A 144,179-nucleotide genomic window follows, 5' to 3' on the forward strand; every position below is an offset into this window, starting at 1 on the left:
ATTGTTTTCTAACGTGTTCTCATGTAGGTAATTCTAAGAAGGCACCTGTGACAGTCAATATCTTTTGACTGGAAATTCATCATGAGATGAGATCTGATAGGGTAGAAGTATGCAGAACAAAGATTCAATGTGTCAGTTTTTAGATCCTGATTAGGTGTTCGAGTCAGTTTTTAAAGGCAGTCAATAGACCTCCTAGCACAAAATTGATAATTTGCAAATCAATAATAAAATGAGTTTTAATTGATCAGTCCAGGATCCAATTTGCTTTCAGTCAATTCTAGATAACAAATAGATCAATCTGAGGTTTTAGTTGTCCAGAAACAAATTTTTTTTAGTCAGACCCACTTTGGGGCTCGACTAATTTCATCAGGTTTTTGGCACTTGAGAGGATTAATGATGTTTTAAAAGGATCAATTATAATGACGTGGATTTTCTAGTGTCTTGATGTATACTTATTGTCATAAAAAGAAAACAAAGGGATGTGTGGGGGTTCTATATTCTGATTTTTAATAAAAGCAAAGTGAGGGGTTTAATGAGAAGTTGAAATCCAACACAACAGAGACACTTTGCAAAGAAACAAATGCATATTATTTGGCGAAGTTTATCGAGTGGACAATCAATTTTGAGCCAAATAAATTTTTCTTGAAGGAGCTTCAAAGTTTGATAAATATAATATGCCTCAAGATATTTGGAGTGTTGCATCAGGTAATCCTCAGGAAATGCCAAACATGAATACTGCAGAGACCTTCCACAATGCCACTAAAAATGGAGATTTTGATATCTCTAAACTTATGGAGAATGCTAGCAAAATGCCCACACCATACTTGAAAGAGGTCATAGTCTAAGCCATGCCTCAAATTGGAAAGGTAAGCCCATGCAAATTAAAAAGGCCCATCTCCCTGTATAAGCAAGTTGGAGACCCACGGCTTCTCCAAAGGCAGCCCGCGTGAAACAGTAAGAGGCCGACAAGTTTTGAAGATCACACTAGTTTGCAAGGGGCAACATCTATTAAATAGATGGCCATAAAAAATGATCCACACCATCAGTTAAGCAACCTGCATAAAAGGAAGAAGGGCAGCAACATTGAAAGGAACTAATGCTTAGCGCCTCTACAGAGAAGATCGCCCATAATGAACAGAGTATCCATGCATCCAAGACAGAGCATCCACAATAGAAGCCATAGTTTTAAGGTGTGATGCCAGTAAATTTTAGAGAAGTCAATGCAATAAGACAGGGAGCTAGCTAGAGGAGTACACAACACCAGTTTAAGAAAACACTCATGCAATTTTAAAGCAGAACAAAGTAGCATTCAAAAGAAACCTGCAGAGTATCATAAAAGGGGGCAGACCATGCATAGAGCTGCCATGAAAGAAGGTCGCAATCCCTACCAATTGTTTTACAGGCATGGTCAAAGGTGAAACCTTTAATCCCATATGCCTTGTGTGGAAGAGTATTTTGTATTTTAAATAATATTACACACAAGCTTGTTAATGTCTTAAAACAAAGAGCTTTTGGAAGCTCACGTGTGTGCGGGACCTTTGAATCCAATGAAGTGAACGTGACATCAGCGTCACAAAGTATAATTTTGAACAAAGAAGTAATTGCGCTGATGTGGCGAGTTGAGGAGCGGACGCATGAGATGATGCCACATGGCAGAGATCGACGGGTGCCCATTTCCCTGCAAAAACAAAGTGCAAGCACGTTAAATAAATTGGGAATGCGAGAAGCTGCCATGTGGTAGTGGGTCCTGCATGCATGATGAGATGGCGTTACAGAGCAAGTTCAGGTAGGATTCGCTAGATCGTGACACATGTCATGATCTGATGAGTGACGCTTTCCCGCAATATCAAGATGTGCACTAGATAAAAAATGCAGGAAAGCGAGATTGCAACATGTGGCATGGGTCCTGGTGGTGTCGACGTGGTATCTAATGTAGAGGTGGGCCAATCAAATAGTGCCACATGGCACTGGTCAAATAGAGGGTTGACCACAGATTGGAAAGAAGGAGAGAATTTGAAGAGTTAAAATTTTTTTAAAATTTTTTTTCTTTTAAAAAAGGAGTTTGCACATCAATTTTTAAAATTCAAAAGGGGCATATTTTATAAAATTTTAAACCTTGGGATGTTTTAAATTTTTTGAAAAATTTAAAATTTCAGTTGCAGACCTAAGTTCTTATAGCAGGGGAGTGTTTTTCAAATTGAGATTCTGGGCATTTCCTGAAGGCCAGATAGGCGATGTTATATATCGCCAAAATTGTGAGGATCTAAATTTTTTGAATATGAGGTCGGTTTTTACATAGGTAGTAGTTTGTTTGAGCTATAGGAGGTTTTCTTCTAGATTCCTATTGTGCAACTGAATTCAGGTATCAAAGCTTAGAACTGATTTCTAACGAGGTGATGACTTGAATATCAGTAAAAGGCAATGGAAATGAAGTTAGGGTCGAATTTGTTCAGATTTACTCAGTAAAAACTTATTTTCATCAGCATTTTCATGAAGAAATCAGATATTTTAGTGATTCAAAAGAATTTCATCATTATACAAGGATATTTGTAAAACAGTAACAGAACAATGATGAAACCTAATCAAATCAGATGAGAAGAAAGAAGAAAGAGGTTTTTCAGTTGCCAGAAGATTGAATCTCAAGTGGACACTTGTCAAGTAAAGATCAGATCTGAGAATTTCATCTTCTCCTATATCTTTCATTCATTCTTTCATTGTAAAGGTTCCAGTTTTTTGTTACTATGAAACTAGTAGGTTCTAGTTCTTGGAGAAAATGGGCATATTACTGTGATATCAAGGTTTTGGATCTAGTTTTGATGTTTTTCCTGGACTATGATACCATTCTTCAACATACTTCTCTCATGTGAATAGCAAGTGTAAAGATAATATAGATAGTTCTGAGATGTTAGGTCATTTCATGTTTTAATCTTATGCATCTGAATGTACAGTTTCAAGAAAATGAATACATATGAACAATAATTTCACTAGTTTCATTTTGGTTCTTGTCTCCTGTCTCAACAATCTATAAGTCTTATGTGGTTTTGGAACAAAGATCTGAGACACATTTGCATCCCTTTCAAGTTGTATGTTTGATGTATTTTGTTGTTGGACCAAAGGGCCAAGTAAATGCTTGATATGTTTAAACAAGGTTACTGATTACTTGAGAAGGATATTGTGTGAGAATGAGACCTGAATGAACACTGATGTCAGAATCACAAGGTGATTAGATATATCTGATGTCTGGGTATATGTAATATTGTCCTGATGTCACAGATGTTTGTTTTGAATTCATGGAATTGCCCAATGGATTAGGCACTGATCAGTTATAGGATCACTTGTTATATTGCTACATGTTTGAGGATTTTTTGAAAATCAACATCAATAATCAAACGCTTTTCCCCTTTCTTGTTGAAGAGCTATAATAGAATGCCCTCACTTAACTTATGAGGTTCCTAGATCTGCATTTAGCTACTGTAGATTGATGTTATTTCATGAGTTATCAGGAGATTTAGGGGTTTTTATCTGCTTCATGTTAGATTCAGTGTATGCTTTGATAACTGGTACCATATAAAGAATCTATAGGTCTACCCACCTAGGTTTTGCAGAGCTTGAAGAAGAAGAAGGGTCTAGCCTTATAGTTGGCGTGGTGTCTGAATGGGCATGTTGAAAATGGGAGTTAGCTGCCCCTAGACGTGTTTTGTTCTCATCAGGGTAATTGAAAACCCTCCAGAGTTTTCAAACACCAATAGAACCAAAACTCATCTTTACATGATTCATCAATATTCTTAGGTTTAATTTATGAAATCAGAAAAATCTCATTTCACATTCTTTCTCTTGTCATTACTCTACTACTTATATCACCAATACTTAGATCATTAGGATGGTTTCTAGAAATATACCTTGGTGTCCTCTATTCATCAAGTTGAACATGAAATCCATTATCAATCTCAAATAATAGTTCATGAAATTATTATGATTTAGTACTGATCTCTAACTTGTACTTTCTTGGTTTGTTTTGTCATCTAAATCATACTAAAAATTTCTCTCTTGTACGTAAAATATTTCATCAATTCTTCAAAAAAATTCTTTAGTTTTAAGCTATAGAATATGTAAGCCTTAATTTTAATTTTAACATTCAAGGAATATACCTTCATCCTAGTTGAACCTAATTAACTAGTGAACACATGTGCTTCAAGATCAATCCAACACACATAACTTTGGGATTTTCTAGCTAGCTTCATGATGTAGGAACATCCTATGTGTAGGGGGAATCTTGCATCACCCAAAAATATTTATTATTTATCTTTCAATAAGGGCCATCTCATTACAAAGTTTCTATTTGGTTAGTCAGGCTTAGAATGTTTTGATTTTTTCCCCATTTTAGATATATCATCCTATGAGTAAAATGTCATTACAATATCAAATATACTTGTGAAGTTATTATAAAAATGGGTATTGACACTAGGGTATAAAAGCTTTGAACTCAAATTTGAAGGCTTTAGAGGCTCTAAAAATGGGTCAAGCCTTGGCTAAGTAGAGCTTACGTGAATTAGTCATTGTAGAGTGGTTCATGGCATTTCTGAAATAGGATCATAATAGTCAATTAGAGAAACTAACTATGAGTTACGGTCTTTGGAAGTCCAACCACCTAAAATGAACGAAAATGAATTTCCTTTAAGATTTATTTTGAGTTCCAAAAATTGTTGGGACCTAGTCTAGTGTAATAAACTATGAATAATAATAATATTTTAGGATTGGTTAGCCTTAGGGTCTAGGGTTAAAATTTCTAGAACCTTCTTAGGTGATGAAAAATTGCCTATATAAAGAAGGTCAGACAAGTTGTCTAGGACGGTTCTAGAGGAATGTTTATGCTAGCTCTAGCTTACAAAATATTATAAGGAAAATGCTTATGTAAATATGCATGTTATATTTCTAAAATTTTGAATCCCATAGTTTTATAGATAATAAGAAGGAAATTTTATGTTCTTACAACTTGTTCATTTCTCTATTTCTATTGTGTAATCATGTAATTAGAGTACTCTTCATCACTTCCAAAATGTTTTATGGTTTATGCACATGCATTACATAAAACAACTTATAACACTTATTTCACACAAACATCTCCGTTTAGGCCTATTAGAATGGTAGACCAATAAATTTATTCAAGCTTTAAACATTAACCTAGAAAAACATTCTTATTAACATTCTAATAACCAATCAGAAGATAATTTAATTTTAAAAATACCAATATTGTAAAGGGGAGCTCCTAATTTTTTATTATAAAATGCCAATTCAATTTGTAACTTAATGTTTATTTTCAATATAATCAAGCATGGCTAACACCAACCAACCTCTGAACACCTCCCCACCAAATAATGATCCCAAAAAATTTCCACAACCATCTCCAAATGATCCATAACCACTTCTAAATGATCTACTACCTCTTAAAAATTCCTCGCATTGAAGATTTGATTGAAGAAACCTAAACCAATTGAGTGTTGTCCAAAAGTAATAAAATAATGCCCCTTTATTGTCTTGCATGTTATCAACCCTAAATATAATTATGGGTAATATTGAGATACTTATTGCGCAACATAATGTTGTTCTTCATTAGCTTGAGAATATGAGTGCCCAATTTGATGGCAGGTTGGATTATGATGGGGCTGCAACCCTTAACATTACAAAAAATAAATACCTAATCTATTGTCCAACCCAAAAAATGGTAGAAAAGTTGACCCTAAAAAACCCAAATTATCCATAAAACGGTGCACCACCGAGGCCTTCATTCTCAATTTTGGGATCACTGGTGGATGGTTTTTGACAAACCATCATACATAAATATGGTGGTTTCCATCTACTTCTTGAGAAAATTATATTTTGAGTTTGTGAAAGGATGCAAAGTGAATTACTAGAGCATGAGGCCCAACAGGAGCATAGGAGGAGACACTCCACATGATAGACCATTTTCCTAGTGGAAGAAATCCACCGCATATGTCTCCATCACTGATGTCTTGCCCACTCCTCTAGTACAATATCTTGATGTCATCATCAAGGCTAGTTTAGAGGCTATTAGAGTCATTCATAGATTGAGTTGTCTACAAGTTGCCCAGACTAGGTTAGTGTTGCCTCCTCATTTTGATGATGCTAGTGCTAGTATATCAGCCAATAGCTGACATGTATGTATGCCCCATACTTGCATTATGTGAAATAATATTTTCTTGGGTCATACGAGTGATTCTGAGTTTTAGTTTATAGTTGGGGACAAGGATATGATAGACGTGGCTATAGATATTGCTGCAACTCCTATGAGAGACTAGGAGTAGCAAGTAGAGCCATGGAGTCCTCATTTTATTCTACATCTATACATTTGATTTTTCATAATACTGTTAATTCAAAATCATTAGAATATTTTTAACAACTTCACACTTATGTACATTTATGTGATTCCTTTATGTTCAGCTGATGACATAGGAGGATATGCAACAAGTGGAATGTCATGCTCTCGACCATTTAATTTATCCTTAAGACCTCCATGGTACATTATTTTGTAATCATTACTTTCCTATTTTATATTGAATTATACATGAGCTCACATCTTCTTTTTCTCTTGCAAGTTTCACCTATCAGTGGGAGCAATGTGAGGGGGTTGCATCATTGTCCATTGAAATGGGAAGCTAATTAGGTGGTTAAAAGTCATTAAATCTATTCATATATACTTTTCCTTGTTCGTACTAATGAAATATTATTTCATTTTTGGCAGTGCAGATGAACTAGGCCTATCTATAGTTGACAAGAGGAGATTCATGATATTTGACTCAACATCATAAGAGACGTTGAGATCATTACAATATGGCAATATATAGTTGATTGAGTGACTAGAAATTCTATGAAGGAACTTATTCTTTCTATATAAAGTAGTGGTGGTTGTTTTGAGAAATCAACACCATATTGAGGAGGGAGTGTAGCAGCTTTAAAAATAGAACTATAACTTGTAAAAATGAAGCAGACTGCCAACCCTATTTTTTAATATTACTCATGATATTTGACTCAAAATCATAGTAGACATTGAGATCATTATAATATGGGAATGTACAGTTGATGTGCAGATTAAGATCTGTCTATTTTTAGTAGAAAATCCTCATTTAATGCGTAGATTAGATGAGATGTCATTTTATCTCAATGTTGGTAATACATTGTAAGTTTGTATTTCTATCTATAATGTCTAAAGTGGGTGGCTAGATGAACTAGGCCTTTCTATAATTGTCTAGAGGAGATTCACCAGTATCCTTAGCTTGATATTTGAGTCAACATTGTAAAAGTTGAGATCATTACAATGATTTTATAGTTTTGTTATGATATTGGCACTAGAAATTGTAGATTGCCAACCCTAATTTTAAATATCAATGAGCATAAAATTAGAATGTTTAGGAATTTCCAACTTATTAGGTCTAAATCATTGATCAAATACTCAAATGCAAAGAGCAGGAGATAGTCAAAGAAATAGAGCAGTTTACTGTGGTCACAAAGATAGTAGAAGAGCATCGATCACCCAAAGGAGAAGAGAAGCCTATTGTGGTCATGGAGATAGTACAAGAGCAATGACCACCCAAAGGAGAAGAGAATCCTAATGTTTTCATGGAGATAGTACAAGAGTAACAACCACCTAAAGGAGAAGAGAATCTTGCTATAGTCATGGAGATAGTACAAGAGCAACAAGCACCCAAAGGAGAAGAACAACCTGTTGTAGTTAGTAGAGACTACCCAAAGGAGAAGAGTAGCCTATTGTGGTCATGGAGATAGTACAAGAGCAATGACCACCCAAAGAAGAAGAAAAACCTACTATGGTCATGGAGATAATACAAGAGCAATGACCACCCAAAGGAGGAGAGCAACCTTTTATGGTCATGGAGATAGTACAAGAGTAGCAACCACACAAAGGAGAAGAGAAACATGTTGTGGTCATGGAGATAGTACAAGAGAAATGACCACCCAAAGGAGAAGATCAACCTATTGTGGTCATGTAGATAGTACAAGAGTAACAACCACCCAAAGGAGAAGAGCAACATGTTGTGGTCATGGAGATAGTAAAAGAGCAGTCTGCTTAGGAGGACTTACACTTCCCAATTATAGAGGGGGATGTTATAACCATTTCCAAGGAAAATCATATTTTTTTTATCCCTCTTGTACTACAAGACCTTTATGGTTTCCAAGAGCCAAAGATAATTTCTATTGGGCCTCCATATCATTGGAAAATTGAATTAAATAATATGGAGCCTTACAAGATGCTAGTTATAAAAAGGTACTATAAAAGACTAATTAAACCTAGAGAGGAAGTAGAAACATGTATGGAATCTACCATTTCAAAAATTAAGATGGAGTTTAAATATTTCTATTGTGTTGACCTTATGTGCTACAATGACAAAAAGTTTGCAGAGATTCTAGCCAAGGATGCATGCTTCACCTTTGAAATTCTTATCAACAACATTGACAAGGAACACACACTTTACAAATCTAAGGTGAAGGGGTTTGGGATGGAATGTACCCCTTTTTTATACTAGTGAATAAAATCCTCTTGAATTGTAATTGATGGCAAACATTCTCAACCCAAAGAATCAAATTCCCTTAGAAATTATGAAATCATTGCATTGTATAGGCCTAGTGACCAAAGTACCAATAATGTATGGATGGTTTTAATAGATGGGATTTTTCTAAAATTAGATAGAAGTAAATATATTCCATTTTCATGGAATTTTTTTTTCTCTCATGGGAACAATACCCATCTTTTGGAAGTGGCTTATCATTCTATATTTGGAGACAATCTTAAGAGACTTTCTAACAGTGGAGGATTCTCCAAAGAATGGAAGTTGTCCACAACAAAATACTTGAAGCTTTTAGGGGTACGCCTAAAGCTAGTGTAGAGAGAAATTTCCATGAAAGGAGGTGTTGTGGAAGAATCCATTGCTGAAGAAATTACCATAGAAGGATCTATTGCCACGGCCAAAGAAACTACCATGGAAGGAGTTGTTTCCCAAGCTGCCATCAACATGATAGAATTCAAGAAGAGCTCAATTCTTGTTTTACCATAGATAATAGTCAACATGCATTTGATCACCCTTTTGAAGGTGATGATTTATTTGGAGCTCACTTTGGGTGATGTTGTCATCCAAAACTAATAACAAAGTTCCTTACTCTGATGGATGAACTCGTTGATAAGGAAGAGGATGTTGACCTACTAATAGAGAAAAATTCATTTTTAGCAAGATTGAAAGAAACCATCTGGTTGCAGACACCTTCAAATCGCTAACAAAAGGTTTGATTACATCTAACAATTTTAAGTAGATTTGAGGTGCTAGAAAGGGTATCTATGAGTACACAATAGTGCATTGCATCAAATGCAAAATATAGAGTAGAGAGTGCAAGAATCATTTTTTCTCCAAGTGGGCATTGATTTATACCTTGGGGATAGCTGTTGTATTTGCTCTAGGATTTATAGAAGTTTTCTACTTGTTTATAAAATGTAGCAAGAAGACTTAGCTAGGTGCTCTTTTGTAATTTTTTTTCTTTCAATTCTTCATTTCCCTAAAGGACAGCCTAGTGCATAGTGATTTGAACTCAACAAATTTTCATACACATGTAATATATGATGAAATTTGACATGTTTCTCTTGATCTTAGGTTGTTCTAATTTTATTGTTTTATCTTAAAACTTTCCACTATTGTTTTGTTAAGGATTTTCACCTCTAATCATAAAGTATCTCCCTTATTTTCAGTTTTGCAATGGAACAGTATCAAATAAAATTTCATGATTGTCACAACTATAAAAAAATATGTGCATGTTTCAAATAAGGGCTTATGCAAAAGTCAAGAGTACTTATGTCTTTAGGGACTCGATGATAACTTTACTGATGTAGGGATGCAATATGAGCACTTTTTTGGGTATTAATATTCTATATATTTGGCTTGCAACATAATTTAATATTTAGGTTATGGTTAGATTAATAGGTAATCATGTTAACTATTTATGTGAAGTAAAAGCAATCATAATTTTATTGTGTTTAATTTGCAAATTTTTATTTTTTAACAATTTTATTAGTCCCTACGATTAATGGTGGGGACTAATATTTTCCAGCTACTTTTTATCAAGTAAGTCTTTCTTCCGTAAGAGCTATATATATATTACTTATCCAATAGTCTGTGTGAATGTGGCTATTAAAATAGAATTTTTGAATTTTAAATTTATGACTATGGTCATTTTGTCAGTAGTTTTTCTGATACACAAATTACGAAAAAATGGAGGCTTGTTCTATGAGCTTTGAAAACGTGGTACATACTGACATTTGGGCAACAATGCACAATTCATGTATGTGAATATCAACTTGTAGACTCACAAAATTAAATCATTTGTTATTGTAATTATAAATTGCAAAAACTATAGAAGCTTCTCGACTCCCTGGCTAAAGTACTCGTCATATTCTCTGTATGCTTGTTTACATTTCTCTGTTACTTATACCTTACATTTGGTATTACTCTTCATAGTTGTCTCACGCAATCTTATTTGGTAAAATCAAATTGACCAAAGAGGGAGAGATCAAAATATATATGCTTGTGAGTTCAATAAATGCCATTAAAATTTTCAAATTACTTTCTCGAGCGCCTCACACATCATTTGAATAGGTAAATAACATCTAATTAGCCGATAGGCTTTCACCTGGGCGATAGCCCACCGGGAATTCCTCACGCTGCAGCTTCCAAATGGGAAATTTGTCATCGAAATGTTTGTTACCGATCAATGCTAGCAGATTTTCTAACTCAAAATGTCCAAACAGGGTTGCAGAGGAAACATTGGTCTTTGTGAGACACGGAGATGCTTTCAGAATTCATGGTGGAGTGAACAGATAATGATCGCCATTGCATTCTCCATCAAGGATAAAGGCAAAATCACCACATCCAACGTATTATCCTTGAAAATTTCCAAGTACATCACCGTGTTTACTGGTGGCTCCTCTAACTCCCAATGTCCAAACACTCGATGAAAGGCATGTGTTCCACGTCTCCCATCAGCTGTCTCCACCATCGCTTTACGCTTGTAATCTCCCACAAATCATCTCTCCTGTAGACGAGGCCATCAAATATCTTCGCATTAAGGGAAGTGGAGCCTCACGTGCCGATGGACTACACAATGCATGTCTTCGATCTAGAGGACTACTTACAGGGGTTCCACATTATGCACCCACTCCTGAAGATTTAGTTGCTGACAAGACAGAAGCTAGTATGCAATTCACTACAAAATATGCTTGAGCAATCTGAATTTGTGATTCATATGAGAAGAATTATATATTTTTTGCATTGGCCTAGATATGATGAATTTAGGGCTAGATCTGGACTATGGATCTTTCATGGGGAAGCACACAGAAGCAGTTGTGAAAGTAGGAAAAGTGGATGAGTCCTCCATTGATAATGCTCTGGCTAACACTCTCACGACATTGATGAGGCTCAACTGGTTTGATGGGGATCCCACCAAGCAACCATATGGAAATTTGTGACCAAAAGATGTTTGTACTGCAGAGCATCAAGAACTCGCTTTGGATGCTGCCAGGTAGGAGATAGTGCTGCTAAGGAATGATGGCTCATTACCATTAGCTGTAAACAAGATTAGTTCTTTGGCCGTCATTCTCCTCCACCGCCTTTCGCCACAGTGTGGCCGGTGCCTTGCCGACCGTGGTGGAGAAAAACATTCTCCCCGTCTTTACCCACGCTTGTGAGAAAGCCCAGGTTATTGAGCTGCAAGGCGTGCAACAACACATGGCTCTTCGACACGGGTGTGGAGTTCGATTGCCTCAAACCGGGTGAGCCCAGAGTTCCCTTCTTGGAGGCCTTCATTGAGGCCACCCAGTGCATCATGTCTCACCTTCTCATGCCCCCTTTTTGCTGGAAAACATTGAGGTTCCTTAACATTTTGTCTGAGCACCATTTTCTAGGAGCGAGAGACTCGGAGGCAGAGTAGGTGGGTGCATAGTGTGGTGAATGTTAAAGGGGTTCTGCCACCTCCCAAGGTGGGCGTCACCATGGTCGCCCTTGGCCTTGTCATTTACATCTTTGGAGGCCACAATAATTTGGGATTCTGGTATTTGATTGATGGGTTTGTTGTTTAAATGGTCTTTAATTGTATAATGAATGATGGGTTTGGGGTCTTTAGTTGAATGATGTTTTACTCTTTCTCTGATTATTGGTTTTTGGTCTTTGATTGAATAATTATGTTTGTGGGTTTATGGTCTTTGATTGAATGATGCTTTGAATAGGAGCTACCATGCAATGGTGGTGAATGAGAATCAGGTGTATGTTTTTAGCGGTTGTGGCCAAAATGGGCAGTTGAATTATATGTGGGTCAATCTCTGTGTATTTTATTGCAAGATTCACAGGCTAGATATTCACTTCACACATATTTGTCCATTCATAATATATGATTGTCTCAAAATACCCATGACATTCACATTTAGTTCCTATTTTTCAAAATATCTACCCCACTGTCTAATCTAATATTTTAGTTCTTTCCTTCTCTGCAATTCATGTTGATTTAGATTCGAGATATGGACACCTATTGATTGTACTCTTGGACCGTCAAGGGGTACAAGCGCTAGTTACATTCTCTTGGAGAACCACCTATCATTTATTTATTACTAATTTGCTCCACCTTCTTTATGCATCTGCTTTACCTTTTGGTTAGCATCTAAGTATAATTTTTAAGCATTTTATTTTATGACTTATTTTGCAGGGTATCACTATATTTCAAACTTTTTCTATTTAGTTTGGTCTAGCCCTAGATTTCATTGCATTGTAAATATTGGAACAATGAATTATCACTTTTAAATGAGTTTTTTCAAGATACTTTTCTTCACCAAAACTAGGGTTTAGTATCAATTCATTACAATAGCTATCATATTTTGATTTATGTACTAGTAAATCTGATCATTTTTTCCACATACGATGATCTAGAAAGGTCATATGAATCACACAATGATTGAAGTAGGGTTTTGGGGAAAAGATCCCTTATAAAGGGATTCACTACAAATGACTATAAGTCCTTGGCATCCTTACCTTAATGTTATGTAATATAATAGTAATTATAAGTTTACAATAGTTCTTTTATATGAATTTTAGACTTTCAAAATATCACACTTGTCATAATAAAAAAATGCAATTAATTTATGTAGACATTAATTTTATTACTAATCTTAAATTTTTGTATCATCCTTCTTTTTGAACTTTTCAAATTAAGAATTAGCTAAATTATATCTATAAAAGTAGTTCCAAGACAATACCTAAATGAACCTTGTTTGAAACATCTTCAAATACTCAAGACACATTCAAGATTTTAAATAGAAACTACATTGATATTAGTCAACATACTATTCTAACATTAATCTCATATTTCTATGCTAACTTTCTTTTGAAATTTGTAAATTAGAAAGTAGCTAAGTTGCCTCTATAAAACTACTAATTCTATTTTTCAAAACATGGTTAGAAGTGACACATGCAAGCCCATTCATTATCAATTTTTCTAACAAGGTTTTACTTAACAACTTTATACTCTATTTCTTGAAACAACTATTAGATGGAGTTACCTTCTATTTATGTTGTAAGAAAAAATAAAAATTTATATACTTAAATTTTTTATATTTCTTATAATTTTAAATAAGTTTAGAAATAAAATTTATTTAAGATATAACTATTCTATTGTAATGTAAAGTACAATTAATAGCTAATTTGTTATAATTAAAAAATTCATTATAAGCTATTAAATATTTATACATTATTATTATTTTTAAATCATCATTTGGTGATTTTATATTTCATGATATGAATAATATATGTATACTATGTTTTCATATGTAATTTTTGTTGGAGTCAAATTTACATAATAAAAATGGTATTTTGAAGTTTTATTGTATTAAATAATATATGTAGTTTTTTGATTAATTTTATGGACCAATATTTTATAAATAAATAGTTTACAGGATTATATCTCCTATTCACTCATGAATATGAATGAGTACTCATTTCTTTTGCATTGTTCTTGTTGGTGATCACTTGAAGCTTGATGTTATGCCCTTCATCACATGAAATTTGTGCAAAGAAATAGTCTACTATTGAAAGAATAAGCTCACTTCTTCCCAAATTTGTTCAAACAATTGAATCAATCATTTCATAAGCTCCTAATGGTTGGCTGAAAGAATAATCTAAGATGGAGAAGTAAAATTTTAGATTTTAGAGTTCATAGGGCGAAGACCATAAATTTTGAATTTTTTTTTTCATTTAGTTTTTTTCTAATTGAACTTTGAAAATAGCCTAGTATTAAAAATAAAAAGCTCGCCTTCTATTATGATCTTTCTACATTATTAAAAAGACATTTGATAAGTTCCTAATAGTTGGTCAAAAGAAGAATCTAAGATTGAGAAGTAAAATTTCAGATTTTAGAGCTCATAGATTGAAGATCCTAAATTTTGAAATAATTTTGGTTCATTTAGATTATTTTTAATTGAGCTATCTTGAGAGAAATAGTTAAATATTATCTCTAACATGAGTAACACTCTTGATATAATTATAAATGTCATTCCCCCTAATACAAAATAAATGAACTATGTGTCTTAATATATTTAAGAAACTAGAAATTTCTTCCCCAATACAAAATATATGAAAGATAACTCTCAAACTATTTGTGGAATTCACCTATATGAGTATTTTTCTATTGTGATCATGTATCTGGAAAGTGACATTAACATGTAAGACATGAGTTTGTATGAGGTGCTCTAATCAAAAGCCTTAACATAAGTGATTATTCCTTCAAATAGCTCTTAATAATACTATTTTATTAGATAATTCTATTGTATACTTATTAAGTGTATGCAATTTCTATGTACAAGGACTTGTTTTTGTTGTAATACATTTTCCTAAAATGATTATTCCTTACAATATTGAGATACCTATAATATCTCTTAGTGTTAGCTTTTAGAAAACTCTATTATATGCCAATTATAATAAAATAATTCTATTTCATACCTATTAAATGTTTACAATTCTTCTATACTACAGATATTTTAGTGTAATAAATTTTCATTTCTATGTGAAATATTAGGGATTTTAAGTATAAGTCAAGTTACATTACCATATTATCATGCAAATCGTATTAGTATACTAGAAAAGGCATAAAGGCCAACTAATAAGAACAATATTGTTCAGATCGTCATGCTTAAACATTAGGCCATCAAAATATCAAAATATTGATTCAAAAAGTAACAAGTTAAGAAACTATTCTACCATTTATGTTGTCCATGGAAAGTACCCATCTTTCCATCTTAAGTATAGTCCCTCATCTCTAATGATTTTCATTTTCTTTCTCCAAACATACACTTTTGGCTTCTCCCTCTGCAACTTTATTATTGAGGAATTCCACTTCAACCAATAAATCATCAAGATCACCAGTAATAGCCTATAATTATGTAGGATCACTTAGATCAATAATTTTTCTCGTAGTGAAGGGGATCTATTCAGGGCAAGAGCTATTAGGCTAAGTACTCTTTGATCACCCAGGCTGATCTATTGCTTTAGAAACACTTTGTCTAAAAATAATATCTCCAATAGATGAGACTGCTATATCTTGGAGAGGGGTTGTAAAAAGTTCACCTAGAAGCCTAGTATTTTCAGATTCAAAACATAAACATGAGAACTCCCTTTCTTCTATGGGCTGATACTAAGGGTTATCTTCAATACTATCCCTAGGTTTGCATGTGTGATTCGACTCTCCCTTTTTCTTAATCCAACATCTTCTACAAGCTTGTGGTAAGTCCATGTATAGTGGTACCTCACAATGTGCTTTTGTATAAACCCTTGTAATCTTTCTTTTATCAACCATTTTATTATAATACCAATTTAGCATTAGTTAATGAAACCTTGACTTAGAAGTCATCACCCACTAAGGGAAAATGAGATTTCTGATGATACACCTTGAGAATCTATGGAAAGGCTAAACAACCCACAACAATGTGACTACCTTCACTATCTTACTTATGCAATACAATACTCCACACATACAATTGAATAAGACTCAATTATCAACTTGACAAATACCCTATATGGAAGAGAAAAAAAACTCTGTCATAATGAATAGACACTGGTCTGACACACATGTATATAAGAATGTTGAATAGTTCCCACGTAGAGTGTTCCCTAGCAGAGTCACTGTTTCGTTGGTTCTTAATCTAACAAGATTTTAATCATCTCTTAGTGATGAGTGCACAACTTAAGACAAAATGAACACAATAGGAAAAGGGGAATATTATTATCAAAAGTGATATGCTATTACATTTGGTACAATGAAAATAGACTCAATGGCATGCCCTAGGGGCTTACAATGTTATCTAATTTTGGAGAAAACCCTACTCATAGTACCTTCTCCCACACTCCACAAAAATTGCGTTTGCAATGCCAAAAATTACCTTAAGTAACCTGAATTAGGTTTAGGGTTAGGAATACATTCTATAATATACCATTTGGCATCCACCACCAAAACAAAATGTCCTAGAAAACATGTCAAAAGTTAGTGTAAAATTAGAAGAATCCAAAAGTGGTAGTCCAACTTCTGGGAGGCATAACTTTTGATTCGGGACTCCGATTGACAAACAACTTACATTTTTGAAAATCTCTCCAACCACTCTATAGCCCTATGGACCAACTATGCTTGTCACCCATTTTTTGGGCCTGTACGAGGCCGTTTAGTGCCTCAAATCTGATTTTAAAGCTCTCTTAGGAGGTCTCTAGGCAACTTAAAATTGCAATAACTTTCAAACCGTAAAGCCTTTTGACTTGATTCTTTTTTTTAGAGTGCTTTAAATTACAAGTATAATCATCCATCCAACTTACACTCTCTAACTAATTTTAATTACGACTCAATTACAAAATAACCTTATTTTTGCATTGGCACATATCCCAAGGTTCTCAAAAATTCTAACCCAAAAAACCAATAGTGGAATTATGAGAGTTGGAATCTTTTTGACCCAAATGGGTATCCAAAAATAAAGGCACATTAAATAGAAACTAACACTAAGCATATTTTTGGGTAATACAGGATTGCCCTTACACCACTAGATGCTCCTACATCAGACACCCAAGGTAGATTGAAAAGTGACCCTGCCACTTTATAACTAGTAGAGGAAAACCCAAATGGGAAACCTCCACTGTGGATATCCAAGTTGAATCTTCCACTAGTCGTCCTTTCCACTTTACTAGGTATTCTTCATACTACCTGTTTCTAGTACTTTGACCCACATGACTATCCAAAATTTCTTCAATTTCTTCCTTCTTAGAAGTAGGAATTGGACATGACTCCAGCATCAACTCCGCTTCTACACCATCATCATGATATTTTGTTAAGTTTGCAATATTGAAAATAGGAGAAATGTGAATCCCATCTGGGAACTCCACCTCATATGCATTTCCTGAATCATGTTTCTTCAAAATTTTGCAGGGACCAAATTTCTTCATCTTCAACTTGTTATAGGTACCCAGAGGAAGTCATTTCTTCCTCAAGTATACCATAACCATATCACCAACCTGGAACTCCTTAGGTCTCCTCTTTTGATCTAGTTTACCCTTATACTACAGGTTCATCTTGGTAATATGTGCACATACCTCCTCATGTAGGCTCTTGACATGTTCAACAAAGTCTTCTGCATCAGCCCTTGTCCTCTCTCCTTGCTCCATCTTCGTCAACTTTGGTGCAGTCCTTGGACTACTCCCATACACAATTTAGAATGGAGATCTACCAGTACTCCTATTCATAGAATTGTTGAAAGCAAATTCTGCTTGTAGTAGAATCAAATCCCATCCCTTGGGCTTATCTCTTACTAAGCACCTCAGCAAATTTCCTAGACTTCTATTCACTACTTCTATTTGTTCATCAGTCAATGGATGATGTGTAGAGCTAAACTTCAATTTTGTCTTCAACTTCTTCCACAAAGTCCTCCAGAAATACCTAACAAATTTAGTATCTCTGTCAGAAACAATACTTTTTGGAAGACCATGTAGCCTCACCACTTCTCTGAAAAAAAATCTGCAATATGCACTACATCATGAGTCTTGTGGCATGAGATGAAGTGCGCAATCTTGAAGAACCTATCAACTACTACAAATATGGAATCATTACCCCTTTGTGTCCTTGACAATTCAAGAACAAAATCCATACTTATGTCCTCCCAAGGTTTTGATGGAACAGGCAATGGCTGATAAAGTCCAGTATTTTGACTAAATCCTTTGGTTGTTTGACATACTCGACAACTCTGTACAAACTTCACATCTTATAATAGTTGAGGCCAAAATTAATGTTCACTAATAATGGAAATGGTCTTATCTCAACTAAAGTGTCCTGCCATGCCTCCACTGTGTTTCTCCTTGATTAAATTCTCCTTCATGGAACTCCTTGGAATACACAATTGATTTCCTTTAAACAACATACCATCTTGGATCATGTAATCTAGCCAATTGGTCCTGTCTAGAGTGACAAGTTCTTTACAAGCCTTCCAAGCCTCTGCAAAGTCAGGATCCTCAAGGTACAGATTCTTGAGTTCATCAAACCCAATCACTTCAACTTGCATTTTTGTTAGCAACAACTATCTCCTACTTAATGCATCTGCAACCCTATTAGACTTCTATGTTTCAATACAAATGTATAGCTTTTCATAAACTCTACTCATTTCAAATGTCTCTGATTCAATTTACCTTGGCTATTTAGGTACTGCAATGCTTGATGATTAGTATACAAAATAAATTCTTTTGGCAGCAAATAATGCCTCCATTTCTTTAAGGCCTGAACTATTGCATAGAACTCCTGATCATAAATAGAATACTTCTTTGCATCATTCAATTTTTCACAAAAATAGGCAATAGGCTTACCTTCTTGGCTCAACACAGCTCCAATAGCACAGCCACTAGAATCATAATCCACTTGGAACACTTTGTTGAAAGTATGAAGTGCCAACATAGGTTGCTCTATCACCTTCTTCTTCAACAATTCAAAACTCCTTGCAGCTCTTGTAGTCCACTTGAACTCTTTTCTATCCCCCCTCATTTTTTAGTTAGGGGTGCACATATACTACTAAAATTCCTATAAAAACTAGCCAGATCATGGAATGACCTCACCTCAATGGTAGACCTTGGAGTAGGCCATTCTAAGATGACCTTCACCTTCTCTAGGTACATTTTGAGACCTTTAGCTGATACAACAAACCCCAAATAGACTAAAACCCTTTTGACAAAGCTAAATTTTTTCAAATTAATCAAAAATTTCTCTTCCCTCAACCTTTTAAGGACACTATGAATGTACAATAAATGTCCATCCAAAGACTTACTAAAAATCAAAATATCATCCAGATGGACAATAACAATTTTTCCCAAAACTTTCCTTAGTACCTCATTCATAAGCCGCATGAAGGTGCTTGGCACATTGGTCATTCCAAAGGGCATGAATAACCACTCATATAGACCCTCCTTGGTCTTGAGTGTAGTCTTCCACTCATCTCCCTTTCATATCCATATCTAGTAATAGCTACTCTTGAGACCTATCTTTGTGAAGTACTGAGCTCCATTCAAGCAATCCATAAGATCATCCATCCTTGGAAAAGGAAATTGGTACTAGATGGTTATTTTATTTATAGCCCAAGAGTCTATACACATTCTCCACTCTCCATCCTTCTTTAGTGCCAGTGTTGTAGGTACTGCACATGGACATAGGCTCTCTCAAATTAAACCTTTCCTCAATAGCTCTTGAAATTGTCTATTTAGCTCCTTAATTTCAGTAGGAGTCATCTTATGAGCAACCTTGTTAGGAAAACTAACTCCAAGGACTAAATCTATTTGATGAATGATTTGCCTTATTGGTGGCAACCCTACTGGAACATTACTAGAGATGACATCTCCATACTCACTTAATAGACATGAAACTTCAAGTGGAACTTCACTACTACCTTCCTTATCCTTTCTAGGAATTAAAGCATAACACATATGTTGATGTTTCATTCCATCCATAAATTTTGTTCCATCAACAAGACATATCCTAACACTACCACATACCTTTTCACTCTCCTTTATCAAGGGCTTCAATTTGTGGCAAACTCCATCCTTTGTCAGAGAGTATGTATTTACATGACCATCATGTATAGCATGCCTATCAAACTACCACAACCTTCCCAACAATAAATGATAGACATCCATTGGGATGATGTTATAGAGAGCCTCACCATGGTAACTCCCAATCTTGAACTTTACCAAACATTATTCACTAACTAGGACCTTATGATCATCCTACACCCAAGCAATTTGATAGGGATGGGGGTCTTTCTCCCTCTTGAGCTTTAGCTTTGAGACCATCTCCTCTGACCCCAAGTTGTCAGTGCTCCCACCATCAATAATCACATCACAACATTTACCCTCACACTTGAATCTAGTACAAAATAAACTCCTCCTTTTTACTAGGCTCAAAAGACCCTTTCATTAACTAGGATCTTTCCTATTTCTATATCCTCTAAATGCAATGATTGTGCATCATCATCTACATGAGCAACCGTTGCTTGACTATCATCTCTCCTATCTATCCTTCCTTGGCATTGAGGCCATTCATAGGCATGATGACCTTCTTCATTACAATGAAAATAGGTACCATAGAAGCCTCCTTTTCTTGAACCTTGCCCACTTCCTCAACCTCTTCCTCTCTGATCTCCAGAGTTTTGATCACAAGAGTAGTTGAAACCCTTGTTCCTTTGGTTTTGGCTAGTACCCACATCTTCATTTTTCTTCTGGTTCTCATTTTGGCCCCCAAATGACTTGTCATCACCCCTTCCTCCTTGACTGCACCCTCTTCTCCTTCCTTCAATTTTTTAAAAAAAATTTCTCCTCAACTCACAAGGAAAACTAGTATGCCTCTTCAATGCTGATCATTCTAACCAGACTTAAATCCTCTTGAATGTTAGGTCTTAACCCATTAAGGTAACAGAAAACCTTCTCCTTGTAATCTTCTGCATGCCCCACCCTAATAAGGACTTGGTAAAACTCCTTTGTGTATTATCAAATAGATTTTCCTACTTGCTTTAACCCTTGCATCTTCTTGAACAAATTAAGCTCATAATCAATAGGAATGAACTACTTCTTTAGTTTGTCCACCATGTGATCCCATCTTGTGATTTTCTCCTTTTCTCTTCTATTTCTTTCCAACTGAATCTCTTTCCACCATATTTTGGCATGGTATTTCATTTTGGCCTTTTCAAACTTAACTCTATTAGGGTCCCTAATATCCTCATACTCAAAATATTCCTCTAACTCATTGATCCAGTCGATCAACTCATCCAAGTCTAGATTTCCCGAAAACATGCCGATGTCAATTTTATGTCTTTTTCCCAACTTAGCAATGACCCTAAAAATATTATCCTCCACCTATTTTAGGACTTCTCCATCTCCTTCCCCGTCTTGCACAATATTTCCTTCCTGATTTTCCTCTTCACTTTCATCACCTACGATAATATTCATCCCTCTACGAATCTCCTTTTGAAATGCTTGAACTTTTCTCTGGAGGGATCTAACCTCAAGAGGAACAACTCCAACCCTTCCATGATGCTCCCCTTGTGGAGGCATCTTGTCACTATATCAAAACGAACAACCACACAAACCTAGTGCAAATTGCCTCACAATCGGCGCTCTGCCTACACACTCAGGAAAACTTGCTCTAATACTAATTGATGAGGGCATAACCCAAGAAAAAATGAACACAATAGGAAAAGTGGAATACTATTATAATAAGTGATATGCTATTACATTTAGTACAATGAAAATAGACTCAATGAAATGCCCTAGGGGCTTACAATGTTATTTGATTCTGGAGAAAAACTCTCCTCATAGTACCTTCTCCCAAACTCCACAAAAACTACATTTACAATGCAAGAAATGACCTTAAGTAACCCATATTAGGTGTAGGGTTAGGAATAAATTCTAGAATATTTCATTTGAAATCCACTACCAAAATAGAAGGTTCTAGAAAACACGTCAGAAGTCGGTGTAAAATTAGAAGAATCTAGAAATGGTAGTCTAACTTTTGGGAGGCATAACTTTTGATCTGGGACTCCAATTGACAAATTGTTTATATTTTTGGAAAGCTCTCCAAGTGCCCTATAGCCCTATAGACCAGCTATACTCATCCCCCATTTTTTGGTCCATAAAAGGCTGTTTAGTGCCTCAAATATGACTTTGAAGCATGCTTAGGGGGTCTCTAAGCAACTTAAAAATTGCAATAACTTTCAAACCGTAAAGCCTTTTGACCTAATTCTTTTTCTAGAGTGCTTTAAATTACAATTATAATCATCCCTCCAACATAAACCCTCCAACTCATCTTAATTATGGCTCAATTACAAAATAACCTATTTTCTACATTGGCACATATCCCAAGCTGCTCAAAAACTCTAACCCAAAAAACCAATAGTGGAACTATGAGAGTTAAAATATCTATTTGACCCAAATGGGTATCCAAAAATAAAGACACATTAAATAGAAACTAACACTAAGTATATTTTTGGGTGATACAGGTTTGCCCTTCCACTAGATGCTCCTACATCACTTGGGATGTGGAAAATACTTGAGATTTAGCTACAAACCATTACAAGTATTTTCATTCAAACCAATAGGACCAACTAATAAGACATTCAGTCTTCTTCCCTTTGAATTCTACAAGATTCAGGAAGGTATACCTTGGAATTATTCACCACTTCCCTTTACAACAATATTTAACATTAATTCCATTATAGAAGACAATTTTCCTTTGATTCTTCTAATTGAGAGAAAACAAAAGGAATGTAGAATAACTAACTCTTCATACCCTAAAGCTCTCTAAATCAAGTATAGGCTAACTTTTCAGATCTACAATATAACATGAAACATAAAGGATTTTGATTAATAATTTTGATACTAGTAGGCTTATCAATTTTCTCAAAAATCTAACATAACTAGTGCTTTATCCATTGGGTTATATATTTATAAAATTGACACTTCAAATTCATATCCATTTCTTCACTTTGTGATAAAATCAATACACAATATAGATCTTATTCTTATCACAATCTCCACATGAAACCCTTTAATTCTCTCATATCACATTAAGAATTTACTTAATTAGTTTGATTAACAACAAAATATGAAATGACATATAATTCAAAATGAGCTACAATAGAAACTAAACATACTTGTCATTGAATTATAGAAAATTAAAGACAACATAAGAAGAGACAAGATCCAAATTGAGCAATTTGAAATATTTCATCATTTGTATTTTTTTTTGAAATAATACAATTGGAGTATTAAATCTTATGAAATAAAAATTCAGAATAGACTCAAAACATTGAAATTCTATTTTCCTTTCTTACGAGTGAAATTGAGATTACAACACTACAATAGTATTTTGGACCAACTATTAACATGAAATGATATTTATTCTAAAAAATTGGACACTCAATCCCAGTCTTGGAAATTCTTTTTATAAGCAAGGATTGCAACAAGCTTTAGAAATGGAAGAGAAAAAATACATGTCACATTTTCATTTGACAACTACTACTTGTTACATATAAGACAAAATAACAAGAAGTAACATTGGAGATAGTCCTAAAATGAACAATTGGCAGCTTTATACATGTCTTGGGTCACTTTTGTACTTTTAATGTAGGTATGCCCATAGTGGGTCAATTGCAAAAGTAAGATATCTTATTATGATGACTATCCTTCCTCTTTTGGCATTTACTAATAATTTTCAGCATGTTGTCTAACTATTGCCAATTGTTGATTTGGAAACATTCTCATATGATGACATAGCCTTTTTTTGTCTTATCTTGTCCTTGATCATTAATAATCATCTATGGATTATCTTCCTTTGAACCATATTTTGTTATCCATTCACTAAAAATAGTATCATCAAGCCAGTTAAATTCAATAATTTCTTTTTCCTTCTTTGATACCTTTAACTATTGTATTTCAAAACAAAAGGAACAAAGAATATCCTAGTCTTTTCAATTTCATTGACAATTCTTGTAAACATATAATAATTCTCTATATTTATAATATCATTCATCCTTTTTTTGAGGGCACTATCCAATTCCTCTTCCCATTCCCCATGAATCTTTATAATACTTGTATCCTTTATTACATTAGGGAAAAGATTAAAGGTCTTACTAACATACTTAAAGAAACAACATCTTACCCTTCTCTACAATAATTCTCTTTTTACATCAAATTCAACTAAATTGGCCACTAGACTATGTCTTTTCTATTAACTCTTCAGCTTATGACTTCTCCATATAAGCTAAATGAGTTTCACCTAGCTCTTCTTCTCTTTAGGTCCATTTATTCAAAAAAAATCTTAGGGAATCTTCATTTTTTAAGGAACTCCAAATTTCCACTAATTTTGACATCCATTCATGAAAAAGCCTGGTGTCAACATTACTTGCTAAGTACAATATTGTATCTCTCATCTTCTCTTCATATCTTTGTACTACCTCTTTTTATATGACCTTGAGCCTGGATGTTTCATCCTTGAATCCTTCATTGAATAGTTCATCATAATGTAATGGAGTATGAGGGATTTCAAAATAGGACTAGCAAGAGGTGGTCGATCTAGTGATGAAGTACTCATTATCTGAGTTGATTCTCACACCTCCATTTGTTTAACTTGACCTTTGATGAGAGCCATTTATGACCCATTTTATGCCATATTTTAATCAATTTCATGCACTTCCATATTCCCTTTCCCATTCCATTTGCATCCCATTGTCCTATTATATATATATATATATATATATATATATATATATATATATATATATATATATATATATATATATATATAGTATTTATTATAGTTTTGGGATTAAAATATGGAAAATTCATTATTGATTTCTTTTTACTAATCTTTATTATTGCAACATGTTGACTAATGGGTGTAGATGTTCCTGTTACCTATTTCACACTTTCTTCGTGTTGCATGTTGAATAAATAATACTCTCTACCACTCACTTTCTACCCAATCATTGGGGGATGTCTTTGTTGGAGATACAATGCAATATGGAACCTTCTTGATACGTGCCACCAGACTAGACCATTTCCTAGGAGATATTGTTATAACAGAATGACTTCTCACATGATATGTGATGCTGATATTCTTTTATTGACTGGATAAAACCGTGATCCTCTCCACCTCATATTTGTGTTGTAGGATCTCATACATTAAGAAGATAGCAAGGAGGATAATGTACGAGTGAAAACAAAATAGCCTAGTTGAATATTGATCCCTATTGCCACTAATAATGCAAGTCTCATGTGGAAATCAAACCCACTAATGAGAATATTGCAAACTGTTTCAAATCCATACTATTTGCAAATTGTTTCAAAACCATATTGTCTAAAGACAATATTGTTGCTACAAAATGTTGGCTATTCTTGGCATAGAACTAATTTCTGGTGTATTGTTGCATTAGTTATTATTTTTATGGTCTACATTATCGAAATAGTTGTATAGTTGTTATAGCTACGTATATATAAGAAACATAATGTAGAATAAAATGTATTATTGTTCTCCATTTTTCATTTGATCAATAAAATATTCATTCTGCTGATCAAACCAACGTAGAAGACACGATTTCTTCACTTACCTTGTAGACCAAAGAAAGGGCCCGCTCTTGAAATGTTTGGTGAGGTTGTTAATATTGTGAATTATTTTAAACTATATGCTAGTGATTTTCATAATTAAGTTTTCCATGTTTATTTTATGTATTATTTAGGGATTTGATTTTGTTAATATAGATGTTCATGTTTGTACCAGTTTAGTAATGTTTAGATTGGTTGATTTAGAGTTGAGCTCAGTATTCCTATGATTATTTATGTTATTGTTATCTCTTACATACATAGATACATATACATATATACATATATATATATATATATATATATATATACATATATATATATATATATGTATATATATATATATATATATATATATAGATATATATACATATATATACATATATACATATATATATATATATACGTATACATATACATATATATAGATATATATATATATATATATATATATATACATATATATATATATATATGTATATATATACATGTATATATGTATATATATGTATATATATATGTATATACATATGTGTATATATGTATATGTATATGTATACATATATATATACATATATATGTATACATATATATATATATGTATACATATATATATATATATATGTATACATATACATATACATATATATGTATACATATATATATATATGTATACATATATATATATATGTATACATATATATGTATATGTATATGTATACATATATATATATATATATATATATATATATATATATATATATGTATGTATACATATATATATATATATATATATATATATATATATATATATATATATGTATACATATATATATGTATGTATGTATGTATATGTATATATATCAATTAATGTTTATTTCTATTTTTTATGTTCCCATTGCCAGAAAGTGATAGTTTCCTATCATTGGGAATTTATTTGGTTTTTCATAGGTTTTCTTTCGCATGTTGTATCTGCATTCATAATCCCTCATCTCACAACTACCACCCCTTGATGACATATTGCCAGACACCTTTCACAAGCTTATGCTCTCAGCTTGACATGTATAGACCAAACTATATTTCATCATGAATTATTAATTCTTTTGTATTATTTACCCCAATGTTGGTCTATCAACCTTCATACCTAGTCACCATTTTCAACAAATCAATGTTTTTTCTTCTTTTCTCATCATGGCTTGCAAAATCTTTTCCAACATGAGTTGTAGTTCATTCATTTGTTGTCTTTATTCCTTAGTAGTAGCTAGTGCAAAATCTACAATTTCTTTGTTCATTTGAGAAGCTTTAATGTTTGAAGTCTCACCTACTCTTCTCACAATTAGGCTTCCCACTTGGTTAGTATCAGAAGATTCATGTTGCATAGAATTATTTCTCTTTTTAAAATGCCATGTGACTAATGCAACATGACCATCAATGTAATTTATTCACCTGGATGCTAATGTAGCCTCTTCTTCAGTACTAAATTTGGCATTTGTTTCCTTCCTAACTAGATCAAAGACCATGCCATCTACAATGTCCCATTTAGTAACAAGAATGTTACCTTGGTTACCCAACTACATCAATTTCTCAATTGCCACTTTCTTACTTTCAAAATGCATTGTAGATTAGAGGATGAATGCACCTCTTTTCTTGATCCAGAGTAACCTCCTCCACTCTTTGTTTCGTTAAGGTTGATTCCATATGAAGACTCTCTAACAAGAGTCTTTTATATGTTGAGGCAAAGGGAGCACTTATTGCATGGGGTGGTAAAGGCCTATCCTCTACTTCCTCACCTTTCCTAATGATGTCTTCATTTGATCTCACAATAGTATATCCAACCTTCTTTTGGAGGAAGTATTGTTGAGGACTAATAGTAGGGGTTAGTGCAAGCCTTTGCATTAGCTCTCTTTTTTATCAAGGTAAGCACTAATCAATGTAGCTCTTTTTTTCCTTCAAAACCTCAATAATCTAAGCAACACATGTCATCAATTTATTCAACTTATTACTCCATGTGTTTGCATCCTTCAAAGGATTATAAGCTTTACTCAAAAGCATTAATAAAATCTAAGTAATTTTTATAGACTCTCCATTTCTCCTTTTTGACCTCTTTCTCTTACAAATAAAACTCATTTCAGGTGATGTATATAGGGTAATAAAGATGATGAGTATATGTTCTAGAATTAGTTCTTATCCTAAACATCTCATAAAATCCCATAGGGTTTGAAAACCTAGCATGAGACTTTGTCAGCTTGTAGGGGTCCAATACTTTGTCTAGATGCATACTCCCTCCATTTGTAATCACAAATTGATGTGCAATAGTATAATAGGGAAAGATTATACCTCTTGATCTCTTGATTTTTCTACTTCCCCTAATTCGCTAATCTACCATAAAATTTTTGCAACACCAATCTTAAGGGGAACCTAATAAGGTAATACATGAGAGGGTCCTTGGAAGTCATATACTCTAAAAACTATAGAAATTGGGTAAGGAATGATATTGCCCCAATTATGAACAACCTTCAAATCTTTAGCAAATTCTTTGGGTCATATCAAATCTAATAATTCCTTGGAATCCTAAGGTCGTCAAGAGATAACAATGTTCTTAGCTTAGAGGCAAAATACCTATCAAACCTTACAAATTTGTCCCAAGACATGTCTACACTCCATAATTGAATAGGTAATACTTGTCCATCTTTTTCTCTTGTCAATTTCTTTTCTTTCCCAGAATAAGAGGCTTGTTTGAAACTTGAACCCTATGCATCAACACATAATACAATCTAAAGGGTTTATCATCTTTAGTCTTTTCAATTCCTATTAAGCCATTATGAATAGAGGCAAATAAAAAATCACATCAAGCATTATAATATTTGATTGTGGCACATCACGACTTCAACTCTTGAGCCTGATAAATAAAAAGTTCAAACATAATATCCTGAAGTTGTAACGCCTCGCTCAAGAACCCAAGAGAAAAAAATCTAACATTTTACAATGTTTATTGAACTATTTAAAAAAAAGTTTAAACAACATCAAAGTAACAATGTAGAAGCAATATAAAAATACACATAAGCAATTACAAATATAATTTTCCGTTCTTCAAGGGTTCATTCACTTTGAGTCCCATTTAAGAAGTTTATAATAATTAGTTTAAGTCTCCAGTACATGTTCATGATCATGAAGAAATAACAAATACATCATCTCATAAGAAAATGTATTAGTTTAGCAACAACATGCTTTCCTCTCAATTAATCTAATACTTTTTAAAATAAATTTTTACAATTAAATTATTTTAGATGCAAGAATAATTTTTATCTTTATTTAAAAAATTTATGATAATCATTATATGGTTCTAATGATAACTTTAAAGTTGAAACCCTAGCTATTCAATTTGTTGTTTTCTTCCAATATTCTTCAATTGAATTTTCCCTATATTAGAAAGGGGTTTAGAAGAATACAATCATAATAATTTTCTACAATTTTTCCACAATCAAGTTTTCTTGATTAATAAGTATTCCTTTTCAAATTCTACAACATAATTTTTTATCAAAATATCAATATAGTAAATTAATAAGCATTATGCAAGCACCCAAGAAGACACGAAGTAAACAGATCTTTCAATAAAATTCTACAATGAGTTTTCAAACCCTACCTCAAAACAACAATTAAAATATGAGACAATTTGTGAATGCATGCAAATCCAAACCCTCTAAAACTTTCAACAATTCTTTTTATCTAAATCTAAATTTTACTCCCCAAAACCTGTGTCTAGAAATGAGCTCGAATCTCTTAATAAAGAGTTCAACTCTACCTAGGGTTTCCAATTTTCGATCACGCAAAGGCCTCTCCTTAAAATAATCACTTTTAATTCAATCCTTTCATGCACATTAATTAAAATATTCCTATATTTTATTTTCCTCCACTTTATTAATTAGTGCAAACACTATTTATTTTTAAAGTGTAGTTTATTATTATATAATAATAATAATTAAAAGCTCATTATTTAAATGTAACTCTAATTTAATTATTATTAATTAAATAATTATAATAAAACAATATTTAATCTTTTAATTCTTTTTTCTTCCAACTTCTTAAATTAAGTTTTAAAAGTAAATCTTTTAAACTGAAGCACATATTTAATTAATTTCTAATTAATTAAATATCATCATATTTTAATTTCTCTTTAACCAATTTTCTAAATTAGACTTCCAAATTAAGTCTTTTAAATAAAAGTACATATTTAATTAGTTTTTAATTATTTAAATATTCTCATATTTAAATATTTTCTCTTTAATCAAATAATATTTAATAATAATCAAATATTATATGATTAACCCAAATATTATAAATAAATTATTTACCAAGTAAATCACATAGCCAAATCTACATAAAAGCAACATTACCAAAACTGACCAAAACTCAACATTAAACAACATAGACAAAGCTAAATTCATGGGTTTAAAAGGGATGGAATGTTAGATACATGTCCTCCTTCTTAGGACAAGTACTTAGGCTATGGTTGGGATTGGACCTAAATATTATCTCCCCATTCTTACCATTGAGTTATTTTGATAGGGCACACTCATCATGATAATTCATGGAAGTCGATGCTCAATACCTACAAATCTATATAAAAGATGAGCATATATATATATATATATATATATATATATATATATATATATATATATATATATATATATAAAAGCTAAATAGACAATGGCGGGGAGTGGTACATCATGTAGATCTTGACTAGCAGATGGCTACGACTCCTCCCTCAACCATATCAGACACATCAACCATAAATGTAAAATAGACACACACACAAAAACACCATACACATACAAGTATGGGGTAAGCATAATAGTGAATCCAAAATATAAATAGCATCATATTCTAACATGAATATTGCAATGTCATGAGGACATAATAAACATCTTTTTAAGACACACCATATCACATCATCATAAAAGTAATTTCCTTAACTAAGAGCAATTAAAACATCGTCACTACAAGTAGGAAATTGTTACACTCTGACATAATCAATTACTCAAAATATCAAATTATTGCATTTAAAATTTCAAATAAGGGCTAACACATATATAGAAGAGTCATATAGAACTTTAACAATTAAATATACAATGATAGAAAAGGAGGGGTATTACATACTCCTCCCTTGAAATAGGCTTACTCCTGGAAGCTGACTATAGCTACTAAGATAAAAAAGATGAAATATAAAATCACAAAATAGCATTTGAGACACCAAGTGTCATGGTTCCAAGTTTTATTTTCTTAGTTCTACTGTTTCAAATTTGTTGTTTATATTTTCTTTTGATAAATCTTGTTGCAAGTTTAACTACTTGTTAACTGATGACACACAATATGCCCAAAGTTCCCAAAGTTGAAGCTCGAGCTTTGATACCAGATGTAATGCCCCATTCGTGAATCCAAGAGAAATAAACCTAACATATATATATATATATATATATATATATATATAAAGTTTATTGAACTATATATATTTTTAAAGTTTAAACAACATCAAAGTAACAATGCATAAGCAATATACACATACACATTATAATCACCCAAAATTGACGCTGCAAAATCAAATTGCTAAATTCATCAATTCTTATGATCAAATCAAGAAAAATTGAACAATCACTGAATCAAATTCTAGCTCATACTCATTAATCTCTCATTTCTACCTAGGATGGCTATACATTTAAATTTATTCAAATGTTAGACATTCTAATTTAATTCAAATTTGTACCCATTCACAAATGACACATGAATAGTAATTTCTGAATAAAAGGAAATGAGTCATTATCCTTGAAATCAAATTTATATTGATAAAGGGCCCTTTATTCATAAATAAATATTCTATTCATAATGGGATCCAAGATATCATTGTTTATTCATAGTGAAATCACCACTTTGAATTATAAAATCTTTAATGGGATTTCCACTATGACTTTTTTATTCAAAGTGGGATTCCCACTTTGAATTATAAAATCCCTAATAGGATCTCCACTATGACTATTTTATTCAAAGTGGGATTCCCACTTTAAATTATAAAACTCTAATGGGCTCTCCACTATGAATTTCATATTCTACATAATCATAATGGGATCTCCACTACGACTTTTTTTAATTCAAAGTGGGATCCCCACTTTGAATTATAAAATCTAATATGAATTTGATATTTTGAATAGTCATAATGGGATCTCCACTATGACTATTTTATTCAAAGTGGGATCCCCACTTTGAATTATAAAATCTAATGGATTCGCCACTATGAATGTTCTATTCAAAGTGTGTCTCATACAAATGATTTTTAATTCATCTAAATCTCACCATGGTAAATCCTAAACTCTACCCCCAAACTCTTTGAAAAAAAATCTATAAATAGGAGGCATTCCAAGAGGGAAAGGGATCTCATTTTGGCTAATATTATGCTATAGGATTTGAAGACCTTCTTTCTTGTGGAGAGCTTCTTGCTTCTTGTCTCATTCTTACATCCACTCTTTTGTGACCGTTATGCTGTAGGAAGACTTATGCTTGTGGAGAACTTCTATTTCTTGTCTACATTTATTTCATCCATGGCATTTTGTCATGTGGCATTCTAGTCTAGTTGCATGTTAATATAGTTCTTTTGCAATAACTTAGCTCACATAGCCTAATTAGTATGGATGTAATACCTTCATTTGCTTAGCTTAGTTGCATTGTGCATTTCATCTTAGTTACTCTCATTCTTGCATTGCATACACAAGAGTTCTTTGACAATAGCATTCTTGCTCTTGCTCAAAGAATCTCCCATCTCATGGTTTACTAGCAAGGGCTATGTTTCTAAAGCTTAGCTGAGAGCTTCTTTTGTGCTCATTTGTATGCCTCTTGCACTCCATGACTAGGGAGATCTAAGCCAGCATCTCAAGCTTTCCAATCTATGGAAAACCTTGGATAGAAGGGTTTAGAGAAGTGCACTTTTCTTAGTGTACATTTTTGGCACCCATCGTGGGGCTCAAAAAAGCCTCCTTAAATATTCGGATTTATTTTATTCTATTCTGATGTTTTTATTATAGAATTGGGCTGAATTTTTTATTGTAGGTTTCAGATAACGTCTTGGTTTCACCAAATTTTTTAAAAGATTTTTTAGAGCAGTGATTATTTTTTAATGATTTTCATTAAAAAATTAATTTCAGCCATAAATAGTTGAATTTTAATCTTATTTTTTTTGCATGCTATGGATGCTGAATTCAACTCACAATAAAAATTTCAGATTTTTATGATTATAAATTAATTTTTAATAATTTTTTAATGATTTTTCATTAAATAAAACTTATAACCCAAATCATGGAAGTCTAATTTGAATATTTTACTGTAGGTTTGGGATGCTACCAAGAGGATTTCATGCAAAATTTGGATTTCTACATGTGGTCTACAAAATGCATGTCAAAGACTAAAAAAAAACATGTCGAAGACCTTTAAAAATTCGCCTAGCCTTTGCTAGCTTCGAACAAGGTAAGCCTAAACTTTTTTTTTTGCTTAAATTGTGGCATTTATTTTCAAAATCTAGCCTAAGTTAAGAGGGTTAATTCACTTTCATGTGCAACACCCTACTAGTTGTTTTCATTTCCTAGGCACATTAAACTTGTGATTGAGGTTCTTTGGTGATAGGAAAGTATGCTCTTCACCCTTGTGGTGAATCATAAATCTTGATCCACCTTTGTATTTTCAAAAGGAAGGGGATAATTGAATCTTCTTGGTGTGTTTGGGGGAAGCAATTAAGGTAGGAGAGTATGCTCTTCACCCTTGAGGTGAATCAAAAATCTTGACCCTTAAGAGTGGATCCATTTTGTGGTAGTTAGGATCCTTTAGAGGGCCTACTCTCAAACAAACTAAGAGGAAAGACCCAAGTGGGGACAAGAAAATTACCCAACTCTTCCAACCCACTATAAACTCAAGGCTATCAAGGACACAAAACCTTTGTAGATGTAGTGTTTGTCTTTGCTTACTGTGATTGCTTATGGGATTTTGACCATAAGGAGATCACTAGGCAAGAATGTTTAAGGTGCTCTTGTGACCATGAGGTCTATTACCCACCACAAGGTGGGGTGTGCCTTAATTAGGTGCAAGAGGAACACTACGAACAAAAGCCCTTTCTAAACACCCCAGGTTAGTAGGTAACCTATTTTTCGCTCAACTTCTTGGTGCAAGAATCAATCCTAGTGGACTACTTGGACCACCCCAAGATTTACACTCACCATATGTGTTCCCTTCGTTGTGCTTATAGAACTTCCATGAAAAAGCCAATATCTCTTGTGGGCAACCACTTGGTGTGAGGCAAAGGAGCATCAAGCATGGGCCAAGTTGTTGAGTAATGAATCGTGACTTTTAGGTAGATATTGCTTGATGTGTTCTCGAATGTGCTAGACCTGTGGAAATATTTTTACATGCACATGATGATACTTCTAGGGTTTTCTTTTAAGACCTCACATATGCTTGTATCATGCAAGGTTGCTTTGTCCCTTGCTTGATTGTTTGAAGACTACTGCATGTGTCACTATCTTGCTTGGAAAGAAATTACTTTTGAACATCAAACTTGCTATGCTATCAACTATTGTCAAACTTTTTCAACCAAGTCAAAGCATCAAGTCTTAACATTTTTCTTATGTTGCTTGCTAAGGGGAGTCTCATTATTTGATTTTTCTTTTCTATGTCTCTAGTGCTTGAACATGCTTAAAGTGGCTCTTTGGTCTTAGTGCTCTTGGTCTTTCTATCTTCATGGTCTATGTCCTCTTGCTGGTTATCTTTTCGCTGAAATGGTTACCTTGATTTCTTGACTACACTCTTAGGTTGGGGAAGTTGTTCACTTGTTACCACACTTGCTCTATTTAAATGGCTATTTGGCTTCATGCCTAGATCTTGACTTGAGTCACTAGTGTTGTAAGTTTCTTGGGCACTTTCTTCACAAGTCACTTTACTCTATCTTTACCATTTTGGCAAGTGAACACTCTACCTCTCTAGTTTGAACATCAAGTTATCTTGTGTCATCTTCTTAGCTTCCTCTAGTCTCCTTCATGCTTGATTATCTATCTACCACTATGGAATTCAAACCTTGTGCTACCAAACCTCAACCAAAGCTAGATGATCAAGATATCCTCCATGCCACTAAAGAGTTTCAAGATCTATATACTCAATACAAATAACTAAAAGAGGAAAATGATCTTTCTTACCTTCATCTCTCTAAGTGTATGATAGAAATGAAGTCTAAACTTGAGAAAATATTAGAGGATAAGATTTCATTCTTAAATGAATCTCCCTTAAGAACTTTACATACACATGATTCATCTTCTTCAAAGTCTACATATTCTACTCCAAGACATCAAATGTCTTCATCTTCTAGATCTAAAGATCTCCTTAGAGAGAAAGAAAGTGGTACCTCCTTTGAGCCTATTTCAACCTATCATGGTGGACCTATCTTTGACCAAGACAATGATGAAGACATAGATGCATGTTTTTGATTAAGAAAAATAGGTTTTATAGGGATCCTAAAACCTAAATTTTTTTACAAAATATCTGAAATAATAATATTAAATAAAATCTAGACCCTATGTAGCTACCTAAAAAAGCTAGAACAAAAAGACAGGCCCACGGCCAGGAAATAAAAGCCAGGAACAAAAGATTGGTCTGCAATCAATAGACATAGCAATACTTAACTAAATAAAGAACTAAGGAAAAAAATAGACCACTAGCAATTATTTCTCACTATCTAGATCCTGCTGATTTTCTTCTTCCTCATTAGTGCTCTGGATCTCTGTGCCTGCATGTTCTTGGTTCGAATCATTGGTTCGTCCCACCTAGGCCCTAGCCTCTTTCATCCCATCCTCTATCTTCCTGAAGTTTGAGCTCACCTTTTCATCCTTTTCCCCAACAAATCTTGTATTTTCAGTGATTCACCCAAACTATTGATGTTTTCATTCAAAGTGTTTAGGGTTGTAATCACCTAATTAGCCAAGTTTTGGTTTAGTATCTCCATCTTTTGCACCCTTTTCTCAACCTTCGAGATATGATCCTCCTAGCTAGTAAGGTGATACTGATCATTGCATGTCATGTGGCCTTCGTCCAAGCTCCTTTACTCCTTGAGCACCTCAATCTCATGGAACAACCATTTAATAGAACATAAATTGTCTATCATGTTTTTTTTAGCATTTTTGAGAAGATTGAGCCCTATTTCCCTTGCATTATCAAAAATTGCCACCAGAGTAGGGTTTATGAGCACATTGAAGTGGGATTTTCTATCTGTATCCTCTAGGACCTACAATTTCACTTTCTCCCTAACAATCCCCATCTTCACCATTTGGGTGTTGAAATTTCTCCACAACCTCCTTCTTTCTTTCATAACTATCTCCCCACTATCTTCCACCATAATATCCTTGACCTCCAGAGATGGAGAGATAGAAGGCAAGGGCCCCGAAGCCTGTGGGGTCTAATCTTTTTTCTCTTTTGGTTGCAACTCCTCCTCAACCTTTCTCTTTTTGGGGTTCCCTAACTGAATAGACATATCTTCTCCCATCTTTCCACTATCTTCCTCCTCCTTCTCTTCCTCTGGCTCCATTTACTCTTCCTCTTCATTATGCTCCTCTTCCTTCTATTTCACTAGATTGGGGGTTAATCCCTGAGGGCTCGTTCTACTAGGAACAAAACTAGAGGGAGGAGGAATTTTGTCCCCCCTTTAGGCTTCTTGCCTTTTGAGGAGGTTTTTTCCTCCTCCTTCAAGATGAGGCTTTGAACATCCTTATAATCTGAGTAGTTCAAACTCCCTAAAGCCTTTGAATCATCTCTAGAGTGGCCTAAAGCTTTCCCCCTCATTTGAGTCTTTGGATACTCATAAACCAACAAGAGAAAGCTTTCATGCAGGGCTGGGTTTGCAGTGGGTTTTTTCTTAAAACCCTTAATGCCCTTACTCATCAAGGTAAAAAAATAAATTAGAAGAGAAATTTTTATGCCATGCCTAAAATGATTTAACAAAACAAAGTGTTGTGTTTTGACCCTTTCGAATCTAGTGTCCGAGGAAATGTATTTAATCCACAACTTTTTAATTGACTTCATCTCATAGTATGTCTCAACCTTCACTAAATGCTTCCTTTCTTCCTCATTCTTCACAAAATCTTTAACTGCATTGGAAGACATTTCTTATCCCTGTAAAAATTAATCCCCTCCATGGGTATCTACGTGACCTGAGCTATCATTTCCACATTGATTTGATGAGAAACCATTAATTTTAACATAGCCATCCTTCTAGGTATTCACCATAAGTTTGGTGATCTCCTTATCATAGCCATGGAGTTTCTTAATATACCTTGCTATCCCTCCCTTCTCTAGCTTATTCCAAACTTTCATTCTTTTCTTCCATTTTTCTACCTCTCTAGTCGGCTCCTTCTTGCTTCTCTCTCCAACCATCTTGAAAACTTGTTCAATAATCCTGCACTCATAGACTTCAGCTTCCTACAAATTTAAAATCCCTAAAACCTTCTTACCTTTGAAAATTTTAATGGGGATAGGAAAATTGACCCATAAAACATGCCACAAGTACACAAAATGATGGAGAGTAATTAACTTTCCGTGATATTCATTAACATCTTGTCTTATTTGCACTGTAGCATAAATTTCCACAATTAATGCAAGATTGCCTTCGTACTTCTTTGGATACGTTCCAACATTATAATATCTTTCACGGCCATCAAGAAGATATCACTATTATGCCACGTAATTGCCGTGTTTTTGACCACCACCTCATTCGCAAACTAGTCCGTGGCTAAGTTGGCCTCTCTATACACATGGCTGACATGGACCCTTTTAAATTTACCCAGGTCTACTCGAGTCTCCTCCATGAAATTTGTGATGGTTCAGGATGGCTTAGTGCAACATTTTAAGCAATTTATTATATTTAATGAGTCTCCCTCCAACCAAAGGCTCTCGATTCCAGTGGCTAAAGCCAATTTTACAATATGATAGACCACCCTAGCTTCTACAAAATGATTTGTCTGAACCCCTAAGGGATGAGAAAAAAGCCACAACTCCCTTACCATGACCATTTTTTGATAATTCCTCCACATTCATTTTGGCCAGGTTTCCCTTTTGCTACCCTGTCGAAATTAGCTTTATGCCAAACTTCAAGGGGGAGAAGCCACTTAACTTCTTGTCTTTTTCTCTCCCTGTCCTTTTTCTTTACTATGCTATTTCCTCCTTCTTCAATGTCTCCTCCCTTTGTGATGGAAAAATTCTCCTTCATGGTAGAAATAACTTTATCTGCAATAATAAAAGTAGGGGTTTCCCTATCTCTGAAAATACAATTATTCCTCTCTTTCCATTTCCCAATAGAAATGTGGAACTGATCAGGAAATTACCATTTGCATCTTCATTCCTTTATACATACTAATCCATTTCCCAAAGAAATCTTGGATGTTGGCCGATTTACACCAATAGAGATAATAGTCCTTGGTTATAAGATCCCAAACCTCAGAGGAGTAGGAACAATGAATAAAAAGGTGGTTGGTTGTCTCCAAATCATTCTTGCAAAGACTACACCTATTAGGAATAATCTGACCCCTTTTAATCAGGTTATCTAGGGTAAGAACTTTTCTTAGAGAAGCAACCAAAAGAATATATTAATTTTCAAAGTAAGGCCAATCATCCATGCCCTTTCCTAGATAGGTTTCTCCATTGAATTCTACAGTGAGGAATAACATGATGCTACTGAGTATAATCCATTGGAATCGACTCCCCATATGATTTCATCCCTCGTATTATTAAGAATCATGGCATTCAAAATAGTCATCAAAGGTTTAAGATCCTGGGATACTAGTGATAGGTCTTTCTATCCATGGTCATCTTTGTAGTAACTAATTTTTTGACCAAATCTTCTCACACATGTTTCAACCCATCTCTCAAAGTTAGTATGATCTATGAGGGGCCCTTGGCTTAACCAGTTATCTTGCTAGAAAAAGTTACTTTTTCCATTGCCAACTTTCCAATTTGCCTTTGATTTAGCCAAAGGTTTTGCTTTGAGAATCTTGTTCCAAATAAGAGATCCATGGGGAAGTTTAGCTTCCCTAAATAAGAAGCTAAGGGATTGCCTTCTCAAATAATTTTCTGCCATGATATCTCGACATTCTCCTAGACTTTGAAAAATGTGCCATATCTGCTTTGCTAGTAAAGTATTGTTGATATGTTTGACTTTTCTAATGCCAAGACCACTGTAATGTTTAGGCAAGCAAACTTTGTCCCATGCCACAAGATGATATCTCTTTTTTTCTTCAACCCTTGTCCACAAAAATTCCCTTTGGATTTTCTCCATTGTATCACCATGCTTAACCAGGATCCCAAAATGCTAAGGGCATAAGTTGGGAGATTTTGAAGAGTTGATTTCACCAAGGTACATTTGCATGCTTGACTAAGGGTAGCTCCTTTCCAACTAGCCAACTTCTTGCTAAATCTATCAATAATGCCATTCTAGAAAGAATCCAGTGGTTTTGACCCCAAAGGCATACCAAGGTAAGTATCTGGAAGAGACCCCACTCCACAACCTAGTATGGGAGAAATTTTTCTTTGTCGCTTAATTGAGGTATTTACAAAAAAGATCGAGCTTTTATCCTAGTTTATGGCATGTCCTAAACCCCTCATATAAGTGTCCAAAAAACTCTTAAGCACCTTAGCCTCATGAACTATGGCTTCCCCACTTAGAATTGTATCATCCACAAATTGCTGATGGGTAAAGGCAATTTGTCTGGACATTGGCTTTATACCATGCAGACTCTACTCCTATCTTTTCCTCAGGATTATCCTCCCTATACACTCTGCCATTATAATGAATAGAACAGGGGATAAGGGATCACCCTGTCTAAGCCCTCTCGAGGGGAAAAAGAAATTTGAGGGAGCTCCATTGATTAAAATAGCCAGAGAGGGAGAAGAGACTAGCTGAAGAATAAGTTTACAAACTTGGACATCAAAACCAAAAGCCTGGAGAACAACTTTCAAGAAATCCCAATCTACCCTATCATAAGCTTTAGATAGATCTAGCTTGAGTAGAAATCCTTCCCTTTTCCCAACTTCAAAAGAGTGAATAATTTCATAAACCATCATAATAGAATCTAGGATCTATCTCCCTAGGACAAAGCTAGTTTGTTGTGGAGAGATAATCAAGTGGAGAACACTGAGAATCCTAGTAGTCAAAACTTTTGAAATGATTTTATAGAAAGGGCTACATAGGCTTATAGGCTTGAACTTATCCATCGTATTAGCTCTTGGAATTTTTAGGATTAACACCAAAAAAGTAGCATTGAGTTCCTTCAAAAGGTTTTTGGCCCCAGAAAATTATTGTACTACTTTTACCACATCCCCTTTAACCACCTCCCAATATTTCTGGAAGAAGAAAATCAAAAATCCATCTAGCTTTGGTGCTTTGTCAGTAGGGACAGATAGCAGAGCTTGATAAATTTCTTGCGAGAAGGGAATAGATTTTAGCATAGAGTTATGATGGTCCTGTAGCAAAGTGGGAATTGAAGACAAAATGTCCTCTTGGTCTTTCAGTGAAAGAGAAGAATCCTTGGAAAGGAGGGAAGAGAAGAAATGCACTACTTCTTTTGCAATCTCATTCTCCTTTGTCAATGAAACTTGCCTCCTCTTTATACTCATAATCCTATTATGAGCACGATATTTTAAGGTGGTCAGATGGAAAAACCTAGAATTTTGATCCCCCTCTTTAAGCCAATTGATTCTAGATCTTTGCCTCCAAAAATACTCTTTTCTGCTAATTATATTGTGGGGGTTAGATAGGATATCCCTTTCTTCAATCCTACTCTATTCATTGTATCCTTCCTACTGAATCCTTTCCTAGAATTTTTGAAGCTGATCTATCTTCTCATCCTTCTCTTGAAAGATGTGCCCAAAATCCATCTTATTCCAGACTTTGATGTTTCTTTTCACATTTTTCAATTTTTGAGCTATCCTAAACATTATTGTATGTTTCACCTCTATATTCCACCAAGAGGAAATCTTTGCTTCCAGATCTGGATGGGACATCCACATCTTCTCAAAATAGAAAGGGAAGTTCCTTTTGACCATTAGAGGACTAAAAGAAAGTGATATGGGCAAGTGATCTGACCCAACTCTAGGAAGAAGAGAAAGTTTGCACATATGGGTTTGCATCTAGTCTAGGGAAATGAGAGCTCTATCCAAATGAACTCAGATGCAATCCTCTCTAGTTCTTCTATTTGACCAAGTGAAACATCCCCTCAGAAGATTGACATCCAAAAAAACTAGACTATTAATGAAGTTTAAGAGGTCTAATTTGTTTTCCTAATCTGGGGCCAACCCTCCTGATTTTTTCTCATCTGAAAGAGGGTTGTTAAAATCCCCCATAATAACACCTTTTTTAATATTACAGTTGTGAATAGCATCAAGCATCTTATTCCAAAAAACCTTCCTTTCCCTTTTAGTATTAGGGGCATACACATTTAGAATGAACCAGGAATCACCACTATACACGTTGGAGGCCTTACAAAGAAGAGCATTACCTTCATTAAGAATGGTGGAGATCTGGTAAACCTTTAAAAAAAAAAAAATGTCAGAACTCCCCTTGCAACACCTTCTAAATCTATGGCTTCACTATTCATATTGCTACTGAAAGATAATTTACCTACCATATCTTTTCTCATCTTTGTTTCTTGAATTAGTAAAAAATTAGGTCTTTGATCTCTGATCATATTCTAGACTAACTCTTGTTTATGGGCACCATTTAGGCCCCTTATATTGCAAGATATGATCTTTATTTCTTTTTAACAGAACAATCCTTAGTGGTTCTTTGGCTCCTCCCTGTCAAGTTCTTTCTAGCCTCATCTTGAATTGCCTAACTCATACTTCTTCTTCTTGGAGACTTAGATTTTAACCCAACATGTGCTTTGATCCTACTTCTAGTGACTATTGGAGTAAGTGGAAGATGATCTTGGTTTTGATTTTTCTTCCTTCTAATTAAGCTCATGTTGACTTTATTGTTTTGAGAATAGCTATTTATCCATTCCTCCAATTTAGATATCTGCTCTAGGGAAGAGTTATTGATTAAATCTACCACCTTCTTCCTCAAGGCATTGGGAGCTGAAGGTTTCTCCAAAGAAGCCAATGGGGGATCCAAAGTATTCTGAGCCTTGGCTTTCGTCTCCTGCCCTACCTAGCTAGCCTCTTCTCTTTTATTTCCTTCACTTTTTTTTTATAAAAATAGTCATTAGGAATTCCCCCTAGTTCTCTGATTGGGACTAAAGATTCTTTGACCAAAATCTCTATTTGGGGTTCCTCCTGATTACCAACCTCCTACTCTTTCTCAATCAACAACTCCTTACTCACCTTTTCCATGGTTTGGGGCTCCACATTGTGGTCCTTACTATCTAACACCTTTAATGCTTCTCCTCCTTCAAAGCCCTGATCTCGCTCAACCACATAAACTTGATCCTTAACTTCTGACACCTTTAATTCTTCTCCTTCTTCGAAGCCCTAATTTTTTCAACAACATCAACCTTATTTTCTAACTCCTTTATTCCATTTCCTTCTTCATTTCTCTACTTTCCTTCCTAGTCTATGAAATTTTTTTTACCTCAACCCCCTCCTAGTTCTCTAGCTTACTCAATTTCTGTTTCTAGACCATTTTCTTGCCATTTGTTGAGGTGCCAGAAGTCTTTCTTTTATTTATTTTTGCCTTTTCCCTAGGACATTGGTTTACCTTATGCTTAGACTTAAGACAGAGGAAACATGCAAAGGGAATTGACTCATAAATCAACTTTTGAACATGCACTCCCAACTTGGAATGGAACACCACTGTATCTGGCATATCCACACCTTCCCTTACCCCTATGTAGATGCGAGCATAGGTAAGATGTCTTTTTGAGGCTATGATTAGATCTATTTAGAAAAGCTCACCAAAGGAGCCAACAACCCCCACAAAAAAATCTTCATTCCAATATTATAAGGGGAGCTCTGGAAGCCTTACCTAGATAGGAGCTTGCACAAAAAAAGTGTCGTTCATATTTAGTTTGGAGGACCACTTCTAAAGAACCAATGTAGAATGAGCAACAACCCATGACCCCTCACATAGAATGTTTGAAAGGTCTTCCATACAAGAGAAATCAAAAGACAGAAAGCCCTTAGCCTTTTTTGTAATGTATACTTTACCTTTAAGGGCCTACTTCTTTTTTATGAAGGATCTCACAATATCAATATTTGGCCTTGGCCCAAATTTTTTTCCAACCAATGTCAAAGCCATTGATGCAATACTATGATCCACAAGCTTGTCCCAAATGAAAATGGCACATGAACCTTTCTCTGCCTTGCATAGAATCTAAACTGGTTGAAAAGGGGACTTACTTGTAGGCTTGACCCTGAAAAGTGACGACCATTTAGTGAGGTCTAGAAGACATGTCTTAGGAATCAATGGAATCTTGTACGACACCTTGGGTGGAGCATTTGGGTCCCCATCATCTTTCTTTGCCTGGTCTCCTATGCATAAAGATCCCTGACCGTCCTCCTTCTACAACCCATGCCCAAAGCTAGGGGCCCAATTCCAACAAACCAGAGAAGTCCCACCCACTCAAAATTCAAATTTTGAAAATTGCTTTTCCCTCCCTTACCAACGCTCACCATCTTATTGACATAGATGCATGTTATTCACTTGAGAAATAACAAAATGATTCTATACATACTCTTGAGAGGAATTTTACTCCCTTGGAAGATTCTTATTATAACATCTTGCAAATAATCCTTACTAATGAGCTCCTCATGTTGCCTAAGCCTAGCTCATATGGAAACCCATTCTTGGATATCTATTGTGCTTATCATTGAAATAATAAGCATAGTACTTTAGATTGTATTGAGTTGAAACATAGAGTCCAAGATCTTATTGATGATGGGATTGTTGATATTTCTAATGACTTGTGTGATGAGGATACTTCTCTTGAGCAAGATCATATTGTCTAGTAGTGGTTTCATTGGTACCTCTGCTTCTTCCAACATTCATGTGTCTCCTAAAGCTTCAAAGCTTCCCAACATGCTTCCATCGAACAAAGAACCTAATGCTTTGTACACTAGCTATTCATATCCTTAAGGGTTACCTCTAAAAGAGAACCAGGATAATCTACACTTGGTTGCAAACCTTTTCCATGCTACTAAAGCTAAAAAGGCTCAACCTTCATGTGACTCTATGCTTTCTTCTCCCACTTCCACTAATTCTCTGCTCTCTTTGCATTCCCCCTTGTCCTTAGAAGTGGCTCTATGTCAAGAGGACTCTCCAAAGGATAAAGATCAAGATCAACCACTCACTTATATCCTTCAAAATGTCATCCTTCCACCTCCTAAGTATGACAATGACACTATATTTGAGCTTACCAAAAATTATGAGAAACCTTCCAGGCCTATACTATATAAAGGAATATGTCAAGATCTAAGTAATCCCTCTTGCTCCACTTCACAAAATCCACTTCAAACATATTCTCCAACTTTAAATGCTCCTACTAATGATGTTGCTTCTATCAAAACTACATGTAAGACTATTGATGGCCTTGGCTATGTTTCTCACTCTAAAGATGTTGATACCTCTTCTCACTATCCATTTGTATCCTCTAAATCTATCCTTGGTCCTTATCCATCTAAGCTAAAGCCTTCAAAACCCCCTTCCATATTGGGGCCTTATGTTACTCCATCTCCTATCTCTCCCATCAAACCTCAAGATCAACAAAGACACTCATCCTTGATGAATTTTCACCCCATCTATCCATCTAAACTAGTCATATTCCCCTTCTTCTTTTACAAGTCCCAAGTATTTTGGAAGTAACTTAAATGTTCAATACAAGAAAAAGGAGAAATACAAGAATCCATCTAAAAAATATCACCATGTCTCCTCTAATCGACATAGACGCATAAAGTCAAAAGATATATCTAAGAAGAAAACTACAAAACAAGTACAGGTTCTAAAATCCATCATTGAAGATATTCTCTCTAAATCATCAAAAAGAAATGAAAAGCCTATGACTATATGGATTCCAAAGTCTCTCTTGAAAGAGTCTAATGTTGAGAAACAAGTGAAGTTGATATTCAAGCTTCCAAAGACTTCCACTTCATCTTCTTCCAAAAGAATTCTTCATTCCATGTGCCTAAACGACAACCTCTTCTATCCATTGACCATATTCCTTCACATATTCCTTCATTTATGCTTCCTCCATCCTCTTGCCACCCTTCAAGGTGTGTGTTGACATTGATCTTGCCTTCCTTTCTCTCTACCCTTTCACAACTTTCCATTCACTATCCTTCTTCTTTCTATCCTTTTCCCTCTTTTCCCTATCCCTCATATCTTCCTACCTCACTTACTTTGCATAAAACCTTATCCTCCATTTTTCCCTTCCATCTTCCATTCCTTATCAACATCTTTGAGCATATCATTTTGAATCCTTTGCATATCATGGTTTATCCTTTCAAGGAGCATTATCTAAAAAACTTGCCTTCTGTAAGAAATGATAAGATAGAGCAAGGAACGAGAAATAATCCAAGTAAGTTAAGTGTGAAACAATGTTGCCATGAGATAAGAAAAATCCAAGAGCATACAGAAATATGGTTCAACAATGGAGACAAGTATTTATAAGGGGAAAGCAAAGAAAACCCCTTGTGAGTATTATGAATGAAGGCAAATGCCTAGAGAAGAGAGAGAGAGAATGTTGGAGCAAAATAGCTCAAATAACATCAAATTGATGAGAGTAAAGAAGAAAGAAGGAGGAGCATCTCTTTTAAAGAGATGAGAAAGGAGTTGCATTTGTAACTCCCATTTCTATGAATGCCACATTCATAATAGGTGTGTGCAAAGTGTCACAATCCTCTTAAGGAGGATAAACTAAATTCCTTAATAAAGGAATTATAAAAATGAGTTGTCTTCACATGTGGAATAAAGGACAAACAATGACATGTCCTCCACATGTGTACAATAGGACAAACTACATTTAGGGATCCTTGGAATATCCCAATTAAATACATCCAAGGGAAGATTAACCTTTCTAACACCCCCCCTTAATCTTTACTTGGGGAGTTTACATCAACGGGTTGTAAACCCAAATTTTTACAATGGAATTGAAATCTCTCTTTAGAAATTGGTTTTGTTAAAATATCAGCCACTTGATCTTCACCTTTACAATAAAGAAGAGTAATTTGTTTGTCTTCAACTTGTTCTCGAATGAAGTGATGTTGAAGTGAAATATGTTTGGTCCTTGCATGAAAAACTGGATTGTTTGCCAAGGCAATAGCACCTTGATTGTCACAATGTAGAGGGGTGGGTTCTTGTTGAGGTAGACCCAAATCGTCAAGAAGTCTTCTAATCCATAAAGCTTCCTTAGTTGCATTGGTACAACCTTTGTATTCAGCTTCAATTGAGCAAAGGGAAATAGAGTGTTCTTTTTTACTTTTCCAAGAAATTGCACCTGAACCAACAAAGAAACAATAGCCACAAGTGGATTTCCCATCATTGGGATCTCCACCTAGATTGAAATCAGTATAGCCATGCAAAATAAATTTAGAATTGGCATCATAGAATAATCCCATATTAATAGTTCCTTTAATGTACCTTAAGATTCGTTTAGCAACTTTAAAATGAGTTTTTTGAGGTTTAGACATAAATCGAGAAACTAAACCAACACTATAAGCAATATCAGGTCTAGTAAGAGTTAAATAATTTAAACTTCCTACCAATTGCCTATACAAAGTTTCTTCAACAAAAGGAGTATTCATATTAGCCATTAATCTAGTTCCTAACTCACATGGAATTGAAACATGGTTGGAATCATTCATCTTAAATTTTTCTAAAAGATCATGAGCATACTTGGTTTGAGAAAGAAAGATACCCTTAGGAGTTTGGCAAATTTTCATGCCTAAGAAGTAATGTAAAATACCTAAATCAGTCATCTAAATTTTTTGTTTAAGTTGAAACTTAATATCAGAAATCAAAGCATTCGAACTAGAAGTGAGAATTAGATAATCTACATAAACAATAACAATGATAATATCATCGTCAGTATGTTTAATATAAAAATTAGGATCATTCTTACTTCTAGAAAAGCCTTGATAAATAAAGAAAGAATTAATTTTAGAATACCATTCTCTAGGTGATTGTTTAAGACCATAAATAGATTTTTTCAATTTGCAAACCAAATTTTCACTACCTTTCTTAACAAATCCAGGAGGTTGAGCCATATAGATTTCTTCATGTAAATCACCATTTAAGAAGGAACTTTTAACATCCATTTGATGAATGGGCCAATTCATTTTAGATGCTAAAGCAAGAACTAATTTGATAGTAGGCATTTTAGCAACAGGAGCAAAAGTTTTATTATAGTCTAATCCTTCAATTTGTGAAAAACCTCTAGCAACTAGTCTAGCCTTAAATTTACTAATTTCATTATTAGTATTCAATTTTGTTTTGTATAACCATTTACATGAAACTATATTCTTGCCATGAGGTAACTTGACTAAGTCCCAAGTTTGATTAGCAATTAAAGAGTCATATTCCTCTTGCATGGCTTTTTGCCAATGAGGTTGAGAGTTAGCTTGATCAAAAGACTTAGGATCGTTAGAATTCATAATAGTAGTCATCAAAGCATAATTACAATAATTAATCCTTCTATGTTTAATTCCACCAAATCTAGAAATGTAGTCATCACTTTCATTGATTAAGTTTTGAGCCCATTTAGGTTTACGTTTAGTTGCAATGGAATTATCACTAGAGGAAGAATCATTATCAATAAAAGCATCATTAGTAGCTACTTGAATATCATTACTTGTAGGAGCAGAAATAATAGGTGGTGCTTGAGTTGAAGGGTTAAGAGGAGGAGTAGGGTTAAGAGAAGGAGGTTGGTTCTCCACCAGCACAATTTTAGTGCCACTGAATTCTGCATCATGTGTAGTAGAACAGTCATGGAATCCATTTTATACAATACAAATATCTCTAGCAACTTGAACTTTGTTAGTAGTGGAATCATAAACACGATAACCCTTAGTGTTTTCATCATAACCAACAAACATATAAGGAGATAACTTAGCATCTAATTTATGCCTTTTCTGTTTAGGAGTATGAACATAAGCAACAGATCCAAAAATCCGCAAATGATATAAATCAGGTTTCCTACCAGACCAAGCCTCTTCTGGAGTAATATCCTTGAGAGCTTTGGTAGGAGTCCTATTAAGAATATAAGTTGCACAAAACATGGCTTCAGCCCAAAATTTATAATGCAGATTCTTAGCATGCAACATGCTTCTAGCCATTTCAACAATGGTCCAATGCTTTCTTTCCACCACACCATTTTGCTGTGGTGTATAAGGAATAGTAAGCTCGTGTTTAATTCCACATGATTTCAAATAAGAGTGGAAAGCATTATTCACATATTCCTTTCCATTATCAATTCTGAGAATTTTAAGTTTAAAACCAAATTGCCTTTCAACATATAACTAAAATTCAATGAATATATCAAGAACTTGATCCTTGCTATGCAAGAAATAGATCCAAGTTCATCTAGAAAAATCATCAACAAAGGTAAGTGCATACCGAGAACCTTGGATGGAGTTATTCTCCACGGGGCCCAAAAGGTCACTGTGGACAAGATGCAACTTATTAGTTGCCCACCATGATTTTTCATTTGGAAAGGGCTCCCTATGCAGCTTACGACTCATACAACCTGTACAAGCAATCTTAGAAGGAATAATGTGAGTCAAGCCATCAACCATATTGTTTTTTTGCATTAAAGTAATATAATCCGAATTTAAATGGCCAAGTCTTTCATGCCATATATTGAAATCAATAGAAGTATGTAAAGAATATCGTGAACTAGCAAATTCATGGAATTTAAATAAGTTGTCATTATCCATTTTAGCATGAGCAATCACTTGTTTAGTTTGAGGATCTATGACATAACATTTATCTTTATAGAATTCAACTTTATAGTCCTGACATAACTGTGAAACAGAAAGAAAATTAGTTTTCAGATCAGGTACATACAATACATCATGCAATTTACCATTAGGAATAGTTACATCACCTAAACCTTCAACTTTACAAGTCTGATTATTAGCTAACTGAATAGGAATTTTAGCAATATCAAGTTGCAGAAAAATTTCTTTATGAGAAGTTACATGTTGTGATGCACCACTATCAACAATCCATTCTAAAGGTCTGTAAAGATTAAAGCTACAAGTAAAAGCATACGAGAATTAGAACCAGTAGAGTTACCTTTTTTATGATTTGATTTTTGATTATGGTTACTGATATTCATAGGTTTTTTATCATTTTTCTTTTTAAAACAGTTATTAACAACATGACCATCTTTGCCACAATAAGAACAATGAGGTTTGGAATTGGAATGATTCCTTTGATTATTAGTATTCGATTGTTATTATGATGATTGTTATGGTGATTGTTATTATTGTTATATTTCGCATGAAATTTATTGTTGGAATTATTAGAATTATTATTATATTGTTTTTTGTTATTATTATTATTATTATTTGAACAAAAATTATTATTATTTGAATTTCGAGACATAAATGCATGTTCAGTTGATTTAAGGGTACCAAACTGAATTAGCTTAGCTTCTTCCCATCTTAATAAAGTTTGAAAAATAACATAAGTTAATTGAGTAGTTAAAGTAGGAATAGCAAGTTGTGCATGAACATTAGTTATAAACTGTTGAAACTGTCTAGGAAGACACTTTTTAAGAATAAGATGAATTAAACGAATGTCCTCTAACTGAACACCTAAAGCAATAATTTGGCTTTTAAGAGAATCAAATTTTAACAGAAATTCATCCATAGTCTTAAAATCTGTATACCTGAGATCTTCAAGTTGATCCTGCAACTGTATTTTGCGGTATTCATCTCCACTGTCATACTTGGTTTGCAAGATTGACCAGGCATCATGAGCTTTAGAACAGTGCACAATTAACACATATAAATATGGAATAATGGAAATACCAATTAAACCTAAAGCTTCTTCATTTTTAGTTTTCCAAGTATCTTTTTCGTCTTGGGTAGCCGCTGAACTAGGTTCAACAGAAGGATCAATGACTATCTCGAAGAGGTGTTTAAAATGAAAAATGAATGAAAAATGAGTTTTCCAGGAATGATAATTAGAATGACTAAGTTTTATTTCTGGAATTAAGGTTGACATCTTTATGAAAAAAAAAAGTCCCCCCTAATAGAAATATGACTTATACGTTAACTTGAATTAAAACAAAACGTGATGATGGAACTATGAATAAGTTTCTGAAAGAAATGATATAACTCTGCAACGAAACGTTAGCACAAGGATTAATTTGAAAATAAAAAAGAATCCCGCAGAAGCATTTTTAGAATAATTAAATGATTATAGCCTAAAACAACGAATCCAACTTTCTATATTTAGGATGGCTATATTAATGATTCCTAATGATTAAAAAACGTAATACAACATTTAAGTGTTTTTTATTGAAAAAAAATAGAGGAATCTAATTTGCTATAATTAAGATGATACAGAATGATAGAAGAAAGAAAACGTAAGAGAAAGTAACTACCAAAAGAATGAGAAAGTTTCTAAATAACTGAAACCATTGACATGCAGAGGTCCAGGGTGGCAAAATGACAAAAGCGAATAAACAAAGGCTCTTTTTTGAGGTAATTTTTGGTATTTTTATTTCTGGAATTTGCACAAATCTAGATGCTTCTCAGGCGAGTGAGGTATTATATCAGTTATGGAGCGCTTGCTACAAATCGGGTTCCTTGTAGGCCTCGAAGCAGGAGGTCATATTATACAAGGAACTGCCACAGGGTAAGCGGTCCCGTTAACCCTTATCACAGGGGTTGCTCTGCAATCACCAGATGGAGGCGCTACACCAACTAAGAGGAGCAATCTGAGCGTCAATGGATTCGAACTACAATGGAATAGTAGTTTATTAATGGCTACAGATCTGAACTGTGAATGAGCGGAGGTTAAATAGAACAGGAATAACCAGTGCTTGTAGCAGGATCGTCCTCAACCAGATGCAAGCAAAAAAAAAACATGCAAGAAAGAAATATAATAGGCAAGACGCAGAGGGTTAAAAAAAAGGATAAAAGACCAACAAAATAGAAGGATTCTAAAATTCTCAAGGCAAGAAAATCAATATGTAAAGTTCCTAAAAGGAACTAAAAAAAAACTCGGCTCATAGGAAAGTTAATTTCAGAGTTTTTTTAAAGATTTAAATTTTCAAAATAATTTAAGATACTTTCAAGACAAGATAGCTTAAGATGTAGAGAAAAAATATATTAAAAAAAGTTTAGAAAATGTATTAAATTTTAAAAGAATATGAGAAGGAAATATATAAAATTTCTAAATATTTAAACTTAATCTAATGAATGTCCTAAGGTTACTTAGAATTATTATTTCCTTAATAATTTTAAAAAAAAAAAATGATAAGAAGAATAAATATATAAAATATTTATAATTAAACAAATTGCACAATTTTAAAATAAATAAGTGCTTTCTAATAAATGCTTCTTGTTTTGGCGGCACGCCTTCCAAAACAAGAGCAAAAAAAATTGAATTTTTTGAACGAAGAACCCTTTGGCGGCAAGCCTTCCAAAGAGGGTTAGTAAACAATGATAAAGAAATGATATAATAAAAATCTGCACACAAAGGATGTTAGAATGAGCAAAAAATCGCAACACAAACTTCTTTTCTCAATGACGTCTCCAAATAAGGTGTGCTCCAATGAATGGCAACCTTCAACACAAAACTTAAAACAAGGATTAGTAGCCAAGCTCTGATACCATGTAAGAAACGATAAGATAGAGCAAAGAACGAGAAATAATCCAATTAAGTTAAGTGTGAAACAATGTTACCATGAGATAAGCAAAATCCAAGAGCATACACCAATATGGTTCAACAATGGAGACAAGGATTTATAAGGGGAAAGCAAAGAAAACCCCTTGTGAGTATTATGAATGAAGGCAAATGCCTAGAGAAGAGAGAGAGAGAATGTTGGAGCAAAATAGCTCACTACAATAACATCAAATTGATGAGAGTAAAGAAGAAAGAAGGAGGAGCATCTCTTTTAAAGAGATGAGAAAGGAGTTTCATGTGTAACTCCCATTTCTATGAATGCCACATTCATAATAGGTATGTGCAAAGTGTCACAATCCTCTTAAGGAGGATAAACTAAATTCCTTAATAAAGGAATTATAAAAATGAGTTGTCCTCAAATGTGGAATAAAGGACAAACAATGACATGTCCTCCACATGTGTACAATAGGACAAACTACATTTAGGGATCCTTGGAATATCCCAATTAAATACATCCAAGGGAAGATTAACCTTTCTAACATTTATAAAAAGAATTAAAAAAAGAAAAAATATAAAAATTCAAAAAAAAAAGGAAACATATGAAAACGTGCCTTGGTGAAAACCACTTCTTGTGGCACCTTGGTAGCTAAAGTAAAAAGAAATAAATTCACCCTATGGTGAAAACTACTTCTTGTGGCACCTTGGATAAGTACCATGATGAAACCTAGCAAACAAGCATCATGTGTAATTCTTCCATAATCCATCCATTCTCTCTTCTCTCTTTGATGTTGACATTGTTGAGCTATCCAAGTGCATTGGCTATCTTATCTATCACTCACCCTATATTGCTCATTCGCTCATATTCTTCATATCTAGCATTATTCCTATTGCTATCTTATCATTATCATATCCACTTGATCTTGATCATTACATTCTCTTGGCATGTTCACTCTTTGGACTGCTTGCTTTCATGACGTCTCATCATTATGCTCTTGCTATTGGCCTCTATGCCTCTACACCATCTCACTTATCTACTTATCCTACATGCTATCTTGCTCATTGCTTCCATTTCTATCCAAAACCTTATTCATTTGGCTATCTTTCCCTAGCTTGGGTACTCTTAAGGAGTCAATCCTTGAGGATTACTTTCACTTGCTTCATATTCCTTGCCTATCCATCTCTGTCTATCCACTAGCTTCCTACTCTATATTATACACCTTACTAGACATTGGGAGAAAATGATGTGATCTTGATTGAGAACTAGTAATCTCTAAATCATTCTAAAAAATCCAAAAAAATCATATATGATGCTTAAAAAAATAAAAAATCCTAAATAGTAAAAAATGTCTCGAAAAAATGATCATCTTAGCGAAAACCTAGCAATAGGCACTTTGATGTATCACCAAAAAAAATACAAAAAAATTGAAAAAAGTCTTAAAAAAATCTACCAAGTGGTGAAAACTTTGAAACAAGTGCTGCTTGAGACCCTTGCACCTATGTCTATCAGTCTCAATCACCCATTTTGCTACACATTTCCTAGCTTGGGATTGTTTCTTGTCCTTGTCTTGGGGGCATAGCTACTTACTCTATTAAGATATCCTTGGGCATTAGGGTTTCTTTGGTACCTCACAAAAATAGTATTTTTCAACACTACCCCCAACTTGACATCAAGTTTTTTTCAACACTTTTCACATAGTTTACCTATGGTTTTTGATGTCATGATATTTCTCACTATCAAAATCAAGTCTTGAGGAAATGGCCAAGTGACCTACACTATCACACACTATTACGCACTAAACAAAGACTATGTGATGTTTTCTTTTCTTCAGTCACATGTTTCTTGCAACTCAATAATGTTTCAAACTAGAGGAGCAAAGACTGGGGGGAATTCTATTTACTTTGTTTTCTACTTACTAGTTTAGTTCCAATGATTTGAAGAATCCCTATAAAGGGGGTGTCTACTATAAGAGCCTCTATCTAGCGTTTAATGGCCATGTATACCTCAACTCCTTTTATATGGATGTTTTAGTGAGGTTGGTTCATCTCCTTATCTATTTGAATGAGTTCTCTATGCTATAGTACATATTGATACTCATCCTCTTAGTGAACATACAAGTCACTATGAGTATACTTAGCAAACTTCTATCTCAGGTTACGAATGCAAGGGTCATTACGAACAAAATACTTCCTGATTACTTAGCATGTCTAGTGTGCTTTTCTGCAAGAAACATTCTAGTCATCCAAGCCTTTATGCTTTGATGCTTATGTTCCCTTGCTAAATTAAAAGGGATAGGTGTTTTGGTCATTCTAGCTTCTTGTGCCTTAATGCTTACACCTCATTCCGACATCCAGATAAGGTCATATTCATATCTTTATAGCTCATGCCAGTGATGATTGTATGATCTTATAAATGCTCAATGATGAAATAAGAGCCTAAATGTTATGCATTTCTTACTAGGAAACCACTTTACATATTAGTCTGCATTTTAGGTCTATTCTCTAGCATAGTCTTGCATTCCTACATATGGGGAGAACTCTCTCTTCATCTTTTCATGGACATATCGGCTAACTGCTTTCATATCTTTCTTGCTTCTTTCTTGATGATGTCTTTTCATCTTCTTGATCTTCTACTTTCCTATCTTCATATCTATATAACCTTTTGACTCCTGGCTAATTTTGATGTCCTGGATCCATTTTTGGGATTGAAATTGAAATTTGAGTTCATTTTAAGGTCAAAATTGCATTTTAAAATCCATTTCTTTCTATGCAGTTAGTTGACTTGCTTGAGCCTATCTTTGATTCTCACTGGGGCCTTTCTTCACTTCTTCATTTTCACATTGCTTCCATTCTCTTTTCACTTACCATTCCGCTTCATATCATGTTTCTTCTATTTCATCCTTTCTTGGGGCATACTTTAATTTCATTGATGATTGTTCTTGTTCTTTATTGATCATATCTTGCTAGTTTATGCACTTCCTCTATCATTTTGATTTCGATCTTGAGGGGGCAAACATAATCTATCATTGCTATTTTTTGGAAAAAAATTCTCTTTTAGGGGCATATGCTTGACCATTTCTATTTGCTTTTGATCTATCTAGTGTTCTAGACTATCGCTATCAGTCTAATCACTCAATGCTTGCTATTGCTATTATAGTCTCTTTATTTTTCGACTACATGTGTTCCCATATCAATCACACATTAGTTAGAGAATGATTTCATACTTTGAAGTTAGAGCTATATATCTATTTGCTATCATGGCTTCTTCATTTCATGTGTTCCCATATTGACCACATATTAGATGAGAAATTCTTAGCTTTTTAACTATTCTTTAACCACACATGTTCCCATATCAATCACACATTAGTCAAAGAGGGGCAAATGTAATCACCCAAAATTGGCCCTACAAAATCAAATTGCTAAATTCATAAATTATTATGATCAAATCAAGCAAAATTGAACAATCACTGAATCAAATTCTAGCTCATACTCATTAATCTCTCATTTCCACCTAGGATGGCTATACATTTGAATTTATTCAAATGTTAGACATTCTAATTTAATTCAAATTTGAACCCATTCACAAATGACACATGAATAGTAATTTTTGAATAAAAGGAAATGAGTCATTATCCTTGAAATTAAATTTATATTGATAAGGGGCCCTCTATTCATAAATGAATATTCTACTGATAGTGGGATCCGGGATATCATTTTTTATTCATAGTGGGATCACCACTTTGAATTATAAAATCCCTAATGGGATCTCCACTATGACTATTTTATTCAAAGTGGGATTCCCACTTTAAATTATAAAACTCTAATGGGCTCTCCACTATGAATTTGATATTTTGGATAATCATAATGGGATCTCCACTATAACTTCTTTTTAATTCATCTAAATCTCACCATGGTAAATCCTAAAATCTACCCCAAATTCTTTGAAAAAAATCTATAAATAGGAGGCATTCCAAGAGGGAAAGGAATCTAATTTTGGAAAATATTATGCTGCAGGATTTGAAGACCTTCTTACTTGTGGAGAGCTTCTTGCTTCTTCTCTCATTCCTACATCCAATCTTTTGCTGCCGTTATGCTGCACGATTGAAGAAATATGCTTGTGGAGAAATTCTATTTCTTGTCTACATTCTCTCATCCATGGCATTTTAGCATATAACATTTTAGCATAGTTGCATCTTAAAGTAGTCCTTTTACAATATCTTAGCTCACATAGTCTAATTAGTATGGATGGAACACCTTCATTTTCTTAGCTTAGTTGCATTGTGCATTTCATCTTAGTTACCCTCATTCTTGCATTGCATACACAAGAGTTCTTTGACATTAGCATTCTTACTCTTGCTCAAAGAATCTCCCATCTCATGGTTTACTAGCAAGGGCTATGTTTCTAAGGCTCAACTGAGAGCTTCTTTTGTGCTCATTTGTATGTCTCTTGCACTCCATGACTAGGGAACTCTAAGCCGACATCTCAAGCTTTCCAATATATGGAAACCCTTGAAAATAAGTTTGGATTCAAAGCTTGAGATGTTAGCTTAAAGCTCCCTATCCATAGAGTGCAAGAGATATACTTCAAGCATAAGAAGGCTTTCAGCTGAGCCTTACAAATACACTTATTGCTAGTAAACCATGCAATGAGAGGTTCCAAAGATGAGATGCAAGAATACAAATGTCCACAAGGAGTTCCTCAATGATTCAATACAAAATGGAAGCTAAGCTAGAATGAGGATGCAAAATGCAACTATGCAAGTGTTACAAATCTCACAATTATGCTATGTGATTTAAGCTATTGCAAAGAAACTAAATTAACATGCAACTATTCTAAAATGCTATATGCTAAAATACCATGGACAAAAGAATCTAGACAAGAAATAGAAGTTCTCCACAAGCATAAGTCTTTAATCCTGCAGCATAACAGTAGCAAAAGAGTGGATGTAAGAATGGGATAAGAAGCAAGAATGTCTTCAAATCCTGCAACATAATATTAGCCAAAATGAGATTTTTTTTCCCACTTGGAATGCCTCCTATTTATAGATTTTTTTCAAAGAGTTTGGTGTAGAGTTTAGGATTTACCATGCTAAGATTTAGATGAATTAAAAATCATTTGTATGAGACACACTTTGAATAGAATATTTGTAGTGGGGAATCCATTAGATTTTATAATTCAAAATGGGGATCCCACTTTCAATAAAATAGTCATAGTGGAGATCCCATTATGACTATTCATAATATCAAATTCATAGTGGAGAGTCCATTAGATTTTAATTCAAAGTGGGGATCCCACTTTGAATAAAAACTCATAGTGGAGATCCCATTATGATTATTCAGAATATCAAATTCATAGTGGAGAGCCCATTAGGGATTTTATAATTCAAAGTGGGGATCCCACTTTGAATAAAATAGTCAATAGAGATCCCATTAGGGATTTTATAATTCAAATTGGTGATCCCACTATGAATAAATAATGATATCCTAGATCCCACTATGAATAGAATATTATCAAATTAAGATCCCTTATTCCACTTTGTATTTTTAATTTGATTCAAAATATGACTCATTTTGATTTGATTGAAAATGAATATTCATGTATTTTTCTCAAAGAGGTTCAAATTTGAATTAAATTAGAGTGTCTAACATTTGAATAAATTCAAATGTATAGCCATCCTAGGTAGAAATGAGAGATTCATGAGTATGAGCTAGAATTTGATTTAGTGATTGTTCAATTTTGCTTGATTTGATCATAAGAATTGATGAATTTAGTAATTTGATTTTGCAGGGCCAATTTTGGATGATTACATTTGCCCCTCTTTGACTAATGTGTGATCAATATGGGAACACATCAAATGAAGAAGCCATGATAGCAAATAGATATATAGCTCTAACTTCAAAGTATGAAATCATTCTCTAACTAATGTGTGATCAATATGGGAGCACACGTAGTCAAAAAAGAGAGACTATAATAGCAATAGCAAGCATTGAGTGATTAGATTGATAACAATAGTCTAAAACACTAGATAGATCAAGAGCAAATGGAAATGGTCAAGCATATGCCCCTGAAAGAGAAAATGTTGCCAAAAAATAGCAATAATAGATTATGTCTGCCCCCTCAAGACCAAAATCAAAATGATAGAGGAAGTGCAAAAACTAGCAAGATATGATCAATAAAGAATAAGAACAATCATCAGTGAAATTAAAGTATGCCCCAAGCAAGGATGAAATAGAAGAAACATGATATGAAGTGAAACAATAAGTGAAAAGAGAATGAAAGCAATGTGAAAATGAAGAAGTGAAGAAAGGCCCTAGTGAGAATCAAAGATAAGCTCAAGTAAGTCAGCTAATTGCATAGATTGAAATGAATTTTAAAATGCAATTTTGATCTTAAGATGAACAAATTTTTTGATTTTGATCCTGAAAAGGGATTCAAGACATCAAAATTAGCCAGGATTCAAAAGGTTATATAGATGTGACGATAGGAAAGCAGAAGATCAAGAAGATGAAAAGACATGATCAAGAAGAAAGTAAGAAAGATATGAAAGCAGTTAGCCAATTTGTTTGTGAAAAGATGAAGAGAGAGTTCTCCCCATATGTAGGAATGCAAGACTATGCCAGAGAATGGAACTAAAATGTAGGCTAATATGCAAAGTGGTTTACTAGCAAGTGTAGACACCTAAAAACCTTTAGAAAATAAAGTATTTTTATTTTCTGAAAAAGTCCTGATGACATCATCATTTATTAATTAATTAATTAATTTTTATGCCATTAAATCTCTTTATCTTAATTAAAAATATTTAATTAAGGAATCCCTCCCAAAAATGTTTAAATCTTATTTAAACATTATTTCCTTATTTATTAATTATTTAATTAATAAATTGACCAAAAAACCCAAAATAAATAAAAAATTTATTTTTTTGCCCAAAACTTGGCCAATTTCCTTAAGACCACTAACCTCTTCCAAAATCTTCTAATCCTTCTTTAATTTTGATTAAAGGCCAATCCCATCATTTCCTACCCCTAATCCCAACTCAAAATATTTAATTAAGATTAAATATTAATCCTCATGTTTATTAAAAAAAAGTTTTAATAAATATATCCTCAACTCAAACCCTTGAAATAAATAAAAGTTTATTTATTTCCTAAAAATCTAAAATATCCTCATCCTAAGAAGTTCTAGACTCTTCTATAAAGTCTTTATCCTCATCCTAGGAAATTCTAGACTATTCTAGAAAGTCTTTATCCTCATCCAAAGTCTAGACTCTTCTAGAAGATGTCTTTAAACCTAATACTAATCCCCTCCTAACCTTGTCACATTCTCTAAACATGGGTTAAGACTTACTAACCCAAGCCAAAGTTAACAAATATCTCCTCCTTCACCCACCCTCATTAAATGCCATCCACTTGCCTATCCCTAAGCTAATCCTAAACCATCCTAATCCATCCTCTAATCATTAGCACAATCCTAAGCAAGCTTAAAACCCTCCTAATCAAGCCCAAGTCGAAATTTCTCTCATCTCCCTCAAAATATCTCAACCATAAAACTTTATGAAGCCCACTAGGCCATAAATGACTCTTCCAAGCCCTTTTATTGCTCTTACAAGCCATTATGAGGGTCTTTATAAAGATCTTATCCCTTGAGCCTCCTTTGTTGACTCATCCTTCCCCTTTCCTCCATCCTCTCACCATGTGACATGTGTCACTCCTTGATTCGCTGTAAGGAAGCACAATCCATGTGCTCTCCTCTCATGCAATCTAAGCCCTCGATAAGCTTTTTCCCATCCTTGCATCCTAGCCCTTGATCCCTCAAGCCCTTTGCCTATTTAAGGAATCCTCTCCCAAGCCATTTTAACACAATCCATGAAGTAAAGTCATAATGTCATTTTAAGAAGCCATTTTACATCAAAACCATACACTCACACCCAACTTCCAACTCCATTTGAAGCCCTTTTTGAAGCATAAAGCTTGAGCATACATCTTATCTATTTAGACAAAGCTACTCAACAAGAGAGCTTCTCATTGAGAGAGCCCATTAATGGCTCATATTCTCAATTGAGAGCTCATCTTAGTCTATCTTGAAGTTTATGAATTTTGTTTAGTTTGTAGAAGCTTTATTTAAATTTGGTTTCTATTAGCATACTAACATTGCTCATATACATCAAGAAATGCATAACATTTAGGCTCTTATTTCATCATTGAGTGTTTATAATATCATACAATCATCACTAGCATGAGCTATAAAGATATGAATATGACCTTATTTGGATGTCAGAATGAGGTGTAAGCATTAAGGCACAAGAAGCCAAAATGACTAGAACACCTATCCCTTTTAATTTAGCAAGAGAACATAAGCATCAAAGCATAAAAGCTAGGATAAAGAGAATGTTTCTTGTAGACAAGCACACTAGAAACATGAGAGATCCTTCTCATGCTAAGTAATCAAGAAGTTTTCTATCCACAATGACCCTTGCATTCATAACTTAAGATAGAAGTTTTCTAAGTATACTCGCAGTGACCCATACGTTCACTTAGAGGATGAGTATCAGTATGTACTATAGCATATAGAACCCACTCAAATAGACAAGGAGAAGAACCAACCTCACTAAAGCATCCATATAAAAGGAGTCGAGGTACACACAACCATCCAAAACTAGATAGAGGCTCTTACAGTAGACACCCCTTTTATATGGATTCTTTAGATCATTGGAACTAAACTAACAAGTAGAAAACAAAATAAATAGAATGCCCCCCAGTATTTGCTCCTCTAGTTTGAAACATCATCGAGTTGAAAGAAATGTGTGACTGAAGAAAAGAAAACATCACATAGTCTTTGTTTAGTGCACAATAGTGTGTGATAGTGTTTAACAGTGTGCAATTTGTTTTTATCTTATTTAATAAAGAGAAAGTGGGAGTTAGTTCAGACCATTGAACAATAATGGAAATCCAAGCATCATGTCATATCATGAAAATTGTAGTATCCAATGAATGAATCAAGTGAAAAATATAGCATCCAAGGATGTGTGAAACACCTATCCACTGCTATCTAATTTAAATTGACAATTCAACAGAAAACTTCACCTACTCCCAATATTACTTTGATGTGTTGTAATGACATGATGAATGAAATAACATATAAAGATAATAATATACATTGGAGTTTTGCTATAAATAAGCAATTAGATTGATCAAACCAATTCACAAGTCTTCAATTTTATTAGTAGTCTTGAGAATTTTGTGTCAAGCAAATAGAGCTTGTGAATTGTTATAGTCAAGGCCAGTGCTCAAGATAAAACACAACAAGAACTAGAGATAGTAGACACTAGAAATGGAGGATGGATAGATGAGGAAAGTTATAACTTAGTGGTTAGAATGTTGTAAAGGATACAGAGAAGAGAAAAGCACAGGTGATCGAAACCAAGAGGAGCATCTTCTCATTGAAATGTTCATAAGTTCAATCTAGAAGTGGTTGGAGCAAGTCAAGTGGAGCTACCAAACTAGGGTCCAACAAAGGACAATGTAGAGGACCCTACCTTGCTTCAATTTTAGCAAAGAGTGCAAGATGACTCGCAGAATAGTAGAAACTAGTAGAGGAAACAAGATCACCAAGCGTGGAAAGAATTAGTGAGACCACAGATGTGCATATCAACTTCACAAATAGCTAAGTAGAGGAGAAAATGCTGATAGAGGAGCCTTCCCAAGATGTGAGCAAGGAACAATGATAAAGCTAGTTACATCACCGTGAAGGTAGGGAAAAAGCATCCTAGGAGGTATGATCAACATACCCAAGGAGAACACAAGTGGTGTTGTTAGGTCTTCATTTCATCCATTTAAAGAAGTGCAACCTAGTGTTGTTTTGTAACTAGCTCATGATGTAGTTGTGGAAATAGAAGTAGAGCTAAAGAAAGCATTAGTGGTAGAGATGGAGCAGGTTGATAATGCAGTGAAATATGTTGAGTTCTTTCAAGGTTTGATTGAGAGAGCTCGAGAAGATGGGGTACATGAGGAGGCCAAGCATTTATAAGTAGTACTTTTAGCAAAGCAAGCACAAGCAGAGACTGTAGAGATATCTCTAGCTATAGAATGAGCATTAGCGGAGAAAATCCAAAATGAACTAGTCTTGTTGTAAGTGTAGGTGGAAGTTTTTATAGAAATTATGGCAAAGACTAATGCCATAGCATATCAATCACAAGATCAATTAAATACTGCCAATGCAAGGATCACCCAATTCATGAATCAGATGCATGAAGTGAAGCATGAGAGGGAGTCCTAGAAAATGATTGTGAATACATGTAAGGTAAAACATAACATCGCTCAATAGGAAACAATGCTACCTAGGGCAACAAAACTATGCTCATATGTGAATAAAGTCCAAGAGTGGTCAGAGAAGCTTGCATGAGAGGTGGCATACTACATGGGATTGTATCATCAGACAATCCCTCTAGAGCACAAGAGAGGAATATCCTTCTTAGATAGAACATTTATGACACAAATGAATACTATGTTGAGATGTGGCCATATCTTGATCCCTATAGATTCAATTTGGGAAGGTGTAAGACTGACACTAGGAGCTTCATCATCTGGAACTACACAAACAGTTGTGCCCCTAGCTAGAAATCCAAATGTCCAACCTCCACAAGGAGGAGCTCAATGAGCATTCACCATTGTTTTTTTTTTCCCTTCATTGTGTGGAGTTGTAGAAATAGATGTTCTTGTGTTTTCATTTGGATGGTTTGTAAGCAATGCTTGTTTATTAAAGAAATAAAATGGATAGTTTGATCTGTTTTTGAAACATATGTTGTTTGGCATATGATGTGTTGAAAATATGGGTTTGTTGTAGTGAAGTATTTTGAGAATATTAACTTGGGACCTCACCAATGATTTCATATAAACCTATTCAAGGTACACATGTCCTTCCAATATAGAGGAGGCACTTATAAATAGACACCAAACAAATATGAAAATATCAGATCATTGGAAAGAAAATATCCGTGAACACTTAACTTGGTAGAAAATGAAACAATTTTTTGATTTTTATAGAATATATGGATTTTTTTAAAATTTTATGAGTTTTATGAATTTTTTTTTGGAGTATTTTTGAAACTGTTATTATTATCATTTTTAAAATATTCATGAGGCATTTTTTTTTTTGATTTTTGAATTTAAATCTTAGCATAGCTCAAATAGCATTGATTGGATTGATGCAAAGTGTTCAAGAATTTACAACCCTTAAAGTAGTAGAAATATCATCAGTAGTAGTGCAACAATAGGTAGATACAGTTAGAACAACTGGTGGCTGATGCACACGAGATTCTTGAGTAAGAGCATCTCGTTAGTAAGATGGCGATAGTAGACAAACATAGTTGGAACAACTGGTGACTAACACACAAGAGACTCCTAAAAAGCATCAAGATATGGCCCTTTAGAATTGGTAGGTTGTCTTTTGAATAGTGTGAGAGTCTATGCATAAGTGGAAGTAGCAAATGAAAGTAGAAAAATGGGAAAGCAAGAAACTATACAAAAACTAGGAATTTCTATTTTTTAGATTTTTTCAGCATCATATATGAATTTTTTTTGGGGATTTTTGAATGATTTAAGATTATTGGCCCTCAAGCAAGATCACATCAATTTTTCCTAATGTCTAGCAAGGTGTAGGATTTTATGGATAAGAAAAGATGGAGAGGCAAAGAGTATGAAGTGAGTGAAAGTGATCCTCAAGGATTGACTCCTCAAGAGTATCCAAGCTAGGTAAAGATAGCCATATGAAGCATATTTTGGATAAGTAGTGGAAGCAAGGAGCAAAAGATAACATGAACATAAGTTGATGAGCAAGATAGCATAGAGGCATAGAAGCCAACAATAAGAGCTAATGATGAGACATCATGAAAGCAAGCAATCCAAAGAGTAAACATGCCAAGAGAGTGTAGTGATCAAGATCAAGGATTCAAGTGGATAGGATAGCAATAAGATAGCAATAAGATAGCAATAGGAATAATGCTAGATATGAAGGATATGAGTGAATGAGCAATATAGCGTGAGTGATAGATAAGATAGCCAATGCGCTTGGATAGCTCAACAATTTCAAGATCAAAGAGAGAAAAGGGAATGGATGGAATATGGAAGAATTACCCATGATGCTTGTTTGTCAGGATTTCATCATGGTACTTATCCAAGGTACCAAAAGAAGGAGTTTTCACCATAGGATGAATTTATTTCTTTTTTACTTTTGCTACCAAGGTGCCAGAAAAAGTGGTTTTCACCAAGGCATGCTTTCATATTTTTCCTTTTTTTTTTTGAATTTTTATCTTTTTGCTTTTTTTCCTTTTTTAAGAAAAAGGCAAGTTTTTTAGATAATGCTCCTTGAAAGGATAAACCATGATATTCCAAGGATTCAAAATGATATGCTCAAAGATGTTGATAGGGAAAGGAAGATGGAAGAGAAAAATGGAGGATAAGGTTTTATGCAAAGCAAGTGAGGTTGGAAGATAGGAGGAATAGGAAAATGAGGGAAAAGGATAGAAGGTAGAAAGTAGAAGGATAGTGAATGGAAGGATTGTGAAAGGGTAGATAGAAAGGAAGGCAAGATCAATGTCAACACACACCTAGAAGGTGGTGAGAGGTTGGAGGAAACATAAATGAAGGAATACGTGAAGGAGTATGGTGAATGGATAGAAGAGGTTGTGGTTTAGGCACATGGAATGGAAGAATGCTTTTGGACAAAGATGAAGTGGAAGTTTTTGGAAGCTTGAATGTCAACTTCACTTGTTTCTCAACATTAGACTCATTCAAGAGAGACTTTATAATCCATACAGTTGTAGGCTTTTCATTTCTTTTTGATGATTTAGAGAGAATATCTTCAATGACGGATTTTGGAACCCATACTTGTTTTGTAGTTTTCTTCTTAGATATATCTATTGAATTTATACCTCTATGTCAATTAGAGGAGACATGGTTATATTTTTTAGATGGATTCTTATATTTCTTTTTCTTGTATTGAACATTCAAGTTACTTTGAAAATATTTGGGACTTGTGGAAAAATAATGGGGATATGTCTGGTTTAGATGGATAGATGAGTGAAAATTCATCACGAATGAGTGTCTTTGTTGATCTTGAGGTGTGATGGGAGATATAAGAGATGGAGGAACATAAGGCCCCAATATGGAAGGGAGTTTTGAAGGCTTTAGCTTAGATGGATAAGGACCAAGGATATATTTAGAAGATACAAATGGATAGTGAGAAGGGGTATCAACATCTTTAGAGCGAGCAACATAGCCAAGTCCAACAATAGACTTACAAGTAGCTTTGATAGGAGCAACATCTTTAGTAGGAGAATTTAAAGATGGAGCATATGTTTGAAGTGGATTTTGAGAAGTGGAGCAAGAGGGAATACTTTGATATTGACATGTTACTTTAGATAGTATAGGCCTAGAAGGTTTCTCATAATTTCAATAAGCTCAAATATAGTGTCATCGTCATACTTAAGAGGTGGAAGGATAATTTTGAAGGATATGAGCAAGTGGTTGATCTTGATCTTTATCCTTTGGAGAGTCCTCTTGACATGGAGATAGTTCTAAGGACAAAGGGGAATGTAGAGAGAGCAGAGAATTAGTGGAAGAAGGAGAAGAAAGCATAGATTTGCATGAAGGTTGAGCATTTTTAGCTTTAGTAGCATGGAAAAGGTTTGTAGCCAAGTGTAGATTGTCTTGGTTCTCTTTTAGAGGTAACCCTTGAGGATATGAATAACTAGTGTGGAAAGAATTAGGTTCTTTTTTTGATGGAAGCATGTTGGGAAGCTTTGAAGCTTTAGGAGACACATGAATGTTGGAAGAAGTGGAGGTATCAATGAAACCACTACTAGATGTAGGTTCATCAATATGATCTTGCTAAAGAGAAGTATCCTCACCACATGAGTCATTAGAAATATCAACAATCTGATCATCAATAAGATCTTGGACTCTATGTTTCAACTCAATACAATCTAAAGTACTATGCTTATTATTTTGATGATAAACACAATAGATATCCAAGAATGGGTTTTCATATGAGCTAGACTTGGCAGCATGACGAGCTCATTAGCAAGGAGTATTTGCAAGATGTTATAATAAGAATCTTCCAAGGGAGTAAAATTTCTATCAAAATTATGTCTAGAGACCTTTTGTTGTTTCTCAAGTGAATGGTGTATATCCATGTCTTCACCATTGTCTTGGTCAAAGATAGGTCCATCATGATAGCTTGGAATAGGCTCAAAGGAGGTATCATCTTGGAATAGGCTCAAAGGAGGTATCCCTTTCTTTCTCTCTAAGGAGGTCTTTAGATCTAGAAGATGAAGGCATTTGATGTCTTGGAGTAGAATATGTAGACCTTAAAGAAGATGAACCATGTGTATGTAAAGGTCTCAAGGAAGATTAATTTAAGAATGAAATATTCTCCTCTAATCTTTTCTCAAGTTATAACTTCATTTCTATCATACACTTAGAGAGATGAAGGTAAGAAAGATCATTTGTCTCTTCTAGTTCTTTGTATTGAGCATATAGATCTTGAAACTCTTTAACGGCATGGAGGATATCATGATCATGTAGATTTGGTTGAGGTCTGGTAGCACAAGGTTTGAATACCATAGTGGTATATAGATAATCAACCCTGAAGGTGACTAGAGGAAGCTAAGAAGGTGACATAAGATAAATTGATGTCCAAACTAAAGAGGTAGAGTGTTCACTTGCCAAAATATTAAAGATAGAGTAAAGTGACTTGTCAAGAAAGTGTCCAAGAAACTTACAAAACTAGTGACTCAATTAAAGATCTAGGCAAGAAGCCAAATAGCCAAGTAGATAGAGCAAGAAGGGTGACAAGTGAACAACTTTCCCAACCCAAGAGTGTAGTTAAGAAATCAAAGTAACCATTTCAACAAAAAGATAACTAGCAAGCAGACATAGACCATGAAGATAGAAAGACCAAGAGCACTAAGACCAAAGAGTCACCTTAAGCATGTTCAAGAACTAGAGACATAGAAAATAAAAAACAAATGTTGAGAATCCCCTTATCAAGCAACAAAAGAAAAATGTTAAGACTTGATGCTTTTACTTGGTTGACAAAGTTTGACAATAGTTGATAGCATAGCAAGTTTGATGTTCAAAAGCAATTTATTTCCAAGCAAGATAGTGACACATGAAGTATTCTTCAAACAATCAAGCAAGGGACAAAGAAACCTTGCATGATACAAGCATATGTGAGGTCTTAGAAGAAATCCCTAGAACTATTGCCATGTGCATGTTCAAAATATTTCCATAGATCTAGCATATTCGAGAACACATCAAGCAATATCTACCTAAAAGTCATGGTTCATTACTCAATAACTTGGCCCATGCTTGATGCTCCTTTGCCTCACACCAAGTGGTTTCCCACAAGAGATATTGGCTTTTTCATGGAAGTGCCATAAGCACAACCGAGGGAACACATATGGTGAGTGTAAATCTTGGGGTGATCCGGGTAGTCCACTAGGATCAATCCTTGCAACAAGAAGTTGAGCGGAAAAATAAGGTGGATACTAACATTGGATCATTACACCAAAATATATACTAAGAAAAGTGCACTTCTCTAAACCCTTCTATCCAAGGTTTTCCATAGATTGTAAAGCTTGAGATGTTGGCTTAGAGCTCCCTAGTCATGGAGTGCAAGAGGCACACAAATGAGCACAAAAGAAGCTCTCAACTAAGCCTTAGAAACACAACCCTTGCTAGTAAACCATGAGATGAGAGATCCTTTGAGCAAGAGTAAGAATGCTAATGTCAAAGAACTCTTGACACATGCTAGTGGAGATCTCATTTTGGCTAATATTATGCTACAAGATTTGAAGACCTTCTTGCTTGTAGAGAGATTCTTGCTTCTTGTCTCATTCTTACATCCACTCTTTTGCTACTATTATGCTATAGGATTGAAGACTTATGCTTGCGGAGAACTTCTATTTCTTGTCTACATTGTCTCATCCATGGTATTTTAGCATATAGTATTATAGCATAGTTGCATGTTAATGTAGTTCTTTTACAATAGCTTAGCTCACATAGTCTAATTAGTATGGATGTAACAACTTTATTTTCTTAGCTTAGTTGCATTATGAATTTCATCTTAGTTTATGCTCATTCTTACATTGCATACACAAGATTTCTTTGACACTAGCATTCTTGCTCTTGCTCAAAGAGTCTCCCATCTCATGGTTTACTAGCAAGGGCTGTGTTTCTAAAGCTTAGCTAAGAGCTTATTTTGTGCTTATTTGTATGCCTCTTGCACTCCATGACTAGGGAGCTCTAAGCCAACATATCAAGCTTTCCAACCTATGAAAAACCTTGGATAGAAGGGTTTATAGAAGTGCACTTTTCTTAGTGTACATTTTTGGGATGGCATAAGTCTTCAATCCCAGAGTCTTCAAATCCTAAGAGTTTTAATTATAACTTCTAAGAGTTTAAATTATAAAACTCTAATGGGATCTCCAGTAGGAATTTGATATTCTGGATAATCATAATGGAATCTCCACTATGACTATTTTATTCAAAGTGGGATCCCCACTTTGAATTATAAAATCTAATGGATTCACCACTATGAATATTCTATTCAAAGTGTGTCTCATACAAATGATTTTTAATTCATCTAAATCTCACCATGGTAAATCCTAAACTCTACCCCAAACTCTTTGAAAAAAATCTATAAATCAGAGGCATTCTAAGAGGGAAAGGGATCTCATTTTGGCTAATATTATGCTACAAGATTTGAATACCTTCTTGCTTGTGGAGAGCTTCTTGCTTCTTGTCTCATTCTTACATCTACTCTTTTTCTACCATCATGCTATAGGATTGAAGACTTATGCTTGTGGAGAACTTCTATTTCTTGTCTACATTTCTTTCAACTATGGCATTTTTTCATGTGGCATTCTAGTCTAGTTGCATATTAATATAGTTCTTTTGCAATAGCTTAGCTCACATAGTCTAATTAATATGGACGTAACACCTTCATTTGCTTAGGTTAGATGCATTGTGCATTTCATCTTAGTTACTCTCATTCTTGCATTGCATACACAAGAGTTCTTTGACACTAGCATTCTTGCTCTTGCTCAAAGAATCTCCCATCTCATGGTTTACTAGTAAGGGCTATGTTTCTAAAGCTCAATTGAGAGCTTCTTTTGTGCTCATTTGTATGCCTCTTGCACTCCATGACTAGGGAGCTCTAAGCCAACATCTCAAGCTTTCCAATCTATGGAAAACCTTGGATAGAAAGGTTTAGAGAAGTGCATTGTTTTTAGTGTACAGACATAAGCAATTACAAATACAGTTTTCCATTCTCCAAGGGTTTCTTCACGTTGAGTCACATTTAATAAATTTATAATAATTAGTTTAAGTCTCAAGTACATGTTCATGATCATAAAGAAATAACAGATACATCATCTCATAAGAAAATGCGTTAGTTTAGATACAACTTGCTTTTCTCTCAATTTATCTTTTTTTTTTTTTTCAATAAATTTTTTCTATTAAATTACTTTAGATGTAAGAATAATATTTATCTTTATTTAGAAAATTCATGATAATCATATGGTTCTAATGATAACTTTAAACTTGAAACCGTAGCTGTTCAATTTGTTATTTTCTTCCAATCTTCTTTGATAAGATTTTTCGTATGTTAGAAAGGGGTTTAAAAGAATACAGTCATAATAATTTTCTACAGTTTTTCCATAGTCAAGTTTTCTTGATTAATAAGTTTTCATTTTCAAAATATACAACATAATTCTTTATTAAAAAATCAATACAATAAATCAATAAGCATTATGCAAGCACCTAGTACGACACAAAGTAGACAGATCTTTCAATAAAATTTTACAATGAGTTTTCAAACCCTATCTCAAAACAACAACTAAAATCTAAGACAATTTGTGAATGCATGCAAATCCAAACCTTCTAAAACTTTCAACAATTCTTTTGATCTAATTCTAAAATTTGCTCCCCAAAACCTGTGTCTATAGAAATGAGCTCAAATCTCTTAATAAAGAGTTTAACTCTACCTAGGGTTTTTGGTTTTCAAACATGAAAAGATCTCTCCTTAAAAATAATCATTTTTAATTTAATCTTTTCATATATGCTTAAAGAACTTTTTAATTAAAATATTCTTATATTTTATTTCCCTTCACTTTATTGATTAGCACAAGCACTATTTAAAGTGTTGTTTATTAATTAATTAATAATAATAATTAAAGCTCATTATTTAAATGCAACTCTAATTTAATTATTATTAATTAAATAATTATAATAAAGCAATATTATATCTTTAATCTTTTAATTCTTTTTTCATCCAACTTCTTAAATTAAGCTTTAAAATTAAATCTTTTAAACTGAAGCACATATTTAATTAATTTCTAATTCATTAAATATTATCATATTTTAATTTCTCTTTAACCAATTTTCCAAATTAGACTTCCAAATTAAGTATTTCAAATTAAAGCACATATTTAATTAGTTTTTAATTAATTAAGTATTCTCATATTTTAATATTTTTTTTTAATCAAATAATATTTAATAATAATCAATATTATATGATTAACTTAATTTTTTTAAATCGGTAAATGGCCAATGGCCATGCTAATTGATTGTTCATAAATACAATAGTGATCCACCATTCAAACGGGCATTGGTAGGAAAGAACGGGGAAAGAAAACCTCTAGTCTAGCCTGGGACCATGGTCCTATCTTATTACAGCATAAAAAGGGCATGCCTCAGTCAAATAATTCTTGCCTCAGATATTACATTACAAAGATCAAATTTACATGAAATTATTTGAGTGTAAAGCTCCATGAAACATTACAAGATTTCTTAAAGAAATTCCATCACAATCTTTACATTCTTGCATAGTTGCCAAGTACGAACTTTCCTATCTAACCATCTTGCCAATCAAACTGGTTAATCATAAAACTTACAATTTTTTTAAACTAAGAAACTATCTATATCTAAATATATAATTACTAAACTCATTTTAATTAACATAGCTCTAAACTATTCAAGAGATGTCTAATATTCTCTCCTAAACTTATCAAGATATATTAAACATATAAACCTACACTAAACAAAACAACAAGGCTGAAAATAAATTTTCCTTACGAGCCTCAAATGGAAATTCAAATCGATACCAAAACTAAAAGTAGAATTACCATTAGCTAAAGCTTAGCTATTATGAACTAATTGATAAAGAGGAATCAATCAAGCCAAATCCATCTATCTAAATATTTTCATAATCTATCCTATTTCAAAGGAATGTCAAGTAGCACAGGGGTAATCTACTACCACCCATACTCGCTTCTAATAATTAGGGCATCAAGATATAGGCCCCCACAATGTTACATACCAGCCTCTGGCTTAGCCCAAATAGAGGAGATTTATGAATTCTAAGGATCTAGTCTTTCAAACAATAACAATGTCATGCCCATTTTTTCTACCAAAAACTCATTTAAATTTATCAAATAACTATCAAGATTTAGATTCAGTATTTAGATCCACAATAGGCATTTTGATAACATGATCTTGAGCATTAGCCACTTGTTTCTAATGAAATAACTCACAAATTTAACATCCAAAATAATTTCTCTTAACTAACAATACCATAAATAACAATAGCTTTTAGAACAGATTTGCAATATCTCAAATAACAATAGCATCATTTCTATAATCTTCATCACAACTTCTTCTCTCATACACAAGTTTAAATATATTATCAAAAACTTAAGATCTAAATTTTCATTCATATTCATTTGCAATATTACAACAATAATTATCAAAACCATTCACACAAGTGCCCTTTTCCACCCTACCATAATGGCATCATGAGGCTGCTTGTGCCCTAGCCATACCCCCGGGCAAGAGAACTCATTTCAACCAAGAGATCATGGATGCAATCCTAAGAGTTCTCTCTAAACACTATGTCATAATTTTTTTAAACAATATTTCATCTCAATAAGTAAGAACTACTCTAAATGTATATAAGTTACTTATCTTTTCAAGAGCTCTCCCTTTAGATGGATCTTCATCTTCAACCAAGAATAATTCCTCCTCTTCCTCCATCTTCTTCTTCCTCTCCATATTTCTGTCATTCTCCCCTCCTCTTTTGCATATATCTTCCCCTTTTCATCTCCAACAATGGTGAAAAAGTCCCTCCTCCAAAGTCTTCCTCCCTCTTTAATGAAGGCACATGGCTCTCTTATCAATGTGTCATAACCCATTGTTTCCCACTATTCATTTTCGTCACATTTGAAGTGGGGCCCTTTTGAGGTGTCATAATGTAAATTTTAACCATGATTTGACCCTCAACTAACCCCCAACCTTAGGTAGTATAAGTGGGTTAGGTTATTTTAACCCAGAATGCACTCTAGGATCCATTTTAACCCCTCTAAAGTCCAACTTTAGTTCATATCCGATTTTACAAAAAGTTTGCATTGAGGTCGACTTTGACTGTTGTACAAGAGTTGGCATAGTTTTCTCAAAGGTCTTCATAATCATTCGATTAGGCCTTCATGATCATCTGCTGCACAAATTCAAATTTAACATCAGTAACTCAAACATATAAATATAAGACTGTAAACATTAATACATATCCTTGAATTAACCATAGATCAACCCATTAGATCAATATCATATTCCAACATCATTTCTTCAGAATCATTTGCATATGAAATTCATTTACAAATAAGTATCATTCTTTTTACTTTAATTGCTTTAATTACAAACTTTTCCAGAATAATAACCACATTAATAATTCATAGCATATGTATCAAAACACCTTGCACCTTACACCTACATTAATCAAATTCATCAAGCATAAGTACTTACTCTCACTAATTATAGGATTCAAATCATAACATCTCTTAGAATAACCTAACGAGTATCACTAGCATTCATTGTGTTATCTATATTCTATTCATTTCAATTGGCCATAATTTCAATTACTAAAACTATCTAATTATCACGATGAGATAAGATTAATAATATAAATTATTTATCCATAAGGTGACTCACATTAGCTAATCAAGATGTTAACATAAATTACACAATTCATCATAGTGTGAATTAGTTCTAATGCTACCAATCTCATAAACTATCTAAACTATCGTATCATATGTAAAGAGGTCCGACCATTTCTATTTGTAATTATTTTCAATTGTATGAACAAAATCCACAGTTGATCATAAGTTGAGTCTAACTTTGCACATTAATTAAATAAGTAGAATTCTTCTATACAAAGTATCACATCCACATTTGCACCTAATATTTAGATGGTTTCGAATGATAAGTCAATCTTTTTTAAACAATACTAATCATAGCAAGTCACATAAGGATTCTCCCTAATCATGTTATTGCATAAGTCTTATAATGTTCTTCTAATGAGAAAATTAATATTTGCTACTAATCAAATTATATTGTAGACAAATTAACAATTTTTCTAGTCCTTACTTGGATGGGACCTTACAAACAAATCTACAAGTTTACATCAGAAACCAAGCTTAGCATAAAAATTATAAACCTCACCAATGCCTATATCCAATACTCAAACAAGTATACCACCATATTAAATATAGGCAGAAGCAATACTACCAATTGAATTAGATGGGATCATGGATGATCTCAAACATATTTATATAAGCTTAGTGAAATACTACTAAACACTATACATCACTTCTGTACTTATTGAAGTCAAGATGCTGATTCTCTATTATTGCAATATCAAAACTTGCCCTGATATAGAGCATTGAGACAAAGAACCAACCTATGATGCAAATAAAACTCTTTATCTATCTCATTTAGTTGAGAAATTAAAAAGTCATATAGACCAATTCATCTTTCAAGCATAGAGCATTATATATGTCTTAAAAAACCATATAAAAAAGAAAATTGTTCACATCCACTGTGATGTGTAATGTTGGGCATATTTTTGGTAATAGTAATGCCTAAAATAATAAGAATAGAAAGATTTCAAGCATTACTGTTACCAAAAATATGCCCAACATTACACATCAACAATATTCAGAAGATACTATTTTGCCTAGCAAAAGTACATTTGTAGAGGCTCTTGGCCTAAAAGCCATCATTAAAGCTTATATGGAAGCCTTAGGATAGAAAGCGAATGAACTCAAATCTAAGATTTATTTTATAAATACAAGACCTGAAATAGAATATCAGATATGTAGGATCATGGGATACAAAAAAGGTTTATTCCCCTATAAGTATTTGGGAATTGATTTAGAGAAAGGTTTGAAATTTAGTAAGGTCTGGTGCAATACCTTGGAGAAAATGGATGCAAAGCTTAGTAGTTGGAAGGATAAATGGCTGACAAAGGCAAGAAAAAGTACCAAGATTAGATTAGTTTTATCTGCCATTCCAACCTTCCCTCTATCTTGTCTCCCTTTATCCAAGTGACACCTCCTCAGATTAGAAACTAAACTCAGGAATTTTCTTTGGAAGGATTGTGAAGAAGACAAAAAAATTTTTCTCATCAAATGGGAGAACATTTGTAAACCTAAGAATATTGGTGGGTTAGGGATTAAGAATTTACAATGGCAAAATGAAGCCTTAGGTGCCAAATTAATATGGAATCTCTATAAGAAAAGAGAGCATAAATGGGCTAAGATTCTATACAATAAATATCTCAATGTGGATGATCCTCTATCAATTTTTAGGATGAAAAACCTTCTTAGATGTTTTGAGAGTTGGAACTTTATGATAAAGTGTTGCCATTTGGTTTGCAAGTATCTAACTTGGGATGTAGGTAAGGGTGATGAGGCCTTATTTTGGGAAGATTCTTGGGATGGGCACCCTCCATTACATCATAGATCTTTCCCTAAGGATCTCAAAGAAAAATTAATTAATCTATGGGGAAGTAAAGTCTATGACTACAAGGTAGTGGTTACTTCAAAAGGTAAAACTAAATGGATGTGAAAACCTTCGGATGGGATGGGTGTGGATGCTGATACAACTAAAGCTTATGAAAAGTTATTAGCAGATAGGAGGATCAAGCAATCAGAGAGGAAAATTGAACTTATTTGGGCAGCCTTAAATGATGGAAAGTATAGCGTGAAAAATGATTACAAGACAATATTAGATTCTCAAAAATGGGACAAAGTGGATATTCCTCTCAAACTCTGTTGGGATTTTGCATGCCTTCTGAAAGCAAGATTCTTTTTATGGATGGCTTTCCAAAATAGAATCCTAACTGCAAACAGGTTACATAAACTTGGTTTTCAAGGTCCATCTAGATGTGTATTATGTAAACAAAATTGTGAGGACATTGATCATCTTTTATTTAGCTATCAATTTTCCCAAAGATGCTGGGAATGACTCAGACACATGTTAGGGTGGTCAACGCCTTTCTCGAAATCTTTCTTTGAACTTCTCAAGGGATGACCTACAAATCTAGTCAATGGCATTCATAATAAACTCTGGAACATCTGTCCTTCCATCTTGGCATGGGAAATATGGAAGGAAAGGAATCAACATATTTTTTGTAACTTAGAATTGAAGCCTAAAGAGCTAATATTAAAAATAGAAGCTAGCATATTTGAAACAAATAATTCGCATCTCAGAAATGCTCAGAAAGAAGAAGGCTCCTTCTCTATTTGGGATGGGAAAATGAAGAAGAATTGGTCAAACTTGATTAATCCTCCTTTTTTCTATGTTAAGAATAGCAAGGAGGCAAGAGAAAGATGTAAATGGTCACCTCCTCTGAAAGGATGGGCTAAACTCAACTTTGATGGTGCTGCTAGAGGTGACCCAGGTATGACAGGAATTGTTTGCATCATTAATGATGATACAAGTCATTGGGTAGCCAAAAAAGCCATGTCTATTCAACTAACTTCCAATAATCTAGCAGAATTAGAGGTACTGGATCAAGGTTTGCAGTTGTATCATAAGTTAGATCTATCAAAAGTTATAATAGGAGACTCACAGATTATCTTAAATGTAATTAGAAAACAAGAAACCCCTAATTGGGTCCTTAACTCTAAGCTAGAAGAAGTTCTTGTACTTCTAGATTAGTTTGCATATAGCAGGATTTGTCATTTTTTTGGGAAGGTAATCAAAAGGCAGATTATTTAGCAAATTTGGGGGCTGATGGGGTCAATTCCTTGATTATCAAAGATGTATCAACTATACCTAGTTTATAGTGGTAATTGGTTTATTTAGATCCTCCTAGCATATTTGACCCTTAAGATCTATCCTTATATATATATATATATATATATATATAACTTTTATTTGTATTTGATCTTTAATTTATATGTGATGGTTCCTTTTCTTAAGTTCCTAACCTTTATTTTCAGTACTATCTTTATTGGTGTTATTTTAATCAATTTTAATTTCGCTTATTCTCATCATGAAGTTGGGTGGGCCTTTTATTCACCCATGTTTACTCTACTAGTTTTTTCCTTTTATCTATGACCTTACCATCATTAACAGTTAAGGCCCACCCATACTTAGGTTGTGGGTGACATCATTAGTTGTGTCACAAAAGAGTGTGCTTCTAGGACATTCTCCTGCCTTTGTCTTTTCACAGGTGTCACCTTCCATTGCTTTCATTTGGTGATTTCTTACCTTGAAAATGGACTCAAACATCATCGTCTATCATACCTCCAAAAATTGCACCATGGCATTTTGTGGTAATGTCAAACTAGATAGATGAAACTGATTAACCCAAATATTATAATTAAATCATTTACGAAATAAATCACATGGCTAAATCCACATAAAAGAAACATTACCAAAACTCAACATGAAACAACATAGACAAAGATAAAGTCATGGGTGCATATATATATATATATATAAAAGCTAAATAGACAATGGCGGGGAGTGGTACATAATGTAGATCCTAACTAACAAGTGGCTATGACTCCCTCCCTCAACCAAATCAAACATGTCAAACATAGATGTAAAATAGAAACACACACACACACACAGACACCATACAAATGCAAGTATGGAGAAAGTATAATAGTGAAGCCTAAATATAAATAACATCATATTCTAATATGAATATCGCAACATCACAAGGATATAATAAACATCTTTTTAAGACACACCATATGACATTGTCATAAAAGTAATTTCATTAACTAATTAAGAGCAATTAAAATATCGTCATTACAAGTAGGAAATTGTTACAGTCTACCATAATCAATTACTCAACATATCAAATTATTGTATTTGAAATTTCAAATATGGGGTAACACATATAAGAGTCATATATAACTTTAACAATTAAGTATACAATGATAGAAAATGAGGGGTATTACATCCTTCTCCCCTTGAAATAGGCTTACTTTTGGAAGCTAACTATCACTATTATGATAACAAAGATGAAATATGAATTCACAAAATAGCATTTGAAACACCAAGTGTTATGGTTCTATGTTTTATTTTCATAGTTCTATTGTTTCAAATTTTGATGTTTATATTTGTTCTTTTGATAAATCTTGTTGCAAGTTTAACTACTTGTTAATTGATGACACAAAATATGTCCTGAGTTCCTAATGTTGAAACTTGGGCTTTGATACCATATGTAATGCCTTGCTTGGGAACCCAAGTGAAATAAACCTAACATGTTACAATGTTTACTAAACTATATATATTTTAAAAGTTTAAACAACATTAAAGTAACAATGCAGAAGCAATATACACAAACACGTAAGCAATTACAAATACATTTTTCCATTCTTAAAGGGTTCATTTACACAGAGTCACATTTAAGAAGTTTATTATAATTAGTTTAAGTCTCAAGTACATGTTCATGATCATAAAAAAAAATAGATCCATCATCTCATAAGAAACTGCATTAGTTTAGCTACAACTTGCTTTCCTCTTAATTTTTTTTTTTTTTCAATACATTTTTCAATAAAATTATTTTAGATGTTAGAATTATATTTATCTTTATTTAGAAAATTCATGATAATCATATGGTTCTAATGATAACTTAAAAGTTGAAATCCTAGTTGTTCAATTTGTTGTTTTCTTCCAATCTTCTTTAATAGAATATTTCCTATATTAGAAAGGAGTTTAAAAGAATACAGTCATAATAATTTTTTATAGTTTTTCCATAGTCAAGTTTTCTTTTTCAAAATCTACAACATAATTCTTTATCAAAAAATCAATACAATAAATTAATAAGCATTATGCAAGCACCCAATAAGACATAAAGTAAATATATCTTTTAGTAAAATTCTACAATGAGTTTACAAACCCTACCTCAAAACAATAACTAAAATTTGAGACAATCTGTGAATGTATTCAAATCCAAACCCTCTAAAAATTTCAAGAATTCTTTTGATCTAATTCTGAATTTTGCTCCCCAAAACTTGTGTGTCTAGAAATGAGCCCGAATCTCTTAATAAAGAGTTTAACTCTACCTAGGGTTTCTAGTTTTCGAACATGAAAAGACCACTTTTAAAAATAATCATTTTAAATTTAATCCTTTCATGCACACTTAAAGAACTTTTTAATTAAAATATTCTTATATTTTATTTCCCTTCACTTTATTAATTAGTGCAAGCACTATTTAAAGTGTAGTTTATTATTTAATTAATAATAATATTTAAAGCTCATTATTTAAATGCAACTCTAATTTAATTATTATTAATTAAACAATTATAATAAAAAAATATTAAATCTTTAATCTTTTAATCTTTTAATTCATTTTTCATCCAACTTCTTAATTATGCTTTAAAATTAAATCTTTTAAACTAAAGCACATATTTAATTATTTTTTAATTAATTAACTATCATCATATTTTAATTTCTCTTTAACCAATTTTCCAAATTAGACTTCCAAATTAAGTCTTTTAAATTAAAGCAAATATTTAATTATTTTTTAATTAATTAAATATTGTCATATTTTAATATTTTCTCTTTAATCAAATAATATTTAATAATAATCAATATTATATGATTAACCCAAATATTATAATTAAATTATTTAGCAAATAAATCATATAGCCAAATCCACATAAAAGCAACATTACCAAAACTAACCAAAGTTCAAAATTTAACAACACAGGCAAAGATAAACTCATGGGTTTAGAAAAGGTGAATTGTTAGATACATGTCCTCCTTAGAATAAGTACTTAGGCTATGGTTGGGATTGGACCTGAACATTATCTCTTCATTCTTACCATTGAGTTATTGCGATAGGGCACACTCATCCTGACAATTTAGGAAAGTCGATGCTCGATACTTACAAATTTGTGTAAAAGATGAACATGTACATGTGCATATATATCTAAGCTAAAAAAACAATGGCAGGGAGTGGTACATCATGTAGATTCTGACTAGCAAGTGGCTATGACTCCCTCCCTCAACCATATCAAATGCGTCAAACATAAATGTAAAACACACACAAACACACCATACTCATGCAAGTATGGGTAACTATAATAGTGAATCCTAAATATAAATAATATCATATTCTAACATGAATATCTCATCATCACAACAACATAATAAACATCTTTTTAAGATACACCATATGACATCATCATAAAAGTAATTTCATTGACTAACCAAAAGCAATTAAAACATCGTCTCTACAAGTAGGAAATTGTTATAGTCTAACATAATCAATTACTTAACATATCAAATTATTGCACTTCAAATTTCAAATAAAAGTAACACATCTATAGAAGAGTCATATATAACTTTAAGAATTAAGTATACAATGATAGAAAAGGAGGGGTATTACAAAAGTTATATGCATTGAGTCCAACTTCTTATGTGGACAGAAATATACCTTTTTGTGAGAATTTATATCTAATAAATTAACCATGGAAAACAAGAGACCTATGAAGAATGTTAACTTCACCTTGTTTCTAAAAACAACTAGTTTCTTATATAGTTGTTGGGATCATGATACTTTTCATAGACTATCATTTACTAGTCTCTTTAGAACTAACAGAGCTAGGTTGTATCTAATATTGCCTTACATATTTTTTGTGAAATCAATGACAACTTTGACTAACAGTATGATTAATATTAAAAATTATGGAATATGCATTATTTGATCCAAAAATTGTCATTTCTAATACACAAATCTCTTGACCCATGTGTTTCACATTGAATGGTTTTAAAGTTGGATAAACCTTATTGAATCAAGTTGAACTTCTCGAACTATTCTAGACCAAACTAAACCAACTTGAACCATGTTGAGCCATGAATATAAACTTTCACTTTGAGCTTGTACCTTCAAATTGTTAAAATTTTAAACTTGTTGGACCCATGAACTTCTTTGAACCTTTCTAAAACATTCTGAACCATGTTCAAGGAGGTTCAAAGTCTTTTCCCTTACTTGCTCAAACTTAATATTCAAATTAGATTGAAAATGTTTGTTGAAGCATGACATGCAAATGGTTGTAGGAATTTTTAAAATAGGGGTGTATATGTGGGCCAATATAGGCTCTACTAGGGGACTACTTTTGATGCAAAAGTAGATAACTCTAATATCCTTGATCAAAAGAAATGAGTGCTAGGAACCATTGGGAAATGAAGTTACAACAAGAGTACATGGAGCTACTTGCAAAGAGGGTAGAGGGGATCAAGGCTAAGAAATAAGCCAAAAATTAAACTAAGAAAGCTACATGTGAAACATGACAAAAACTTTATTTACAAAGGATAGGGTGAGTAGCTAGATACCTTGAAGAAACACTTGATTGCTCATGGAATTTACCATTAACTGAGAAGTGTGTGTCAGTGTTGAAAAGAGGTTGGCATATTTGATTCACCACTCCAAAAACACACCCTATAATAGATGCAATAAGAGATCCAACAAAAATACACTACAAAAAATTCACGAATAACATGTTAAATCCAAAGAGCCACTTTGCATTATAAACTTTTGGTGGCAATATTTTGGCATAATCTTGGATGAGCTAGTTTGTATTAAAAATACCAATATCTCCTACTTCAAAGAAATATATTAAGCCTTTGATAGAAGAAAGGTTAGGGAGGTGTCTTACAAAAATGTTGTCACCAAAATATGAATCTAGACTTAACATAAGTTTGTTCCCAATGAAAGCATCACCAAGATCATCTTCAAAATAACATGACTCTGTCGCGAGAGGAGCATTGGACAACTCATCTTCATAATCAACTAGAAAAGTGTCAAGTTTAGCTTGTGTATGTGATAGAATGAAGGTGAATTAATTTCCTTCATCTTCCTTTTGAATATCTTCGCGATCCTCCAACACTTTAGGTTGAAACTGTTCTTCTTGATATTGTGTGCAATCAAATTGAAAAGCCTCATACTTCATCTTCTTATTGAGATGAGGAACTTTTCTATTTTATCACCATATTTTTTTGAACAACATCATTAAGTGAGATTTCATTATAAGTTTCAAATATAAAATATTCAAATTATGAAATCGAAACATTGCTTGATAAATCTTCATTTGAATTTTTACCATAAAGTCCCTGCTCAATAAGAGACACACCCAAGAAATTCATCAAAACATTTGATTGTGAGATAGGAACATCATTAATTTCAACACGTAAATGGTAAACCTTTACAAAGTTAGAAGAATTTATTTCAATTATAGGAGACATTAAAAAAAAATCATAATAAAAAACTATTAATTTTTGATAAAAAGAGATACAACATGTTGAGTTTGCTTCTTTAAGAACATGAGTCTTTTGTGTAGGTTATTTCTTAGGGAAACATTAATGCTCATAAAGAAAAACTTTTATTTGTAAGAATTTTGTGTACTTAACCCACTTAGAATCAAACCATTATCTAACACAATAGCCTCCCTTTGTGCATCTTCCAATCTTTGCACTTTTAGACACTTTAACTAGAATTTAATTTTAGTTTCCATTGCAGCAATGAAGAAGCATAACTAATTACTTTCATTAAGTTGGTAGGTATGAGGAATTTTACCCAAAAACTTGTTAAACCTATCAATGAAATCCCTTATAGATTCATTCTCTTTTATTTGGATTTGAAAGAAATTCAGCAACTTACCAAAACCAACTATAGGATTGAATCTTTCAATGAAATTTATGTTTAGGTAATCTTATCAAGTGATACAACCATCCTAAAAGTTTTGAAACGAATCGAAAAAATTTCCAATGAAGCTTCCAACAAATAATCTCGCAAAGACATCCTCTTCTTGCACACCAAGAATCTTGAAGGCAACCATAACTTCTCTAATGTGGTCATCCAGATCATACATTTTATCTCTAGTAAACTTAGGAAGGCATTCTCTTGACCCATTGGATAAAATTGAGTATTGAAACAAGGAAAAATGCCCAATGTGAATCCCCTCACCACCCCCACAATTGTGATACAACCAAAGCCATAATATATGATGAAACTCTTCACTCAAAGATTATGCAAATTAAAATACAGAGTCACCAAGGAATAAAAATTAACTTAGAATGGATAATCCTGTAGTGATCTTCATTTTTGATTCACCAATGAAGTTTCCAAAAATATGTCAATGGAAAAATTTGTCTCCTCCACAAATGTTTGCAAAGTTAACTCTATCACCCTTCTTTAGAGATAAACAATCCACAACAGTTGGGTATGTGTATGGTTATCACTTCCCCCTAAAATTTTAAGAGGTACAAATCCCTCACACATATTTTCAAATAATCTATGCTAATCTAAAAACCATACTCACTTTTAACCAAAAGGAGCATAAGGTTTCTCACTTCATTCTTAGATGAAGGGCATGGTATCAAAATCATGAGAAATTATATTACAAGCTTCAAGAAATCAAAAGTCACTGTAACTCATAATCCAAAAATAAAATCTTTAAATAACTAGAATATTCAACCTAACATGAAATGCCTTCCCCATTTGAAGTGCCATAAAGGTGATACAAAATACATGTTTAGATATTTTCAAATAAATATGTATCTAGTTAACCTAGACTTAGAGATTCAAATAATTTTTGTTTATTGATTTTATGTGATCTTTTCCCAAAGACAAGATATTTTACTTCAAAGAACTATAAGTTCATTCCATCCAAAAAAAAACCTAACAATCTATTCTATTTATTCCATCTTTCATCAAATCATCATGAAATACAAAAAAATAAATCCCTTCCTCTTGCACATAGACAACTATGAAAGAGAAAAACTCCTCTTTCATTTACAAATTTAAAAACTCTAAAACTACCTTCCTAAAACATCAAGGCCCTCTTGGAAAATGTTAAACTCCTCTTTCCATTGCCTATTGCATATTTTCCATATTTACTTTTTGGTAACATTTTTGAGTTTTGATAATTGCTTCACTATTATCCTTTAAGATTGTCTCTTTCATCACTTTATGGAACTCAATATTCTATAAAAATTAAAGTCACAAGGATAATTACAAAGATGTATATTGAATTTAAAAGGAAGTGTGTATGTTTTTGAGGACAAGGGGCATATATTGGTGATGACTCATTATAATCCCCTTTCAAAAACTAAAAGATCATTAGGCTCATGGTTTTTGTATTTAACGAATTCTAGAATTGGCATGGAGCATTATTCTATTATGCATACTATACTTATAAATGAAGGATATCATTCACCCTTGATCCATTCTCATCTACATAAATGCTTGAGTTATAAATTGAAAGAATTTTAACTTGTGCAAAGTAGTTTTATCTCCTCTTTCCATTTATCAAATTGTTCTTGATGTATTGACACAATGCATGCCTCAAATTCATTTGGCATTTCCATGAATAATTTTTTCCCAATTTCCAAAATCCTTGACACCTACTGAGAAAATTGTTCCATTTTCTCTTGGATTTGATGGTTGTGATCTTCCATTGATTTAGCTACCCCAATTTTCTCTATTTCTCCTTGATTTTCTTTTGCATTGTTATATTCTTCACTATGTGTACCTTCTTCCTTTTTGTATCTCATATATTATATTCTCTTCACTACAACTCTTCATTATAATTATCTTTCTTAGTTGTGTTCTCATCTTCCTTATACCATTTCTATTTTTTCATTGACAAACCAATGCCAACATCAATCTTATTTCTCATAGTTAGCTTCTTGCACTTTTCATCATATCTCCCAATTAATTTATATAGCTAACTTTGTCTAACTCTGCCTAAACTGAGACTACAAACTCCTCATTTGCTTGGTCTTTATAGATCCAAAAAAATTGCAAAAGCTTATACATCTTGATAGAGTGTATCATTGATAGAAGGTTACCCTAAGATTTAGCCCAAAAATGCCAAAATCATAGTGGAAATTAGAGACTATCGACATTAGCAATCATTGGTGCAAATTGCGTACATAGGAGATGAATATTTCAAGCACTAGGCTTCCATGTGCTTGAATTGATGTTACTGAGACTTGGAGGCCAAGCTTGAACAAATGGTTTTGCAGGTGTTTTGTACAAATTAATACCATGTTTTTATTTGTCCAAGAATGCATCCTCTATTCATACTTGATTTCTTCCACATTTTCTTGATAAATTTCATTAGCTCCAATTTTATGAGTTTAATTATTTTTAATTATTTTTGGTTACACTATTTAATTTAGGATAGTAATAGAGTGACAAAAAGTGGGAATAGGGAGCCCATTCCATTCCACACACTTTTTAGGGAGATTGGAAAAAGTTGTGCATATTAGAGACAAGAGGTCTCTGCGAGTAGGAGTCCCTACCTTTTGGAGTCATGGTGGGGATTGTAGTTGTCAGCATGTGTTTAGAAAGAAAATCATTTTGGAATGTTTATGCACGAGATAGAATGCATTCTACTGTGTCATGGTTGTAATTGGATTAGTTTTAGATATAAGTTTGTAGTAATTTTTATATTTTGGTGGAGAACAAGTCCCGTAGTAATGCACAACAACACAAATTATGTAATCATTTGTGCAAGAAAATTGATTGTATTGTTGTTCAAGTATTCAAGTTCATTTCCTACATCTTTGTATCATTGCAAGTTCATGTGGGAAAAACATTAAACTTATTGTGCAGATCCTTATAATAACCGGTAAAAGTGTTACATTAATCTCATAAATATCTACTTTATAAATCTTAAGGTAAATATACATTTAAAATGAGAAAAAAATTAGTAAATTTGATAATTGTTTGAAAATTTATATTTCAATTTAAATTTTTTTATAGAGTAAAAGTTCCTTGTATATTTTTTTTGTGATTTTATATTTTAATGATGGAGATCTAGTTAGATTGTCTAGTTGAAGACAAAAAATTCAAACTCACAAATTTAACTTATTTAAATATACGTATGAAAATTTTGAATTGGTGTATTTATAAAAAAAAAATTAAAACTAAGACATAGTTATAACCTTTAACTAGTAGATTTTCAATCTTAAATAGATAAATAAAATACATTTAATGTTGAATAAAAAATGATTTTTTAATTTTTTAAATATTAAAAATACTAAATGTAGCTCAAAATATGTTCATCCCTTTCAATGTTAATCAACGAGTGAATGTCCATTGAAAATAATAGTTCCCTGCCTTATACAAGATAGTGACTAATAATGTGAGATAAGGAAGGAACAAATGATTAGTTATTAGTTTATAGCATGGAAGTCATGGCGAAGCCAAAGATGGTCATTAAAGTTAGAACACACAACTTGCCGACGAAAGTCCTTACAACTTCAAATTTCTTTTCTTTTACAAAAAATTATTGGAAAATTCAATATTAGTGTTTACCACTATTTTTCCTAGAGCTCCAAGCTTTGAATAGCTAGGTCGTTACAAGCATTGGGATGACTACCATAGGGAGCCTAATAATTGTTTTTGAATTAAAAGCATCCAAAACTAGGGGGCTGGCCCATTAACAATTAAATTGGCCAACAACAAATAGATAACCATTAACCAAAACTACCCCTACCACTTAATAAAACAAAAACAAGGTTCAAAACCATAATTAAAAGAGTATCAATAGGCCTAACATACATACTAATTATATTAAAAGTAGTAAAGCTACAGTAATATATAAACAAAGGCATGGCAACCTTAAACCCCTTCAAGTTCAATAACTAGTAGATTAACAACATAAAAACAAAAAAAGAGAGAACCATTAAGGCTTCTTAGCCTCTTTCCTCCCTAGTAGGATATTAGCCCAATATTTTGCAAGGAAGTCAAACAACATTTTTGTATCCTCCTTTGGGAGATCCCTCTCTGAGTACTTAAGCAAGTTCAGTGTGGTGGCAGCAACATGCATCACTTTGATAGTGAAATTTTTCAGTAGGTGCATTCTCTCCTCCAATGCATGAATTCTTTTCCACACCTCTCTACTAGCCTTCTTTGTGACCTCCATGTTGACCTCCTACATGTCACTAGGAAAACCATCCTCTTGCATTATAGTAACTTCTTGCACAATTGGGGGGTTAGCATTATCCTTAGAAAAGGCCTTAATAGGGGAGGAAATCGTTATGGGGGAGGGAACTCTTTCCACTGTATCAGGGAACTGGTCCCTTGTTAAGTCCACACACCCCAACTCGATGGTTCCCAAAACATGTGACACCTCCTTTCTCTCCTTAAACTCTCATCTAAGCTGGACCAAGAAGAGTCTAAGATCTCCTCTTCCTCCTCCTCCATTCTTGCTTCTCCAAAGGTTGATGCCTTCTCTTTCATCCTCCATTTGGGGTGACACATGTTAGAATCCATCTCCTCCTCTTGTGAGGCCCCCTCTTTGAGTTTCCTTTTAGCATTAGACTTATCTAACCTCCCTGACCTCCTCCTCCCCCCTCTTCCCTCCTCCTCCAACTCCACTGGTTCCTTCTCCTTTCCTTTGTCCTGTTCCCTTTTTCCCCAAGAGGAGTGGGCTTTAAATCCATAGGGGACCTACTAGGCGAAGGTTGTAGGGTAGGGGCTATCGAACCCATGATCCTAAGGGAACTAGCTAGGGTTGGGGATTGGGATAAGCCTAAATACCAACCTCCACAATCTTGGGGGGGGACTAGGGCAAGGAAAAACTAATACAATCAAAAAATTAACCCTTGATGTAAAATGGTAAAATTAACCCCTTTTCTCATTTTTTCTTTTAAATCAGTAATCGTGTCCTCTAAATAATGCAAACAAAAATAATAGAATGGAAATTAAATCATGGTGGTGAAAATGATTAAGGAGGGAAAAGTGCTAGTAATAACTGTTGAGATAATGGGTGTTGCACACATTGCATAATATTGTTATATTTTATTATTTTATTTTATTATATAATGTTGTACCTAGATGGACGTGCAACATGTAAAGATTCCCATAGAATATTCTTGATGAGTTGTATTATAACATTGTGAAAATATTTTATGTAATTATTTAATATTGAGGAAAAGAATTAAATGCCTAATATTAAATGTGGGGTCAGTGGGTTAGGTAGCACATGGTTTTAGCACATGGCTTATGTAATACCACTTGGTGGTTTTGTGGAACTTGCTACTATATAAGCAGCCACAAGGGTAGTTGTTGTAGAGAGAGAGTGAGAGTGACAAGGAGAAGACAAAAGGCAAGAGTCGAGCAGGACAAGGCTTGACAGGTTAGCCAAGGGAGCATTTGTGAAGGTTGAAAGCATGGCATGGGATGTGTGGATTCATGCTTGTTCACATAGTTTTCTTGGTTGTGGCTATGGCCATGAAGGCTTCCATGGTTGTATGGAAATGGTATTATTTGCTGAATAATACATGATGATGGATGCTTTTGGAGGCTGGGTTTTTCCCTCAATGAGGGTTTCCCAGGGTATATCTTGTGTCACAATTTTGTGGGTATGTTGTCTATTCTCTTGTATGTGGATTTTAATTCCGTATTTATTTTAGATCTATTATGGGTTATGTGGAAACGGTTATATTCTTTGTTGCCAAGTTTCCTTACAAGTGGTATTAGAGCTATGGTTTTATTGTTTGTAACCCTAGATTGAATCCATGGGAATGCATGAGAGGATAAAAGAAAAGGGCAAGATATATGAATGACTTATTGTAGATCTGAGGACTTTGGATTTGCTGTTATGATGGGATGTTAAAATATTTGAGCATGTGAAATTGTTGGACAAAAGTATTTTTCGGATGTTTCATTTAAAATGAGGGTTTTGGGGGGTAACATGTAGAAATGACCTCCTGGGTAAAAACAAACCTCACCATTGGATCCGGGTCAACATTTCCATAAATTTTGATATATAATATGCCCTAGTTTGGCCATGTTTAGAGGAAATGAAAGAGTTTTTTGGTTTCAGCTCATGATGGCCGTCAAATTTAATCCCGTCAAAATTTTCGTCACTGAAAAAAAATTAAAAATGAAAAATCGTACTGAAAATGGTAAAAAGACTGTCTTAGTAAAATGGCCGTAACTTTCTCTCAGAATATCGGATTTCAGAGTTCTTACAGGCGTTGGAAAGCTAATTCAGAGCACTACAAGATGGTGTAGGTTTGGTTCTATAATTTTGATATTTTGTTAAGTTTTGAGAGCCCTAAAGTCAGATGTTACTTATTTTGAGCACGGATTAGGGCATAACTTGGGCATATGAAGTTGGATTTTGGACTTCGAGTAGTCAACAGAAAGATCTTGGAGAGCTCTACACATTGGCTTAGATTTGGTGCAGGTTTGGCATGATTTATTTGTTGATATATTGATCTGAACAGTTTATAGGTATATTTTGACTATGGTAACATTGTGAGTTTATGGCATTGGAGATTTAAGTTTTGATGTCATTGTATACTCAGTTCATATTTCAGATTGGTCTCATGATGATATGGTTATCAGTGTTTGGTTTGGATATGCATGATGACTTGTTGGGTCTACAAGTTGTGCAGTGTTGTAAGCGGTCTATACTTACAGGTTGCATTTATAGCTTGGTTATGGGTTGTCTTTGTCCATTGATCTTTCATTATTGATGCATATTCAGATTGGTGGCTTGGATTTGGGTTGTTTATGCCCTAAGTCACATGATTTTATCTTCATGTAGAAGGGATGAGATGTTGTTACCAGGTAAAGTCATGGCAGAGGATTGTGGTTGACTATGCTGACAGGTTGGACATATTGAGAACCAGATGCTCAGTTCATGGATGTGATCATGGTGTCATAGATTTTGGCATAACATGATTGGATATACAGGTACATCCTTGATGTTCATTAGCTTGGATTTTTTGATACAGTTATGGTGGTATATCTTCTTGGTTAAGGATCATAGTTATTTAGTTTCTTTTGAGGAGCTCATGATGTGCACTTTGAGTTCTTTGATAGTTTGATGCCTTGGTTGATTCTCATGGTTAGAAGATGGTTTTTCATCATTATGTCATGGATAGCTTGGATACACTGTTTAGTGGGAGCTTGTGATAGTGATGGGGTGACAGTGCAGGATTAGTTCCTGGTTTGCTTTGGATCTTCAAGTAGGAGATGGATTTTATGATGCCATAGGTGACATGGTACCACAGTTGAGTGGGAGTTGTTGGCATTGATATATTTATTGAGTGTTTGCAGATGTTGGAGGTTTGTCTTAGATCCTGTTGCTGCAGAAGCATCTTTGACATTTGCATGGTGCACTTGTTATCTTCATGGTGTGTGAAGATGGTTAGATCTTGAGGACTCATGGAGTTCTTGGTTATCTTCATGGTATGTGGAGATGGTTCTTCCTGGTATGTGGAGATGGTTTTCTTCATGGTGTGTGGAGATGGTTGCATCTTGAGGACTCACAGGGTTCTTGGTAAAGGTGTGGTTTATGCTTTTATTTGGCATGTTATCCTTGGTGTGAGGATGGTTTCTTTATTATGTCATGGTATACTCTTGCTACTCGTTTAGAGTTGTGACATGTTATAGTATGTTCATATGGAGCATGGTATCTCTTTAGTTGAGATGGTAAGATCATGTTGTCATGTTTATGTTCCTGAGGCCATGGTTGGAACTTTGACATTGATCTTGGTTTAGTTTCTTGGTATTGAGTACACTGATCATAAGCTGGATACTTCATGATATTGCTATGTTGCATTTGGAGTTGGCATGGATTGATTGGTTACAGGTGCTCATGGATACTTAGAGACAGTGGTGACGCTGATTTCTCTTGGATTAGAGAAGTATTTGTTGTGACGGTTGATGGTTTCAGCAGGAAGTCCGAGGGGTAGTCACCTGATATGGACTTAAGAGGAGATTGTTCTTAGATGAGTCTTGGTTGGAGACTTGGGTATCTTGATGAGCATTCTCATTCCCCACTCTTGGTCTACTCGGCGGTTTGCTACTTGAGAGGTATAGCCCATTATTTCTCTCAGTTACATTATATTTATGCTTGTCTTTCATGGATATGGATCTTGAGCTATGGTACATGAGTTAGTTCTTGAGGGTTCGTTTGAGAGATGGTTTAGCATTGGTTATCTCCATGTGAATATGTTGTTATGCTGGTTGAGTTTGGGAGATGGTTTTATATTGGGCATTTTCCTTGGATTAGGAATGGTTATTCGTTGGTTTAAGAATGGTTTATTGAGTTTGATCTTCTTGTGAGAGGCTTACATCCATGATGAGTTATATGGTATGGTTTGGGTGTTGTTGAGGCTTCTTGTTGGGGTTTTATGGAGGAGATCATACTTGCACAGTTTACATCTAGAGGTGTGTGTAGAAGGACATGATACAGGTTATGATTTGCATGGTTTCTCTGGTCTTGGTTATCTTCTTGAATGTTCAGTTTTGCTTACATTGGATTTGAGATTGGTTAGAGATTGTGATCACTGGTTTGTGCTCATGTATGTCATGTGAGAGATGACATGGTTATTTCTTTCTCTTTCCTTTGTTGGTTGTGGTGAACTTGGGAGAGCATTGGAGACTTGTTATGAGAGTTGTTCTTGCAGGATATCAATTTATGTATTGTGGATGTCCTTGATGCTACATGGATTCACTTCTTTGAGATGTGTTAAGTGGATTGGTTATAGATTTGACATTATCTTTTGCAGTGGGAGCTTCTAGGTATATATGTGGCAGGTATTGCTCTTGAGGCTTGTGATTGCAGGTTGTAGATTGGATATGTTGGTAATATGAGATTCACTTGTTATACCTTTGAGGTATGGATAGTTGGATGGGTTTGGCACTTTGCTGTGGGTGCTATTTCAGCTATGGATATTTTGACAACTACAGATACACGTGATTACCTTTGGATCAGGTTTTTTGTGCTTGGAATTTCAGTTGGTACAAGATTTTATGATCTTCTAATGCGACAGGTTGGGTGGCTTTCTCTTTTGATGGCTTCTATGTATGTCCAGTGGGAGTGGCATAATAGGAGGTGAGATCATTCATGTTCGAGATGCTAGATACTTTGATTTTGTTGCAGGTACCAGGATGGAGCACTTGGTGTATTTTTTATCCATGATGGTGGATGTGCTAGGAGGGATTGTTCCCTTGTTAATTTATGTGGCTACGGATTGACCCTATGCAATGTATACAACAAGTGGAAGATTGTTGAGATAATGGGTGTTGCACACATTGCATAATATTGTTATATTTTATTATTTTATTTTATTAGGTAATGTTGTACCTAGATGGACGTGCAACATGTAAAGATTCCCATAGAATATTCTTGATGAGTTGTATTGTAACATTGTGAAAATATTTTATGTAATTATTTAATATTGGGGAAAAGAATTAAATGCCCAATATTAAATGTGGGGTCAGTGGGTTAGGTAGCACATGGTTTTAGCACATGGCTTATGTAATACCACTTGGTGGTTTTGTGGGACTTGCTACTATATAAGCAGCCACAAGGGTAGTTGTTGTAGAGAGAGAGAGTGAGAGTGACAAGGAGAAGACAAAAGGCAAGAGTCGAGCAGGACAAGGCTTGACAGGTTAGCCAAGGGAGCATTTGTGAAGGTTGAAAGCATGGCATGGGATGTGTGGATTCATGCTTGTTCACATAGTTTGCTCGGTTGTGGCTATGGCCATGAAGGCTTCCATGGTTGTATGACAATGGTATTATTTGCTGAATAATACATGATGATGGATGCTTTTGGAGGCTGGGTTTTTCCCTCAATGAGGATTTCCCAGGGTATATCTTGTGTCACAATTTTGTGGGTATATTGTCTATTCTCTTGCATGTGGATTTTAATTCCGTGTTTATTTTAGATCTATTATGGGTTATGTGGAAACGGTTATATTCTTTGTTGCCAAGTTTCCTTACAATAACAGACATTGTACCTCCCTTCCAATGTTAGTTACTTCATCAACATCATACATACCTCATTCCATGGCTCAGGGAGCTTCTCTCACATAAAACCAACTCTGTGTCAAATAGGTTCCTCCCCATCCAAGAAGAAGCATTTTAAACTCGCTTCATTGGCCACCCTTGTCACCTTCAGTATATACCACACCAACAACTTCCTCATAGTCTCCTCAATCATAAATGGCTCAATGCACATAAGGTTACCACCCATCTTTGCAAATTTCCCTAATCTAATCTTCTTCTTCAAGACCCAAAAATACTTGCTAAGAATGACTCCACACTTACGTCAAAAATCCCTTAGGTGATAATAATGGCCATTATTATTAGTAATTATATTAACATCCTTTGTAGAAATTAATGTCACATGTTGAACAACTCTATCTTCCTCCCAATCTCTTCCATCATTCCCAATACACACTAACCATTTAAAATTTGAACCTTTTTTCTGCCTGGCATACCAACACACACATAGGAAAATTTTAAAAATAAGCTTTCCTCTCAAATTTAAAAAATATTTCTTTTTTTGGCCATGCAAATTTATTATTTCCAGTACCATCTCCTTCACTCCTAGCCACATATCCTTCCTAGCTTTGTTCTTTCCACCAATTCTGCAACATGATACAAAATTTTAAAATATCTCTCTAGCTAGGATTCATCATTCTTCATTTCTTGACTCACTAAATCTATTACCAAATTTGACAAGTCATTAAATTCCCTCCAACATCTTAGTCCTTTCACCTTTAGGCATAACACCACCATACCATTTGCCACACTATTTCCCTCTTGAAATATATGATTCAAATCAAACCTAATAAATTTGGCTAATAAGTGTCTGATATCTTCTATCACACATTTTATTTCCCATTTTCCCCTCATATTACCTTTAACAGTTTCCATGATGATTAATTTTGGACTCAACTTCAATTTCCACATTTCTCCATCCCACACTCATCACCAATTTTAAACCCCAATACAAAGCCATCACCTCCATAATATTGTTAGAAGCTTTCCCTAGCTATTCGAAATACACCAATAGCATCCTTCCCTTACTACCCATGACCATTCCTCCTCTCGCTGATCCTTCCTTCCTGGCATCAAAATTAAGCTTAACCCAATTTGCAAGTAGATGTTCCCATCTAGTCCTTTTCCTAGCCAAGAGGTTGGAGTTATCAGTCTCCAATATCCCCTCCAATTTTCAGCCCTTGGCCACTCTGACCTCCAACACTCTTGGGGGGACTGCCAATTTTCTCCACTTGCTGCAGCTTATATTCTCTACCATAAGTTTATATATCTTTTCCACCACAACTTCCTCTTCTCTCTCTTCATTCCTGAACACCCTATTATTTCTCTCCTTCTAGACGCCCCAACATACATGGGGGGGACAACCTTCCACAACCTAATAAGGAGGGGGTGAGTGAAGGGGCCTTGCCAATTCTCCAAAAATTGCTCCAGATCCTTAATAAACACCCAGTCCACCTCCAGCTTTTGTAAAGGTCTCCCCAAACATTGGAAGCATACCTATAGTGCAAGAACAAGTGGGAAATATTCTCCTCCTCCATCTTACGCAAGTAGCATCTATTTGGTAATTGTAAACCCTGTTTCATAAGGTTGTCTATAATGAGTATTTTCCTATGGATAGTGTTCCATCAGAATATATTAATCTTAGGTATTAGATAATTAAACCATACATTCCCCCAATGATTGGGTTACAAAATTTTATCAAACATTAATTTATAGGTAGACTTAATAGAGAACTCTGACATGAGAGAGTCCTTCCAAATGAATTCATCATTTTGATCCCTTCCTGGGATCTCATCCCCTTCTAGTAGAATATTTAGCTCTTCTATTAGGTCCCCTTCAACTATGGCATTCTGTTGCAGCTCAACCTTCTTCCACTTACTCTCTGGAAAAATAAAATTAGCTACCATTCCTCCCCCCTGCTCTTGAAGTTAGTTTCAGAGAGGTCCAAACTTTGTTTTTGTTAATGGTTTATTTGTAAGCCATAGATGCTCCTAGAAGTTAATAATATGATTTCCATTTCCTACTATCCAACTTACATCTTCTTTAAAAAGGGTTTTGTTCTTTACAATGTTTCCCTAGATCTTAGATCCCTTAGGGAGATCATTTCTCTAGTTGTAGTTAGAGAACATCAAGTTCCCAAGATACTTAGCCTTCATAATATTGCACCAATTAGACTCCTCCTTCATTAGGTTCCATCCCATCTTAGTGAGAAGTGCATTATTCAAATCAACTATCTTCCTCACTCCCAAATCTCCTTTGCTTCTCAGTTTACAAGCCCTATTCTAGTTAACTAGACTTAGCCTTACCTTCTCACTTCCTCCCAACCAGAGGAAATTACATTGTATTTTCTCCAATTTATCAACCATATTCTGAGTAATTTTGAATAGTGACAGGAAGTACATAGGTAACCCTTGGAGGGAGGAAATCAAAGTTGAAGCTTTCCCTTATTGCTTAGAATTTTACCTTTCCATCCAATCAATTTTTTTTTCATCATTTCTAGAATCCAATTCCAAAAGTTGTAACTTACATCCTTCATAGTCAAGGAGAGGCCCAAATATGTGTCTAGTAACTCTATAGTATTACACCTTAAAATATTGACAATCGTATGTTGTATATTAAGAGGGGTGTTGAAAAAAGAACACTTTACTTTTATCTAGATTAACTTTCTATCCTGCATTAGCTGCATATATCTCCAACACTGATTTCCAAGCTTTGGCTTCTCCCATCGAGGACTCCCCACTTAGGAATGTGTCATCCAAAAATTGTTATATCACCTTAGGTGGAAGCATGGATGAAAGTCTAATGCCTTTAATCACCCTCCCTTCCATCTTTCTTAAAAATGCCTTACCCAGAACTTCAGCAACCATGATAAACAAATAGGGAGAGATAAAGTCATCCTATCTTAGTCCCCTTTCCCCACCGAAATTCCCCCAAGAAAAACCATTCACCATCACCAAGTAGTTGATAGTTTCCACCATTGAATTCGCCATCCTTATAATTTTTTGACTAAAACCAAATTTAACCATTACTTCATACAGGAAAAACCAATTAATCCTATCATAAGCTTTAGAGATGTCAAGTTTTAGAGCCATACCTAGATTACCACTTTTCTCCATTGAGTGAAAAACTTCATAAGTAGTTATGACGACATCAAGGATTTGATGACCCAAGAAAAACTCATTTTGGGTTTTCTCAATGAATTTATGTAGCATCGGTTTTAATCTGTTCACCAATATTTTTGAGAAAATCTTATAAGTAGTGTTGCAGAGGCTAATTAGCCTAATATTGGATAGGACCTCTAGGTCTTTAACCTTCAAGATCAGGGCAATGAACATTTTTTAAAGTAGTTTGAGAAGTTTCCTAGTTTTGAAGAAGACAGGAGCTGCCCAAAGGAGGTCCAGTATAATAACATCCCAAAAGTGCTGGAATAATGCTAGGGGAAATCATTAGGTCCCAAGGACTTATAGGTTTTCATAGAGAAGAAAGCTCTATGAACCTCCTCCTCAGTGACCATTTGTGCAAGTTCCTCATTTTCTTTAGCCAAGATCACCGTGGGCATGAAATTAATCAACCATCAACTATCCTCTTTCCTAATATTTCTCTGCTCTTCCAGATAAGAGTTCTTGAAATAAACAGTCACCCAGTTTCCTATTTCTTTAGTTTTTGTAAGCATCACATAATTTTCATCCTTGATATTATCAATAGCATTCCTTCTTTTATGAATTGAGGCCAATATATTAAAAAATTTAGCATTCCTATCTCCCTCCTTGAGTCATAAAATCCTAGATCTTTGCTTCTAGAAGATATCCTCTCTGATCATTGTATCCTTCTAGACCTTTCTACATTTGTCCACTTCCTAAATCATATTTTCTATGGTGAGATCCTCCCCCATTTCTTTCTAAAGCTCTTCGAAATTTTCTTCCACCTCCACCTTAGTCTTAAAGATATCACCAAAATATCTCTTCTTCCAAGGCCACACATTCCTTCTAACATTCTCTAGCTTAGCAGAAAGTCTATACATAGCAGTCCCTTCCACATGAATCCCCAACCACTCTACCACCCTAGCACTGAAATCAAGATGGGATTGCCACATAATTTCATATCCCAAAGGTCTTGGACCTCCTTGGGACTCTTCTTTCCAATTAAAAAAGGTGGGAGCATGATTTGAGATAGTCCTAGGTAATCCGATGAGAGAGGAGGAAGTTAGGCCCTCCCAACTAGTTGGAACCAAAAGTCTATCAAGTTTTACTTGGATAAGGTCAGCACCCTTCCTATTGTTCAACCATGTGAACTTCACTCCATGCATCTCCATATCCATGAAATCATTTTTTATTAATGAATTCAGCCAAATCCTTCATATTGTCATTAAAATCAACTATTCCTCCAACCTTCGCTGAAGGGTACATAGGCAAGTTGAAATCTCCCATACAAAAAGTATTTTTATTTCGAGAGAGAAACATAGACAGCTCCTCCCAAAGATAAACTCTTCCTTGCCTAGTATTAGGAGCATACACATTGATGATATTCCATATCTTATCACCCATCTTATGTTTAGTAATAAGATAGTATCTAGAATAGTGAAATAAACTTCCTTTACTAGCACTTGTGTTCCAGAACATAGCGACACCTCCAGATGTCCCCTCCAATTCACTATAACATAAATCATCCCCTAGCCAAAGATAACTAGCAATACTTTTCAAATTAGACATGGTCATTTTAACTTCCTGGATCAAAAGCATATCAATATTTAGATTAGATAGCTGTTGCTTGAGAGAAAACTGCTTTTGAGGGTTATTCAGCCCCCTCATATTCCATGATAGAATAATCATTTTCTACCCTTTGTCAGGGACTCCAAGGTGGGCTACCTATCACTTACCACCTTCCTTGCCATCTACTTTGTTCTTCTACTTTATTTCCCAGACTTCCCTACATCCATCTTTAACTCCACTACCACCTTAGATTTCTTTGAGACTCTAGTCTGCCTTCTTTGAGTTTGTTACTTCCCTTCCCCTTCCTCTAATGAGGCCAAATCCACCCTCTTGAGACATGGCTGATCCTCTTCACTCCAACAAAGAACTCTAGCCACCTCCCCCTTTTGCCAAGTCCTTTACCTTTCCTTTATCCCTCTCCTTCCTGAGCACATCCTCCAACACCAAGTTTCTCAAAGGAGTGTCTAAGAGCTCTTTAATGCCTTGTAGAAAGGGTAAGGTCCCTTCTTCTAAGGGAATCCCTTCTTCTAACCCACCTGGCTATCCTTCTAGTGCACAAGGCTTCTCAGAGACCTTTATCCTATAGGACTCCCCCTTACTCTGGTGAGGCTCCAAACCTTCTATCCTAACCCTCACCATCTCTACTTGAGGGTTAACATTCTTATCTTCTAGCACCTTCCCGGGTAAAGAAGTCTCTCCCTTCTCTTCCAGCTCTCTATCTCATTTAACTAGAAGCACAATTCCCTCTTCCTCTACATCTAGAGGAGCCTCCTTCACTTCCTCTTCCCTTTCTACCACTTCCTCTGCTGACTTATTGATCTTTTTGTAGTCTATAATCAAATGCCCAAATGACAAGCATTTTTGGTAGAACAACCCCACATTTTCATAAATGATAGGTTGCACTTTTTTGCCCCACTTTAAGCTCAGACTAATAAACTTAGGCGAGGAAGTACCTACAACCACATTCATATTGAATCTCACATATACCAACCTAGAACTCTGTATAGTAACTATATCTGTAAGAACAAAATGTCTGAAGGAGTTCCCAATGGATTTTAAGATCTTCTCATCCCATAACTTGAGTGGGAGTTCCAGAAGCCTGAGCTAGATTGGTACCATCTTGCTCAGCTCTTTCGCCAGATCTAGCACTAGATGCCACTTAGCCACCACCAGGCTATGGGTTCTATATGACCAAGACCTGACCATTACCATTTTCATATCTTCGACAACTTTGAATTTAAAGTAGAATAGACCCCCCACCATGGTATAAACCATCACACTCCCCTTCAACTTCCATCTCTGAACAATCCTACCAATTAGGCAGAGCTTTAAGTTGGTTGACACACTATCAAACAAGCCATCTGGAACAACAATTTCCACCCCCTCATCACCGCTAATCACCTTGGGTGCTTCCAATGGGGAATGGGTCACCCTCTCTCCAAGGACCACTTCCTTTCATCCAAGAGCCATTGTATGAATCGCTAATGTACACTAAGAAAAGTGCACTTCTCTAAACCCTTCTATCCAAGGTTTTCCATAGGTTGGAAAGCTTGAAATGGCAGCTTAGAGCTCCCTAATCATGGAGTGTAAGAGGCATACAAATGAGCACAAATAAAGATCTCAACTGAGCCTTAGAAACATAGCCCTTGCTAGTAAACTATGAGATGGGAGATTCTTTGAGCAAGAGCAAGAATACTAGTGTCAAAGAAATCTTGAATATACAATGCAAGGATGAGAGTAAAATAAGATGAAATGTACAATGCAACTAAGCTAAGAAAATGAAAGTGTTACATCCATACTAATTAGACTATGTGATCTAAACTATTTGCAAAAGAACTACACTACATGCAACTAAACTAGGATGCCATATGACAAAATGCCATGGATGAAAGAAATGTAGACAAGAAATAGAATTCTCCACAAAAGCTCTCAAGAATTCGAATAGAAAACTTGCAACATAACAATACTCAAGAGTGTGGATCCTTTGAGGGGGAAAGCTCTCTCCCTTTTAAAGTTGTATGAATAGTAGAGATCAAGATGGAGATGGTGAATGATCAAGGGTTGCATTTGAAAAGAAGACTGATCCATGTGCACACGCAAGTTAACCACTAGAATATAAGTTGACTTTCCCGCATAAGACAAAAGTCTTCAAAAAGATTTTTCTTTTAATTGAAAAATAGAAAAAGTACTTTATGTGTGCACTTTATGTGGGTTAGAAGAATGGGGTCTTTTATGTAATTAGAAGGGGACATGTTCTTTTAATTAAATAATGAACTTAGGATAGCATAGTCAAACTATAGGTTATAATCAAATTAATTGATTATTAGAAATTTGGGCTAGGTAAATGATTAATTAAATTAGCCAAAATGCTGAGAAGGGGGCTAATGGTCTAGATGACCATTTTTAGGTGATTACATTTGCCCCTCTTTGACTAATGTGTGATCAATTTGGGAACACATTATGCCAAAGAAAATAGAAGCCAAATAGGTAGCAATAGCTATGGATATTTGATTCCAAAGAACGAAATATAGAAAGAGATAGAAAATCTTGAATGTACAACCTGATAGTGGTAGTACTGAACACTAGAAAAAAGATGATATTAGAATTCAAGAAGAATGCTAACACCTAGCAAAGCAAAATAGATCAAGAGCACGTGGAAAGATCACACAAATGTTCCTAAGAAATAGATAGTTGTAGCAAGCAATGATAGGGTATTTCTAGCCCCTTAGGATCAAAATTGAAATGAGGTAAGGGGAATGCAAAAACAAGCGAGATATGAGAAAAGTGGAATATAGCAATGTCCAAGATGACAGGTAGATGAGTATAACCAAAGAATGACTATTAAAGAGTGATAGAATGCCCCTAGTTTGACTAGAGTTGACCAAAAAGAATATATCATAAAAATTAGGTCAAAACAATTAGAAAGATGATTTTAGACATGAAAGGGTGAATTTGAGTAGAAATGAAGCATAGAAATGATGAAGACATGAAGAAATGAAGATGTCTCAACGATGATTTAGAGATTAGGCCTCAGAAAGTCAACTACTTAGAAGAAGGTAGAATTTTAAAATACAATTTTGACCATCAAGATGAACTAAAATTTTGATTTTGATCCTTAAAATGGATCCAAGATGTCAAAATTACCCAAGGGTGTAATTTTCACAAAAATTTGAGGAGTTTGAAAATTAGGTCAAAATGAGGTCAGAAGCTATAAAAGGGGCCCAAGTGTCATTTTCAAAATCAATTGTCTTTTGTGATTTTGTGAGAGCTTGTGAGTGGTCCAGAGAGCATCATGGCCTTGGTAAACATCTTGCTTCACCATCACTATTTTGAGCATAGTCAGTTGCAAAACTGGCCAGAGCACTATGGGGCACCAATAAGTGACCTCTTTTTTGTCATTTTTCAAGCTTTTTGGTGTTTTTCGCACATTTTGGAGGTTTTAATGCAGAATATCACGTGATATATAAAAGTATCGCATGGGTATTTTACCAAATATCGCACAATACATTTTGTTACAAAATATATCACATGCATGTTTGATAGCCTATCGTATTGGACATACCCATTTGTCATCTGCACCCGTGCGAAATATCGCACGATAGAATTGTGTCGCACAACTTTATAAAAAGTATCATGTGATATCTTTCCAAAAAATTTTATCACCTGCAGTGGAAAAAAGTATCACACAGATGGTTTTAAGCATGTTTTTGTTGATTTTTTGCATTACAATGATGTTTCTGATGCACTATTGATGTGTTCATGTTGTGTGTTTATAGGAGGTATTTCCAATGCTACTTATCTGAGCCCCCAAAGTCGTGGGGTTGCATGTTATAGGGTATTTGATAGATGATGAGCATGCTACCATATCTGCCATGGGTTTGCAATGGGTCAAACAGATGCCCCATATACAAGGGAACCATCAGCTGCTGACTGCACTTGCTAAGTGGTGGCATAGCGAGCATAATACCTTCCACCTACTGACCAGAGAGGCCTCAATCACATCAGAGGATGTGTATTACATTATTTGAGTTCTATGCTATGGTGATCTAGTAAGTTACAAATTTGATTGTTCTTGTCATGTTTTGCAAGTTCTAATATTGATGCGAGGGATATTGATGTTAAGCTTGGTTATGTCATAGGTGTACTATGATCAGACCCCAACGCAGGGGTGGGTTGTGATGCAATATTTTTTACATGATGTCACCATCCTAGATTTCCATTTGGGTTGGGAGCAATTGATTGCTAAGTATGGATTAGATTACCCTCTTTCCAGCTTGTCGTGTTCACTGGTAGCTCAGGCCTTGGTGATAGACAGTGGCCAAAAGGGCTTCCCACTAGGATGGGGTCGAAAACTGACGGATCTGATTGCATGACCATGTAGGATGGAATGGGGACCAGTAATACTAGTTAAGATGTATCATGAGCTTCATGAGGTGGTTTATCATGAGGGCCATTCATGGGCATGTGGAGTAGGGTTGGCCTAGATCTAGGCTTGGGAGCACATTGTTATGATTTGGCCATGGGTGCAGCCACAAGAGTGGAGCTAGTTGTATATTTTTGGTTATAGAGGATTTATCCCATAGATTCATAGTGGGGATGTGACCTATTACTGATAGGTTTTTGATGAGCTGATAACATTCACATGGTCACCTTACATAGATTTCCATAGATGGTCCAATGCGTGGGAGCTAGATTATGAGGTACAACAAGCCACTAGTGGGTAGGAGCTCAGATGTTGTGGAGTGGTTTGTGATTAGTCGAGTATGGTGGCAGCTTGTGGAGTGGCAGGTGATATCAGTGGAGACCACCACCTATGCTTGGATGCATTTTGATGAGGCATTAAGATGGTTTTTGATGTTGGAGTATCAGATAGTAGTATGGGATACCACAGCTCTAGTGTGGGCTCCCTGGGATTATCTCCCAAATTTGGTAGATGTAGGAGAAAAATCAGCATATCTTTATGCAAGACAAAAGCACCCATTCCCATGGTTTACAAAGCCTGATGCACTATGCATAGTAGGGGGACATAGAGGTGTTGGAGGTGGAGGTAGAGGTGAAGATGGAGGTGGAGGTGGTAGATAGATGGAGGTTGGAGAGGGGTCCTAATCAGGGAGGAGGAGGATGTGAGCATAGGCCATGAGGGAGATGGAGGAGGAGGAGGAGGAGAAGGTACCATTGAGGTGGTGGCAAGTGAGGAGAGTAGAGGCACAAGTAGAGTAGCTAGCGAGGGGGGATGATGAGCGAGATGTGAGGATTCATGCTTTGGAGGTGGAGCTATAGACAAATCAGGTTGTGATTGTAGTTTGGGATTAGTAGCTCATAGATGAGTGGGCACAAGGGGATGAGCTTTGGAGGGAGAGGGATGCCATGAGGTGAGGGGCAACACATCATGGTACATGTGCTGCATACTATTATGTCAGCTACAGGGGTGTAGTGCCAACAAGGGAGGGACTCTCGAACTACTTAGAGTGAGCGGGTAGATTAGAGGGTGTAGTATAGTTGCTTGATAGGAGGTAGGCTCCTCCACCAGGGCCACCACCAATTGTAGAGGGTGGTAGCCAGTCATAGAATGATTATGATAGTTTTGATTATATTCTATGTATTTTTGAGACATATATCCAGATTTTGGATCTCATTTTTTTAATATGTACCATGACACTTTGATATATATATATATGGGATACTGGATTTGATTGGCAATTTTGTGTACTTGTCTCAAAATGGATGTTTTCAACATTTTCAGTTTTCATGTGATGTTTCAATTTCTGTTGCTCATGTATGTGTTGTTTGGATACTTAGGTGTATTTGCTCATGTATCTCTCTTATGTATGATGTGTTTAGCTCTCATGTGTATGATATAGACTTATGTTTATGAAAATATGTGACACTTGGATAGATTGAATTTGATGTTTAGATTAACCCCTTGTGATGATAGGATAGCAAAGGAAAAGGTGAAAGATCAAGAAGATGGAAGACATGATAAAGAAGAAAAATGTGAAAGCAGTTAGTTGACATGTCGGCAAAAGATGAAGAGAGAGCTTTCTCCATATGCAAGATTAAGCTAAAGATGAACCTATAATGCAAGCTAACATGCAAAGTGGTTTACCAGCAAGGGATGCATAATGTTTAGACTCTTATTTCATCATTAAGAATTTATTAGGAGCATCATGAGATCATACAATCATCACCAATATAAATATGAGGATATGAATATGATCTATGTCAGATAGAAATATGGGAATCTAACCTATGCATCAAAGACAAATAGGTCAAGATGACTATGCAGTTGGATTCCCTAAGTTTATTATAGCAAGATTATACCTATATCAATACATAAGCACTAGGGTATCCCTAGAGTGTGGTCTTATGAAAATAGTCAAGGATGATACATTTATAAGTCAAAGTGTTAAATAGGACAAGCATGAATGCTTTAAACACTAGAGACAAATAAAGTATACCCACAAGTAGAAATCAAGAAAACATGCCCCATTTCCCCAGTCTTCTAGTCTATGACATCCTCGAAAGACTAATAGGGAGGGAACATATAGCAGAGAAATCATCGTAGACAACACACAAAGTAGATAAATATCAACATAGCTAAGTCATTTAAGTATTTAAGTGCATGTGTGTGAGTCACTTAGCATTTCTTCAAGAGTTGATTCTGATAATGAGAAATATCACGACATCAAAGACTATAGGTAAACTATCTGAAAAGTGTTAAGAAACACTTGATGTCAAGTTGGGGGGGGGGGGGGGGGGGGGGGTAGTGTTGAGAAACACTATTTTGTGAGTTGCAAAAGAAACCCTAATGCATAAGGAGACCTCAAATAGGCTAAATAGCTATGCCTCTAAGATGAAAGAGACAATTCTAGGCTAGGAAATGTGTTGTAGAGTAGGTGATTGAGACTACTAGACATAAGTGCAAGGGTCTCAAGCAGTGCCTGTTTCTAGGTTTTCACCACTTGGCAAATTTTTTAAGGGACATTTTTCAATTTTTTTTTTTTAATTTTTTATTTCTTTTGATTTTTTTGGTGATACATCAAAGCACCTATTACTAGGTTTTTACTAGGATGATCATTTTTTTAGGACATTTTTCACTTTTTTAGTGTTTATTTTAGGATCATAGACATGTACAAGATAGTTGAGTAGTAAACCTTTAAGCATAGAACTTCTTTAAGTGTAGGACATTGATAGGCTCTGCAAGTTCTTCACCTTCAGGAGTAGACAACTGATAAGCACTAAACCCAAATGCTGTTATGATAATGTATGGGCCTAACCAATTAGGTTCAAACTTTCCCTTCTCCTCTCTATGCTATTGATTTTTTAGATTTTCTCTAAGCACGAGGTCACCATATTGAAACTCATGTGGATGAACCTTCTTGTTATACTAAGTAGACATGAACTTCTAAAAAGCCCTCATGTGATCAAAAGATACCTTACGGTGCTCATCAAGAGTCTCTAATTCTTGTATTTGCATAGCTCTATGGTCTTCATTGATTATCAACCCATGTAAGAGACTCGCAAGGAGGGGATCTCTACATCTAATGGGAGAATGGCATTAGAGCCATAGACTAAAGAAAAGGGCGTGGCCCCTATAGGAATATGGATGGTAGATTTGTAGGCCCAAAGTGTTGGATTTATTTGTAGGTGCCATTCTCTCCTAGACTTATGAATTGTGCAATGCAATATTTTCAGCAATGCTTTGTTGGAGGCCTCTACTTGGTCATTCCCTTGAGGGCAATAAATAGAAGACCAATGTTGTTTGATCTAAAATGTCTTGCATAGCTGCCTTAGGTCCATATTTTTGAATTGTCCTCCATATTAAGGGACAATAGAGGAAGGAATACCATATCGACAAATGATGTGATTTAGTATAAATAGTGCCTATAGCAGCAGATAATGATACAACTTCAACCCATTTAGTGAAATACTTAGTTGTTGTAATGATGAACTTGTGACCACTAGATGAACTTGGTGAATTTTGCCAACCAAGTCAAAGGCACATTGTTGAAATGGCCAATATGTCATAGAAGGAATCAACTCATGTCTAGAAGCATGAATCAAGTTACCATGGAGTTGACATTTTTGACAAGACTTGGCATAATGAACAACATTAGCTTGTATTGTTGGCCAGTAATAACCTGCCCTAAGAAACTTTCAAGCAAGTGCAAAGCCATTAGAATGTGCCCCACAAATGCCATCATGGACTTCAACAAGTTCCTTTTTAGACTCTTCTAGATCTAAACACCTAAGCAATTTTTTGGCTAGACCCTTTCTATACAAGTCACCAGAGACCAAGATGTAATGTGACGCATTGCAGAGGAATTGGCATTTTTGGTTGTGCGCGAGGTTCTTAGGAACAATTTGATCATGCAGGTAAGAGAAGATGGCATCATAGCGAAAGGAATTGTGACCTACAATGGTGTAGATCACTTGATTATTAGAGGAATCATAGGTGAGTTGACACAATTCTTCCACCAGGAACTCAAATCAAGATTCATGTTCTTGTAGTTGGAGAATAGATGCTAGAGTAGCCATGGCATCATCAACTTTGTTTTCTACTCTAGGAATTTGCTAAAATGTTAGAAAAGTGAAGTAGTTCCTTAGAGCATCTATCAACTTTTTGTAAGGTATCAACATGTCATCTTTCATTTGATAGTCACTATTTACTTGGTTAATAACAAGTTGAGAATCTCCGTAGATATGTAATTCAATTATTCTCCACTCAAGAGCCATCTTGATCCCATTTGTTAAAGCCTCATATTTTTCTATGTTGTTTGTACAAGGGAACAAGAGTTTGCAAGATTTAGGGATCGTATATCCATGAGGGGAAACAAAAAAGATACCTACTCTAGCTACATTTTGTGTATGAGATCCATCAAAAAACATTTTCCAAGTTCTCTCAGTGATGTACATAATTGAGGCATCTAGAAACTTATCTTGTATAGGTGTTATATCCTCTAGAGGAAAATCAGCTAGTTGGTTAGCTAGAGCTTGTCCTTTGATGGCTTTACATTCAACATATTGAATGTCAAATTCTAAAAGAATCACCACCCATTTAGCTAGACAACTAGTAAGCACAACTTTGGTTAACAAATATTTTAAAGGATCAATTTTAGCAACTAGGTGAACTGTATGTGCCAACATGTAATGTCAAAGCTTTTGAGAAGCAAAGACCACTACAAGAAAAACTTTCTTGAAGCTGGTATAGTTCATCTCATAAGAAACCAAAGTTTGACTAATATAATATATAGCCCATTCTTTACCAGTCTCATCACTTTGGGCTAATAGTGCTCCTAGAGAAGAAGTTGTAGCTGAGATATACAAGATCAAAGGTTTTTCCTGGAATAGGTGGCATCAAAACTGGAGGTTTTGCCAACTATCCTTTGATTTGATCTAGATTTTGTTAACACTTATCGTTCCCGATATGAGTAGAAACTTTGTGCAAATTCTTGTTAAAAGGTTGAGCTTTATCAACCAACTAAGAAATAAACCTTCTTATGGATTATAGACATCCTTGTAGACTTCTAATTTGATTGATATATTTTGGAGGAGGCATATGCATGATAGCCTAGACTTTTTCAGGATTGACCTCAATACCTTTTTCTAAGATAATGTAGCCTAGAAAATTTCTAGAAGTGACACCAAAGGCACACTTTTTTGGGTTTGGCCAAAGTTGGAATTGTTCCATATGATCCAATATCAAACTAAGGTCTTCAAGATGTGTATCTCTTTTTCTAGATTTTTCTAGTGTGTCATCAACATAGTCTTCCATATTTTTATGCAACATATCATGGAATATGGTGGTCATTGCTCTTTGGTAGGTAGCATCAGGATTCTTGAGCCCAAAAGGCATGACGTTCCAATGTACCCCATGCAAATGTGAAGGTTGTCTTCTCTTGATCAACTAGAGCTATCTTAATTTGATTATACCTAGAAAACCCATCCATAAAGGAGTACATCTCATAACCTGCAGCCATGTCCACTATCATATTGATGTTTGGTACGGAAAATTCATCCTTGGGACATGCTTTGTTAAGATCTCTTAAATTAGTACAAACTTAGATGGTTTTATCATGTTTGGATATAGGTATAATGTTGTAAATCCATTCTGCATAGTCAATTGCTCTAATACAATTTTCACTCAAGAGTTTTTCCAATTCTGCTTTCACCAACAAGGCTACATGTGGATGCATCTTTCTCAATTTTTGTTTAATAGGATTGATATAAGGAGAAATCAAAAAATGATGCATGATAAGATTTGTGTCAAGCCCAAGCATGTCTGAGTATATCCATGTGAAATTGATCTTTTTGTCTTGAAAAAATTCAAAAAATTGTTCTTTTTCTTCAACTGACAATGATTGAGCTACATGAATGATTGTAAGAGATTCCTCTATCCCCAAGTTGATTGGTTGTGTAGGCTCTGAGAACTGATGATCTATCTTGAAAATAACTTGGTAGACTACCAAGTACCTCATATGCAGGTGCCTCAAAGAGGTTTTCACCATTAGATATGTCTTTATTTTTACCATTTTTAGGTTCAGATATAGCCACAATGTGGTTTTTGCCATCTGACCATTTGTTTTTTCTTTTGATTTTATGACTAAGGTACTTGATATCTAATTTCATCATGTGAATCGTAGGTTCACTGGTGGAAGAAGTGATGGGTTCAATGGAATTTAGGTAACATGAGATCTTATAGTCATTTCAAAAAAGACTGTATTTCCAGTTTCTAATGTTGAATGGACCAATGTATGAGATTAGGATGAATCAATGAGCGTGAGGTAGAAGCTTCAAGGTTATTGGTGTGAAAACAGTCATCTCTGGTGACATGTGATGTTAAGCCTATAGTGAATGTCGTAAAGGTATCCAGATCAGGAATAGTCCTAAACAGACAAGCGTGGCCCACTAAAGCATTTTGTGAGCCAAACTCATCAGACCCTATATTAGACTCCTCTACCACATTTTATTGGATTGCATATGTGTGAATGACATCAACCTCAAGTTCATAAGAGGCATCTAATAAACTTTCCCATTCATACTCATGAGAGTCTATACTCTGATCTTTAACAATTAGATGGGCAATATTTTGTCTAATCCATCCTCTATTTAAATCTTTAGGGTTAAATTCATCTTGTTCTAGCTATCTAGAGGTGGACGTCTCAGCATCATTATTGGTAGTGAATGTTTCTTCTCCCAAAGAAGAGAAGTTATAGGTATAAAGTCTTCATCTTGTGAAGTGGCAACAATAAAGGGAGAATCATCATCCTCTGATTCACTAGATATTGGTGCATTTTGAGCAAACACTAGCATATTATCCTCTAGCCCAAATCCTAGGCCAGTAGTATCTTGAGCATCACAACCTTGAGTATGACTTAAAGGTTTAGCTAGAGCTTTTTTGTTACCAGTTAAGGACCCATGACCTTGATAGCCCATGTTTGCAAGAATCTTATATCCTTTTCAACATTTTTTAGGACAAATGGGAGTGGTGACTATAATATCCTCCTCATTTTCCTCTCCCATATATATCTAGTCTTTAATATCTTGTTCTTCTTTTTCTGCTTCTAGGGGAATTGTGGACTACACAAAAGTGCCAAAAAGAGTCATGGCAGATGTGGAAGGTTCCTTTTTAGTAGACAACTTCCCATAAGACCAAGGGGAAATAGGTAGAGAATAAATAGAGTCTAAAGTGTATTCGCCCATACCAAGACTCATCATTCTCATTTTCTATTCACCCTCTATAAAAGATGGTGTTGGTTCATGAGAAGAGCGATTGTGTGGAACCAATGTTTCAGCAGTAGACAATGTGTTGATGGACATTTAGTTGTCACTGGGGACAACTACTTTAGTACCATTAAAAGAGAACTTGATGCATTGATGGTACATAGAAGGCATTGCTTGCATGTCATGAATCCATGGTCGTCCCAACAACAAATTATATGCAAAGGGTATATCTAGGACTTTGAAAACATCTTTCTCCACTGGATCAACTCTAATTGGTAGTACAATTAGACCCTTGGAAGGTCTTTCAAACTCATCATAGGATTTTATAGGGATCTTGTGCCTAGGGTCAATAGAAAATTCTAACATGCCCAACTGTGGGATCACGTTAAATGAAATAATGTTTAACCCTGCACTATTGTCTATCAAGCGTTGGTGAATGTGAGTACAAAGGATTTGGACTTAGACATGGAGAACAAGGTTGTGGGGATGACTGAGAGCTTGGTCATCTTCTTTAGAAAAAGTGAGGTGGTAAGGTGAAGAGATATGATTCACCATAGCTTGGAATCATTCCGCATCAATGTCTATGGGAACATTGGCAGAGCATAAAGCTTTTTTGAGGATGTCCTTGTGGAAAGGAGATAACTCTAACAACTCAAAAATGGAAATTTGAGTTGGGGTACATTATAATGGACTGACAATGTTATAGTTGGAGATCCTAGAAGTAGTTGGTTGTTTAGAAGATGAAGCATTCTTAGGATATTTGGCAACTTTTAGAACAACCTTAGATTGCTCCCTAGTAATGACATTAAGTGGTTCACTTTGTGATGGAAAAGAATCGGTCACCTAGAGCACCACCTTAGGTCTAGAGTCATTATGGTATTGAGGAACATCACACATTTTTAAGACAACTTTGTGTTGGTCATCTATATATTGGTTGTCATCATTATAATTTGGCATGCATAAATACTCAACAGGCTCAAGCATGCCTATAACATTGTCTGTATCAGCATAAGCATAGCTAATCTTGGCATCATGATTCTTTTTAGCTGCTTTAGAGGTTTGACCTTTCTTGTATTGTGGTAAGGGTTATTTAAAAACTTTGTGATCAATATTTTTGGCTAGACCATCTATGACAACTTTTCTTTCCTCAATAGGATCTTGAATTATATCTTTGAGCTTAAAACAAATTTTAGTGTTGTGACCCTTGCTTCAATGATAACTGTAGATATGATCCTCTCTCCACTACAGGGGTTTGACAGGTGGGTCATAGGGTCAGGAATTAGCTAGAAAAGTAATCAACTTATTTACAATTAGAGTTTTTAAGACCACTTCATAGGGCTCAACCATTGGTGTGTAAACACGTTGTTTCTTGGAAAACTTAGAGCTCTTGTCAAGTGTTTGTGGTTTCACATTTTCTTGTTGCTTTGTGGCATAAATTGTGCTAGAAAGATTAAATATAGGTTCCTTGGTCTTAGAAGTGTCCACTACTCCATCAATGACAACATACTTGTTTTTATTCCAAGGTTTACCTTTGTCTTTACCATTTCCATTGTTGTTCTTGTCTTTGTTTATGACAATATCACCTCTTTTGATAGCAACATCTTCAATATGATACACACTCTCAACCATGGCATTGAAGTATGTGAATAAAAAATTCCTTAGATCAAAGTATAATTATGGTATGAGTGTATTGACAAAATTATCGATTTTTTCAGCCTTGAGAACTTGTCAGGGATAGCGAGAGTATAATGACCTCCATCGTTGAAGATATGTTGCAAAGGGTTCTCCCAATTTTTGTTTGATGTTGCATAAGTCCAACACTATTACAGGATGTTGAATATTATAGGAGTATAGCTGAATAAAATATTGTGCAAGCTCATCAAATTTTTTAATAGGAGGACTCAATTTGGTGAACCATTCCATAGCTTACCCTCTTAGACTCCTAGGAAATAACTGCATAAGAAAGGTGTCTTCATGCATAAAATGCATGCTAAGAGCATAAAAATGCCTCACATGATCGTGAGGATCATCATTTCCATCATATTTTTCATAATTAGGAACCTCTATATCCTTAGGAAATGGTAGCATGTAGAGACTTTGAAATGTCCCTTTTCTGATTTTGTATGATATTTCCAACCTCTAATCAGATTTTTAAGATCAAACAACTAATATCACAAAGATCCACCAAATTCACCAAGAAACCCCAAATCGGGTATGCCAGAAATTGTGCCAAAAGCTTCACAGCTTCACCTATTATTAATAAATCTGAAAGTGGAAATTTTTATAGAAATTTCAGCAGCATAAAAGCCTACAAAATGACATTTCTAGATTTGTATTACCTTTACACAACAGTTCTCAAATGTTGGACAAAAACTATGCTCATCGGGCTCCCGAAATTAACACAAAAATGCCCGGAAACACCACAAAAACACTAATAATCTATCTCAAAAGTTTAATCACATCCCAATACATATATTCAGCTCTATTTTAACACCTTAAATTCTGAAATACAGTAGCAACCAAAACTGATATGAAATACTCAACTGAAAACACCAAACTCATACAAAAAACACACCCGAAAACCCACAAATCTGCACTGTTCAGCACAAAGGCAAACTCTATATGAGCATGCACATGGAATGGCTTCAAAATCCCATCCTTAGCCTTCTTGGAAACCTAAAAAATCCCGTTCTTGGGTCTCCCTGGAAACCTGTAAACTCCCGTTCTTGGGTCTCCTTCTCCACAGGTTTGGCAGCCTCTGAAGAATAACAAAGAAATGAGCAAAATCAAGTTCTGAAATTCGCCCAAAATGCCTCCAAACCCCTTAAAAGAGGGAATAACTGTAACTCACGTCCAAGAGAGGTTAATGAAACATATTTTAATAATAATTTTCATTTATTAGTCCAACGGTTTCCAAAGATTAACCCCCTTTTTTCGAAACTTCACTTTCTTGGGCCTGCCTGCCTTAGCAAAGATTATTATTTTTTAATTATTTGAAAAGGCGACATGAAAAGTCCTCCCCTCCCAAACATTGCTTGTCCTCAAGAAATGGCTGAACAATAGGCCAATCAATCCACCTGGATCCCAAATGTAGTCATGAACTATACTACTACCAATTAACACAAGCTCCTGCAATATCCTCTGCAATATGACCAAGAGGAATCCATAATCAAACTGACAATTACAGCTCAACCAAACTCCAAAATCACAACTTCCACAGTCAGAAACCCATGAGACACAAACTCTTAGAACATCAAAACCCAAGTAAAGTGGATTACCAACACAGTAAATACCATCAATGCATTCCACTGGCCTACACGGAATGTACAATCCAACTCTGCAACAATGGTGAATGCTCTCGAATGAAACTGTACCAAGTATGGAGAATCCACACACTATACAATGCCTGCAGTCAAGACAACTCTGTGGATCACCAACCACTGTCTCATAACCATAACTACCATGCACCCCTGATGGTGAAAAGCCATCACAGGATAAAAAACAAGAATTGGAACCCAAACCAAATTTTCCTTCCATCAACTTCTCAACACAATGATCAAATGCTAACTGATGTACATACCATGCAATATAATGTTGATAAAGAAAACCAACCTCAGTCAACAGATCACCATGAACAAGTGATACAACCCACTCTGACTGATCACCAGCTAAGTCAGGAGATGTCATAGCCAAAGGAGTAGAATAAATAACATCACCCGCTGAAGCATCACTCCAAAACTCCTACTCTAAGTCATTTATTATCAAGCTATAAACTATAGAACCTATCACCATGTCATGCCCATCATGACTCTCATCTCGAGGTGTCAAACTATCCCATAACTCATGATAAGCACTAGGAACCAAAGTACATCTCTGTATCATCATCTCATCAACATGGTCATCAAAGGTAAATTGATGAGCATACCTCACAATGCAATGCTGATAGAATGCGCCAATCTTAGTCAATGACTCAGACTGCAATCCAGATGTAACTAACTGCAATCGATCACTAACCAAGTTGGAACTGACTACTACCTCTGAAGTCATCACCAAGGGAGTAGTATTACTAGCAAGAACCATGCCAACTATTGGCTCACCAACATCACACATGGTCTTTGATACAACATCTCTAGTCTTTGTGCCATTAGTGCTAGAGGTCACCACCATGTCAGGCATACCACAAAAATCTGCTACAACACCCAACTCAACTGAACCTGACTCTAATGGGAATGAACCTGATATGCCAATGTTAGTATCAAGGATGGATGCATCCCCATCTCCACTATCTTTGAAAATCTCAGCCATGGACATCCTCGGATCACCAAACACCACAGCTTGTGACTATATAGAATCAGGTAAAGATTGTAGTTGCTCTAACTCCATGGTCACCTTAGCCAAATGAAACTGTGACTCCTTGAAAGCCAACTGTGTACTCTCAAGAATCTCAGAAGTCACCTCAAGCTGCTTAGTAAGCTCACTCACCTCATCTTCCTTGGCCAACAATGCATCATATGGTGTACTGCCCCACTCCATAAGATAATCTCTATCGGCTACCAACTGCATATAATTCTGTCTCAAAATCTGAATAGCCTCCCATAAAGAGTGGATCTCTGTCAAGACAAGATAACTGCCTTCCTGCTCATCACTAGTAGGAGAACCCCATCCATAAACTACTAACAACTGATGAGCAGCATCAAAATGTTGGCAAGTGACAGCAATGTCTCGATCACTAACTCTCAACTAATTAGACACATGATGGCACTAGCTTGACTGTCTCCTACAAACCTCCTCTGATGCATTGTCTAAAGGAGTATCCTCAAAGTTAGTAGTCTCTAGAGTATTACCATCCATATCCTGTGAATCAAATCTAAAGCTCATATCAACATACGGAGTATCAAAAACATTAGCACTACTGTCCAACTCCTCTGTACCCAAGGAAACTAAGTCTTCAAAATTGCCCATTGCATCCTCCTGGATGTCATCAATGCCAATATGATCTTGGGACTCATCTGTACACACTACCAAATATGAAATATCATCAACACATTCCAGCAATTATGGTCGACTAGATATATGAACAAAGCCCAACACCAGTGTATAAAAACTAATACCAACATCGGATAAGCTCCTGGCACAAGAAAAGACAACACCGTGCAATCTGCTAATCAAATCCATGATAGCACCCAAACAATCACTTCTACCAAAAAGTGTTAAAGATTTCCAGTCAACTGAATCCCAAATGCCAATATAACAATCTCGAGTCCATATCCATAAACTATAATCAACTGGTAACTCAAGAAAACTCCTCAATTGAGTAATATGACCAATACCAACTAACTCTACATACCTGTCATGATGAGATAATGAAGTCACAATACTATCTTTGTTCACCTTCAGCTGGCTGGACAAATCATGTGAAGTACTACCAACCTCAACCTCATGTGATGAAACATCTAACTGTGCCTGGTACTCTTTCTCAGCAAAATCATGAATGCTCAATGTCTGCTCATCTCTACCAAGTATCTCACCATCCTGCACAACAACATCCTCATAATCATCATTTGAACCCACTACACTGTAGTCACTGCCTATTGTAACTATACCATCCTGAATACCTATGGCATCACCCTTTGATGACCTGTAAACAATTGTCTCAATTTGAGTATCAAGTTGACCGTTACTATCAATCTATGTAATATCCTTTCCCACCACCTCCTGTGGCAGAGTAGAATTTGAGACCTCTACTTGGCTATCAGCTAGTTTCTCAAACTCCTCATGCAAGTTCTTGGGAATTATGTCATCTGTCCTGTGAGAAAATATGCCAAATAGAAATCTAGTCAACTTGTCCACCTTAGCTGGGTCAGACAACATGTCATTCATTATACGGTGGTGCTCAATCAACTGTTCAGACATGTCATGGCTTATTTTCATAAGTTTATCTCGAATGTCTAAATAACCATCCTTTCTACTATTTTGACTCTGGATATCAATTGTCCAAGATCGTGTCCTCTGAGAATCTGTACTATACCTGTCCATTCTAGATAAAGTAGAGTGTAACCCCAATAGGATATAACTTCTTCAAACACCAAGAACTAACATGCAAATGATTAGAAGTAGCATGCAACCATAGATTTTGACATGCAACTGATTAGAAGCAACATGCAACCACCAAGTTCACCAAGAACTAACATGCAAATGATTAGAAGTAGCATGCAACCATAAATTTTGACATGCAGCTGATTAGAAGCAACATGCAATCATAAATTATGACATGCAAGATCTGGGTAGTTGTCAAAACTGACATGCAAGACCTGGGTAGTTGTCAAAATTGACATGCAAGATCTGGGTAGTTGTCAAAACTGTCATGCAAACTTCTACAACCACCAAATTCACTAAGAACTAACATGAAAATGATTAGAAGTAGCATGAAACCATAAATTTTGACATCCAGTTGATTAGAAGCAACATGCAATCATAAATTATGACATGCAAGATCTGGGTAGTTGTCAAAACTGACATGCAAGATCTGGGTAGTTGTCAAAACTGACATGCAAGCTTCTACAAACCCTCAGGCTGGCAAGATCATGGCTCTGATACCACTGAAATGTCTCTTTTCTAATTTTGTATGATATTACCAATCTCTAATCAGATTTTTAAGATCAAACAACTAATATCACAAAGATCCACCAAATTCACCAAGACACCCCAAATCGGGTATGCCAGAAATTGTGCCAAAAGCTTCACAGCTTCACCTATTATTAATAAATCTGAAAGTGGAAATTTTTACAGAAATTTCAGCAGCATAATAGCCTACAAAATGACATTTCTAGATCTGTATTACCTTTACACAACAGTTCTCAAATGTAGGACAAAAACTATGCTCATCGGGCTCCCGAAATTAACACAAAAATGCCCGGAAACACCACAAAAACACTAATAATCTATCTCAGAAGTTTAATCACGTCCCAATATATATATTCAGCTCTATTTTAACACCTTAAATTCTAAAATACAGCAGCAACCCAAACTGATATGAAATACTCAACTAAAAACACCAAACTCATACAAAAAACACACCCGAAAACCCACAAATCTGCACTGTTCAGCACAAAGGCAAACTCTGTATGAGCATGCACATGGAATGGATTCAAAATCCTGTCCTTATCCTTCCTAGAAACCTACAAACTCCCGTTCTTGGGTCTCCCTGGAAACTTGTAAACTCCCGTTCTTGGGTCTCCTTCTCCACAGGTTTGGCAGCCTCTGAAGAATAACAAAGAAATGAGCAAAAACAAGTTCTGGAATCCACCCAAAATGCCTCCAAACCCCTTAAAAGAGGGAATAACTATAACTCACGTCCAAGAGAGGTTAATGAAACATATTTTAATAATAATTTTCATTTATTAGTCCAATGGTTTCCAAAGATTAACCCCCTTTTTTCGAAACTTCACTTTCTTGGACCTGCCTGCCTTAGCAAAGATTATTATTTTTTAATTATTTGAAAAGGGGACATGATAGACTCCTATCAAATGGAAGAGTACATATTGATTCAACAAACAAAGTTTTGGGCAGTTCTTTTGAAGTTTGTAGTTGTGAAAATTGTTTCCTCAATTCTTGTATTTCTTCCCTTAAGATTTCAAATTCAGTAGGTTCTCATTTTGGAATCATGCACTCTATATCAAAATCTTGGGGGAGTTTCCATCCTCTTGCTACCATGTATCTGAAGTATTGGTCTCCATTTTCCTCTAAAGCTCTAAGCATCAGTTTTTGAGAAGAGTCGTCTTGTTGGAATTTTATAACATCCTTGATAGTTACTTATTCATCACTTTCATGATGACAAGGGCATGCACCTGTGGTGAATCTAGGAGTTCTTGGAAGTGTGTTGTTGCCATCATTGCCATCAAAAGGATTTTGAGAGCAAGTCCCCTTGTTCCCTTCATGGCAGGTATGGTTATTGTTTTTAGCTTGCTGATGTTCTTTCTCCCTAGCATACATGGCTTCTAAGATCCTTTGATTTTCACATGCTTGTTCTTCTAAATGATGTTGGACTTCATCGGGGTACACCATGGTGACCAAACTGCTCTCACCCTTAGGTGTCTCACAAGGTGTGCTGAATGGGTTTTCAAAATTGTAAAGTAGATTATGCCTAACATTAGCTATTTGTGTTTCAATAGGCTTAGGTTCTTCCACACAAGGTTGTCCATGAGGACATCTAGGTGGAGTTTCTAATTGTTTGAAAACAAAAGGGGTATGACTACCACTCCCAACTTGAAATCTAGTTGTAATCAGCATGTAAGGACTTGCCTTTGTTTAATAGGATAAGAAAAGTAAGTCAAATTTGAAGCTCTTACAGTCAAGATTAGTAACTTGTCAAAGTATAATAGATGGCTTGTCAAACAATGCTCAATAATTTACAACACTAGTGACTTGAGCCGAGTGAGTGAGCAAGAAGCTCAATAAAAAATAGCTTAAATAGAATGATAACTAGACCTTGACAAGTGATTTATTAGTGATGTTTCAAGACTTACATCTGATGGACTAAACCCATCTTTTCAACCTAGGACAACTTCCTAACATACGAATGTGCAACTAGGACCTGGGGAATGGAAGTAATGAGACCATAGACCAAAAAAATTAGAACACAGAGAACAATAGGACAACATAAAATGTTGTGCAATATAGTTTTCAGTAGCAGTGCAATACTATTCTCTTTAGCAATAGTTCACACAAATCGAGGTGATAGATCTTGGTATACAAGGGTGTTATATCTCATAACATAAGGGAGATGCAATTTTGAAAAATTATAGTCATGTGATATTTCTCCAGAGACTAGTTTATAAAGTGCTAGTTTGTGTGTAAAAGATCAGTTTTGACTCCAAGATTTTTGTTTTAGTTTTGACAATCAAATAATTTTTTAGATCAGACAATGTACATTTTTAGTTTATGTCGATCATCAGCAAGGTTTGCAAATAGCAAGTGTTTTAACATGTCTCAAACAATTGAACAAGGGTAAAAAAAACCTTGCCAACACACACTTGTGATATCAAAACAACCTTTCTACTAATATTACCAAGATTGTTTGATGTGCAAGAACATTAACACTGGTCAACACATAAAAATTAGTAGCCAAGCAATCTACCTTAAGGCCACAGTTCATTACTCAACAACTTGGCCCACGCTTGATGTTCCTTCACCTCACATCAAGTGGTTACCCACAAGAGATATTGGCTTTGTCATAGAAGTGCCATAAGCTAAACCAAGGGAATACATATGGTGAGTGTAAATCTTGTGGTGATTTAGGTAGTCCACTAGGATCGATCCTTGCACCAAGAAGTTGAGCAGCAAAATAGGGTGGATACTAACCTAGGGTGTCTAGATAGGGCTTCTGTTTGTAATGTTCCTCTTGCACTCAATTAGGGGACACCCCACCTTGCGATGGGTAACAGACCTCATGGTCACAAAAGCACCTTAAGCATTCTTTCCTAGTGATCTCTCTATGGTTAAAATCCCATAAGTGGTCACACTAAGCGAAGACAAACACTACATCTACCAAGGTTTTGTGTCTTTAATAGCCTTGAGTTTATAGTGGGTTGGAAGAGCTGGGTAATTTGCTTGTTCCCACTTGGGTCATTCCTCTTAGGTTGTTCAAGAGCAAGCCTTCTAAAGGATTCTAACTAACACAAAATGGATCCACACTCAAGGGTCAAGATTTTTGATTTACCTCAAGGGTGAAGAGCATACTTTCCTACCTTGATTGCTTCCCCTAAACACACCAAGAAGATTGAATTACCCCCTTGCTTTTGAAATCCAAAGGTGGGTCAAGATTTTTGATTCATTGCAAGGGTGAAGAGCATATTCTCTTATACCCAAAGAACCTCAATCACAAGTTTAATGTGCCTAAAAAAAGAATAACTAGTAGATGTCACACATGAAATCAAAAAACAAGCAAGTTGGGTTTTTATGTGTCGGGCAACCCTACAAACAATCATTAGTAGCCCTTATGCACTTGAAGCTTTGACATGCATTCTTTTAGGAAATGTTAAGGTTTTCAAGATGGCAACCTGTAAACACAACCGTTAACACCATGGGTTAGCTCCAAAAAAAGAAAAACAAATCTATAAATGGTCCTCTAAAAAATAGTTAAAGACCTGCAACAAGAACATCAAGCAACAAGTAGAAACTAAAAACTAACTAAAACACCACAATCAGCAAGAAAATCCCTATTAGGTGATAGTTTTCACTGGAAGACTATCGTGTGATACTTCAAAATATAGCTACGTGACAAAAATTTTCTATGCGATATTTCTCCTTAAGCCAGATGATAGAGATTCCTATACTAAGGTGATGATGTTTAGTATGCTCGTACGACACTTTTCCAAAAAAATGTATTGCCTAATAGTTATGAGAACTCTCCTATGATACTAGAAAAATATCGCTCGAGAACTATGACTTGGAAAAAGGAAACTTACAAATAGAATATAGAAAATGTGAAAAATGCAGCTAAAAGAAGAGCAAAACTAAACATTCTACCCCACGATGGGTGCCAAAAATGTGCACTTCTCTAAACCCTTCTATCCAAGGTTTTCCATAGGTTGGAAAGCTTGAAATGGTGGCTTAGAGCTCCCTAATCATGGAGTGCAAGGGGCATACAAATGAGCACAAAGAAATCTCTCAGCTGAGCCTTAGAAACATAACCATTGCTAGTAAACCATGAGATGGAAGATTCTTTGAGCAAGAACAAAAATGCTAGTGTCAAAGAACTCTTAAATATGCAATGCAAGGATGAGAGTAAACTAAGATGAAATGCATAATGCAACTAAGCTAAGAAAATGAAAGTGTTACATCCATACTAATTAGACTATGTGATTTAAACTATTTGCAAAAGAACTGCACTACATACAACTAAACTAGGATGCCATATGACAAAATACCGTGGATGAAAGAAATGTAGACAAGAAATAGAATTCTCCACAAAAGCTCTCAAGAATTTGAATAGAAAACCTACAGCATAATAATACTCAAGACTGTGGATCCTTTGAGGGGGAAAGCTCTCTCCCTTTTAAAGTTATACAGAAGGTAGAGATCAAGATGGAGATGGTGAATGATCAACGATTGTGTTTGAAAAGAAGAGTGATCCATGTGCACACACAAGTCAACCAATAGAATATAAGTTGACTTTCCCACATAAGATAAAATTATTCAAAAAGCATTTTCTTCTAATTGCAAAATAGAAAAAGGACTTTATGTGTGCACTTTATGTAGGTTAGAAGAATGGAGTATTTTATTTAATTGGAAGGGCACATGTTCTTTTAATTAAATAATGAACTTAGGATAGCATAGTCAAACTATAGGTTATAATCAAATTAATCGATTATTGGCATTTTGGTCTAGGTAAATGATTAATTAATTTAACCAAAATGCTGAGAAGGGGGCTAATGGTCTAGATGACCATTTTTAGATGATTACAGTTGAATCCTTCTAGCCCACCATTGTTAGCATTGTTGACTCCACCGACACCCCACTATCAGGGCGAACAACTTTTGCATTATCCTAGGTCACCCCAAATGCAGTCAGGACAAGTTGCAGATCTAGATAGGAAACTGAGACTAGGCCCAACCCCTGGGGGCCAACCTCACACATCAAAATTCAAATTACGCATTGAGCAGGAATGTGCGAAGAAGTTGCAAAACATTATGCAGAGAAGTTTGTTTCAATTGGTTAAATTGAAGAGCATTTCCATCGATCCATTTTATACCAACAAGTCAATGTTTCTCCCTAACTAGGGACACATAATTATTAGTAATAAATTAAAATCCTTTAGCGAAGGTACCACATACACATTTTAAGCACATTTCCAACATAAATGATTATTTTCCATACATAATATATTTCAAAATTCAATCCAAACTATTTAATTAAATGAGTAGTTTAAGGCATAAACTCTCACTTTGTACAAGATTTTAATATTCAAAGTTTTCAAATTTACATTTTAAAAAGTTATAGTGAAGTTAATAAAAAATTTAATTCATTTAAATAAGAAAAGAAAAGCTGAGAGGTATCTAATTTTCAAAATCATTAAAATAAATTTAGTAAATATTGTATTCAAATGAACACAAAAATTCCATGAACAAACTATTGTCTTTGTTTTTGTATATACTATGTCTTGATATTAGTATAGAGAATTTTTATGAGACTGGAAAATTCAGCAAATCAAATTTAGACAATGATTTATTTTTCACCATGTACAAATTTTAAAAAAATCATATTCCATAAAAATCATAACAATAAAAAAATGCATATTTCTATTTTGGTTTTCTGACATGTAAATGAACATCAGATTTTTTCAAAATGGAAAATGTTTACATTGAAGATTGCTGCCACTCTAGAAAGCCTTTCAACTTAATAAATTATGCTACTTTAAATTATTATTATTAACATTAAACATAGTAGAATTAAATATACTCTATCAATAAAAAAGTAGTTGTATGGTGTGGTGGTTTTGAATTTTTTTTTTTATACATTAGAATTTAATAATATATTTAATTTGATTATAAGAAATATTTAACACCTAAATCTTGAATTCTTATATTTATTTTAGATTGTAAGTTTAACAAGTGCCATATAATGGCTTAGTACTTGTTCGTTTTAGTAGAAATTTAGTTTTCATTTAATAATTTTATTATAGTATTGAGAATATTTAAATTAATAAAAATATTATATAATATTTTAATAATAATAATATACATACTATTTCTTACAAAATTTTATAATATAAGTATATATAATATTTTTAATTGAATCCAAAAATTTAATTTGGAAATTATAATATTAAAAATACAATATTAAAAACTTTAAAAATTATGAAAGTATCATGTTTTACAATCCAAGTTAAAATAATATAAATCATATTATTTAAAATATAATTCTTAAAAACTATCATTCCATCGAATCCGATCCATATAAGAGTTAAAATGATTCATAGAATCAAATCATAAAAAAATATTTTATATAAATTATTAAGTTAAAAATCTTACATCTAACTATGCAAAATGTGTTGATTTAATATTTAAATTTAAAAATGATAAATTTATACTACTTGAAATGAAAATTTTTAATCACTAGTTAACTGTTGAAATGTAAAAGGTATTATAATAGTACTTACCCTATTGACAAGTACTAATAATTGATTTGTTTGTTTCAATATCACATATGTTACTCTATTTGATCATTTTTTGTTTGGAAAGAAAATTATAAAATAGTCAAAATTTAAAAAGATATACAATAAAAAATACTCTAGTTAGAACTTAGAGGATATGTTACAATTCAATATTATTGAACTATTCCTGAAAAGAGGTTTGCATTCTAAAGAAGAACATGGTCTCAATGCTTAAAAAGGTTTTCCCCAAGTCTTGTAAATCTGCAACATAATATAGCTATACTATTTAAAAGAAGTTTGAAATTATTTAATATATTTATAAGAATTATTTTGTTATCTTGTAAGATTATTTTATTTTTATTTGAGAAGCTTTTATAATTTTGTTCATAAATTTTAATATTTCTCCATTAGTATATTAAAAGCATTTCATTTCTTATTTTTAAATTTAAGTGTAGTAAATATTATGTGATAATGTGTTACTTTTAAGTTTATATTTATTAAATTGTGATTATTTGGTGCGAGTATCTCCCTTTTTTGTTTTGTGAGTTGTTAGAGGGTTAGTTAATAGTCTTGTGCAAGTCTAATAAGGTCCAATGGTCCTTGGATTCAAACTTGTCCCATTTTAATCTCAAGTTTCTCATGTTAGAGCACACCCATGTTCTGACACTTCAAACAAGAATCTTGTGATTAAAATTGAGTATGCAAAATAAAGTTAAGACACAATCTATAAGTTCATGAAATTAGATCAAACATCCCAATCTATACACGATTGTACAAGAGCATGGAAACCCTACAAATACAAGGAAAACACAGAAAAATATCTATATAGTCTTCTTACACGTGTGGTATGAAATTGAAATTCATTACAACCTTAAAGCATCTTCATCCCATGCTTAAATACTAGAGCATGGGTGGTTACAACTACCCATTCCTTCATTTGCAACCTTCTTGCAAAAATTGCAAAAGTTGCTCAAGCAACTTTTTAGCAATTTTACAACTTTTGAGCAATTTGCTCTTTTTCATGTTTTGAACAAATCAGTGTCTCTAGAATCATTCTAGGACCTTAGTTAAGACCCTTAGGAAACTCTAAGGGATCAAGTACCCTAGTTTATCAATCCTAGCAACTCTTTAGCCATTTGAGCACATCTGACAACTTTAGGACCTCCTAAGAAATTTTTTCTCTTTAAATAACTCTCTAACAACTCAGAAAACCAAAAAGGGAGGTGTTCTGCACCATACTCCCCTAAGACAAAGAACTCAAGTCCCTTGAGTTAGGAGGTCTTCAATGGTGACTCCATGCTTTAGAATATATTCTTCAGTCATCCTAGTGGCTTGAGCATTAGGAAATCCCCTCCATTTCACCAAATAAGTTTTATAGGTTCCCTTCCTAGTCTTCTTAAGCACCTTGGAGTCCATTATATTGTTCAATTACAGAGGTTGGGGAGTGGGCAAATCCTTGACCCAATCATCTTCTCCCAAGTCTGAAATGGTATGTTGAGTGGTACTAGAAGGAAGACATTTATAAAGGAACATATCACGCACATTGAAAATGGGTGAGATACCTAGGTCAAGAGGAAGTACCACTTCATAGCCATTGTTCCCAAACTTATGCAAGATCTTGAGTGGTCTTATCTTCTTCATCAAGAGTTTGGTTGGTTTTCCTTTGGGAAATCTCTCCTTCCTAAGGTAAGAAAGTACCAAATCCCCCACCTTAAATTGAAAATCCCTCCTTGCATTATCTACTTTGGTTTTGTATTTCCCCACTTGATGTTGCAAAGTCTTCCTAACCTGTTCATAAAGATCTTTCATCTACTTTGCAAAAGATTCTCCTTAAGTACTCCTTTTATCTTGCAAGCTGAGGTGTCTCAATTCCATGACTCCCCTTGGATTAACCCCATAAAATATCTCAAATGGGCTCTTCCCAGTGCTCCTATTAATGGAGTCATTGTAGGCATATTCTACTTGTCCTATAATGTGATCCCATGACTATCCATGCTTCTTGGTTAAACACCTTAATAGTTTACCTAGGGACCTATTGACCACCTCAGTTTGTCCATTTGACTGAGGGTGGTAAGCTTAAGAGAAAGACAAGTTTGTCCTCAAAATTTTCCAAAGGGTTCTCCAAAAGTGGCCCACAAACTTACTATCCCTATCAATCACTATGTTGAGTAAAAATCCATGAAGTCTTACTTCGTCTCTGAAGAAAAGTCCTATAATGTGTGAAGCATCATTGGTTTGCCTGCAAGGAATGAGTTTTTCCATCTTTCTGAATTCTTTCATCACTAAAAATACAATGTCATGTCCCCTTGGTGTTTTAGGTATTCCCAAAACAAAGTTCATTCTTAAGCACTGCCAAGGTCTTTGTGGTATGGATAGAGGTTGATAAAATCTAGTATTACTACTATGTCCCTTGGCTCTTTGGCATATCTGATAATGCTCCACAAATTTTCATACATCTATCTACAATTTAGGTCAATAATAGTGCCTATTCACTTGATCAAGTGTCTTGTCCACTCCAAAGTGGCCTCCCAAACTGCCTTCGTGTTTCTCCTTGATTATATTCTCCCTCATGGAGCTTTGGGGTATACAAAACAAGTGTCGCTTGAACAATAGTCCCTCCAACAACATGTAATCAGTAAACTCCACTTTAAGCCATGTTTAAACTTCTTACATGCTGCATATACATCTTTGAATTCTTTATCTTCTTTGTAGAGGTCTTTAAGGTCCTTAATTCCCACACTTTGTAACCATATTTCAAAAATAGCTAACACTCTCCTACTTAGTGCATCTATAACTTTTTGGCTAACTCCCTTCTTTTGTTTTATGATAAAGGTGTATGCTTGTAGATACTCTACCCACTTGAGGTGCCTTTGGTTCATTTTTTCTTGTCCATTCAAGAAGCTTAGAGGATGATTATCTATGTACACTACAAATTCCTTTGGTAAGAGATATTGTCTTTCCTATTTAAGTGCTTGTACCATGGCATATAATTCCAAATCATAAGTGGAGTACCTTTTCTTGGCTGCATTCAATTTCTCTAAGAAGAATGCCACATGATGTCCCTCTTGACTCAAGACTGTCCCAATCTCTAGTTTGTTGACATCATACTCCACCACAAACAACTAATTGAAATTAGGGCACCTAAGTGTAGGTAGCGTTGTTATCTTTTTCTTCAACATGTCAAAACTCTTACCTACTGCCCCTATCCACTTGAACTGACACTTAATTCCTCCTTTAATTGCATTTAATATTAGTGCACATACATGACTAAAATTCCTCACAAATTTCTTATAATAAGAGGCTAGTGCATAAAAAATTCTCACATCTAGGTGGTGGCCATTCCAATATAGTCTTGACTTTATCAAGATCCATCTTTATACATCCATTAGAAATAACAAATCCAAGATAAACTAGTTTTTTTCTTCAAAAACTCACAATTGTCTTGGTTAATCATCAATTTTTATTAGTGTAGCCTCCTCAAGACCATCTCCAAGTGCTTAATGTGCTCCTCTTTAGACCTACTAAAAATAAAAATTTCATTTAGATAAACAATTACAAATTTATGTACGAAATCTGCTAGCACTTTATTCACGAGTCTCATGAATGTGATAGGGGAATTTTTCAAGCCAAAGGGCATTATAATCCACTCTTATATCCATTCATTTTTCTTGAAGGCTATCTTCCATTAATCACCATGCCTAACTCTGATTTGAGGATAACCTAATTTTAAATCCATCTTAGAGAAGTAACAAGAACATCCCAAGTATAGGGAATCTTGAATATGTATCTGTATCAATCCTGGGCATAGGGAATCTATATCTAATTATTATCTTGTTGATAGCCCTAGAGTCAGTACACATTCTCCATTATTTTTCCTTCTTAGGTGCAAGTACAGTGGGAACAACACAAGGACTTATGCTCTTCCTTATAAGGCCTTTCTCTAGAAAATCTTGTATTTGTTTAGCAATTTCTACATTCTAACTTAGGGTCATTTTATATGTAGCCTTGTTAGGTAAATTATCTCCTGGTATTATATCTATCTGATGGCTCACATCCCTCATAGGTTGTAAGGAATTTGGTAGTCCATTATTGTAAGAAATTGAGAAAAAATGAAAACTAATAAAACAGTCCAAGAGAGCTTAATGTGAAGAATATTACTATAAACCAAATGAGTTTCCCAATGGATCAACAAGAATGGAGACAAGAGATTTTGAAAGGGGAAAGCAAAGAAAATCCCTTGTGTAATATTATGAATGTGGCAAAGAAGCCTAAGGAAAGAGAGAGGAGGAAGAAGTATTGTGGAGCAAATTAGCTCATTACAATAACATCAAGAAGATGTGTAGAAGAAGTAGTTGTTGAAGAATGAGAGGCATCTCTTTTATAGAGATGAGAAAGGAGTTGCATGTGTAACTCCCATTTATATGAATGCCAGCATTCATAATAAGTGTGTGCAAAGTGTCAGTATCCTCTTAAGGAGGAATAAACTACTTTCCTTAATAAATGAATTACAAAAATGAGTTATCCTCACATGTGGACTAGAGGACAAGAAAATAAAATGTCCTTCACATGTGTACTAAAGGATAAAATACATAAGGGATTACTTGATTTATCCCAATTAATAAATAAATACAACCAAGGAAAGATTACTACTTCTAACAATTATATACTGCCTCATGGTACTTTTCCAATAATTGTTACACTTCTTGAGGCATCTTGACCTTCTCCTTAGTCTCTTCTCTAGGCTTTTCTATCACTACACAAAAAACTCCTTTCTTCTTCTTCATGACCTTAAGGAACCCTTTCCCACTCAAGAGCATCACACTAGACCCCACATGCTTCTCTTCATTAGGTTCTGCCAAAGCGTCCATCTAAAACTTCTTACCTTTCTTAGTGATTACATAGCTATTCTTTCCCCCATAATGAATAGCCTTCACATCATATTTCCATGGATGTCGTAATAGGAGGTGACATGCATCCATATGCATTATGTCACATAGTACCTTGTCTTTATATTCCCCTATTTTAAACTCCACCAAAGTTTTTTTGTCCACCACTATCTATTGTCCCTTTCTTAACCATGACACTTTGTATGTTGTGTTGTGAGGTATCCTCCTAAGCTTTAGTTTGTCCTCCATCTCTATTGAAATTATGTTCTATATGGAACCAAAGTCCACTAATAGCCTGTAGATCTTCCCATGTGACCTACAAGTGGTTTAAAAAAAAGATCTCCCTTTGGGGTGGCTTGACAACACTAGGAACCTTCAATAATGTCCTCCTTAGTATAAGCTTTTCTTCATCTAAATTTGGTCCTACCTTAGAGATTGGTGAAGTGACACTTTGGTCTTCTTCCTACACTAGTTGAGCTCTTCTATCTCCCATGGATGAGGTAGTACCCTTTTCAAGACACCTCCCCATGATGTGGCCCACTTGGTTTCAATTGTAGCATCTTCTAGTGAAGATTGAATTGCCTCTACGTTGGAATTGAAACCAAACTCTAGGCGGTCCTCTTCCTCTATATCCTCCCCTTTGAAACATGCCCTTATTTTGGTTGCCTCCATTCTTATTTGTAGATTGAACTTCTTCTGGGCTACATGGGTCTTGTCCTCTTCCAAAGTTACACCTGCCTCTGAATCCTTTAATACCTCTTGTTCTTTTTTGGGAATCATCTCTCCTTCTAGCCTTCTCCTCTACTCTCAAGGCTAATCAAAAGCACTTGTGCATACTTTCAAGGGCCATCATGTTGATCTCATCCTAGATTCCTTGTCTCAACCCATTGAGATACCTTGCTACCCTTTCTACCTCCTCTTCTTATCTCCTTGCCCTTAGACTTAATTTATTAAATTCCTCAGTATGGGCACTTACTATTAAATTTCTTTGTCTTAGATTCTGGAACTTCTAATATATTTGTATCTCATAATTAGTGGGTAGGAATCATGCCCTCAACTTGATCTTTGTTCTATCCCAAGACACTATCTTCTTCTTCCCTACTATTACCCTCTCATCCTGCATCATATACCACCATATCAATGCTAATCCCTTGAGCCTAGCCTTGGCATAACTGACTCTCTTCTCCTCTTGCACTTCTTTATAGTTAAACTGATTATCTATGGCTTCTAGCCAATCTACCAATTCTTTTCCATTCAAAATACCGATATAGTAGGGAATATGTTCCATAGTGTCCTTATTGAGAGACTTGAAGGCATCCAAAAATGCCTTTTGTTCCTTTTCCATATCAACTCCTTTTCCCTTATCAAATGTCTCTCCCATCTGAATTTCATCTTCTTCCTTACTCTCATCTCCCCATTCAATGACTTTCTTTTTACTTTTTTATTCTATTAGGTTGGTCTTTTCCAATAGGTCCTTGAACAAATCCACTCTTGCACCCTTTCTCATTTCCTTGGGTGGCAAACTATCAACCTCTTGTCTTTCCTCCTTATCAGACATACACCAAATTGAATGTAGTTTAGGCTTTGATACCACTCTAATGCAGGGGGTCTATGGTTCTAACACTTAACTAATCCTAGTTATGAGTTAATCCTTTAAACCATCCAATGGTTCTTTCCTCCTTTGTTCTTTCCACCAATCTAGGCCTCCAAGACCCTTTCTCCAACTTTCCTCCTAGGTATAGTTGGGTTGATGCTATAACTTAACCTTCTTGTTTAGGAACTAATCCTACTAGCCCTTCCTTCCTCTATAACTCTAACCCCTACTTAGGATCTTATATTCACCATTCTTAGGCCCTTTTTGATGTTAAATATACCCCCCACATCCTTTCTAGCCCTTTCAAACACTTATAGTCACTTTGACAAGCACTTAACTACCACTTTCCACAAACAAGGCTAATTAGGCCTAATTGTATTAGGTCTAGTTATACTATTTCAGCCAATTCCTCCCAATACTTCAACACAACCCTATGGAAGGTCATATGATTCTAAAAGATATCACCTAACACTTCAAGAATCCCAATTTGTAGAATCCCAAGTCACCCACAACCTCATTCATCCTCAAGCCCTAGGTTTTAGGCTATCTTTTAGGCCTCTAAACCAATTTTCACAAAAAAAACTTCTAGAAACCTTCAAGCTTCACACTAACCCTTCCAAGAAACTTTTTAGAAATTTTACAACTTTTGAGTAATTTTGCTCCTTTTCATGTTTTGAGAAAATGGGTGTCTCTAGATTCATTCTATGACCTTAGTTAAGATCTTAGGACCCTCTAAGTGACCAAGTACCCTAGTTGCTCAATCCTAGCAACTCTTTAGTCATTTAAGCACATTTTACAATGATAGGACCTCCTAAGAAATTTTTTCTCTTTACAAACCAAATGGGACAGGTTTGAATCCAAGGACCATTAGACCTTATTAGACTCACATAAGACTCTTAACTAACCCTCTAACAACTCACAAAACCAAAAAGGGAGGTTCTCTACACCATTATTCACATGGGTGTAATTAATCTATTATTGACAATGAAATCAAAAGATTGAGAGATATTGTGCACTCATTTTTGGGGATTCCAATTTTTTTAAAAGATGCTTATAAGTTATTTAAACTTCTATGTATATCTATGTAAATTGAATGCTTCATTATCTACAAATTTAGTTCTATTACTTGAAGATGAAATGGTTTATGTAGAAGGTGATGATATACATCAATATGAGTATCCAACATAATATAGTATTCTTTGTTGGCTTTGTAGTTCATGTAATCTTGCAAAATAAAATGTGTTATTTTGCATATATAGGAAATTAAAAATAAAATTAATTCATCAATATTTTTTCCTATAACAATAAATATTATGACCAAAATATCTATATTAATAATACAATGACATCATTTAATATACCTAACACAATCAGATTAACCCTTGCACCCCTAAAAGGTGCAATTGCTAGTTATAATCCTCTATTGGACCTATACATTGATAAAATTAAACACCTTGTTACATGAGGGATGAAATATGACATTTAACTTGTTAGTTGTTGTGTCCAATATAGCATTTGAAATTTCATTAAATGTTTGAAATGTATTAGATGATTTGTTAGAAAACCCAAGGCTTCAACATATGGTTTCCCTCCATATTGGTTAAGCTTCTGTCTTTATATAGAACGTACCCTTCATCCATGTGCAACCTCTACGTTCTTCATTACACTTGATCTCCTCAAATTTTTCCCATACTTAGGTTGGCTCAACAAAATCTTTCAATCTATTTGACTTGACCCTTTCATGGAAGTGGCTAGGTATTGCTTCTTTAATCGATATAGACTTGCAAAGGTTAAACATAATTTGACAAGTGAAACCTATTAATAATATATTAATCCTTGATGCAAACTCATGTGAAGGAAGGATGGCATTGAAAATTCATTCTAATTTAATGTGGATTTTATTATGTTATAATAGAGCATATTTTGGAATATACTTGTGCATCGTGACTATGGCAATAATTATCCTTGAGTAGTTTGTTTGACTTGGGTTAAACCCACAAAGATATACTACTTGGTCATCATGGTTCCACATGCAAGTTTTGTATGATGGACTTGAAAAATTGTAAAATTGTATTGGTGGATATTGAGAATATGATGAAAAAGAGGTAGAGTTATTTCATTTTAATTCTTTTGATTTGAGAAACCCTATTTAGCCTGCCATCATGAACAAAGCTATGGAGTTCTTGAAGGATATTTGCTCAAACCTTTTTATGAGTTTTTGACATGTTCTTCTATCTATTATGGTGACTCTATTGATACTATTCTTGTTGAGATTCATCTTATTTTATAGAGGTAAAATGTTAGATTTGATTACAGTATGATATTGATAAGATATTTCAGTATCATCTTGTTTCTCAACTTCATTTGAGAATGCAAAGGTTACAATTTACATGTTCTATGATTCTAATGTGATCATTGTAATTGAACACATATTTTATGGAGATACAAGGGACTCAAATAACAAACACTATTTCTTTACATCTAAGGATGCATTCAAAAGAAGAGTATTATGTGTTTTTATTCATTCCAATGATAGGTATGTATAATCTTGACTCTCCAGGTTCTATTACTTGTGAAAGTTATTGTTTTTCAGAAAAGAAAAGTTAGAAGGAATGTATACACCTTCTAGTTTTTCCTTCCATGTCATTGAGATGTTATCTATTTTTATACACAAAATACATGACTCTTTACAAAGAGAAATATTTATTGATAAAAAAAATAGTCTGTTATATCTTGTGATAGTTTTAGATTTATTCTTTTGGTCCTATTTAGTTTTTTCAATTCATAACTAAAGATGAAATAAATTATGTTCCTTTAGTGCCTAAAGCATTCTCTTAAAGATGGAATTTGTTTATATCAGAATATTGGTTGGTAACACTTTTTATTTGTAATATAATGAAGAAGTTGATTGTGAAACACAAATAGAGGGTCTTGTTTTTTGATGACTATTATTTTAGTTATTAACCTTAACCGAGAGTTCATTGATTTTTTTTTTTTGAAGATATAAAGGGGTCAACTTTGTTGTTGTTAATTATTCAAGAAGAGGAACAATTTATTAGTATAGTTTAAGTTATTCAAACCATTTTGTAAATATTTTAAGAAGCATACAATTAATACTATTTGAGGATTTTTTTATGAAAATCATTATCAGTTTTATAAATGGTTACTTGTCAAATGAATGTAAATTTTTTAGTATATCCCTATATAAGGGAATGTGATTGTGTGTAAAAAGTGTGAAAAAAATATTAGAGACACACAGTAATTTTTCTTTATGTATGGAATACATGATTCAGAGTTGAAAGCAAAAATATAAGATTGTATATATATGTGTGTGTGTATAAATTATATACATATGTATGTGTCTATACACACACACACACACACATACATATATGTATATATACACACATATATGTGTATATATGTATACATATATATATATATATACATATATATATATATACATATATATATATATATACATATATATATATATATATACATATATATATATATATACATATATATATATATATACATATATATATATATATACATATATATATATATATATATACATATATATATATATATATACATATATATATATATATATACATATATATATATATATATATATATATATATATATATATATATATATATATATATACGCACACACACATATACACATTTACGTTGGAATTATTTGGAATAATTGGGGGGGGGGGGGGGAGGGGTGGGGTGAATCAATTATCCAAGGTCCAAATGTACAAATAAAACTTTTCACAACTTAGTGAACCCATATCCATAAAACATATTCATCATGCATGCATCCTTTAGATCATAAAATCACTTAAACTTGTAGGTTACTGTCAAATCAACATTGCAAAAATTTAAGCATGAAACATAACAGATTCAATAACACATTGGACACAATGATTTTACATGGAAACCCAATTTGGGAAAAACCACCAATAACATGCTACTTATTCTCACTCTTCAGAAGCGATGCCCTGTAAAAGGCCAACCTTGTTAAAGGTTACAATGCACACTGTTAAATGTGACCTGGTTAGAGGATTTCAATCACCCTGTTAGGAGTGAGCCTTGTTAGAGGACTTTAGATCATTCACTTGGAAATGTCATCTAGTTAAAGGATTTACAAATGAATATTAGGTCAACCTTAATCCAAAGGATTTTCTCTAGATTGGTACAATGATTAGAAAGTAATAATAAGCCTTAATCCATTCTGCTTGGCTTCCACACACTTCATCTCTAATAGCTTGTTCACCCTTCAAGCATCCACACCTTAAGCCTTCTTGCTTTGCTTACCAATAGTAGTCTCTTCTCTTTAGTCATTGAATGAAGTAATACTTTAGACTCCTTGTCTTCCTTAGGTTCACGCACATGACAACCTTTGCTTCTAACCAACCATCTCTATAAATAGAAAATTAAGATCTTTTGTCATTCATCTTCTATCATCCATTTTATGGTTAGTTAGGATTAGGTAGGATTCAATGAATCTACCAATCTTTTCATTTTATTCCCTTCTAGAAACTTCTTCAATTCTCTTTGAATTTTCTTGAAAATGGTTTATCTTGAATTCTGTGCCACCAACTCATTAAGCTTATCTTCCATAGGGTTCACACAATCCAAGAAATCAAACTTGTTGGCTTAGATTCATCAAATTCATGATCTTTCTCATAATGTTATCACGTGGCATTAACTTGCTTCTAATGCTTAGCACAAACTACATAGCTCAACATCCACTATCAAATCAGTCGGTACTAACTAAAGTTTACTGGTGCTTGACATCAACTAAACTTTACTCAGCTTACATTGTATCACTTAACATACACTAAAATTTTGACTTTGCTTGACTCCAATTGATTTTTTGCTCGGCTTACACTAACTTTTCTCAGCATCTACTATGTAGATTGTTGAGCTTGACAGACTTAATTTCTTTTACATGTTCTTATAAACTTAATCAGTGTATCCATCCTTTACAACCTTAAGTAGATAAATAATGCACTATAATGTCACTATTTTAACTAATCCTTGTACTCCTTTTCCATATCATAACTCAACCTTTCCTCTAGGTGCTCTTGTTACCTTATTTGATCAAATCATCTTCATCAATCAAACAAATGATAGTACTCAAATCATTTAAGAAATTTTCTTACCAACAAGTAGTAGGTTTGACATCAGTGATAAAACAATGATTGAAACATTTGATCAAATCATCTTCATTAATCAAAAAAATGATAGTACTCAAATCATTTAAGAAATTGTCTTACCAACAAGTAGTAGGTTTAACATTAGTGATAAAACAATGATTGAAACACATTCTCATACTTGTATCAATTTTTTTTCAACAATACATACATACATACATACATACATACATACATACATACATATACATACATACATACATACATACATACATATATATATATATATATATATATATATATATATATATATATATATATATACATATATGCACATACACACACACACACACACACACACACACACACACACACACATGTTTGTGTGTTATGTACAAGTATAATGAAGATTTTTTGCTCAATAAAGATGACAAGTTCCAACAAAGTGGGCTTTTCCCTCTAAGAAAATTGAAAGTTTTTGAGGCTTTCCCACTTAGCAAAAAAATCTTGTGTCTCTCTTCTGTGAGTTGTTTGTATTGCTCTAATATCTTGCACTTTTGTTTATGATCAGTTTAGGTGTTCAATTGATTCAATGTTTAAATGTGCATCCCCCCTTAGAATAGCTACTATTTCCAACAAGTGGTATTAGAGCATAGGGTCCCTTCCTAGGACTTCCTATAGGGATTATCTAGGGATAGTTTGGAAGTAACAATAGCATAGGATAGAGGTGCCTGTCTCACTAGAGCCCCATTATTTGATGGCACCCATTATGTTTTCTGGAAGGTAATGATGGAAGCCTTCATAAATTCTCTATATATTCATGTGGGAAGTTGTTGTCTCAAAATATATTGTACCAAAAAGAATACCTATTGATCCTAATGATAAAACCAAATATAAACTTGATAAGAGAGCCAAATATGTTATCTAATGTGGTCTCACTAAAGACGTGTTTGTAAAATTCATGTATTTTCAATCAACAAATGAAATTTGCACAAAACTAGAAACTATTTATCAAGGTGATGAAAAAGTTAAGGAATCAAAGTTGATAACTTTGAAAACTTAGTTTGATAACTTGAAGATGAATGAGGATGAAACTATAGATGTTACATCTTAAGAATTGATGAAGTAGTAAATGCTAGAAGAGGATTAGGAGAGGTAATTGAAGAACATGACATTGTGTCAAAGGTAGTTATAACTATACTACCTAAATTTGTAACAAAAATCTCTACTTTGGAAGAGAAGAAAAACTTCTCTAAGATAACCTTGCATCAGTTGCAAGGAATTTTAATTGCATATGAAATGACAATAAGTAATGATGTTGGTTTTGCTTGAAGGAGACAACCTTTGAGGATGAAAAAAAAGGTGAGAGTGATTCAGATATAACAGATGCTCTGGAAGAATTATTATTTAGAATAATAAAAAATAAAAATCAAGGAAAACCTAAATTTTTTAGTTGTGGATAATTAGGACACTTTGCTACAAAGTGTCCCTATGCTTATCAAGATGAAAATGATAAGAAAACTGAAAAGTTTTTGAAAAAGAAACCTTGGAATTAAAATAAAAGGTTCAAATTTTTTTTTTAAAAGAGTCTATTGTCAAAAGAGGACTCAAATGAAGAATCAAATGGTTCAGTAGAGGAAGAAGAAACATTATTTGTGGCTGAAATAATAAATGTTAAAAAATTAGAATCTAGTCAATTAGAATCTTCATCTAATTCACATGAAGACATTGATCTTGAGGAAGAGCTTCTTTGCTCTTTACAAGAAATAAAGAGATTAAAGAAATTAATCTCCAATCATGAAAAAGAAAATCAAACTTTACAAGCTAAATTAGAAAGTGCAAATTATCTTATTGAAAATCCAAAAGCATTACTCGATGAAGAAGAAAATAAATTGATTTTATTGCCTAATTCAAAGTACAAAATAGTTGAAAAAGGAGGGTCTTCAAAAAGTGTCTCAAATTATATCTTTAATGTTTATTGCTTTAATTGTAACTTATTTGGTCATAAGGAATATAAGTGCAAAATGAATAGAAATGAATGAATATATGGCTAAAAAAAAAAATCAAATGTTTTAAGTGTTATCACTATGGGTATTTTGCTAATTAGTGAGAACTAAACTTAAAGCCTAAACAAGTATGGAGACCTATACTCACAAATATTGAAAAGCCTCTAATCGTGGAAACAACCATATTTTCTCATAAATCTACTACTTTGGTTTTGGACAATGGTTGTTCACATCATATGACTCGCTATAAAAATAAGTTTAAAATCTTAGAAGACTTTGATGAAGGTTTTGTTACTTTTAGAGATAATTTAGGTGCCTTTATCACAGGTCATGGCTCAATAATTCTGAATAAAGACACTCATATACATGATGCATATTATGTTGAAGGTCTAAAACATAAACTACTAAGTGTTAGTCAAATTTTTGATAGTGGAAATTCTATTTATTTTGATGCTAATGGATGTTCAATCAAGAATAAATGTGATAGAGTGATTTCTAATGGGTTGAGAACATTAGGAAATATTTATAACCTAATTGACTCTACAGTTCAAGAGTAATCTTTGATCAATACTTGTTTTATGAGTCAAGTTGAAGAAAACTAGTTATGGCACAAAAGATTGGGTCGCTTAAACTTTGATAATCTTGCTAGGATCAACATGAACAAAAGGTTAGAAGTCAACCTCTAATCAATAAACCAACACAAGTTTGTGAAGAATGTGGGAAAGGTAAAAATATAAGAACCTCTTTTAAAATCAAAGAGTATCTTTCTAATAGACCACTAGAACTTGTGCATACTGATCTATGTGGTCCAACCAAAACTCCATCATTGAATGGTGAGTAATATTTCAAGTTATTTACAAATGAATACTCAAGAATGGTTTGGGAAACTTGTTTAAAATATAAATATGAAGCCTTTGAATATTTCAAAATATTCAAGAAAATGATAGAAAGGGAAACTCATCTAAAGTTGAAATGTTTAATATTCGATAGAGGTGGAGAATTCACCTCTCAAGACTTCATTAAATATTGTGAGAAATGTGGAATGAAGATGAAGTATTCAACTACCTATACAACACAAAAAAAATGGTATTATGGAAATAAAAAATAGAACCATAAAAGAAATGGCTAGAACAATGTTGAATGAAGCCAAATTAGTTGATAAATTTTGGAAACAAGTTGTTCATATAGTTGTATGCATTTTAAATAGGGCTCAAATTAGAGTAAGGACTACTTATACTCTTTATGAATTATGGAATGGTAAAACTACTAATGTTAAGAACTTCAAATTTTTTGGCTATCAATGTTTTATAAAAAAGGATAATGATTCTTTATAAACATTTAATTCAAGATCTAATGAAGGTATTTCTTAGGATACTCTACACACAGTAAAGCTCTCAAATGCTTTAATAAAAAGCTAAATAAAATCATAGAGGCTATAAATGTGGTATTTGATGAAAGTTCTTTGTTGAACACCAATAATGAAAAATGTATTGAAGAAGATTCTTTTCCAAGAATAGAACATGTTTCTAATTGTCAAGAATCAAATAATGTTGATCAAGAAATTCCTAATCAAAATGAACAAGAAAATTGTTCAACCGCTCAAAAAACCAAAACCACCCTAAAAGATCCTTCTAGAATCATTTCTAAATGACATCCTGAGCCTCAAGTTATAGGACATAAATAGGGATAACTTTAAGAAACCCCTCCCGAGAAAAATATGTAAAATGTTGAAGAATTCAACATTAAATATGTAGGAAAAAATTCTAATCGAGGGCGATTTTTTCATTCAAGGCAAGGGAGAAAATTATTTTCTATTGGCACAATTTTCCTTTCCATATCAAAATTTAATAATAACAGTGGTAAATTAATTTCGTTATTTTGGTATGCAAATAAATGTAGGCAATTTTTTTTGTTGGTCATAAAAATTTCTGTAATGTAAGAGCGAATTAATTATTTCATATAACATAAAATATTAATAAAGTTGGCTAATATATCAATTTCCAAAGACAGATTATTTTATTTTTTTGGTGAATTTATAGTCATAAGTGGTCCATGGCCCACATGCCAAGTGTACAGTATATAGTGTACTTGTAGTATACCAATCTAATAAGATTCAATTAATAATGTGTCATTTTGTATTGCCAAATTGGCCGTCATCTCTTTTAATGTTATCATTTTTATAGCAAAAATAATTAATTTGGACCTTTGATGTAATATAGATCAATGGCTTCAGCTCTATTCTGGGCCTAATTTTAAACAACATACCATAAAGTATAAGTCTTCTCAAAATTAGGACATGTGTCCCAAAGACCAAAATATAAAGTAGTTGGCTAAACGGGGTAGTTGGAGACACACGTTAGTAAAATGGTAGGCAATGCTCAACCCAAGGGAAAATATTATTTAATTTAAAGGGGAAAATAAAATTTTACAATAAGAAAACATCAAGGAAAGGCTAGCAAAAATTTTAAAATAACTGTGTTCTAAATGTAGATTAGATTGGTGATTTGATTGGGATTTGGGACTAATTATGTGTAAACTAATGAGTGATTAGCTTGGGATTTGGCCCCAAATTATTTAATATCTCGGCGATGTGGTTGACCTTATATGTAGGTTTTATTTGTGAAATTGCGATTTTCCAAAGAGACAAAATAACCAATTGGTGAAGATTCACACTAAAAAAATTACTAGAGAAGAAAATCCAAAAATGATGAGCATTCTCATATTGCAAAACATTTATGCTTAATATCAGATTTTGAACCTAAAAATATGGTTGAAGCACTCATAGATCCTTGTTGGTTGAATGCTATGAAGGATGAAATTAATCAAATTGACAAAAATAAAACATGGGAACTTGTTCCTAGACCTGATGACAAAAATGTCATAGGTGGAAAATGAGTGTTTTGGAATAAATTGAATGAAAATCAAAAAGTTGTTAGAAACAAAGCTTGATTTGTGTGTGTAGGTTATGCTCAATAGGAAGACATTAATTTTGGTGAAACTTTTGCACCAGTTGCAAGAATAGAATAAATTAAAACATTTCTAGCTTTTTAAAATCATTATCTTGAAGATGAAGTCTATATGAAACAACCACAAGGTTTTGAATCTTCTAAAAAACCAGATTTTGTATATCATCTTAAAAAGGTGTTATATGGCTTGAAATAAGCTCCAAGGCTAGATAAACACCTTATTAAGAATGGCTTTACTCATGGTAGTGAAAATAATACTTTATATACAAAAAGTTGCCAATGATGATATTTTAACAGTTGAAATTTTTGTGGATGACATAATTTTTGGATCCACCAATGATGATTTGTCAAAATAGTTCTCTAATATCATGGATTCTAAATTTGAAATGCCACTTTTAGGTGAGCTTACATTTTTTCTCAGCTTACAAGTATCTCATCTTGAACATGATTTATTTTTGTCACAAACAAAGTATGCCAAGGAAATGTTAAAGAAATATAACATGGCTAAGTGCAAACCAATGAGCACACCTATGGAAACTAGTTGCAAATTGGTTAAAAATTATGATTCTCCCATAGTAAATTAGACTAAATATAGATCCATGATTGGAATCTTGTTATATATAACAACTTCTAGGCCTCATCTTATGCAAGTTGCATGTTTGGTATCACAATATCAATCTGATCCAAAAAAGTCCCATCTTAATGATGTTAACAAAATATTCAAGTACATCCAAGGTACACTTAATTTTGGCCTATGGTATCCACATAATAATTATTTCACCTTTACTAGTTATGTCGATTTAGATTGGGGTGGATCCGAGGATAAAAAGAGCACTAGTGGTGCTGCATTTTTTCTGGGTGATCAGTTGGTTGCATAGAATAACGAGAGGAAGGAATGTGTAACTTTATCCACTTATGAATCTAAATTTGTTGCTTCTATAGTGTGTTGTGCTCAATTAATTTGGATATATTATTAGTTATCTAGCTTAGGAATTTAGGTACCAAAGCCTATTTCCATCATGTGTAACAATATGAGTGCTATTCAACTGAGTAAAAAATCCACTTTTTCACTCTAGAACTAAACATGTGGCAATAAAACTTCATTTTATATGAGATAAAGTGCTTGACAATAAATTTAAGTTGATATATGTCCCTACTCAAGCACACATGGCCAATATTTTTACCAAATCCCTACTTAGGGATACTTTTGAGCAGCTTCGTACTAGATTGGGGGTCTTCTCTCAATCTTTGTTGCATTAATTTTCTCATTTTAGGGGAGTGTGTTTGTAGGTTTATGCTCCTACAATCAGTCCTTTTTTTTTTCCTCCAAAAGTTGTTCTTTTGCATCCTTGATGTAAAATGGGGGAGAATTACATTTTCCTTTTCCAGTTATACTTCAATTTCAATGATTTTGGTTTAGTGATCTTGTCGATAGTTTCAGTATTCACAGTTTCAATGATTTTGGCTCAATGTTCTTGTGGATAATTTCAATTCTTTTATTTGGGTCATCAATTTTAGTGTTTTTGGTTATGTGATCAGTTTTCACACTTTCATTTTTTCTTGAAGGATTTTTGCTCAAACCTTTTTTTATGGGTTTTTGATATATTATTCTATCTATTATGGTGACTCTATTGCTACTATTATTGTTGGGATTCAATTTATTTTACAAAGCTAAAATGTTGGAATTGATTATAGTATGATATTGAGCATATTTTTCAGTGCCATCTTATTTCTCAGTTTCATTTGAGAATACAAATGTTACAGTTCACATTTTGTATGATTCTAATATGCGCATTGTAATTGAATACATATTTGATGGAGATGCAATGGAATCAAACAATTTTTTTAATTTCTTTACATCTAAGGATGCACACAAAAGAAAGGTTTTATGTATTTTTGTTCATTCCAATCATATGTATGCAGAATCTCAACTCTCTTGGTTCTAGTACTTGTGAAAGCCATTGTTTTTCAGAATAGAAAAGGTAGAAGGAATGCATACAACTTTTGGTTTTTCATTTCATGTCATTGAGACATTATCTGTATGCATTTTTATACACATCATACATTAGTCTTTACAAAGAGAATTTTTTATTGATTAAAAAAAAATAGTTTGTTATATCTTGTGATAGTTTTATGTTTGAAAGCTTTAGATTTATTCTTCTAATCCTATTTAGTTTGTTCAGTTCACAACTAAAGAGAAAATCAATTTAGTTCCTTCAGTGCCTAAAGCATGCTGTTAAAAAAGGAATTTTTTTACTCAAAATATTGGTTGGTAATGATTATTGTTTGTAATCTAATGTAGAAGTTTGTTGTGAAACCCTAACAAAGGGTCTTGTTTCTTGATGACTATTCTTTTGGTTATTATCCTTAATTGAGAATTCATTGAATTTTTTGAAGATATAAACAAATTAGGTTTGATGTTGTTAATGATTCAAGAAGAGGAACAATTTACCAAGACAGTTTAAGTTCTACAAATAATTATGTGAAGATTTTATGTAGCACACTATTAATACAATCTTGAGGATTTGTTTATGAAAATCATTATCAATTTTAATAATTGATTGCTTGTCAAATGAATATAATTTTCTTAGTATATCCCTATATAAGGGAATTTGATTAAGTGTGAAGAATATTGGAGACACACATACTTTTTTCTTTATGTATCGAATAAATGATTCAAAGTTGAAATAAAAGAATATAAGATTGTAAATAGACACACACACATGTAATTATATATGTATATGATTTGAGAAGATAAATTTTAAAGAAAAGAAAAAAGTGTTGGAGCCCTAAGTAGTTGTAGTTGCTAATGTAAAAAATAATTGTTTCTCAATAAAGATGATAGGTTCCAATGGAGTGGTTTTTTCCCTATGAGAAAATTGAAAGGTTTTGAGGGTTTCCCACTTAGCACAAAATATTGTGTCTCTCTTCTATGAGTTGTTGATATTGCTTTGATATCTTGCACTCTTATTTTACGATCAATCTAATTGTTCAATTGATTTAATATTTAAATGTGCATGTGATAAATAAATATGTAAAACACATCTATTCTTATTTACACCCCCCTCCCAGCACAACCACTTCTTCATAAATCAAACCAAACACTTTTTGGCTTGTATAGGTGGCATAACCAAATTTTTAAGGCATTATAAAATTTTATTGTGGCATATGATTGCTTCAAATATTAACCCTGATAAATAACACTTCAAATATAATATCTTGAAGTTATATGCAACGGGTTCAAATTCTTATGTGGGAAGAAATATACCTTATTTCTATGAGTATTTATTGTTGGAAACTAAAATAGGAATAATTTTTATGTTGTCATCGATATGAAACATTACTAGTGAGAGAGTTTCTACCTAAGTAGAGTGCCATATCATTCGATTGATGTAGAGGATTTGGAAAGAAGAGATAACAAGAAGACCTAGTGGAAATGTTGAGTTATGTGAAACTACAATGGGCACTTGATTATTTGGCACATTGCCAATGTTAGAATTCTTTTAGAATAACTGGGGGAGGGGGGGGGGGTGAATCAGTTATCCAAGGTCCAAATGCCCTAATAACAAATTTTCACTACTTTTAATGAATCCATACACTTTTCATTCATCCAAACTTAAATCAACCATATTAGCAAGTTACAATAAATCAACATGTAGAGATAAAACATGCAAGATCAACACATGACACAATGATTTACGTGGAAACCCAATTTTGGAAAAAACCACCAGTAACATGCTACTTGATTTTCACTCTTCTAAAGTGATGCCCTGTTAAAGGCTTACAACACACTGTTAAATGTGACCTTGTTAAAGGATTTCACCAAACTATTAGGAATGGGCTTGGTTAAAGGACTTCTAAACATTCACTTGGAATGTCAACCTGTTAAAGGATTTACCTCATGTCTATTAAACCAACCTAAGTCCATAGGATTTAAACTAACTGTTACAATTGCTAGAGAGTAACGATAATGGATTTTTGATCTGATACAACTTACAACATACTTTGCAGATTTCAAATCACTTCTTCAGTTTAGTCTTTTGCTTGGCTTCAATCACTTCAGCTCTAACTGCTTGTCTTTTCTCTCAAGCTTCGTCTCCTTAAGTCTTCTTACTCATCATACCAATGCATCCATATCTGAGGTCTTCTTATTGAAATAGAGTAATTATGCTCTCTTTCCTCCTTAGCATCTCCTTCAACATTTTATGCTTTCATACTTGACTGCTTCTCTCTCTCCTTCATGAACTTATGACTCCTTAAGTAGAAATCTGATTTGCCTTTGCCGCTCGATTCTCTCTCTCTAATTTTAGAGTTTCTAATGGATTAGGTAGGATACAATGTATCTACCCCATATCTTGCTCTTATCTAGAAACTTCATCTAGGCTCCAGTTGTAACCTCAAAAATGTTCTACATGGTGTTCTATGCCACCAGCTCATCATTCTTATCTTCCATTTAATTCATAGACTTCTAGATAACAACCTTGTCGGCTTAGATCTGGCGAATCTTCGATTTTCAAAATAATGCAGCAACTCGACATTATTGATTTACTGGTGCTCGGCACCTCTGTGTTACTCGACACTGTTGGTTTTACTAGTGCTCAACACCTCTGTGTTACTCGGCACTTATATCTGCTCGGCACTTGTATTTGCTCGGCACTTGATATCACTTGACACTTGATATCACTCGACACTTGTATTTTCTCGGCACTGGATATCACTTGGCACTTGATAAACTCTGTATCACTTGGCATCTAAAGTTTAACTTGCTCGGCATCTGAAGTTTACTTGCTCGACTTCAACTAGGAATCTGTTTGGCACCTACTAGCTTTGCTCGGCTCCCTCTCTCTAATGATCTTGGTTGGGCTTTACAAAAGACTTAGCTAAAACCTTATATCTTTGATATGTTTCAGTGTGCCCATTCTCTGTGTCTTAGAGTATGTCATCAGTACATTATTTCATCAATGGCTTGACTGATCCTTCTACTTTATTCTAACATCATAACTTCAACCTTTCTCTTGGTGTTCTAGTTACATCTTATTGATTGCCTCCTTCTTGTCAATCAACTAATTGATAGTCTTTGGATCACTAAAGAAATTGTCATTCCTGCAAGTAGCAAGTTTGACATCAATGAAAAAAAAACGATTGAGAACATTCTTTACCAATTCCATATAATCATTCCAACAACTTTCCTCATGATCTTTTCAATCATTTCCAACAGCCAAGATACTATGTTGTTTAATAATTTTACTAAGTCAAGATGCTCAATGAAAGACCAAATACATAGGCTAAACCAAGAAACACAAAATAATATTAAGGAACTTATAGTTGAATTCGAGTTGATCTAGTGTCAGCCGAGTGATAGTAGAAGCTGAGAAAATATAGTGTCGATCAAGTATCAAAAAATGTAGAGTATGCTGAGAAAAATAGTTAGTATTGATTGAGTTTTCTAGTGATGCATTAGTGAACATATTTTTCCTTCAAATACAAATATGTAAATTGACTCTAATTTCCCATAATGAAGTCCAAACTACACTAACAATTGGATAGATTATCATGAGATTGATCATCTTCCTTTGAATTATTTGAGTATAGCTCCCCTTGTAAGATTTCCAATGAATTGATAAGACTAATTACAGAGATGCTTTTAACCTGAAATGATCTGGGGGATAAAATTTAAAATATCCCCAAAGCTCCAAGAATTAACATTATTAAACAAAGTGTTTTCAATTCTAACTCCAACATAACTTGAACGGGCAAAATTAGAGTTTGGATGCAAAATTTATGGCCAGTAGAAGTATGGTCAAACTAGGAATAAAGGTTATCAAAAGATGAAAAAAAATCATCTCCAAAATGGTCAACAATGGATTTGAAATTAAAAAGCTCACCAGGAACTTTCCAATGACATTCATTTCGTCAAAATCAGAGTTTGTATGTAAAAGTTGCGATAGTTTGAATTTGATGAAAAAATGGGACCCTGATGACATCATCATGCTGACATGATAGTTGGAAGTCAGTTGGTAAAAAGAACTTTCATGAGGTTTGAACCCATGAACAAGTAGTACCAACAATATTGGGTTATCCACTAGGCCACACAAGAATTTTGAAGTGTTTTGGAGGGAATTCATTTTTAAACATGTACAAGTCTGCCAAGGGAGTACATAGGGGCCAGTGGGAGTTGAACTGTTAACCACTAACTACCCAAAGTTAGAT

The sequence above is a fragment of the Cupressus sempervirens genome, chromosome 3 (genome assembly GCF_028749045.1).
Source record: "Cupressus sempervirens isolate cs-2001-9-10 chromosome 3, ASM2874904v1, whole genome shotgun sequence".
NCBI lineage: Eukaryota > Viridiplantae > Streptophyta > Pinopsida > Cupressales > Cupressaceae > Cupressus > Cupressus sempervirens.